Below are 144,179 nucleotides of genomic sequence, written 5' to 3'. Positions count from 1 at the left end.
TCAAGCTTTGGCATCTGACTCTGTCCCATCCTACTCTTACCTCCTTTCTCCTCCAAAAGGGGTTCCTTCTTGATTTGTTGCCTCACTGACCACATTTTAGAAAAATTTAAGAAAAATACTAAGTTTATTATTTTAAATGCGATTTGTTTCCAGGTTCTATTTGGTTTCATTAAATCTCTAGAGCACTGAACTCTGGCCACATCAATCGCTGGGAAAAGATGAAGTGGGCCGGGTGCAATGGCTCACACCTGTAATCCCAGCACTTCGGGAGGCCGAGGCAGGTAGATCACCTGAGGTCAAGAGTTTGAGACCAGCCTGGCCAACATGGTGAAACCCCCTTTCTACTAAAATTACAAAAATTAGCTGGACGTGGTGGTGGACACCTGTAATCTCAGCTACTCCAGAGGCTGAGGCTGGAGAATCACTTGAACCCGGGAGGTGGAGATTGCAGTGAGCTGAGATCGCACCACTTTATTCTAGCCTGGGTAAAGAAGCGAGATTCTGTCTCAAAAACAAACAAACACAAAAAGGATGAATTGTCTTGGAGGAAGAAGGAAAAGCCAGCCCTGAATTTCTGAATTAGATTAACAGGGTTGAGACTTTTTTTTTTTTTTAATTTTAACAAACAAGCTTGGGCCAGGTATGGTGGCCTGTAATCCCAGCACTTTGGGAGGCCAAGGCAGGAGATCGCTTAAGTCCAGGAGTTCAAGACCAGCCTAGGCAACATGGTGAAAGCCCATCTCTACAAAAAGTACAAAAATTAGCTGGGCCTGGTGGTGTGCACCTGTAGTCCCAGCTACTCGGAGGCTGAAGTGAGAGGATCACTTGAGCCCAGGAGGTCAAGGCTGCAGTGAGCCGAGATAATGCCACTGCATACCACTGTCTGGGTGACAGAGTGAGACTTTGTCTCAATTCAAAAAAAAATTTTTTTTTAATAAAATAAAGATAAGAAACAAGTTGGAAGCTGGGCATGGTGGTATGCACCTACAGTCCCAGCTACTTGGGAGGCTGAGCGGGGAGGATCGTTTAAGATTAGGGGTTCTTAGCCTGTCTGGGCAATCTGAGATCCCGTCTCTAAAAAACATAAAGATTTTTTCCTTTTCTTTAAATTTTTAAACAGAGTTTTGCTCTTGTTGCCCAGGCTGGAGTGCAATGGCATGATTTTGGCCTGCTGCAACCTCCACCTCCCGGGTTCAAGTTATTCTCCTGCCTCAGCCTCCCAAGTAGCCGGGATTACAGGTGTGTGCCACCATGCCCAGCTACTTTTTGTATTTTTAGTAGAGACGGGGTTTTGCCATGTTGGCCAGGCTGGACTTGAACTCCTGACCTCAGGTGAGATCCACCCACCTCAGTCTTCCAAAGTGCTGGGATTAGAGGCAGAAGCCACCACACCTGGCTGAATTTTTCCTTTTTTAAAAAAGGAAAGAAAAGAAACAAGCTGAGGGGAAAATGCGGTAAGTTGCAGACATCTTGCTACGGTTATTGTGTTTGCAATAAGAATGCCCACTATCAGCTGGGCACGGTGTCTCACACCTGTAATCTCAGCACTTTGGGAGGCCAAGGTGGGCAGATCACGAGGTCAAGAGATCGAGACCATCCTGGCCAACATGGTGAAACCCCGACTCTACTAAAAATAAAAAAATTAGCTGGGCATGGTGGCGCATGTCTGTAGTCCCAGCTACTAGGGAGGCTGAGGCAGGAGAATCATTTGAACCTGGGAGGCGGAGGTTGCAGTGAGCCGAGATCACGCCACTGCACTCCACACTCCAACCTGGCAACAGAGCAAGATTCCATCTCCGGAAAAAAAAAAAAAAAAAAGAGAAATGCCCACTATCTTTCAACATTTGTATGTACCTGAGTATTCTCATTACTACCCCTGCAGCACAAATGACTCCAAGCTTGATTGTATAAAACAGCAACCATTTTATCATGAGTATGTATCTTATGGGTCAGGTCAGGAATTCAGAAAGAGCAAAGCCAGGATAACTCGTCTTGACTCCACAATGATTGGGACCTCATTGGAAAGACTCAGTCAGCAGAGAGTGACTTTGCAGGTCCTGGTTAAAATCATCTGAAAGTTTGCTCACTCACATGTCTGGCAGGGCATGGCTGAGAACTCAGCTGAGCTGCTGGCTGGGACACCAACACATGGCCTCCATAGTGCTGTTTGGGCTTCCTCACAGCAAGGTGGCCATGTTCAAACAGTGAGTATCCCATGAGAACCTGGGGGAAACTGTACTCTTATCATCTAGCGATGGAAGTCACATGATATCATTTCTACCACAATCACCAACCCACACAGATTCAAGGGGAGGGAACATAAGTCACACCTCCGTGGGAGGAGTGTCAGTTGCATTGTAAGAAGAGGGAAAAGGCAGATATTATTGTGGCCATCTCTGGAAAACACAAGGTGCCACATTGGACATAAAATACTTTTTTTTTTTTTTTTTTGAGACAGAGTCTCCCTCTGTCACCCAGCCTGGAGTGCAGTGGCGCGATCTCGGCTCACTGCAAGCTCCACCTCCCGGCTTCACGCCATTCTCCTGCCTCAGCCTCCTGAGTAAGTGGAACTACAGGTGCCCGCCACCACGCCTGGCCTTTTTTTTTTTTTTTTTTTTTTTGTATTTTTAGTAGAGAAGGGGTTTCACTGTGTTAGGCAGGATGGTCTTGATCTCCTGACCTCGTGATCTGCCCACCTCAGCCTCCTAAAGTGCTGGGATTACAGGTGTGAGCCACCGCGCCCGGCCTAAAAGACTTTTCAATGTTTCTCAGGTAGTAGAGAGGATAAAAATGACCCTAGCCTTTGAATCTGTTTGCATAGTTTGAAGAAAAGTAATTACTATCGTTTTAGACAGGTAAAGGGGAAAGATAATCCTTTGTTTGTTAACATAGAGCCAAGATAGAGAAAGTGAGAAGTATTGGTAAACATACATACTTTGATAATAATGGATTCTCCTTGAAATTCAATAATATATTCAATCTAAGCAAAGCAGCTACGGTAGGTGGAAGAGGAAGCTCGATCATATAAAACCACAGCCTAGGGAAGAAGCTTAAGAAAAGCAAATTTGGCAAAGCCAAGTGTCAATGAAGCAGGAAATCTCTCTGCAGAATCAGCCCCAAACGAATAAGAGAATATTGGGTTTAATGTAGCACTAATGCCTAACATCCTTTTTTCTCTCCCAGAACCAAATTTTCTGTTTGGAAGTCTTAGTACAACCACGTTTTGTAACTAGCCCAAACAGGTATCTCTGCCCCAGTTTCTCTTCCTCCTCTCTCTTCCCCTGCTTTCTCCAGCACACAACTCTATCCAGACCCAAGTTCAGTCTCAACTCCAAAAGGGTAAGTACCCCTGATGAATGGCTAAAACAGAGTGCTCTTCCACTCCACTGCATTTCCTAGAAATTTCTGCTAGAAGAGGTTCCTACCATCACCTGAAAATGTGTAGTATGATACAGCTCTTCCTTCTCAATTAGTTTTGGGTGTTCATAAATTACGGTATCAAAGGAAGGCTCCTCATTACAATGTGATAGGTAGACTTATGGTCTTCCAAAGATATCCACATCCTAATCCCTGGGACCTGTGGATATGTTACTTTACATGGCAAGAGAGACTTTGCAGAGGTGTTAAGTTAGTGAGAGATGGCGAGATTCTCCTAGATTTGCTGAGTGGGATCAATGTAATCACAAAGGTCCTCATAAGAGGGAGACAGGAGGGTCAGGGTCTCAGAAGCAGATGTAACAAATAAAGCAGAAGTTGGGGGGTTGAGGTGCAGAGTGAGAGAGGGAGAGAGAAACAGAGACAGAGGGAAAGAAGAGAAAAGAGAGAGAGATTTGAAAACGCACTGCTGTCTTTGGTGCTAAAGGCAAGAGCACAAGAAAGGAGTGCAGGTAGCCTCCTTTTTAAAATTAATTAATTAGTTAATTATTTTTTTGAGAAGGAGTTTCGCTCTTGTTGCCCAGGTTGGAGTGCAATGGCGTGATCTCGGCTCACTGCAACCTCTGCCTCCCAGGTTCAAGTGATTCTCCTCCCAGCTTTTTTTTTTTTTTTTTTTTTTTTTTTTTAAGATAGGGTCTCGGCTGGGCACGGTGGCTCATGCCTGTAATCCCAGCTTTGGGTGGCCGAGGTGGGCGTATCACGGGGTCAGGAGATCGAGACCATCCTGGCTAACCCACTGAAACCCCTTCTTTACTAAAAAATACAAAAAAAAAATTAGCCGGGTGTGGTGGCGAACACCTGTAGTCCCAGCTACTTAGGAGGCTGAGGCAGGAGAACTGCGTGAACCCGGGAGGCAGAGCTTGCAGTGAGCCAAGATCACACCACTGCACTCCAGGCTGGGCAACAGAGCAAGACTCCGTCTCCAAAAAAAAAAAAAAAAAAAAAGGCAGAGTCTCACTCTGTCACCCATACTGAAGCTCAATGGTGCAATCTCAGTTCACTGCAGCCTCTACCTCCTGGACTTAAGGGATCCTCCTGCCCCAGCCTCTTGAGTATCTAGGACCTGGTGCACTCCACCACATTCAGCTAATTTTTTTTTTATTTGTAAGGATAAAGTCTCACTATGCTGCCCAGGCTGGGCTTGAACTCCTGGGCTTAAAAATTCCTCCCACCTCAGCCTCCCAAAGTGCTGGGATTACAGGAGTGAGCCACTGCACCCAGCTGCAGGCAGCCTCTTGAAGCTGGAATAGGCAAGGAAACATTCTTCTCTAGAGCCTCCAGAAGGAATTCAGCCCTGTGACGCTTCTAATCTCCAAACTGTGTTGTTTTAAGCCACTAAGTTTCTGGTAGTTTGTTACAGCAGTAAGAGGAAACTAATGCAAATAACTTGTTTTTGGTGGTTGTTTGTTTTAAATATTGCAAGAGGCTTATTGTGAAAGCTGGGAAGAATTAATTTCTACAAGTCTTTATGAACTGAGACTGTATCAATGTGATGGGGGTTTAAATGAAGTCCTGGGCAGTGCCTTCTGGAAGCAATACACGAAGAGATGAAGAACAAAATCCAAAATCACTGGTGTAAAATAAACTTTCCTTCTGCTTAGGGCATAATGACTCACATGGGGTATAACATAAACATCGCATCTGACACTGGAACTGCTTAAGTTTGTTATTGCAGGCCTGGAACGTATTTATATAAATCTGAATGTGCTTATAATTTGGCCAGGAATTTGTTAACCTTTTTTTTTTTTTTGAGATGAGGTCTTGCTCTGTTACCCAGGCTGGAGTGCAGTGGCACCATCTCAGTTTGCTGCAGGCTCCGCCTCCTGGGTTCAAGTGATCCCCTCACCACAGCCTCCCAAGTACCTGGAACTACAGGTATGCACCACCACACCTGGCTAATTTTTTTGTAATTTTTTGTAGAGACAGGTTTTCACCATGTTGCCCAGGCTGGTTTTGAACTCCTGAGCTCAAGCAGTCCTCCTGCTTCGGCCTCCCAAAGTTCTGGGATTACAGATGTCAGCCACCATGCCCAGCACCGCACCTCCTTTTTTGTTTTTTGAGACAGTGTTGCTCTGTTGTCCAGGCTGGAGTGCAGTGGTGCAATCTCAGCTCACTCACTTGAGGCAGCTCACTCGATCAGTCTCATCCTCGACCTTCCAGGCTCAAGTGATCCTTCCACCCCAGCCTCCTAAGTAGCTGAGACCGCAGATGTGCACCACCATTCCTAGCTAATTTTAAAATTTTTTTGTAGAGATACGTTTCACTGAGTTGCCCAGGCTGGCCTTGAATTTCTGGACTCAAGCAGTCCTCCCACCTCGGCCTCCCAAAGTGCTGGGATTACAGGCATGAACAGCCACGCCAGGCTTGTTGACACTTCTGACCCCAGGTTGTATGAAACAATGATACAAGCCATGCCGACAGACTATTCAAAACTCAAATATGGTAACTGTGAAATGGGAAGTTAGGCATGCCTAAATGCTACTGTTAGCTACAACTAGACAAATGGAATACTTTATTTTTTCACATCTTTGTTAGGGTATATAAAAATTAGGATTCTCTTGAGAAAGGCCCAACTCATGTTTTCCATGTGCCTGTTTAGACTCACTTGTGCCCTTCTCCATCCTGCTGTGTGCCTGGGCTTCACTGCCATCTAGCCTAAGAATTTGGCAAATGGAGAACCCTTGTAGGCAATCAAAGGGAATGAAGAGCGTGAGTTTCCTCACAAATAACCTGCTACTCAAATCCTGATTCAAGGTCTTCTTCTGGGAGAACCCAGTCTAAGACAGCATGTATCTAGGAGCTGCCCCCTCTTCAGGATGGGTCGTTGCAGCCTTGCTGGTACCACCTGTAGTTGGCTGGACCCAAGCTGGGCACCTGGCCCATGCTATACCCATCAGATTCTCTCTCTCTCTCTCTCTTTTTTTTTTTTCTTTTTGAGACAGTCTCATGCTGTCACCCAGGCTGGAGTGCAGTGGTGTGATCTTGGCTCACAGCAACCTCTGCCTCCCAGGTTCAACCTACTCTTGTGCCTCAGCCTCCCGAGTAGCTGAGATTACAAGGGCGCCACTATGCCTGGCTCATTTTTATATTTTTAGTAGAGACAGGGTTTCTACTAAAACAGTCCGCCATGTTGGCCAGGCTGGTCTCAAACTCCTGACCTCAAGTGATCCACCTGCCTTGGCCTCTCAAAGTGCTGGAATTACAGGCATGAGACACCGTGCCTGGCCCCATCAGATTCTCTTTCCCTGAGTTTTTGTATGGGAACAGAGAGCACATTGATTAGTGTCTGCAGAAGGCTGGAGCTTTCACATGTGAACTTGGAAACTTTGCAGGGACATAGTTTACCATGTGGGTAGGGAAAGCAAAGAAAGTCTTTCTGCAGAAAAGGAGAAAGAGAGAGAGAGAGAGAGAGAGAGAGAGACTAGGAGAGAGACAGGAGAACGGGCAAGAGAATAAGAGATGAGAGGCTGCTTTCTGTTCTAGGGTCCCTCCCTTTCTGAAACCCTCCTACATCCAACTCCTGGTGTGTGAACGCTGCCAACATACGTGTAATAAATTCCCTATTATCTCTCAAGCTAGCTCAAATAACTTCCATTACACATCACCAAAGAGTCCATTAGTCCAGAAAAGCATCATAAAATTACACTCAGATTCTCAGTGAGCCATAAAGTTCTGCCCTCACTATGCCCTTTGTGAGAATTTCCTTCTCACAGCCCTGAAATCAGGGCAATGATGGTTAATCTCCCCGCAGGTGAATGAACAAGTCTTCCACTATCCTCCGGCATCCATAAACCCTGACTTGAAGACCTGGCTGGCACATAGAGTAAGGCCTTTGTGGTTCAAGACAATCCAGGGTGGAACAATATATTTCCTAATTGCCTCAGCTAGAACTGCACAAGCTCATGAAGCGGCCCCAAATTTAGAGATATGTGGCAGTAGGAGGGAAGGCAGGATATGCACGGGCAGGAACAGACTGTGATGCCAATTCTGCAAGCTTCCTGACTCCTGCTTGTTGTCTACCAGGGTTGCCAGATCCTCAGCCTCTCTGTCTTTGCAATTGGGCTGCTCGAAGCTGTGGCTATAACAGGCAGCTCCCGATGTCATGCTGACATTGGGGAGCAGCAGTACCTTGACACAAAATCTCTTCTTTCTCCCAGCCTGCCACAGTTCATGAGATCCTCATGATTGCGTTGTTCTTTTGCTTAAAGTATGATTGACAGAATGTCACTTCCAGAAGCACAGTGTATTACAAAAGAACAGAAAGAAGACTGGAAGCATAGTCACTACCTATATGTTCTGCTGCTCTGGGAAATGGAGCCGCTCAATGACCCCAGGTTTGGTTGCCAGGACCCTCACCACTACTTTATCCTCCATAGACATCCATCCACATAGACCTCTCCCACTGAAGTCCTGCCACCTCCCAGGAGCTCTTGCGGAGGCAGGGGCTGGATCCATCTCTTCTTCTCCTAGTGGTTAGGGGTGAGTGTGTCCAGGGTGGGGAATCCATCATCGCACCCCTGATCTTATCCAGAAAAAGAAAACTGCTTTCTCTTCCCTCTCTGGGACAATTGATAAAATTCCTCTAGACAGACCAGCTCTCTTAAACAAAGGCCTGAGACTGGGGAATGTGTTCAGCCCCTATGTTCCTGGCCAAAGAAGCCCAGAAGTTTATCCTTTGGTTCCAGAATAGAGTGGCAGCAGGGAGATTTCTTTTCTTGCTTTTTGGTGATGAGAGAAAGGATAGAAGCAAGGGATTAGAGCAGAAACAGTCAAAGGGCCTTAAACTTTGCTGGACTTAGATTCATTCATTTGTTGAACAAATATCTGTTGAGTGCCTATAGCAAGTACTGGGAATATAAAAACAGGATCCTGCTCTTGTGAAACTTAGAGACTGAATAAGGAGACGGTTAGAAATCCGATAGTCACTCCAAGACAGCGGTTTTCAACCAGGGGGCAATTTTGCCCTCCAGGGGACATTTGGGAGTATCTGGAGGCATTTGTGTCACAACTGCAGGGGCTGCTACTGACATCTAATAGGTAGAGGCCAAGGATGCTGCTGAACAGCCTATAATGCACAGAACAACCCCTGTACAATAAAGAATGATCTGGCCCAAAATGTCAATAGTGCCAAGGCTGAGAAACCCTGCACTAAGGCAGTGGTTATCAAAGTGTGCTCCACAGAGAGGCAGCATCAGCATCGTCTGGGAACTTGTTGGAAATGCAGATTCTTCGGTCCTACTCTAAATCTACTGAATCAGAAATTCTGGAGGTGGAATTCAGTGATCTGTGTTTTAATGAGCCCTCCAGGGGATTCTGGTGCACACTAATGTTTGAGAACCACTCAATTAAGGAATGGAAGGGATCTATCATTACAAACAGAGACAAGTGTTCTGAAGGAAAACGACTGTACCGATGCTACACAAAGTGGATCGGCAGCATCAGCATTGTCAGAGAGCTCATTAGAAACACAAATTCTTGTGCCCCATCCTAGACCTACTCAATCAGGGAGAGGTGGGTAGGGACCAGATCAAGAAAATCACAGAAGGGGGGTGTCATTCTAAGGAATTAAGACTTCACAGGCTGAACGCAGTGGCTCACACCTGTAATCCCAGCACTTTGGGAGGCCGAGGTGGGAGGATCTTCTGAGGTCAGATGTTCGAGACCAACCTGGCCAGCATGGTGAAACCCCGTCTGTACTATAAATACAAAAATTAGTCAGGCATGGTGGTGGGCTCCTGCAATCCCAGCTACTCTGAAGGTTGAGGCACGAGAATTGCTTGAACCCAGGAGGCGGAGGTTGCAGTGGGCCGAGATTGCACCGCTGCACTCCAGTCTGGTCAACAGAGCAAGACTGTCTCAAAAAACAAAAAACAAAAACAAAACCCTAGAAGATAGGTGTTGTAGGGGAGAATGATAGCGATAAGGTTATAGATGGGAAGACGGGAAGCTGAGGTACCTCATGCCTGAAAGCATCCATTTCTTTGGGTTGGCAGAGGTCAGAGGAGGAGGAAGACAATAGCTTTAGAAGATGGTGAAGGTTTAAAGCAGCCTCCATGGGACTGGAAGAGGGAGCTGACCAGGTACCAGTGCACAATTAACCGAGGTGCCAGGGTCTGCTTGAGGGTTAGTGGTCATGTACTTGGCCACTAACCATGCAGCTGTGTAGTACTCAGCAGTCTGGACGTGGGGACTAGAAATATGAAGATTGGCTCAATCTACGAATTTTCTCCAAATTTCATTCCCTGCCACACAGCTCCTCTTTTAATTCTTCTGATTATATGCTGGGGAAAAGACTGTTACTTGAACCCTATTATTCATTCTAACTTATCTGGGCACATGACTTCCTTGAGTAAAGATTACATTTCCAAGCCTGTCTTCGAAGTTTGATGTGGTCACGTGACTAAGTTCTGACTAAGAGGATATAACTGGAAGTTCTGAAAATGATTTGATTGCTAGCCCTTAAAGGGGGCAGGCATGACCATCATTCTTTCTTCCTGTTTCCCCCTGGCTGGAATACAGACACAATGGCTTGAATTCAAGCAACTGCTTTGGGTCATGAAGGAGAAACCATGTGTTTAAATGGCAAAGCAACAAGATAGAAAAAGTCTTAGTCTGGTATAATCATGAAGCCTGTATCAGTACTGGACCAGCTGCCCCTGGTCCAGTGCTGATTTTTTTACATGAAGCAACAATCTTCTACATACATCAGTTTTCTGTTATATGTAACTGAAGCTAATCTGAAATTGTCCATTCTCCCTGCTCTCATGGACAGCCTCACCTGCATTTATCTTCTGTCAATTCCAGATGCCTATGTCTTCCTCAACTCTCTGTTTCAGCTTCCTCTGGGTTTTTTTGAATACCTACCTCACGGTTTGACCTGGCATCAGCTCTGCTTATTCAAATCTCTGACCAAAGGCATACCAAATTTGCCTCTGGGGCATCTCTGTTTATATTTTACTTCTGATTAAATTGCAGTGGAAATCCCACAAATTATTTCTCACTTATTTTTGGTACTGCATCATTTTCATAGTGCCATCAGTAACTATGCCATCATGTTTTATAGAAGACAACGTGTTAATTCCTTTATATCTTGTGGGTGGAAAAAGGTATTTCTAACTCAAAATTCAGATTTAATAAAAGATTAATAAATGTGATAATTTAAAAAGAAGAGGCCAGGCATGGTGGCTCACGCCTGTAATCCCAGCACTTTGGGAGGCCGAGGCAGGCAGATCACGAGGTCAGGAGATAGAGACCATCCTGGCTAACACGGTGAAACCCCGTCTCTACTAAAAATACAAAAAAATTAGCTGGACGTGGTGGCAGGCACTTGTAGTTCCAGCTACTCGGAAGGCTGAGGCAGGAGAATGGTGTGAACCTGGGAGGCAGAGCTTGCAGTGAGCCGAGATAGCACCACTGCACTCCAGCCTGGGCGACAGAGCGAGACTCTGTCTCAAAAAAAAAAAAAAAAAAAAAAAATTACAAAAGTTAGTTAGGCATGGTGGTGGGCACCTGTAATCCTAGCTACTCAGGAGGCTGAGGCAGGAGAATTGCTTCAACCTGGGAGGCCAAGGTTGTAGTCAGCTGAGATTGTGCTACTGCACTCCAGCCTGGGTGACAAAGCAAGACTTCATCTTTAAAAAAAATAAAAATCACACACACACACAAACAAAATAAAACACACACAAACTTTTTTGCATGACAAAAAGTACAATAAGAAGCAAACTGAAAAATAACCCCACCATAAACAAAGTCAAAAGACAGCTAAATGACTTGGAGGAAATACTTGCAACAAGTATTACATGTGTTATGGATAAAGGGATTAATCCTTTTATCTGTCTATTGAACAAATGGAGAGGGAGAAATTGGCTGGAGAACAGAAAGGAAGAGAAGGGACGGGAAGGGAAGAAAAGGGAAGAGAAGGAAGGGGAGAGGAGGGGAGGAGAGGAGAGGAGAGAAGGGAAGAAAATGAACAGCGTGAGTATCCTGTGAACATGCTGGGACAGAGGATAGGGCATAGGAAGACAAAAAGAGACTGTCATCAACTTCGGTGCTAAATGAAGGGAAGGAGGAGCAGGTGGCCCAGATCTGGATGGGTTTGGATGTTTAATTGCATGAGAAAGCAAGTCAGCAGCTGCGAAGGAGTAGAGGGAAATTTAAAATAATCCTGGTGGAGGGGAGGAGCCTGTATTTGGCTAAAAGACCAGATTCTGTTGAGTGAGTGCAGCTGGTGAGGATGAATTTACAAAGGAGTTGTTGTCCCCATGAATGACTTTTCCCTGGCAGTTCTTGAGAATCTAGTTGACTTTTTATTGTCTTCTCACGCAAAGGAGTCCCTTCTAATTTGACTTTGTCATTATGGAAACTTTTCCCTTACAGATCCATAAGGAGGAAAGAAATGAAGGGATGGTCAGCAAAAAGCAGTTTAATTACTATTAAAAATAGCATAGGCCGAGCGCAGTGGCTCATGACTGTAATCTTAGCACTTCGGGAGGCTGAGGTGGGCGGATCACTTGAGGTCAGGAGTTCGTGACCATCCTAGCCAACATGGCGAAACCCTCTCTCTACTAAAAATATAAAAGTTAGGTGGGCTCAGTGGTGTGCACCTGTAATCTCAGCTATTTGAGAGGCTGAGGCAGGAGAATAGCTTGAATCTGGGAGGCAGAGGTTGCAGTAAGCCGAGATCACGCCACTGCACTGCAGCCTGGGCAACAGAGTGAGACTCCATCTAAAAAAAAAAAAAAAACCATGGACAAGGCACGGTGGCTTACACCTGTAATCCCAGCACTTCGGGAGCCTGAGGTGGGAGGACTGCTTGAGCCCAGGCGTTCAAGACCAGTCTGGACAACACAGTGAAACACAACTAGCTCTAGCTAGGCATGCTGGTACATGCCTTGTAGTCCCAGCTACTTGGTGGGCAGTGGGGAGGAAGAGTAGGGTGGACTGCTAAGGCAGGAAGATCACTGGAGCCTGGGAGGTCAAGGCTGCAGTGAGCCATGATCATGCCACTGCACTCCAACCTCGGTCACAGAGTGAAATCCTGTTTCAAAATAAATAAATAAATAAAAATTGTAAAAGTATGTTCAATTCATTAAGTTTGCCAAGTAAAACAAGTAAGCAACATCAGACACAGAGACAGGCAGAAAAACTCAGAAGTTTCTGAAAGGGACATTAGGGACAAGTGTTAGGGGAAGGCTTAATTCACCTTAATTCACCTTAATTCAGAGGACACTCTCACTACTTTTTGTAACATGGCTGGGTGACTAAGCCCTTGCTCAGAGTTCAAAGTCCTAATGCTATTAATCTCTAAGATGATTCTCTGAAGAGGGTGGGACGCAGATTGTCTGCGTCTGAAGTGGCCGTGGGTGCAGAAGATATCTAAACATTTGCAATTTGTTTGTTCCATCTTTGCCACAACCCCACCCCCACTGCATGCAATCTGCAGATTAAATACACATGAATCGTTTCCTGTTATGAAAATCTCCTGGGCCGAGTGCAGTGGCTCACGCCTGTAATCCCAGTACTTTGGGAGGCTGAGGCAGGCGGATCACGAGGCTGAGGCAGGAGTTCGAGACCAGCCTGGCCAACATGGTGAAACCCCCGTCTCTACTAAAGATACAAAAAATTAGCCGGGCATGGTGGTGTGTGCTTGTAATCCCAGCTAATCAGCAGGTTGAGGCAGGAGAATCGCTTGAACCCAGGGGGCAAAGGTTGCAGTGACTGAGATCACGCCATTGCACTTCAGCCTGGGTGACAGGGCGAGACTCTATCTCAAAAAAAAAAAAAAAGAAAGAAAATCTCCTCGTGCTCAGGGCTCATGAGAATGGCCTGGGGCCTTAGGGGATGGTAGATTACATGCTAAGAGAATGTGAACATGGCTAAGTTATTTTGTAAAGGGGAGAAGGCATTAGGACCTTGGCATCCTTAATGAGAGCAGAATATTGACTCATGCTTCACGGAAAAGATTAGCAAATCTGTAATGACAATACTATTAAAAAGAAAAAACTTAGAAAAAAAAAAAAAAGCCAGTCCTCTGGGGTTCAGAGGAAGGAAAAGTCTCAGGTGTCCTGCCTGGAAAGCTATGTCTGCATCTAAGTATTGCCAGAGCCCCAGCTCTGTGGGTCTGCAGGATTGTGCACCAAAAGAGCAAACTGCTGCCATTGAGTCACTAGTCTCCTTTGATGAGTAGCTGCTCTCTGCTGGGAAACTGCTGTTTTCAGTGAGGGAAGGAGGTGATATCAGGGGGAACCCAGCCAGAGTTGAGATCTCCTTGCTGTTGGAAGGTAGATTGTCAGCCTGGGCTTGTTTCTGTGAGTTATGTTGACCCTTAGATCTGTAGGGCTAGTTCTAGGCAAGATGGTCTGTGTCTCCCTCCTAAGAAGCCCCCGATACCTCCTGACTCTGGGAGGGACTTCTAGGCATCATTCCAATAACCCAGCTTCAAATTTACTGCCCATGCAGACAGCTGATGTGAAAGTATTTGCATTTGAAAGGGGACTCCACAGGACTCAAAAAAATGCATTTTGTTTGTTTTGTTTTGAGATAGTCTTGCTCTGTTATCCAGGCTGGAGTGCAGTGGCACAACCTAGGCTCACTGCAACCTCCGCCTCCCATGTTGAAGCGATTCTCCTGCCTCAGCCTCCTGAGCAGCTGGGACTACAGGCATGTACCACCAAGCCTGGCTAATTGTATTTTTTGATAGAAACGGGATTTCACCATGTTGACCAGGCTGGTCTCCAAATCCTGGCCTCAAGTGATCCGCCTGCCTTGGCCTCCCAAAGTGCTGGGATTGCAGGCGTGAGCCAACGCACCTGGCCAGGAAGGCATTTCTAACGGTGGAACCTCAAGTACGTAGAGTGAAAAAGATGCTTTCGACAGGATGTTCTCCCTGCGCTGTTCAAATTACCGGTTAAATAGGAATCAGGTAATTTGTGGGTATTAGTGGGTAGCCACCCACTTCATCCTTTTGAGGGCTGGCTTTGCCCTTTGGAATTTTAGAAACATCTGGCTCACTGTTTTTCTGAAAAGTATGCTGACTTCAGTCAGTTGCAAGGATTTACTGATAATGAGCATTTACAACTAGACACTATTAGTGCGCAGCAGGTTAAGTGTTTTTCTCTTTCAGAGAAAAGGTCTTATTACCTCCTTTTTTTTTTCTTTTTTCTTTTTTTTTGGTTGAGACAGGGTCTCACTCTGTCACCCAGGCTGGAGTGTTGTGGTATGATCTCGGCTTACTGCAACCTCCACCTCTCAGGTTAAAGAGATTTTCCTGCCTCAGCCTCCTGAGTAGCTGGGATTATAGACACCACCATCACATCCAGCTGATTTTTATATTTTTAGTAGAGATGAGGTTTCACCATGCTGGCCAGGCTGGCCTGGAACTCCTGAACTCAGGTGATCTGCCTGTCTTGACCTCCCAAAGTGCTGGGATTACAGGCGTGAGTCACCATGCCCGGCTACCTCCTTTTTATAGAAAAGGAACAACAGGAGCGCCAGGAGCTGATGCTGCGGCCTGCAGGAGACATGGAGTTAGCACTTGGCCTCTCTCCTGAGTCTATGTGGCCATCCACAACAAAGAAGGAAGCCAATTAAAGATAATAAGCCTAAGGAAAGCGATGTCTTCACATTTTTATTTTCTACTTCAATTGAGTTGGGGCATCTGAGTTTCTTAATTACACATTTTTCTTTCATTTATGCTTTTATTAGTGATTTTCCATGCCTTGGCCTTTAAGCAAGCCACTTTAGCAACAAGGCACTCTGACACTGGGGTTGTTATAACACACATGAGGGATGTTTCTAAAACACACAGAGGATTTGGGTCACAGCTATCTAGTACAGGGTTGTCTGCTGCATCTATTTTAATGATTTAATACTTCATGAGTTCAACATGCTCTGGTTCAATTTTTTTCTTCAATTAATACTAACTTTTAAATTATTTTCTGAGGTTGGGAATAGTAATTGTTATTCCTTTTGAGATAATAGCCTTCTTTGCAGTTTTGTGTGTGTGTGTGTGTGTGTGTGTGGTTTTGTTTTTTGAGACAGAGTCTTGCTCTGTCACCCAGGCTGGAGTGCAGTGGCAGGATCTTGGCTCACTGCAACCTCCACCTCCCAGGTTCAAGCGATTCTCCTGCCTCAGCCTCCCGAGTAGCTGGGACTATAGGCACGTGCCACCACGCCAGGCTAATTTTTTGTATTTTTAGTAGAGATGGGGTTCCACTGTGTTAGCCAGGATGGTGTGGATCTCCTGACCTCGTGATCCACCCACCTCAGCCTCCCAAAGTGCTGGGAATACAGGTGTCAGTCACCGCTCCCGGCTCTTTGTAGTTTTAGTATTTTAATGTTTTTTAGCCAGCTCTGCCACATATGAGCTCTGTCACTGCTTATCTATTAATACATTCTGTGCCTTAGTTTCTTCATCTGTAAAAGGGACATAATAATAGTATCTTTTTTTTTTTTTTTAAGAGGTGCTAGGAATGAACCCAGGGAATAACAATATCTTAATCACAGCATTGTGTGAAGGGTAAATAAAGAAATTCATGTAAATCATTCTCTTATTATAGTTCTGGAACACTCTACCAAGTTTAGCTAAGCTATTATTAACATTATTATAATTGTTTTGAATTACAAAATTAGTATGTGCTTGTTATTAAAAAAAAAAAAAGAAAGTTCATGCTGAGTGTAGTGGCTCATGCCTATAATCCCAGCACTTTTGGATGCTCAGCTGGATCGCTGAGCTCAGGAGTTCGAGAACAGCCTGGATGATATGGTGAAACCCCATCTCAACAAAAAATACAAAACTTAGGCTGTGCATGGTGGTGTGTGCCTGTAGTCCCAGCTTCTCAGGAGGCTGAGGTGAGAGGATCACTTGAGCTTGGGAGGCGGAGGTTGCAGTGAGCCAAGATCGTGCCACTGCACTCCAACCTGGGTGACAGAGTAAGACTCTGTCCCCACCACCAAAAAAAAAAAAAAAAAAAAATGTGAGGCACTGTGGCTTATGCTTGTAATCCTAGCACTTTGGGAGACTGAGGCAGGAGGATCATTTGAGGTTAGGAGTTCGAGACCAGCCTGGCCGACATGGTGAAACCCTGTCTTTACTAAGAAATACCAAAAAATGAGCCAGGCGTGGTGGTATGCACCTGTAATCCCAGCTACTCAGAGGCTGAGGCATGAAAATAGGTTGAACCCAGGAGGCAGAGGTTGCAATGAGCCAAGATCGAGCCACAGCACTCCAGCCTGGGTGACAGAATGAGACCCTGTCTCAAAATAAAAAAAAAAAAAAAAAATCAAAACATAGAGGTTTATAAAGTAAGAACTAATAGCATCCTCTCTTGACCCAGCCCCACCCAATCCTGCTTTCTGGAGATAACTGCTGTATTTGGACCACAGTCTTTCCAGGCATATTCATGCAAATGTCTTGGAACTTTGCCTGTCCCATCTAACAAATTGACCATGACATCTCTTCACATCAGCTCTGCAGGAAGCACCTCTGTACATAATATGGGTATGACCTGACCTTGCCTGATTTGTATGTGGCTCCAGTACGTGTTTAGAGCATCTTTCACATTACTATGTAGTCAAACTCTCCTTCTTTTCCTTAGACCTACCGGGTTTTGTCTAATGCTTTTAAAGACCTTTGCCGTCAGGAGCATTGAGAAATACTCTTGCCAGGGTTGGAAAATGAAGAGGCCTGGTGTGGCCTGTAATCCCATCATTTTGGGAGGCAGAGGCAGGAGGATCGCTTGAGCCCAGGAATTTGAGACTAGCCTAGGCAACACAGTGAGACCTCGTGTCTACAAAAAATGAAAAACAAAAAAAAAATCAGCTGGGCATGGTGATGTGCTCCCGTAATCCTAGCTGCTCAGGAGTGTTAGGTGATAGATCACTTGAGCCCAGGAGGTTGAGGCCGCAGTGAGCTCTAATCATGTCACTGCATTCCAGCCTGGGCAACAGACTGAGACCCTATCTGGAAAAAAAAAAAAAAAATTCCACTCAAAGGTATTTGTCAAAAAAACACGTGGATATTCAAAAAGAGAGAAAAAAAAAACTGAGTGATTGGCATATCTTTGACAGTGAGATGTTTCTATTAACATGCTTTTTAAGTTGAAAGATAAAGTTATATGTATTTACCATGTATAACATGATGTTTTAAAATACACATACATTATAGAATGACTAAATCTAGCTCATTAACATAGGCATTGCCCCACAGTTTTCACTTTTGTGGTAAGAAGGCTTCACATCTGCCCTCTTAGCATTTTCCAAGAATACAATGTATTACTGACTATCGCCGCCACATTGTATAACAATCTCTTGAAGCTATTCCTCCTATTTAACTGGAATTTTGGCCATCATCTCTCCAGACTGTCCTCCTCACCACCACCTCATCTCCTGGTAACCACCGTTTTTCTCTCTCTCTCTCTCTTTTGTTTTTTTGTTTTTGTTTAAGATGGAGTGTAGCTTTGTCACTCAGGCTGGAGTGCAGTGGCACAATCTTGGCTTACTGCAGCCTCTGCCTCCCAGGTTCAAGTGATTCTCCTGTCTCAGCCTCCCGAGTAGCTGGGATTACACGTGTGTGCCACCATGGCCGCTAATTTTTGTATTTTTAGCAGAGGTAGGGTTTCCCCATGTTGGCCAGGCTGGTCTCCAACTCCAGACTTCAGGTGATCCATCTGTTTCAGCCTTCCAAAGTACTGGGATTACAGGCATGAGCCCCCATGTCCAGCCCACCATTTTACTCTCTACCTCTACAAGATCAACTTTTTTGGTTTCTACATTTGAGTGAGATCACACAGTATTTGTCTTTCTGTGACTAGCTTATTTCACTTAACATAATGTCCTCTAGGTTCACTGCATGTTGTTGCAAATGACAGGAGTTTTCTTTTATGGCTGAATAGGATTCCATTGTGTGTATCTACCACATTTTCTTTATCAGTTTATCCATTGATGGACACTTAGATTGATTTATTTCCCTTCCTTCTCCCTCCCTCCCTCCCTCCCTCCCTCCCTTCCTTCCTTCCTTCCTTCCTTCCTTCTTTCCTTGCTTCCTTGCTTTCTTGCTTTCTTGCTTTCCTTCTTTTTTTTTTTTTTTTGATGGAGTCTCACTCTGTTGCCCAGGCTGGAGTGCAGAGGTGTGATCTTGGCTCACTACAAACTCCATCTCCCGGGTTCAAGCGATTCTCACGCCTCAGCGTAATCACGCCCAAGTAATCAACCCCTTATTAGATGCAGAGTTTGCAAAGATTTTATCCCATTCTGTAGGCTGTCTCTTCACTTTGTGGTTTGCTGTGCAGAAGCTTTTAGGTTGATGTAATCTCATTTGTCTGTTTTTGCTTTTGTTGCCCACGCTTTTGGAGTCACTTCAAAGAGGCATTGCCTAGACCAGGCGTGGTGGCTCACGCCTGTAATCCCAGCACTTTGAGAGGCTGAGGCAGGTGGATCACTTGAGGTCAGGAGTTTGAGACCAGCCTGGCCAACATGGTGAAACAAACACCCTCTCTACAATCTACAAAAAATACCAGGGCATGGTGGCATGCGCCTGTAGTCCCAGCTATTAGGGAGGCTGAGACAGGAGAAATGCTTGAAGCTCATGAAAGGGAGGTTACAGTGAGCCAAGACTGTACCACTACACTTCAGCCTGGGTGACAGAATGAGACTCTAGCTAAAAAAAAAAAAAAAAAAAAAAAAAAAAAAAAAAAAAAATTCTTGAAGATAGGCAGCATTATAAGCTTATAAAAATCTTTATCACCAGCCAGGCACAGTGGCTCATGCCTGTAATCCCAGCACTTTGGGAGGCCAAGGTGGGTGGATCACAAGGTCAGGAGTTTGAGACTAGCCTGGCCAACATGGTGAAACACCGTCTCTACTAAAATTACAAAAATTAGCCGGGCATGGTGGCAGGCGCCTGTAATCCCAGCTACTTGGGAAGCTGAGGCAGGAGATTTGTTTGAACCTGGAAGGCAGAGGTGTAGTGAGCCGAGATTGCGCCATTGCATTCCAGTCTGGGCAAGCGAAACTTCATCTTAAAAAAAAAAAAGCTCCTTATCACCATATTGTACCCACTAATTTCTAAGCATGCAATGGTTCCTCTAAGATGAGATAGCATATTTCAATGAATACATAAGAATCAAAAAGAATCAAATTATTCTTTTGTTTTGTTTTGTTTCATTTGAGCAGAATCTTGCTGTCACCCAGGCTGGAGTGCAGTGGCACAATCTCAGCTCACTGCAACCTCTGCCTGCCAAGTTCAAGCGATTCTCCTGCCTCAGCCCCCTGAGTAGCTGGGATTACAGGTGCATGCCACCAAGCCCAGCTAATTTTTGTATTTTTAGTAGAGAGGGGAGTTCACCATATTGACCAGGCTGGTCTCTAACTCCTGACCTCATGATCCACCCACCTTGGCCTCCCAAAGTGCTGGGATTACAGGGGTGAGCCACAGCGGCTGGCCCAAATTATTCTTTAGTATTCAGAAGCACCATCAGTTTCTTTGACAAAAAAATTCTACTCAAATTATATCTGTTTTCTGCTAACATACAATACTTTTCATTATTTCTAGCATGCTTCAAATCATTAATTGGGAGGAAAATCAATTTAGAATTGCTGGCTAATAGTCTGTCACTTACTCCATCAAGCAATATTATTTTAATAGTCCTGAAAAGCATTTATTGTTCCCTTTTTACAGATGAGAAAATTAAGGCTCAGAGAGGTTAAATGGCTACGATCATAAATTGGTTAGTAAGAAAGCCAGGACTCAAGCTCGGCCTCCTAACTCCACATTCGGGGCATTTGCTGCTTCACTCTTGAATATCCATAGTTGAGGGTGGCTCTGGGCCATGAGTCAGTCATGTCTGTCCCTAGCGTGATGAAATCTCATGCTCTCTATTAAGCCCTCACATACTTGAGGTGCTAAGAAATGGATTCTTTTTCCTAGCATCATGGAATATCCACCAAGTAGTGTTTATACAGTCTTTACGACTTGCCTAGCATTGCGTTAATACTGATTTTAGTTCTTACAGTCCACACTTATGAAACTGTAATAGGTTCATTACACATGGCAAGTCAGCACATGCCAGGTCGTAGCAGAGAAAAAAGTTTATAGGGTGCTGAATGAGGAGATGGAAGGGGAACTTCAATTCTGTCCCCCTGAGGAGTTTGGGGATAAGACTATTAAGGATTTTGAAGTGGGCCAAAGTGTGGAAGTCATTGACTGGTAGAAGAGTGTAGGAAGAAGTCACAGACAGGGAGATAAAGAAACCGTATTCTCTGCCTGGCGTGAAGGCTCATGTCTGTGATGTCAGCACTTTGGGAGGCCAAGGTGGGCAGATCACCTGAGGTCAGGAGCTCCAGACCAGCCTGGCCAACATAGTGAAACCCCATCTCTACCAAAAATACAAAAATTAGTGGGGTGTAGTAGTGCTCGCCTGTAACCCCAGATACTCAGGAGACTGAGGCAGGAGAATCACCTGAACCCAGGAGGTGAAGGTTGCAGTGAGCCGAGATCGTGCCACTGCACCCCAGCCTGGGCGACAGAGTGAGACGCTGTCTCAAAAAAAGAAAAGAAAAGAAAAAGTAAAAGAAACTGTACTTTCATGCTTATTTGGTTCCTCTGTTGGGGGATCTTAAAATTAGTAGGCCTAAGTGGTTTCATTGGAATTTGGGATCTGAAAAACATCTTAAACAAAAGCCTTATGATTCTAATGTCAGAGATCCTATCCATCTTAAAGAAAAGTCTTATGCTTCTAACTTCAGAAATCCTACCTGTAGGATCAATGGGGGATGCAAATGGTCAGTATCTATGTTTCAGTATATATGATTAATGCATGATTATTGTAACTATACGTCTGCCCAGAATTTTTTTCTTTTCTTTTTTTTTTTTTTTTTTTTTTTTTTTGAGACAGGATCTTGCTCTGTCACCTAGGCTAGATGCAGTGGTGCACTCATAGCTCACTGTAGCCTTGACCTCCTGGGCTCAAGTGATCCTCCTGCCTCAGCCTCCCGAATAGCTGGGACTACAGGCACAAACCACTGTGCCTGGCTAATTTTTTTCAGTTTCTATAGAGACGATGTCTCTACAAAAATGCCCAGGCTGGTCTTGAACCCCTGGCTTCAAACACTTGGTCTTCCAAAGTGTTAGTGTTACAGGCATGAGCCACCATGAATTCTTAACCTTGTGAGGATGGCTTCATTTATGTTCATTTTAAGTGTACAAGAAGTTACTGAGTGAGACACTGTGCAAGTGCTGGACAGGGTGTGATGGCTCGCGCCTGTAATCCCAGCACCTTGGGAGGCCAAGACAGGCAAATCACTTGAAGTCAGGAGTTCGAGACTAGCCTGGCCAATGTGGTAAAACCCTGTCTCTACTAAAAATATAAAAATTAGTGGAGCATGGTGGCACACACCTGTAATCCCAGCTACTCAGGAGGCTGAGGTAGGAGAATAGGTTGAACCCAGGAGGCAGAGGTTGCAGTGAGCCAAGATTGCCCCACTGCATTCCAGCCTGGGTGACAGAGCATGGCTCCGTCTCAAAAAAAAAAAAAAGGGAGTTTACAGTCCATCTGATATTTTTTTCCCTTGGCTGTTAACTTACTGTTTAATTATGCCTTTAGACTATTGCCTGGTTGAAAAAGCACTAAGGTATCTTTTTTTATTTTTTGAGACGGAGTCTTGCTCTGTTGCCAGGCTAAAGTGCAGTGGCGCGATCTCAGCTCATTGCAACCTCCGCCTCCCGGGTTCATGTGATTCTCCTGCCCCAGCCTCTCGAGTAGCTGGGACTACAGGCGTGTGCCATGGCGCCTAGCTAATTTTTGTATTTTTAGTAGAGATAGGGTTTCACCATGTTGGCCAGGATGGTCTCGATCTCTTGACCTTGTGATCCGCCTGCCTTGGCCTCCCAAAGTGCTGGGATTACAGGCATGAGTCACTGTGCCCAGCCTTTTTTTTTTTTTTTTTTCCAGACAGAGTCTCGCTCTGCCACCCAGGCTGGAGTGCAATGGCGCAATCTCAGCTTACTGCAATCTCCACCTCCCAGGTTCAAGTGATCCTCCTGCCTCAGCCTCCCAAGTAGCTGGGATTACAGGCACCTGCCACCATGCCCAACTAAGCTTTTTATTTTTAGTAGAGATGGGGTTTCACCATGTTGGCCAGGCTGGTCTCGAACTCCTGACCTCAAGTGATCTACCTGCCTCAGCCTCTCAAAGTGCTGAGATAACAGGCATGAGCCACCGTGCCTGGTATAACCCCATCTCTACATAAATTACAAAAGTTAGCTGAATGTGGTGGCGTGTACCTGTACTCCTAGCTACTTGGAAGGCTGAAGTAGAAGGATGGCTTAAGCACAGGAGGTGGAGGTTGCAATGAGTCAAGATTGTGCCACTGCACTCCAACATCGGCAACAGAGCCAGACTCTGACTCAAAAAAAAAAAAAAAAAAGAAAAGAAAGAAAGCCTTGAGACTCATTAATTATTATACTTAACCCTTGAACTTTTGTGACGTTTCCTTACCAGTTTCTTAAAGCCAAGTCCCTAGATGAGAAAGTAATTAGATCAAGGTTCAGAATGGCAAAGAGAGATAAGATAATTGCAAATAACATCATCCTACTTTGAAAGAGCTATTTTGGTCTTTCAACTAAAATGACTTTTTTCTGTTGAAAGAAATTTGGCTGAAGTAGCTGGCTCAGCTGATGGCAGAAAATCAACAAAATATGAAGAGTTTCATAAAATTGTGGCATCACCCAATTTATGCAGTCATTACATAATCAATGGCAAAACAGAAGGGAATCTAAAACAATTTATAATTTACTTTGGGAATGCAATAAACTATTTTGTTGTCGCTGGCAAGATTTTGTTGTGATGCTTATTTCAAGTAGCTTTCATTTCTTATGCAGGGACTAACTAAAAGTGGCAAGACAGTATGGTCAGAGGCAAGCTTATGAAACTGCCTTTGTAAAAATTACAACTGAGAAAATTATGATGGTGAAAGAGATCTGACCTGACTCCATCTTGCTTCTAACCTCCAAGCTGTCCTTGTTCATTCCTGGGTGTAGGCTGAGCTAACTTTGGGAGTTTATGGCTTAACTTTGAAACAAAGAAGATAACAACCCTTCCCCAAAACAAATCCCTTTCCTGGGGACTAGACTGCCTTTGCAGGACTAGTAAATAAGCCTCAAGGTTAGAAATCATGGTTTAGGATTCATGCAGCTGGCTGGCAGGGGGTGCGGGGGGGAATCTGAGGTCAGGAGTTCAAGACCAGCCTAGCAAACTTGGTGAAACCCCATCTCTACTAAAAGTACAAAAATTAGCCAGATGTAGTGGCATGCACCTGTAGTCCCAGCTACTTGGGAGACTGAGGCAGGAGAATCGCTTGAACCCCTGAGACGGAGGTTGCAGTAAGCCAAGATAGCACCAGTACACTCCAGCCTGGGTGACAAAGCAAGACTCCATAACAACAACAGCAACAACAACAAACTAAGACCAGTGCTTGAGATATTTTCCAGACCTTGCACTTGATGGATTAGCTGGCATCACCCAGATCAATAAACAGGCTCATCTGGTCTTGTGGCCCCCACCCAGGAATTGACTGAGTGCAAGAGGACAGTTCTGACTCCCTATGATTTCATCTCTGACTTGATCAAACACACTCCCCACTTTCCGATCCCCTACCCACCAAATTATCCTTAAAACACTCAATACCTGAGTTTCAGGGTGACTGATGTCAGTAATAATAAACTCTGGTTTCCTATGCAGCTGGCTCTGCATTTATTAAACTCTTTATCTATTGCAATTCCCATGCCTTGATAAATCGGCTCTGTCTAGGCAGCGGGCAAGAAGAATCCGTCGGGTGGTTACACTTATATGGCAAAGAAAGTCACTATCGACTTCAGAAATTTGCAACAGAAGCCCATAGAAAGATAAGTCTCATCATGGAAAAGCCACAACAGAATAAATAAGAGTTAATTTATACCCAGACTTTTTTTTCAAGCAAAGGTTGACACTAGCAAAGCCTTTAAGGTTTGTTTCACTGATAACAAGCCATGAGGAAGTCATGTTTCTGAGATTTCTTGGAGGGTATAAGGTTGAGTGGGGTGTGAATGAGGAGTGGGGAACAGGGGAGACCTGGGAAGAGATTTATTTATTTGTGCATATAACAATGATTTCTGAGTACTTACATATGAGTCACTGAGCTGGGCTCTGAAATACAAGCAGAAAAAATGATAAACACCGTCTTTGCCTTTGAGATACTTAGAGTTTGGTGGGAAAAGTAGAAAGGACAAAGGAGTTTAGAGTAATCTGGGTAAACAAAGGAAAGTGAGCATCCTTGCAAGGGACAACTAACTCCTTTCAGATAAGTCAGAGAAGGTTCCTGGAGGAAAAATTGGCTAAAGCTGAAATTGTAAGGATGATATACATCAAAGAAGAGGGAAGAGTGTTCGTAAGGGTAGAAACTGCACGGGGGAAAAGCTCAGAATTGAGAGAGGGCAAGCACGGAGTATTTAAGGAAAAGAAAGTCCGGGCATGGTGGTTCACACCTATAACCCCAGCACTTTGGGAGGGCAAGGTGGGCAGATCACCTGAGGTCTGGAGTTCGAGACCAGCCTGGCCAACATGGTGAAAACCTGTCTCTACTAAAAATAAAAAAATTAGCTGGGCATGGTGGCGCATGTCTGTAATCCCAGCTGCTCAGGAGGCTGAGGCAGGAGAATTGTTTGAACCTGGGAGGCAGAGGGTGCAGTGAGCTGAGATCGCGCCACTGCACTCTAACCTGGGCGACAGAGTGAGACTCCATCTAAAAAATAAATAAATAAATAAATAAAAGAAAAGAAAACAGTGTATAGGTAAAATAATTATCTTAAGTCCAGGACTCCTAATTTATGGGTTATTATTCCAATGTAGGCATCGATACGAGGCTATGAGTATACACTACTCTTTCAAGAAAATGGTGAAAGGGGAAAATAGCCTTCAGTTTTGTTAAATTTTATAGGAGGCCATTGATTTGGTCTGACCTCCTGCTCTAGGCCCCAGCAGGCCAGGCCAAAACAGAACTGAGTTACTTGTGCTAAGTGCCACGTAATCAAACTGAACTTTGAAACAAGCCCATCTTCCAGAAAACGGGAGATTCCTGTCAATCTGAGTAAATATAATAAGGAAGTCTCCTCTGTTTTAACTCTACAAGGAAAGTAACTTTGAAATGATCAATTTGCAGGGCCAGGTGCGGTGGCTCACAGCTGTAATCACAGCACTTTGGGAGGCCCAGGTGGGAAAATCACTTGAGGTCAGGCGTTCAAGACTAGTCCGGCCAACATGGCAAAACCCTGTCTCTACTAGAAATACAAAAATTAGCTGGGTATGGTGGTGCACGCCTGTGATCCAGGTACTAGGGAGGCTGACACACAAGAATTGCTTTAACTTGGGAGGCGGAAGTTGAGATCACACCGGGGCACTCCAGCCTGGATGACAGAGTAAGACTGTCTCAAAAAAAAAAAAAAAAAGGAACCATCAATTTGCTTTTTATTTTCTCTTTCTGCATTGTTTAGCTCCTTTTCTGCCTACGAAGTCAACATTTTCTGTTCATCTCATTGGAACATTCAATTTTATAGAATGAGATGTTGCCCAATTCTAGAATTATAAACAAAAGCCAATTAGATCTTTAAGCTAAATCTTAATTTTGTAATTTTGTCTTTAGACAGTCTCTTTTTTGTGGTCCTGCAGTTGTGGCAGTTATGTAGTTATCTGCATGCATCAGAATATTAAAATATTTTCATCCTCATCTCTAATTTCTACTTTTTATATTTTTAAAATGTAGACATTTAAGTTTATTTATTTATTTATTAAAACTGTTTTGTAGAGACAAGGTCTCCACTGTGTTGCCTAGGTGGGTCTTGAACTCCTTGCCTCAAGTAATCCTCCCATCTTGGCCTCCCAAAGCAGTGGGATTACGAGGGCATGCAACCCCACCCTCTCCAATAATTTTTTTTTTTTTTTTTTGAGACGGAGTTTTGCTCTCGTTGCCCAGGCTGGAGTGCAATGGCACGATCTCAGCTCACCACAACCTCCGCCTTCTGGGTTCAAGTGATTCTCCTGCCTCAGTCTCCCGAGTAGCTGCAATTACAGGCCGCACCACCACGCTCAACCTCGGGTGATCCTCCTGCCTTGGCCTCCCAAAGTGCTGGGATTACAGGCGTGAGCCACGGAGCCCAGCCAAATTTTTTTTTTTTTTTTCAAAGACAGGGTCTAGCTCTGTTGCCCAGGTTGGAGTGCAGTGGCGAGAACATGGCTAACTGCAGCCTTGACCTCTCAGGCTCAAGCAATTCTCCCACCTCAGCCCCCCAACTACCTGGACCTACAGGCATGTGCCACCATGCCTGGCTAATTAAAAAATTTTTTTTTTTCTTGTCGAGACAGGGGCTCCCTACCTTGCCCAGGCTGGTCTCGAACTCCTGACCTCAAGTGATCAGTCTCAGCCTCCCAAAGTGCTGGAACTACAGGCATGAGCCACCGCGCCCGGCCAACATTTAAATTTTTGAATACTTTTTCTGTTCCCTTAGTGTTTACCAAGCACATTTATCGACAAGCCTCCTCAGGAAAACTGCCCAATATAACCACATGTGGCAAACCTCATTGACAGGACAAAAGCCTCAGTCAACATGGCCGCGACGGGCTTCCATTGCCCTTCGCTGCCCGCAGTAAGGATGGCTCCAGTGACTTCCTTCGAACCTCACATTTCCCATAACAAAGATGGCGTCATTGCTTCCGCGTTCCGATTGCGGATGGTGCGTGTATTGGGGGAGCTTGGCGGCTTTTCTCGTCAGTTTTCTGAAGTGCTTTGGAGAGAGGTAAGCGGGGGGTGGGGGTGAGGGGGTTATTTGGTGGGGTGGGGGTCACAGCAATGCCTCTGATCGTTATCTCTCAATTAGGAAGTTATGGAGGCTTTCCTTGGCGTGTCAGGATTTCCTGTTAGCTCTCCGCCCCTTCCGCCCCAACACACTGTCTCTGCAGCCTCTGCTTTGGGGAATCTTGGGAATTTGTGAGTAGTAAGTATGGATAAGCTTCTTTTTTAAAAAACAAAAATTTTTTTTCAGTGACTTGCCACTTCAGGAGGTTCTGCTAAAAAAACAAACAAACAAAAAAACCCCAGCTTTCTTGGGAAATTTGTATTCACATACCATGTAAAGTTTGCCCATTTAAAGCGTAAAAAAAAATCAAGCCGAGCATACTGGCATTCGCCTGTAGTCCCAACTGCTCAGGAGACTGAGGTGGGAGGATCGCTTGTGCCCCGGAGTTCCAGGCTGCAGTGAGCCGAGATCGCGCCACTGCACTCCAGCCTGGGAGACAGAGCAAGACAACGTACCTAAAAATAAATAATAAAGTGTAACATTAAGAGTTTTTTTGTTGTTGTTGAGAGAATTGTGCATCTATTACTATGATCTCATTTTACAATACTTTCATCACTCCAAAGAAAAATCCTGCCTCCAGTAGCAGTCATTCTACATTCACCATGTCCACTCCACCCCAAGTCCTAGACAATTGCTAGTATACTTTCTGTGTGTATGGCCTTGCCACTTTGCACGTTTGATATAAATGAAATCATACAGTGTGACTGGCTTCTTTCATTAAGTATAATGTCAACGTTTTTGTGACTAGCTTATTTCATGACTTTTTTTTTTTGAATCGGAGTCTCATGAGTCTCACTCAGGCTGGACTCGCTCCCAGGCTGGAGTGCAGTGTCACGATCTGGGCTCACTGCATCCTCTGCCGCCCGGGTTCAAGCTAGTCTCCTGCCTCAGTCTCCCGAGTAGCTGGAACTACAGGCGCCTGTGACCACGTTTGGCTAATTTTTGTATTTTTAGTAGACATGGGGTTTCACCATCTTGGCCAGGCTGGTCTTGAACTTCTCAGATCTTGATCAACCTGCCTCAGCCTCCCAAAGTGCTGAGATTACAGGTGAGAGCCACTATGCCCGGCCGACTATCTTCCCGGCCGACTATCTTCTTATACTATGTATAAGATTTTGAAAGCTTGTCTTTGTAGCGTGTGTCAGACTGTTAGCGGATAAATAAAACTCTGTAAACTATTTTAAAGCAGTTTATTCTGAGCCAGTATGAGTTACCTTGGCCCAGAGAGAAAACACAAACCCAAAAAGCCTTGAGTAAGTGATCCTGAGGCAGTTAGGTTATAGTTTGTTTTTTTTACATTTTAGGGAGACAGGCGTTACAGGCAAAGACATAAATCAATACATGGAAGGTATACATTGGTTAGACCCAAAAAGGTGGATATTTCAATGGGTGGTCTTAGAAGTCATAGGTGGATTTTAGGGATTCTTTAGCTGACATTTGCTCTGAGAGAGTTAAGCTTTGTCTAAAGACTTGAAGTCAGTAGAAAAGAATGCTTGAACTAAGATAAGGGAGTTGTGTTGTTCAAGGTCCTTGTTATGCAGTTGAAGCCTGAGTAGCAGCCTCAGAGAATAGATGGGCCAGGCGCGGTGAATAGATGGGCTGGGCTCCAAGGCTCACGCCTGTAATCTCAACACTTTGTCAGGCTGAGGCAGGCTGATCACTTGAGGTCAGGAGTTCAAGACCAGCCTGGCCAACATGGTGAAACACCATCTCTACTAAAAATACAAAAATTAGCCAGGCACGGTGGCATGCGCCTGTAATCCAGCTCCTTGAGAGGCTGAGGCACAAGAATTGCTTGGACAATTCTTGAGGAGACAAAGGTTGCAGTGAGCCAAGATCACGCTACTACACTCTAGCCTGGATGACAGAGTGAGACTCCATCTCAAAAAAAAAAAAAAAAGAATAGACAGTAAATGTCTCTTTTTGGTAATTTAAGTGTCAGAATTAATCTTTCCTGGATATGGGAAAGACCTAGAAAGGGAAATCCTGGCTGCATTAATGGAGAGTCTCTATAGATGCAAATTTCTGTTACAAAAGACAGCTTTGTAGCTTTGTAGGGCCATTTCAAAATATGTCAAAGAAATATATTTTGGGCTTTTTTTTGAGACAGAGTCTTGCTCTGTCACCCAAACTGGAGTTCAGCAGCATGATCTCAGCTCACTGCACCCTCTACTTCCTGGGTTCAAGCAGTTCTCCACCTCAGCCTCCAGAGCAGCTGGGATTACAGGTGCACACCACCATGCCTGACTAATTTTTGTATTTTGTTTGTTTGTTTGTTTTTGAGACAGAATCTTGCCCTGTCCCCTAGGCTGTAGTGCAGTGGCACAATCTCAGCTCACTACAACCTCCACCTCCTGAGTTTAAGCGATTCTTCTGCCTCAGCCTACCGAGTAGCTGGGATTACAGGCATGTATCGCCATGCCCAACTAATTTTTTGTATTTTCAATAGAGACGGGGTTTCACCATGTTGACCAGGCTGGTCTCAAACTCCTGACCTCAAGTGATCCACCCACCTCTGCCTCCCAAAGTGCTGGGATTACAGGCGTGAGCCACCACGCCCGGCCTACATAAAATATTTTTATTTCCTTCAGGGTTTGATATCTGTCATGTGATGCTATACCAGTGTCAGGTTGGAAGGTAAGCAACATTATACCAGTTTAATAAAAAAAAAAAAAAAAACACCCGTTTAACAAAATGTTATAGTCTGTAGGGTATATCCTAACCTATGTCTTGCATGCCCTAGGTCTTGTTTATAATTTGGTATCTTTTTTAGCAATATATAAATATAAAACATAGAGACAAGGTCTTGCCATGTGGCCCAGGCTGGTGTTGAACTCTTGGTCTCAAATGATCCTCTCACCTCGGCCTCCCAAAGTGATACAGAAGCTAAAAGAAACTAATTAGGCAGTTAGCGAGGGTTAGTGAATCCTTGGTAAAGTTTTCCTTTTAATAAAAAGCAGCCCCCAAATAATTTCTAAAAGAAAGCAGCCTGAAAAATCAACCTGCAAGCATAGATGAACAAGCTGGAAGCTTGCATGGGTAAATGCCAGCAGCTGTGCCAATAGAAAAGGGCTGGATGCCAGGTATATTCAACATGGAGGTTTCCTCTTCCTTTTTCTTTGTCGCCACGTGTACAAGCAACATGGCACTGGCCAGGTTAAAACTCTATTTGTATAATAAAAGATTAGGGTGGGATGTCCAGCCTCTTCGCATGCTTTGTAAAAGGCACACCTGGTCCAACCAACGCTCTGTGCCCCATGTAAATCAGATACTGGCTCCTCAAGCTCATCTCTAAAACCAACCTCATCTTGCCCCAAATGGGGGAGATCTGTTCGGAACCACCCTCCCTCTGCATGGGAGGGCTTTTCTCTTTTGCCTATTAAACTTTCCTCTCTTAAACACACTCCTTGTATGTTCACGTCTTTGGTTTCCTTGGCGTGAGACAGTGAACCTCGGGTATTACCACAGACAAGCAATGCCACTTCAGAAGTGCTGGGATTACAGGCGTAAGCCACCACACCTAGGCATAGTTTGGTATCTTATTGCCACAGAGAGTCCGTTTGGTCAGTCATATGATTTTTTTTTTTTTTTTTCTTGAGACAAGGTCTCGCTCTGTCACCCAGGCTGGAATGCAGTGGTGTGACCTCAGCTCACTGCAGCCCCAACCTCCTGGGCTCAAGCAATCCTCCCATCTCAGCCTTCTGAGTAGCTGGGACTACAGGCATGCACCACCATGCCTGGCTAGTTTTTGTATTTTTTGTAGAGTCAGGTTTTCACCATGTTGTGCAGGCTGGTCTTGAACTCCTGGGCTTAAGTGATCTTCCTGCCTCAGCCTCCCAGAGTGCTGGGACTATAGGTGTCAGCGCCTGCACCTGGCCATGATCTCTATTTTAACATTCATGTTGGTCAGCTGTTGTACCTAAACTCCAAAAAGAGGTGGGTATAACGAGGTATGTCTAACCTCCTTTCCCATTGTTGATGAAAGAAGCCAAACTCTGTAAAATATTTAAAGAGGTTTATTCTGAGCCAAATATGAATGACCATGGCCCATAACACAGCATCAGGAGGTCCTGAGAACTTGTGCCCAAGGTAGTTAGATTACAGCTTGGTTTTATACATTTTAGGCCTTAAAATGTATAAATGTTTGGGGAGAGGGTTTCAGGTCATAGGTGAATTCAAACTGATTGGCAATTGGTTGCTTTGCCTGAAGTGTTGAAATCAGCATAAAGAAATGCTTGAGTTGGGCCAGGCATGGTGGCTCATGCCTGTAATCCCAGCACTTTGGGAGGCCAAGGTGGGCGGATCACCTGAGGTCAGAAGTTGAAGACCAGCCTGGCCAACATGGTGAAACCCCATCTCTACTAAAAATACAAAAATTAGCCGGGTGTGGTGACGCATGCCTGTAATTACAGCTACTCGGGAGGCTGAGGCAGGAGAATCGGTTAAACCTGGAAGGCAGAGGTTGCAGTGAGCTGAGATCACGCCACTGCACTACAGCCTGGGTGACAGAGCGAGACCCTGTCTCAAAAAAAAAAAAAAAAAAAAAAGGAAAAGAGAAGAAATGCTTGAGTTAAGATAAGGGGGATTGTGGAAGCCAAGGTTCCTATTGTATAGATGAAGCCTCTAAGTAACAGGCTTTAGAGAGAATAGGTGCTAAATATGTCTTATGAGGCCTTAAAAGAGTCTTCTGGATGAGACCTACTAAGACAGGGGTCCTCAATCCCTGAGCCACAGACCGGCACCAGTCTGTGGCCTGTTAGGAACCAGACCATACATCAGGAGGTGAGTGGCAGGTGAGCACTCTCTGAGCTCTGCCTCCTGTTAGATCAGTGGTGCTATTAGATTCTCATAGGAGTGTGAACCCTATTGTGAACTGCACATGCGAGGGATCTAGGCTGTGCATTCCTTATGAGAATTTAACTAATACCTGATGATCGGGGGTAGAATAGTTTCATCCCAAAACCGTCCCCCCACCCCCAGTCCATGGAAAAATCGTCTCCCTTGAAACTGGTCCCTGGTGTCACAAAGGTTGGGGGCCGCTGTAGTAAGGGAAGAACATTTTCTTTTTCTTTTTTTTCTTTTTTTGTTTTTTGAGATGGAGTTTCGCTCTTGTTGCCCAGGTTGGGGTGCAATGGTGCGATCTTGGCTCACCACAACCTCCACCTCCTGGGTTCAAGCGATTCTCCTGCCTCAGCCTCCTGAGTAGCTGGGATTACAGGCATGTGCCACCATGCCTGGCTAATTTTGTATTTTTAGTAGAGACGGAGTTTCTCCATGTTGGTCAGAGTGGTCTCAAACTCTCAACTTCAAGTGATCCGCCTGCCTTGGCTTCCCGAAGTGCTGGGATTACAGGTGTGAGCCACCGCACCCGGTGGGAAAAACATTTTGATAGTATGTAAATGTCCCCTCAAAAGATGACTTTGCAGAGCCATTTCAAACTATGACAAAGAAAATATATTTTGGGGTAAAATACTTTGATTTCTTTCAGGGCCTGCTGTCATGTGATGCTATACCAGAGTCAGGTTGGAGATGCATATCTTATTGCTATGAAGAATCTGTTTTGTCAGTCTTATGATCTCTATTTTCATGTTAAGGCTGGTCAGTTGTGCCTACACTTCAAAGAGAGAAAAGTGTAAGGAGGCATCTCTGACCCCCCTTTCCATCATAGCTTGAACTAGTGTTTCAGATTTTCTTTGTGGCTCGTGTCTATAATCCCAGCACTTTGGTAGGCCACGGTGGGAGGATTGCTTGGGCCCAGGAGTTTGAGATCAGCCTGGGCAATATAGTGAGACCCCCATCGTTACAAAAAAAACTTAAAACAATTTAAAAAATTATATTGATCTTTAGGTCAATTTGGGGGATATTACCATCTTAAAATATTAAGTCTTCTGTCTTCTGATCCATGAACGTGGGATATCTTTTTTTTTTTTTTTTTGAGACGGACTCTCGCTCTGTCACCCAGGCTGGAGTGCAATGGCGCGATCTTGGCTCACTGCAAGCTCTGCCTCCCGGGTTCACACCATTCTCCTGCCTCAGCTTCCCGAGTAGCTGGACTACAGGCGCCCTCCAGCACGCCCGGCTCATTTTTTGTATTTTTAGTAGAGACGGGGTTTCACCATGTTAGCCAGGATGGTCTTGATCTCCTGACCTCGTGATCCACGCGCCTCGGCCTCCTAAAGTGCTGGGATTACAGGCGTGAGCCACTGTGCCTGGCCGAACATGGGATATCTTTCCGTTCCTTTAGATCTTTAATTTCTTCCAACATTTAAAAATATTTTTCAGTGTATATTTTCTTAATGTATTTCTAGGATTTTAATGTATTTCTAGGATTTTATTCTTTTCTATGCCATTGTAAATGGAATTGTGTTCTTAATTTTATGTTCAGACCATTTATTGCTAGCATACATAAATATGAATGATTTTTCTGTATTGATCTTGTATCATGTGACCTTGTTTATTCATTCTATGAGTTTTTTTTTTTTGCGGATTCCTTAGGATTTTCTTTGTTTTGCTTGTTTTGTTTTTTTGTTTTTTGAGATGGGGCCTCGCTCTGGTAGTCCAGGCTGGAGTACAAGGACAATCTCGGCTCACTGCAACCTCCATCTTCCATCGGCCTCCCAAAGTGTTGGAATTACAGGCATGAGCCACCACATCGGCCTAGGATTTTCTATATGTAGGATAATATCTACTAATAGAGATAGTTTTTTTTGTTAATTTTCCTGCCTAATTGCTGGGATTACAACAGTAGCTGAGATTACAGGTGCCCGCCACCATGCCTGGCTAATTTTTGTATTTTTAGTAGAGACGGGGTTTCACCCTCTTGGTCAGGCTAGTGTCGAACTGCTGACCTCGTGATCCACCAACCTCGGCTAAGGCTTCTAGTACAATGTTGAATAGAAGTGATGAGAGTAGACATCCTTGTTCCTAATCTTTGAGAGAAAAGCATTTGGTCTTTTACCATGAAGTATGGTATTAAAAATTATGGGTTTTTCTTTTTTTTTTCTTTCTTCTTTTTTTTTTTTTTTTTTTTTTTTTGAGACAGAGTCTTGCTCCGTCACCCAGGCTGGAGTGCAGTGGTGCAATCTTGGCTCACTGCCACCTCTGCCTCCCGGGTTCAAGTGATTCTCCTGCCTCAGCAGGAGAATTAGAGGGTAGCTGGGATTACAAAGTGCACCACCACACCCAGCTAATTTTTGTATTTTTAGTAGGGATGGGATTTCACCATGTTGGCCAGGCTGGTCTCGAATTCCTGGCCTCAAGCAGTCTATCCACCTTGGCCTCCTAAAGTACCAGGTATAAGCCACTATGCCCAGCCTTTTTCTCTCTTTATTTTTTATTTTTTTACTTAACTACCTACTCGATAAACTATGAGTTTTTCAAAAATGCCCTTTATCAGGTTGAGGAAGTTTATTTCTGTTCTAACTTTGTGGAGTATTTTGATCATGAAAGGGTGTTTGACTTTGTCAAAAACTTGTGTGTGTGTGTGTGTATGTATCTGTTTTGGGTTTTGTCCTTTATTCTACTAATATAGCATATTACAGCAATTATTTTCTCTTCTTTTTTTGAGATGGAGTTTCACTCTTGTTGCCCAGGCACCATCTCGGCTCACTGCAACCTCCACCTCCCACGTTCAAGCAATTCTCCTGCCTCAGCCTCCTGAGCAGCTGGGATTACAGGTGCCCACCACTACGCCTGGCTAATTTTTGTATTTTTAGTAGAGATGGGGTTTCACCATGTTGGCCAGACTGGTCTTGAACTCCTGACCTCAGATGATCCACCCACCTAAGCCTCCCAAAGGGCTGGAATTATAGGTGTGAGCCACCACGCCCAGCCCACATCAATTATTTTCAAATGTTAAAACAACTTTGAATTCCTGGGATTAGGTCCATGTAGTCATAGAATATGATCCTCTTATATGTTGCTAGATTTGATTTCTTGTGCTATCTTTTTCTGGTTTTGATGTCAGGGTAATACAGGATGCACAGAGTGAATTGAGACGCGTTCCCTCCTCTTCCATGTGTTAGAAGCATTATCCAGGAGAGGGAGATGCACTTCTGCTGGAAGAAAAGACAAATGCAGTGGGAGGAAGCAGGGTATATTGGAGAACCTGAAGGAAATCCATTATGTCAGATGCAGGGACAGTGAGGGGGTCCGAGGTACAAGCTAAGGCGGGGGGATTTGGGCTAGAGATGTTTCTTGGTGGTAATTAATGTCTCAGAGAAGGAAAGGAAAGGAAAGGAGTGAGCTTTGGGCCAAGTATTTTATTTTTATTTTTATTGTGAGACGGAGTCTCGCTCTGTTGCCCAGACTAGAGTGCAATGGCATGATCTCGGCTCACTGCAACCTCCACCTCCCGGCTTCAAGCGATTCTCCTGCCTCAGCCTCCCGAGCAGCTGGGATTACAGGTGCCTGCCACCACACCCAGCTAATTTTTGGTATTTTTAGTAGAGTCGGGGTTCCACTATGTTGGTCAGGCTGGTCTCAAACTCCTGACCTTGTGATCTACCCTCCTCGGCCTCCCAAAGTGCTGGGATTATAGGCATGAGCCACTGCACCTGGCTGATAACTTTTTTTAATTAATTTTTTTTTTTTGAAAGAGTCTTGCTCTATTGCCCAGGCTGGAATGCAGTGGTGCAATCTCAGCTCACTGCAACCTCTGCCTCCTGGCTTCAAGCGATTCTCGTGCCTCAGCCTTTCCAGTAGCTAGGATTATGGGCGTGCACCACCACGCCCAGATAATTTTTTGTATTTTTAGTAGAGATGGGATTTCGCCATGTTGGCAAGGCTGGTCTCGAACTTCTGGCCCCAAGTGATCCATCTACCTTGGCCTCCCAAAGTGCTGGGATTATGGTCTAAAAATTTTTTAGACAGGGTGTAGCTCTGCTGCTCAGGCTGGAGTGCAGTGGCATAATCACAGCTGACTGTAGCCTCGACTTCCTGAGCTCAAGTGATCCCCCCACCTCAGCCTCCTGAATCTGAGTAGCTGTGAGTCCAGGTGCATACCACCACACCTTGCTAATTTTTTTTTCTTTCTTTTTTTTTTTTTTTTTTTTTTTGTAGAGATGGAGTTTCACCACATTGCCCAGGCTGGTCTCAAATTCCTGGGCTCAAGCAATCTACTTGCCTTGGCTTCTCAAATTGCTAGGATTGAAGGCATGAGCCACTGTGCCCAGCCAACTTTTTATTTTAATATAATTTTATATTTTTTAAAAAATGCAAGACTAGTACAAAGAATTCCCAAATAATGTTTTCCAGATTCACCAGTTATCTACACTTGCACCATTTAACCATTTACTTTATCATTTTCTGTCTCTGTATTTTTATACACACACACACATACATGTACATCTATATTTGACAGTATATTGCAGACATCATGTCTCCTTATCTTTAAATAGTTCAGTGGCATTTCCAATGAATGTCCTCTTTTTTGTTGAAAATGGGGGAGATTTGGGTATGTAGAAGGGTTTAAGTGAAAGGTCTAGTCGAACAGAAAAGAGAGAAAGGATTGTTGTTGCTGAAGGCTTCTGGAAAGGTCCAGAGAGTGGGATGTAAAACCCAGGTGTGTGTGTGTGAGGGAGCCTTTGCTAGGGGAGGGTCAGCTCTGCAGTTGCAAGGAGAGGTGAAGTGGAGTGCAGGTGTGGGAGCCTTTGTTATGTTTGATAGGGGAGGTTAGGAGGTTCTTCTCTGCTGGCTTGTTTTTTTGTGTGTGAATTAAGAACCAAGATGAGGTCGGGCGTGGTGGCTCACACCTGTAATCCCAACACTTTGAGAGGCCGAGACAGGTGGATCACCTAAGATCAGGAGTTGAAGACCAGCCTGACCAACATGGCAAAACCCTGTCTCTACTAAAAATACAAAAATTAGCCGGGCATGGTGGCGTGCACCTGTAGTCCCAGCTACCTGGGAGGCTGAGGCAGGAGAATTGCTTGAGCCTGGGAGGAGGAGGTTGTAGTGAGCTGAGATCATGCCACTGCACTCCAGCCTGGGTGACAGAGCAAGACTCTGTCTCAAAAAACAAACAAACAAACAAACAAAAACAAAAACAACCACCAAGGTGATTATGAAAAAGAGGAGGAAGATGTGTGAGTGTTGGAGGAGGGTCTGCATTGAAGAAGAGTGGAGAAAACATGAAGTGGTCAAGGAGAAGAGAAGAGACAGTTATGAGATAAGGATTTTAGTATTCATTTAGTGAGGCAGCCTGTTTCAGGTTGACACTCATTCATCTAGAGCACAGCCAATCTGCCCTGTTTGGTGACTCACATGGAGAGTGGGGAGGTGGTTGAGTTCATCTAGGCTGGGGTTTTGCCAAAGGGGTGTGATGAAAAGACAAAATGGGGAAGGGGAGGGAAGTTTAGGACACTAACAAGATTTTGGATCATAGAACATACTAGATAAGGATGAAAGAAGCTGCAGCCATAAAAAAGAATGAGTTCGTGTCCTTTGCAGGGACATGGATGAAGCTGGAAGCCATCATTCTCAACAAACTAACACAGAACAGAAAACCAAACACCACATGTTCTCACTCATAAGTGGGAGTTGAACAATGAGAACACATGGACACAGGGAGGGAAACAACACACATGGGGGCCTGTTCGGGGTTGGGGTCAAGGGGAAAGAGAGCATTAAGACAAATATCTAATGCATGCAGGGCTTAAAACCTAGATGACGGGTTGATAGGTGTAGTAAACCACCATGGCACATGTATACCTATGTAACAAACCTGCACCTTCTGCACATGTATCCCAGGACTTAAATTAAAATTAAAAAAAAAAAAAATCAAAAAGGATGAAAGAAGCAAAGTAGCCACTGGATGGGAAACAGAAGAGCAAGTGAACTAGAGGCAGGCTGAGAAGATAGGAGCCTATAATTTGTTTCTTAATGATTACTATTTTACTTATCTGAGCTAGCCATTAGTGAGCCACAGATACTGTACGAAATATTTTTCATGTATTAATTTCTTTTTTTGTTTGTTTGTTTTGAGATGGAGTCTCGCTTTGTCACCTAGGCTGGAGTGCAGTGGTATGATATCGGCTCACTGCAACCTCCACTTCCCAGGTTCCAGTGATTCTCCTGCCTCAGCCACCCGAGTAGTTGGGATTACAGCTGCACGCCACCACTACCAGCTAATTTTTGTATTTTTAGTAGAGATGGGGTTTCACCATGTTGGCCAGGCTTGTCTTGAACTATGGACCTCAAGTGATCCGCCTGCCTCGGCCTACCAAAGTGTTGAAATTACAGGCATGAGCCACTGTGCCTGGCCTCATGTATTAATTTCATGTAATTTTTATGATAACTCTAGAAGGTAAGTATTTTTTTTTTCACTAAAAATTACGGTGGCTCACACCTGTAATCCTAGCACTTTGGGAGGCTGAGGTGGATCACCTGAGGTCAGGAGTTCAAGACCAGCCTGACCAACATGGTGAAACCTCATCTCTACTAAGAATACAAAATTCAGCTGGGTGTGGTGGTGGGCATCTGTAATCCCAGCTACTTGGGAGGCTGAGGCAAGAGAATTGCTTGAACCTGGGAGGCAGAGGTTGCAGTGAGCTGAGATCGCACCACAGCCTGAGTGACAGAGACTCTGTCTCAGAAAAAAAACAAAACAAAACTTTTATTTATTGACACCAGTTTTGGTTTAGAAATACCTTCTCTCTTTAGATTTTTCACAACATGCATTTAAGGGAAGGGAATTAGAAATAAATAAATAGCAAACTGATGCCTAAGTCACTTCTAAACTCACCCTAGCCCAAATTAACCCCACAGGCCCACTGGATCCAGGAGTCTAGCCGTACTGTCTGAGTGGGTAATGATGTAGAGGGGTGAGCATTTTGCCGATGGCAGAAATAAAAGTGAGCAAACCAGCAGGTGCATTTAATAACAAAAATGTTTGTCTTTCTCGCCTGCAGGGTTTGGGGACCAGTGCCTGCTCAACACTTTTTGGGTACTTGCTGAGTCCCTTGGCTATTGTGGGGGAGGCACTTGTCATTTCCTGCCATATGAAGGCAGCAGGCTGTGAAAGAGAAAGAAAAATAGCACCACAGGCCGGGTGCGGTGGTTCATGTCTGTAATCCCAGCACTTTAGGAGGCTGAGGCAGGTGGATCACGAGGTCAGGAGATCGAGACCATCCTGGCTAACATGGTGAAACCCTGTCTCTACTAAAACACAAAAAATTAGCTGGGTGTGGTGGTGCGCACCTGTAGTGCCAGCTACTCAGGAGGCTGAGGCAGGGAAATCACTTGAACCGGGAGGTTGCAGTGAGCCAAGATTGTGCCACTGTACTCAAGCCTGGAGACAGAGCGAGACCCCATCTCCAAATAAAAATAAAAATAAAAAAGAATAGCACCTCATGCCACGAAGAAGTGTATCTGTGGCTGGGCACAGTGGCTAACTCCTATAATCCCAGCACTTTGGGAGGCCGAGGTGGGTGGATCACCTGAGGTCAGGAGTTCGAGACCAGCCTGACCAATATGCAGAAACCCCATCTCTACTAAAAACACAAAATTAGCCAGGCGTGGTCGCGCGTGCCTCTAATTCCAGCTACTCGGGAGGTTGACGCAGGAGAATCGCTTGAACCCGGGAGGCGGAGGTTGCACCATTGCACACCAGCCTAGGCAACAAGAGCGACACTCCATCTCAAAAAAAAAAAAAAGAGAGAGAGAGAGAAAGAAGTGTGCCTGTAAGATAAGTATTATCATTGTAAAAGGAAAATAAAAACTCAGGACTCCAGTTCATTCTGCCAGAGGAAAAAATTAAGCTGAAAGCTGAGTCATACAAGAAGCTGTCTTTCCTTTTGTTCCTAAGCAGAATACTACAGTTAAAAGGTTAACTATCTCCACAGGTAGCTACTGTATGTTCATCTTATCTTCCATAAAGTGTCCATTTACTGAGCATGAGACCAATGTGTAATTGACGATTCTCCTGCCTGCTCCTTTTCTCTTGTGACACATGGATGACCATACCCTCCCTCTTTCCCCTTAGCCTACTTTTCCGCTTTAGATATTGAAGCCCTCAAATTCATATTTGGAGAAAGGGCACAGACCACAGACAGTTTCTGTGATTCTGTCTGTATTTCTTCTGGGCATGTCCTTAACTTCAGCAAAATAAACTTCTAAATTGATTGAGACTTGTCTCAGATACTTTTTGGTTTACATCATCAAGCCATTTTATAGACAAGGAAACTGGCTGGGTGCAATGGCTCACGCCGGTAATCCCAGCACTTTGAGAGGCCGAGGTGGGCGGATCACTTGAGGTCAGGAGTTCGAGACCAGCTTGGCCAACATGGTGAAACCCGTCTTTACTAAAAAAAAAAAATAGAAAAATTAGCTGGGCATGGTGGCATGCACCTATAATCCCAGCTACTCAGGAGGCTGAGGCAGGATAATTGCTTGAACCCAGGAGGCGAAGATTGCTGTGAGCCGAGATCGTGCCACTGCACTCCAGCCTGGGTGACAGAACAAGACTCTGTCTCAAAATATATATATGTGTATATATTTCCTTGTCTATTTATAGAACAGGTTAAGTGACTTGTCCAAGGTGACACAGCTAAAAAGTGACAGCAGGGGTTCAAACCCATTCTCTTTAACTCCACAAATGAGTATGATTCTCCAATTCATGCTTCCTTCAGCTAACAGAGTGAGTGTTCAAAAATGCAGATTGTAAAGGCCAGGCGAGGTGGCTCATGCCTGTATTTTCAGCACTTTGGGAAGCCAGAGTGGGAAGATGGCTGGCCTGAGTCCAGGAATTCAAGACCAGCCTGGGCAATATAGTGAGACCTTGTCTCAAAAAAAAAAAAAAAATAATAGCCAAGTGTGGTATCTCATGCCTGCAGTCCCAACTACTCAGGAAGCTGAGATGGGAGGATCACTTGAGCCCAGGAGTTTGAGGCTGTAGTCAGCTATGATCACACCACTGCACTCCAGCCTGGGCATCAGCGCTTTAATTAAGATGTAAATGGAAATATGTGTTTTAAAAATATGATGAATTGATGAGTAGATAGAAAGTTGGATAGATGGATAGTTGCTTGATGAAGCAAATCATAGTAAGAGTCTGGGGGTAGCTCTACGGATGTCTGAAACTTCATGTGAAATATTTGGAGGGAAGTGGCTGAATGGAAGATAAATAACTGAAGTTAAATCACTTCTTCTGTGTGCACCTTGATTGACTTGTATTTGTAGGTCTGTGAGAATCTGTAGAGTAATAGAAGAATGGCTGTTTCCTCCTGGTAAACAGGTTTTTATGCATTATACTTAAAGATTTCTTGTGCCTGCAACCCAGGGCATCCTAGACTCTCCAGTATTGAAAAAGAATGTTTATTTATTTATTTATTTATTATTTTAATTTTTTTTACAGACAAGGTCTTGCTATATTGCCCAGGCTGGTCTTGAACTCCTGGCTTCAAGTGATCCTCCCAACTTGGCCTCCCAAAGTGCTGGGACTACAGGTGTGAGCCACTGTGCCCAGAAAAAAAAAAAAGAATATTTAGATTGCGTAGTTCAATAACTTTTTTTCATATTTGTTTATTTATTTATTTTTTGAGACAGAGTCTCACTCTGTTACTCAAGCTGGAGTGCAGTGGCACGATCTTGGCTCACTGCAACCTCTGCCTCCCGGGTTCAAGTGATCTTTTCGCCTGAGCCTCCAGAGTAGCTGAGACTACAGATGCGCACCTCACCACGCCTGGCTAATTTTTTTTGTAATTTTAGTAGAGACGGGGTTTCACCGTGTTGGCCAGGGTGGTCTCAAACTCCTGACTTTGTGATCCCCCCACCTTGGCATCCCAAAGTGCTGGGATTACAGGTGTGAGCCACCGCGCCAGGCCATGTAATTAAATCACCCTTAAGAGACGAAAATAAGCACTTCTAGAGAAGGAAGTTGAACCACATTATCGAAAGGTTTGGGACAAAGGATAATCATTGCATTCTGCTTGCCGGCCCGAGGTTGTTCACACCACAAGAAGGGTTTAATCTGCCTCCACTGCTTGTTTTTCACTTCTGTGCAACTTCACTGGGTCCCAAATAATGTATTTTATATGCACAAATCCTTTTTTTTCCTTCTTTTTTTTTTTTTTTTTTTAAAGTAGAGACAGAGTTTCACCATGTTGGCCAGGCTGGTCTCAAACTTCTGACCTCAGGTGATTTGCTTGCCTCGGCCTCCCAAAGTGCTGGGATTACAGGTGTCAGCCACCGTGCCTGGTCATTTTTTTTTTTTTTTGAGATGGAGTCTTGCTCTGTCATGCAGGCTGGAGTGCAGTGGCGCAATCTTGGCTCAATGCAACTTCTGCCTCCCAGATTCAAGTAATTCTCCTGCCTCAGCCTCCCAAGTAGCTGGGACTACAGGCGTGCACCACCACACTCAGCTAATTTTTTATTTTTATTTTTATTTTTATTTTTAGTGGAGACAGGGTCTCAATATGTTGGCCAGGCTGGTCTCAAACTCCTGATCTCACATGATCCACCCATCTCGGGGTCCCAAAGTGCTGGGATTACAGACGTCAGCTACTGCACCCAGCCGACATGTCTTCTTTTTATGGTCCAATTCCCAGTTTGTGATGTATTTGGCATTTAAGTGATTCTGAAAACAAAGAAAATATAGGTATCACATCAATGTGCTATTTGTTTTCAAAAAGGATTCCATTCATTTCATATCACTGTTGCCACTCTCAGTTGATGGTTGATTTCAAGGCACCTTTGCAAGCAGGCAGGATATGCCAGCATCATTCACTGACCTGTTTGTTCCCCTTCCAGAAGCCTCCAGAGCAGAGTGTTAGGTAACATGAAGGGAGAAGGGGGAGACAAAGTTGCTTGGTGCGGAGGTGTTTGCTGAAGCTTCAGGCTTGGTTGGCTAATATAGAACCTGTGAAAAGACAGGATGTTCTTGCTTCTTTAGGAACCTTGATCACTCCATTCCTTTCAGGAGCAATCAGCTGATAGCTTGGCTCACTCTCTGCCTGAGTGAATGTGCACAACAGCATGTGACTGGGTGTCCTCAAACAAAAAGATCTTGCCAGGTCTCACTGTTGATTTGTTTTAATATACCTCCTATCTTTGCCTAATCACATGGTAGTTTAGGCTGCAGCACTGGGGCTGTGCAGACACAGGATGCTGGGAGGACTTTCGGCTGCATTCATCCTAGCTTGGCTGCTTTTGAGATGTGTTTCCCTGGGCAAGTGACTTGACTTCTCTCTGTGTCTGGGTCTGACTGTTAATGAGGGTACTGATAGGAGTACCTGCCTCATAGGGTTGTGACAGATGAAGCTCTTAGCACAATGCCTGGCCTCTAACAAGCATTCAGTAAGTGGAAACTACTCTTATGATTACGCTGCTCATGTTATTCTTAAATTACTTCTTTTTTAAATTATATTTTTTCTCTTCTTATAGAGTTGGGGTCTGGCTATGTTGGCCAGGTTGGTCTTGAACTCTTGACCTCAAGCAATCCTGCCACTTCTGCCTCCCAAAGTACTAGGATTATAGGCTTGAGCCACCACGCCCAGCCTGAAATTACTTCTTTCATTCACACATATGTTTTTGAGATCTTTGAAGTTCTGACTGTCATTTTAACAGCTGCATAGGATGCCATAATTTGGATATTGCCTCCTCTGAAAACTGTGTCTTTTCCTGTCACCTCTAATCCAGTTAATAAAAAAGCCGAATCACTGAAACTGTCACTCCTTGTTGACTCTCAGCTCCTCTTTAACACATTTCTCCATTCACTTTGTCTTTTCTTTTTTTTTTTTTTTTTGAGACAGGGTCTCACTCCATTGCCCAAGCTGGAGTACAGTGGCACAATCTCGCGTTACTGTATCCCCGATCGCCTGGCTCAAGCGATCTTCCCATCTCAGCCTCCTGAGTAGCTGGGACTACAGGCATGCACCACTCTGCCTGGCTACATACTTTTTAAAAATTTTTAGTAGATACAAGGTCTTGCTATGTTGCCCAGGCTGGTCTCAAACTCTTGAGCAGCAATCCTCCTACCTCCGCCTCCCAAAGTGGTAGCCACCGCACCCAGCCTCTTTATTCACTTATTAAGTTGTACTCTCATTTCAGTTTGTAAATCTGTTCTTAATCTCTCTTAATCTATTCTTGACCCATGGGGCCCTGACCTCATTCACGTGCTCTTCCTTTCCCACCTGGACCACTGCAGGTGAGTGAATTCTTGTTCATGAGATTGCCTGCCACCAGGCTTAAGTGTGACAAATTCACCTGCTACCCAGCTGCCAAATCTGCAAATCTGACCTGATAACTGCTCTGCATGTACACGGTGGCCCATGGCACTCATGACACCTGGTGCCAGCTATCATAAGAGTTATCGATGACAGCAGCTTCTGAGTCAGAGAGTAATGGAGGGGTAGGGAACACCTAGTGAAATGTCCAAATGCTGACTCCACTAAGCCACCTTGGAGGCTTCCAGAGCTCAGCTAAAGAGTCTTTGTATCCAAGTTGCTGAGAGCAGCCAGGCCTTCCCAGAGCTGGGTACGGGAGGAGAAGGGCTCTGTAGCCATCCAGCTGAGACCACAGAGTTTGTCCTTTCCCGTTTACTCACTGAGTGATCAATTCTTTTTTTTTTTTTTTTTTTTTTTTTTGAGACAGAGTCTCACTCTCACCCAGGCTAGAATGCAGTGGTGTGATCTCGGCTCACTGCAACCTCTGCCTCCTGGGTTCAAGCGATTCTCAGGCCTCCACCTCCCGAGTAGCTGGGATTACAGGTGCATGCCACCATGCCCAGCTAATTTTATATTTTTAGTAGAGACAGGATTTCAACATGTTGGCCAGACTGGTCTCGAACTCCTGACCTCAGGTGATCCGCCTGCCTTGGCCTCCCAAAGTGCTGGGATTACAGCATTTGAACCACAACCCCCAGCCAATTCTCGACACTCACTTTAAAGCCCCTGATACCCTGTGGCACTGTGCTTGTCCGAGCTGGTTCTTCCTGAGTTCACACTTTCCTCTGGCCATGGCTGGCCTGCCCCACGCTTGGGGAGAACCTCTTCCAGTAAACCTCCTGCCCTTTCTGGGCTCTTCTGTCTTGACTCACTGTGTTAACAAGATATGTGGCTGTGTTTGGATCACTCCAAACTAGGAGGGAAGGGTCTATGACATTCACCTTTGTGTTCCCAGTGCCTGACACCAGGCCCATCATATTAAATAATTGACTGACTGCATGTTTGAGTGACCCATAGAGGAAAATGCAAATCACCTGTAATCATATTACCCAGATAACTAGTGAAATTAATTCACTGGATATGCCCTTCTAGACATTTTTCCTCCTAGCTTTATCTAACAGTATTTCTCACACACACATCCTACACATGACATTTTATTTTATATAATCTGGATCAAACCCTCCTTAATGTTTTAGAACCTTTTTACATTTAATATATAGTGTGTGTGTGTGCATGTGGGCACATTGGCCGGGAATCAAACCCAGGTCAACTGCTTGGAAGGCAGCTATGCTCACCACGTTTAATGTATCATGGACAGTTCCCCTTCTCATCTAATCATCATCTTTTTTTTTTTTTTTTTTTTTTTTTTTAGTAAAACACGGGTCTCACTCTCACTCGGGCTAGAGTGCATTGGCACAATCACAGCTCTCTGCGGCCTTGACCTCCCAGGCTCAAGTGATCCTCCCAACTCTGCCTCCTGAGTAGCTGGGACTACAGGCACATGCCACCATAGTTGACTAATTTTTAAAATTTTTTGTAAAAATGGGGTCTTGCTGTGTTGCCCAGGCTGGTCTTCAACTCCTGGGCTCAAGCGATGCTTCTGCCTTGGCCTCCCAAAGTGCTGGAATTACAGGCGTGAGCCACTGCGCCCAGTCTTATCAAATATTCTTGTAGGCATTGAACTGTGGTGCTGTGTAGTGTTTCATTGAGAGAGTGCTCTCTGATTGAACCCTTCCCTTTTCAGACATGCAATTTATTTTCCAGCTGAAATTATTAATGTTTCTTTTCTGCTGAGAGCATTTCTTTCTCATCATGAAGAAAACAGGGTAAACAAATACTGAATTAAAGACCATCAATAGCAGGGAAAAGTACAGCAGTCCTGCCTTACCCTTGAGGTGGACTACGGACCCCCCAGGGGATGCCTGAAATGGCAGATGGTACTGAACCCAGTATGTACTATGTTTTTTCCTATGCATATATACATACCTATGATAAAGGTTAATTTATTAATTAGGCACAATAGGAGATGAACAGCAATACTAATAATAAAATAGAATAGCTATTAGAGTATACTGTAATATAAGTTATGTGAGTGTGGTCTCTCTCTCAAAATATCTTATTGTACTATATTCACCCTTCTTTCTGTGGTGATGTGAGATGATGAAATGCCTACGTGGCCGGGCACGGTGGCTCACACCTGTAATCTCAGCACTTTGGGAGGCTGAGACGGGTGGATCATCTGAGGTCAGGGGTTCGAAACCAGCCTGGCCAACATGGCAAAAGTCCATCTCTACTGAAAATACAAAAATTAGGCAGGCATGGTGGCGCATGCTTGTAATCCCAGCTACTTGGGAGGCTGAGGCAAGAGAATCGCTTGAACCTGGGAGGTGGAGGTTGTAAATGAGCCGAGATCGCGCCATTGCACTCCAGCCTGGGCAACAAGTGAAACTCCGTCTCAAAAAAAAAAAAAAAAAAAAAGAAAATACTTATGTGATGAGATGAAGGGAGGTGAATGGCGCAGGCACTGTGATGTAGTGTTCGGCTACTGAGGTTACATCAGAAGGAGGATCCTCTGCTTCGGGCAGTCCTGGATCATTGAGCCATGAAGATCTTGATGCTTGGGGATCCTTGATAGTGTTTTCTGCTGAAAACTTTGGGAAGAACATTGTAATCAGAGGTTGTTGCCTTTCTTTGTAACTCATAAAAGTGTTGCTGCGAAGTTGTAGACTATCTGTGACCATACGGGTGATTTTAATGCTGCGTTCCATCTGAGGATCGTATGCCATAATTTTATGTTTTCATGTCTGTGCAGTTTGAAACACTTCAGCAAATTTTAGTAACGTCCACATGGCTGGTTCTGCTTTAGTTTCTTCTTCTTCATCTTCCTCTATAGAGGACATGACAAGTTCTTCCAGTTCCTCATTTGTTAACACTTCTCAGTGGCCTTCAGTATGTCCTTCTACTTCATCAAGCATATCAGCAAATCCTTCTCCATCAACTTGTCTTGTTGCATGGATGATTTTCCCAACTTCTCTATCAATTTCAGGGAAGGCTTTAAAATCATTCACTTCTTCTCCATCAGTCCTTCCAGCAGGCATTTAGTTTGTGGTTTAATTCATCCATTGCAACTTTGATGAGTGCTATTGCATCAGCAATAGTGAATTATTTCCAGCACTACGTTATTTCCAGTTTACGATCTGCATCAATTGCTGATTGAATGTGATCAAATACCAGGCAGATGTATGTGGCCTTGGGAAAATGAATGATGTCCTAGTCAAGCGGCTGAAGAAAAAGGTTGTATTTGCAGATAAAAATACAACCTCAGCATTTTCATGTTCATGGCAAACAGATTCAGGATGGCTGGGTACATTATCTATTATTAATAGGTCCTTAAATTCCAACCCTTCCTCTTTCAAATATTTTTTTCACTTCTGGGAACCATTGATGCATTGGCGGAACCATTCTATAAACAAGACAGCTGTCACCCATACTTTCTGATTATATGGCCAGAACACAAGCATAAATAATTTTTGGTTTTGCTTTTGAGGGCACATGGGTTCTTTGCTCTGTACACCATGCTTGGCTTTATCCTATGCCCTGCAGCATTGCCACACAGTACTAGAGTTAATCTGTCTTTCCGTGCTTTATGCCCTGGTGCTTCCTTTGCACTTTTATGAATTTAGGTTCTGTTGATCATCTTCTTCCAGAAGAGGTCAGTCTTATTGCAATTGAAGACTTGCTGTGTATGGTATCTTTTCTCCTTAATCTACTTCTTCAAGTCTGCCGAAAATGTGGCAGCAGCTTCTTCACTGGCAAATGCAACCTCTTTGGTAGTTTTTATGTTTTTCAGTCCAAACCTATTCTTGAATCTGTATAACTGTCCCTTACGTGCGGTAAATGGCTTTTGGTATCACTTGTTTCAGGGGATCCTTGCTGATGTCTTTATGTAGGCTCCGTGCTTTCTGGTACAACACATTGCTGTCCGAACACCTTTCTGTTCATGTCTTCTACCCACAAATGTAATGCCTTTTCCATTGTAACTAAGCACTTATGTACTGTGGCCATAACTCCATAACCTTTTTTTTTTTTTTTTTTGAGACAGAGTCTTGCTCTGTAGCCCAGGCTGGTGTGCAGTGGTGCGATCTCGGCTCACTGCAACCTCCGTGTGGCTGTAACTTTTGCGGTTTGAGGTGTATCATCAAGACTGGCATGAATTTTTTTTTTCCTTCTTCACAATTTCATGGATAGAAGATTCCTTGTTACAGTAGATCTTAGTAACCTAGGCATATGATTTTTTTCTTTCCTTATTGAGTTGAGAACTTTTACCTTTTTTTTTTTTTTTGAGATGGAGTTTGCCCAGGCTGGAGTGCAATGGCAGTCTCGGCTCACTGCAACCTCCACTTCACGGGTTCAAGGAATTCTCTTGCCTCTGACTCCCAAGTAGCTGGGATTACAGGTGCCCACCACCACGCCTGGCTAATTTTTGTATTTTTAGTAGAGACGGGTTTCACCATGTTGGCTAGGCTAGTCTTGAACTCCTGACCTCAGGTGATCCACCCGCCTTAGCCTCCCAAAGTGCTGGGATTACAGGTGTGAGCCAGTGCACCCAGTCAACTTTTACCTTTTTACGTAAAGAAAGTACTTTGTGGCCTATCTTTGGCATATCTGACTTGCCGGAATCACTACTCTTGTGTTTTGGGGCCATTAATAAGTAAAATAAGAGTTACTTGAACACAAGCACTGTGATACCACAACCGTCAATCTCTTAACTGAGAAGGCTACTGAATGACTAAGGGGCAGGTAGCATGTATAGTTCAGATACGCTGGACAGAGGGGTAATTAATGTCCCAGGTGGTACGGAGTAGGACAGCACGCAATTTCATCACAATACTCAGAATGGTGCACAATTGGAAACTTATCAATTGTTTGTTTCTGGAGTTTTCCATGTAATATTTTTGAACCATGGTTGAGTGAGATTAACTGAAACTGCAGAGAGCAAAATCACACATGAGGGGGGACTACTGTAAATCATTCTGATTTCACTGTTGTTTGACCTTTAAAATTTTTTGGGTGGGTATGGTGGCTCACACCCATAATCCCATCACTTTGGGAGGTGAGGTGGGAGGATTGCTTAAGCCTAGGAGTTCAAGACCAGCCTGGGCAACTTAGTGAGACCTGATCTCTACAAAAATAAAAATAAAAATAAGAAAAACAAATAAAATTCTTCAAGCTCTGTCTCCAGTGAAGGATCCTGCTATGTGGTGCGTTTTTTATTGAATTGTTTTATTTTTTCCATGGCAGGACTATGGCAGCCAGGGACGCCACTTCAGGCAGCTTGTCAGAGGAGAGCAGTGCTTTGGACCTGCCATCAGTGTGTGACATAAGAGATTATGTCCTGCAGAGACCCAGCCAAGAAGCCAACAGCGAGGCTTTCAGTTCTTTGGAATTCCATTCTCTTCCTTGTTCTTCTGATGTGGATCCAGGTAATAAGCAGAGTTTAAAACAAACTAACTTAAAAACAACCAGCAGCTATACGAGTGTGTGATAGTTTGTTTCGCTCTCTTCCAATAGCAGTTCTCTGAGAAGGCTTCATTGTCTTAGGCAGAAAAACATCTTACCTAAATAAAGCTGTCAGGAGGAACTTCAAAGGACAGCTTCCCTGGCACAGTGATGACAAGGAGCTGTTTCCTGGAGTCTTTTTGTTATTGTTGCTGTTAATCTCAGGTCCCTTTCTAATCTCCCTCAAAATGAGTTCAGAAGCAGGGGAATATTTGGTTCAACAGAGAGTGGAATTGGTTTTTTTTGTTTTGTTCTTTTAAAACTCAGAAAATAAGGTGGTGGGCGCCTGTAGTCCCAGCTACACGGGAAGCTGAGGCAGGAGAATGGCGTGAACCTGGGAGGCGGAGCTTGCAGTGAGCTGAGATCTGGCCACTGCACTCCAGCACAGGCGACAGAGCAAGACTCCGTCCCAAAAAAAAAAACAAAAAACTCAGAAAATAGCAATGTGGGCCTGTTATATGTGATGAGTAGTAAAAATAGAGACTTTAGCATTCCTTGTATGAAGTATACTCTGGATTTAAGTAACAACCTTTCTACAAGGTTTCCTGACTAGATTGCCGAAACGCCTATTATTTAAGCTAATGCTAATTCCCTGACGTAGGTAGTGACTGTCTTTAGTAACTGTAAAGCCCTCACTTTCATATTAATTACCTGATCTGAGTCTGGAGGTCCACAGACCTGGATTTATTTATTTATTCATTTATTTCTTGTTAGTTTTGGTTAATCCCCTGGGTTTATCACACAGACCTGGATTTGAAGTTCAGCTCTGCCACTTACTGGCTGTGTGACTTGGGGCGTGCTCCTTAACCCCTCTGAGCTCCAGAGTCGGCTACAAAATGGCGATCAGAATGCTTGCTCCACCCAGTCAGGTTTAACTTAAGGTAAACCTGCAAGGTACTTAGCATGGTTTTTCTGCCATCGATGGGTGCTCAGTCGATGTTGTTGTTGTTAATATTAAGAAATCCATATGGCCAGGCATGGTGTCTCCTGCCTGTAATCCTAATACTTTGGAAGGCTAGACGGGTGGATCACCTAAGGTCAGGAGTTCAAGACCACCTTGGCCAACATGGCGAAACCCTGTCTCTACTGAAAACACAAAAATTAGCCAGGTGTGGTGTTGGGCGCCTGTAATCCCAGCTACTCAGGAGGCTGAAGCAGGAGAATCACTTGAACCTGGGAGGCGGAGGTTGTAGTGAGCCGAGATCATGCCACTTCACTCCAGTCTGGGCGAAAGAGCAAAACCCTGTCTCAAAACAAAAAACAAATAACAACAACAACAAAATCCAAATATATATTTTTAGAAAGAACTCATTGTGGGTACTAAGGAAATGTAGGCTTTAATGATGATGAGTTCAGTGATGACTATAGGTAGGATGTGTAACTGTCATTGCCTTCAAGAATTCTATGGAGAAATATGTTTAAACTCCTTTGGGATTCTCTTCTGATTTTCAGGACATAGAGTAATCAGGATCAGTAAGTCTCCTGTTTAATTTAGTACCTGACTGTGTTAGTTTGTTCTCACACTGCTATAAAGAAATGCCTGAGTCTGGGTAATTTATAGAGAAAAGAGGTTTAATTGACTCACAGTTCTGCAGGCTGTACAGGAAGCATAGCAGCACCTACTGGGCATCAATCGGGGTGGAAGGTGAAAGGGAAGCTGTCACTTCACATGGCTGGAGCGGGAGGAAGAAAGCGGGGGAAGGTGCTACACACTTTTAAACAACCAGATCTCATGAGACCCCAGCACCAAGGGGATGGTGCTATAAATCATTTAGGAGGAACTGCCCCATGAACCAGTCACCTCCCACCAGGCACCACCTCCAACACTGGGGATGACAATTCCACATGACATTTGGGCAGGGACACAAATCCAAACCATATCACTGACCAAGAATTAGATAATTCTTTATCCTTTTCCTTTCTAGACTTAACATCTTAGTTCCTTTGACCTTCCCTTTTTTCCCTGCCATCCTGCTGCCTCTACATGACTTTCTGTCCCTAAAATGGATTTTTTCATCATCCCTGGGTAGCAATAGCATTTCTTAGAATGAGTGAATGGAGGCAGTTGAACAGAACTTTGTTTGTGTATTTATTTATTTATTTATTTATTTATTTATTTTCTTAGAGATAGGATCTTGCTCTGTGCCTAGGCTGGAGTACCGTGGCACCATCACAGCTCACTGCAGCCTTGAACTCCTGAGCTGAAGCTATCCTCCTGCCTCAGCCTCTCAAGTAGTTGGGATTACAGGCTCACATCACCATACCTGGCTTTTTTTTTTTTTTTTTTTTTTAATTTAAAAAAATATTTTGTAGTGACAGGGTCTCGCTTTGTTGCCCACACAAGTCTCAAACTCTTGGCCTCAAGTGATCTTCCCACCATGGCCTCCCAAAGTGCTGGGATAATGGAGTGGGCCACCATACCCAGTTTGAACAGAACTTTAGAAGTATTAGCATGTTGAAATACTTCGAGGCAATGGCTCAATTCCCTTAGGGAATTCAGTGTGGACTCAGTTTTTATTTTTTATTCTCTGTTAGTTGACTAATCTGTAGAAAAGCAACTGTTATTAATTGGAATTGGTTGATAGCTCTGAAAATAAGGAGCATGTTGAAATATTTATGTAGGGGTGTTTGTTAAAAATATGGATATTCTATGCCAAAATAGTTGTTTGGGGAACCCATGTCTAAACATGAGAAGGGGTACTCAAATGCTAAGACAGCCATTTTACACAGTATTAGTGGCGGTCGTGCTGGGTTATACAGTCTGGTTGGAATTCTGGTTCTGCTTCTTCCCCTGGTTTGACTTCGGGCGAGCCATTTAGCCTCTCTGTACCTATCTCCTCATTTGTAAAATGGAGATAACAGCACCTCCTTGTTGGGGAGGCCATAAGGTCATAAAGTTGTACAATGCAGTGCACGAGGCATCGTGTGTGGCATGGAGTGGACTCTCAGGAGATCCAGTTCCTCATCAGCTGGGGTGCTCAGCACACTGCAGTACTGTCTGGTCAGCTCAGGCTTTTTTTTTTTTTTTTTTGAGATGGAGCCTCTCTGTGTCACCCAGGCTAGAGCACATTGGCGTGATCTCGGCTCACTGCAACCTCTGCCTCCCAGGTTCAGGCGATTCTCCTGCCTCAGCCTCCCAAGTAGCTGGAATTACAGGTGAGCACAACCACACCTGGCTAATTTTTGTGGTTTTAGTAGAGCTGAGGTTTCACCATGTTGGCCAGGCTGGTCTCGAACTCCTGACCTAAAGTGATCCACCTGCCGTGGCCTCCCAGAGTGCTGGGATTACAGGCATGAACCACTGCTCTGGGATTACAGGCATGAGCCACTGCGCCCAGCCAACTCAGGCTTTTATCACAAATACCATACACTGGGTGACTTCTCACAGCTCCAGAGGCTGGAAAGTCTAAGGTCAAGGTGCCAGCAGATTTGGTGTCCGGTGCTGTCCCCGTTCTTGATTTGCAGACAGCCACTGTCTTCCTGTGTTCCTCACATGGCCTAGAGAGAGATCCTGTTTCTCAGGTGTCTTATTAGGGCACTAATGCCATCATGAGGCTTCCACCCTCAAAACTTAATTACCTCTGGCCGGGCACAGTGGCTCACGCCTGTAATCCCAGCACTTTGGGAGGCCGAGGCGGGTGGATCACCTGAGGTCAGGAGTTCTAGACCAGCCTGGCCAACATGGTAAAACCACGTCTCTAACACAAATACAAAAATTAGCCGGGCATGGTAGCAGGTGCCTATAATCCCAGCTACTCAGGGGGCTGAGGCAGGAGAATTGCTTGAACCCGGGAGGCAGAGGTTGCAGTGAGCCAAGATCGCGCCATTGCACTCCAGCCTGGGGGACAAGAGTGAGACTTTTTCTCAATAAACAAACAAACAAACAAACCCCACAAAAATTAGCTGGGCATGGTGGCATGTGCCTGTAATCCCAGTTACTAGGGAGGCTGAGACATGAGAATTTCTTGAACCCAGGAAGCAGAGGTTACAGTGAGCTGAGATTACACCACTGCACTCAAGCCAGAGTGAGACTCTGTCTCAAAAAACAATAATAATTGGCTGGGTGAAGTGGCTCATGCCTGTAATCCCAGCACTTTGGGAGGCCAAGGCAGATGGATCACCTGAGGTCAGGAGTTCGAGACCAGCCTGGCCAACATGGTGAAACCCTGCCTCTAATAAAATTACAAAAATTAGCTGGGTGTGGTGGTGGGTACCTATAATCCCAGCTACTCGGAGGGCTGAGGCAGGAGAATCACTTGAACCCAGGAGGCAGAGGTTGTAGTGAGCCAAGATGGCGCCATTGCACTCCAGCCTGGGCAACAGAGCACGATGCCATCTCAAAAATAACAATAATAATAATAATAATAATAAATAAATAAACATAAAAAAACACATTGGTTTACTCATCCTACCCCATGAAAGGCTCTGGATGTGATTATTGTTCTCTGTATACTTGACACTGCAGTGTTTTAGGGCACATTAATAGTGATCACTCCCATTTATTGAGCACTTACTACTTGTCAGGTTTTATATTGTCAGGCTCCATGCTAAATATTTCACAAACATTATCACTTTTTTTTTTTTTTCATTTCGACACGGAGTCTCACTCTGTTGCCCAGGCTGGAGTGCAGTGGCATGATCTCGGCTCACCACAACCTCCACCTCCTGGTTCAAGCAATTCTCCTGCCTCAGCCTCCCGAGTAGCTGGGATTACAGGCGTGCACCACCATGCCCGGCTAATTTTTATATTTTTAGTAGAGACAGGGTTTCACCATGTTGGCCAGGCTGATCTTGAACTCCTGACCTCAAGTGATCCACCTGCCTCAGCCTCCCGAAGTGCTGGGATTACAGGCGTGAGCCACCACGCCTGGCCTAAACATCACCACTTTTAATTCTTATCACAAACCTGAGAAGTGGAAATCATTCCCATTTTATAAGTGAGGAAATAAACTTGGAAAAGTTAGGAAACTTTCCTAGTGTCACTTAGTAAATGACAGAGCTGGCTGAATCCAAAGGAAATGTTTCAACTCATTTTTGTTTTTTTTTCTTTTTCAAGGTATGATCTTGCTTTGTTGCCCAGGCTGAAGTGCAGTATTATGGTCCCCCTGGGCTCAAGCAATCTTGCTTTCTCAGCGTCTGAAGTAGTTAAGACTATAGGTGTGCATGATCTTGCCTAAGTCATTTAAAAACAATTTTTTTGTTTTTTTGTTTAGAGATGGGGTCTGACTATGTTGCCCAGGCTGGTCTTGAACTCCTGGGCCTCAAGTGATCCTCCCGCCCCAACCTCTCAGTGTTGGTATTACAGGCATGAGCCACCCTACCCAGCTAAAATCACATTTTATTGGAAAAAAAGAAAGCTTTTTCTAACCTGGGAAGTGACCAAGAGGATGATACCACTGAGAAAAGGAACTGCTGCAAATAAATTTAGGCTAGTTTTGTTAGCTTGCTAGAACAAACATTTTGGAGAGTTGGAGGGAGTTTTACAGAGAAATATTAACTTTTTGATACTATTTTATTGAAACTTAAACATTTTAAAACAATTTTTGTTTTGCTCTGTACTCTGTCATTCTATAGTACTTTTATATGTTATGTCACAATAACCACTGGGTTTGTTTTTAAAAAGGACCAGGGCTGTGAGCGGTGTGACTCACACCTGTTGTCTGGCATGTTATGAGGCTGAGGCAGGAGGATCCCCTTTTTTTTTCTTTTTGAGGCAGAGTCTTGCTCTGTCGCCCAGGCTGGAGTGCAGTGGTACAATCTCAGCTCACTGCAAGCTCCGCCTCCCGGGCTCATGCCATTCTCCTGCCTCAGCCTCCCGAGTAGCTGAGACTACAGGTGCCCGCCACCACGCCTGGCTAGTTTTTTGTATTTTTAGTAGAGATGGGGTTTCACCATGTTAGCCAGGATGGTCTCGATCTCCTGAGCTCGTGATCCGCCCACCTCGGCCTCCCAGCCATGCCTCTTGTTCATAGGTAGCTGTAGTTATGGGTTCTCTCCCCATGGCCCTTCAGCAGGCTCTTGCTGACATTTTAATCTAATTCTGATAACTCTGGATTTATTGCTTGCTCAGAGACATGCCCACCTTTACACTAATCTCTACTAGGGTACTGCTGGCCACCATTCTCACTCGGATTCTTAACACCTCCAGTTCCCAAGCCAGTGTGATGTTCTTGGTTTGCTTACTTGCTGTTATGTGTCGTAAGGAAGTTGATCTTCCACGGATTGGTAAATATAGCCAAGGTTTCCAGCTGGAGGGTCATTGAGGGTGACTCAGCATTGGTCTGTGCCCATCCTGGTATTTACTCAGTGAGACACACACTGTTGGCTACCTTCATGTAGCTTGTGCTCGGCTCAAAATAGAGTTGACTATCTCAAGAACTGGCAGAGTATGGCAGGTTGCTTACAGCTGAATAGGGGTCTAAGGGTGAACTTGGGACCTGGCTTCCCCAGCTACTGGGTGAAATAGAGCCAAGCTTTGATCATTAGGATTCATTAACTTGGTATAGTTTTTACAATTTCTGGGGTTTTTTTTTTTTTGTTTTGTTTTTGTTTTTGAGACAGAGTCTTGCTCTGTCACCCAGGCTGGAGTACAGTGGTGCAATCTCAGTTCACTGCAACCTCTGCTTCCCAGGCTCAAGCGATTCTCATGCCTCAGCCTCCCTAGTAGCTGGGATTACAGGTGTGCACCACCGTGCCCAGCTAATTTTTGTATTTTGAGTGGAGGCAAGATTTTGCCATGTTGGCCAGGCTGGTCTCAAACTCCTGGCCTCAAATGATCTGCCCACCTCAGCCTGCCAAAGTGCTGAATTACAGGTGCGAGCCACTGCACCTGGTTTGACCATAAGAGTTCAGTCATATCATCTGTTGTCAAACTCTTCAGTCAAAATCCAGACACACAGTTGGCAAGGCATTGGGGTTCACAATGGAGGAGTGGTGTAGTCTTCTGGTGGCACCGCACAGCCCAGCAACAGGCACGCTGGAGAGAATACCCAGAAATCCAGACAGGTGGCAGGCAGTGTGCAGGGGGCTTCTCAGTGGGTAGCAAGGTCCCAGCTTCCAAGCTGGAGTCAGTGTCACAGTTCTAACCCCTGGAAGAGTAGTAGGCCAAGGAAGGGTGACCTTAGATTTAGGATGCAACAAGGACCACTGCAAAACCCAGTTACAAGAACATGGGCCCAGCTTAAGCTTAACCTGGGTACAGGATTCCCCATTTCACCTTGCAGCTGCCTCTGACTCTGGGCCTATCCCTGCCCCGCTTTTCCCAGCCAGGCGTTTTGAAGGGGCTGCCTGCTTTCCTCCTTCTCACTTCATCTCAGGATTGTTCCTCATTCCCAGGCACATGGCCTCTACCTCCATTCCCCTCTGGTCTAAGCCTGCCCTTACTCAGATGCCAGTGATCATCCCTAGGAGCCAAACTGGATGGACGCTTCTCTGTCCTTATGCTATGTGCCCAACTGCTGCATCACTGTTCATGCCCTGGAGGAGCGAATTAGTAGCAAGGACATGAGACTTAAGAGCACTTTCCAGAAAACTGTTGGGTTGATAAGAATCTGAGAGTGTCATTCCAGTCTGAGTATGCAAAAACGGGTAAAACTAGGCTATATATATCTAATAAAGACAGAGTCCATCTGGCCTGAAGTTCCCACCCAGCCACTCCTCATGAAATGCCGGTAAAATAAACAACTTTTCACTTAAGGGAGGTGCGGGATTATGAAATCCTCCCTTCAGCCCTTCCTAGTGAGATATGGCAGAAGACCTCCTGCTGCCAAACGGGTCTTCCTGAGGGCAGGTGCAGAGGCTTATGCCTATAATCCCAGCACTTTGGGAGGTAAAGGTGGAAGGATTGCTTGAGCCCAGGAGTTCGAGGCTACAGTGAGCTATGATCGTACCACTGCGCTCTAGCCTGGGGGACAGAGTAAGACCCTCTTTCTAAAGAAAGAAAAATATAGAGTGTTCCTGGAACACCTTTTCCATAACCTTCTTCTGTTTAGGCCCCTTTGAGATGTCGTATTACACTATTTCTGTTTTTAGACTGAGTCTCGCTCTGTTGTCCGGGCTGGAGTACAGTGGCGCAGTCTTGGCTCACTGTAACCTCCGCCCCCCAGGTTCAAGCGATTCTCCTGCCTCAGCCTCCTGAGTAGCTGGGATTACAGGCACCCACCACCATGCCCAGCTATGTTTTGTATTTTTAGTAGAGACAGGGTTTCACCATGTTGGCCAGGCTGGTCTTGAACTCCTGACCTCAAGTCATCCATCCACCTTGGCCTCCCGAAGTGTTGGGACTACAGGCGTGAGCTACCACACCCGGCCAATCTTATACTACTTCTTTCCTGCCAGCTCCAATCAAAAAGCTCCTCTGCCTTGTTTTTGGGACTCTGTGTAATCTGCTGCCTGGGATATTTGTTCAAAATATTTAACAACCAATACAGCAGTATTGCAATATTTCAGCAACTGGCACGGCTGTACAGGTGCACACGAGCTGAACAGAGGCCCCTGCTGCTGTCCAACTGCACATTAACACAGGCCTGCCAGTCCTGTCGGGCTTGCTTTTAGGCTGAGCCAACTGTTAATGTCTTAGCTGCATTGTTCGCCTCTCTGGAATGTGCCCCCTCCTCCCTGGTCAACTCCAGTCCACTCCAGAGATGGCTGAATTGAATCCATTAATTAGTCCCAGGTACAGACTTGTTGCTGGACTTGAACACGCTTCCTGTTAGATACTTGTTTTCTTTCTCCTTTGCTAATTGGCTCAAGGGAAGCATAGGGTATGCAGAATGGAAGAGCTGAGTTAAGAAACATGATCTTGGTTAAACCTCTCAAAAGCAAGATCACAAAGGTCACCCGAAGGCTCAGTGTGTACTGCTGGAGCTTGATAAACTCTGGGTAGCTCATGTGGCATATCTCACCTGCGCCCTCTGGAACCTTTGTCCTGGAGAGCATCCAAGGTACTTTCTAAAATAGGACAAGGAGTTTCTCTGAAGTCGTTGTTAGACATTAACAATACAGATGTAGGAAATATCAGCCCTTTCTTCAAACTTGAACTTCTGCCTAAGAGCAGTGTCGGGGAAATTGGTTGCATGTATACAGCAAATTGAATGTTAAACACAATAAGTCTTTGATGATTAAAGGCCATAACTGGCAGGCAGCTATAAGTTTAAAGTAAATAGTGATTTAATGCACCTTTAGTCTTATTCTGGGAATCTGTCAACATCCCAGTCTTCAAAGCTCATTTTATAACTTATGTATTTAGGCATTTCATCCAAGGAATTTAATCTTTAAGAGTAAAAAAAAGTTTGTTGTCTTCCTCTATATAATTCATATTTCTTTGTAATTCTGTAAAATTTTATTTCCAAAAGGAATGAATTATAAGCTCTTAGATTAAAAAAACTCAAAATAAAATTTATATACTGGTTGTTTTTTTTTTTTTTTTTTTTGAGACGGAGTCTCGCTCTGTCGCCCAGGCTGGAGTGCAGTGGCCGGATCTCAGCTCACTGCAAGCTCCGCCTCCCGGGTTCACGCCATTCTCCTGCCTCAGCCTCCCGAGTAGCTGGGACTACAGGCGCCTGCCACCTCGCCCGGCTATTTTTTTTGTATTTTTTTAGTAGAGACAGGGTTTCACTGTGTTAGCCAGGATGGTCTCGATCTCCTGACCTTGTGATCCTCCCGTCTCGGCCTCCCAAAGTGCTGGGATTACAGGCTTGAGCCAGCGCGCCTGGCCTATATACTGGTTGTTGAATTCCTGATGTGTTGTGTATAGTTTTAAAATAGGAGTCAGGGTGTATTTTAGAGAGAGAGAGAGATATATAATGTGAAAGACATTTTATAGGTGCATTAAGTGATATCCAACCTAGTGGCTAATACCCAGTCACTAGACTGGACCTAACATTTGGAGAGGAAAGGAAAGAAGGGAACAATGGTTATTGAGCCAATTCCCTGAGAAATAACTGAGGACACACTGGGGTACATTTTATAAGATACTAACTGGATGGGCTTTATTTGGAAGGTTTCGGTGTTCTGTGTGGCAGTGCTTCTCTGCTTTTGTTGCCTCTTCCTAGATGTGGGGTTTTTTGTTGTTGTTGTTTTTGGGTTTTTTTGAGACAGAGTCTCTCTCCGTCACCCAGGCTGGAGTGCAGTGGTGAGATCTCGGCTCACCGCAACCTCCGCCTCTGAGTTTCAAGGGATTCTCCTGCCTCAGCCTCCCGAGTAGCCGGGACTATAGGAGCCCGCCACCACACCCGGCTAATTTTTGTATTTTTAATAGAGGCAAAGTTTTGCCATGTTGGCCAGGCTGGTCTGAAACCCCTGACCCCAGCTGATCCACCTGCCTTGGCCTCCCAAAGTGCTGGAATTATAGGCGAGAGCCACCAAGCCCAGCCTCCTAGATTGAGTTATGCAGATTCAGCTATCTAGACTGAATTTTCAGCTCCAAAAACGGATTTTGAGCTCTTTGCATGCTGCTGTTAGAAGGCAGCAGTGAATTTTAATTGTATGGCCTGGGGTGTGAAGGATAAACCATAAGCATATATGACGAAGGCTCATAGAGTTAGAGAAGGTTACAGTCTCTGAGCTGGTGGTTCCACACAGCTCTTTAGGAACTACAAGGTTGAGATTGAGTGGGGTCATGAGCTTGTGGGGCCCTGGATGCTCTACCTTATGCATCCAGGCAAGCATTCATCCAAAGAAAGGGTGCCAGGACCAGGAGGAGTTCGAAAACCACTGAGTGGCCGGGTGCGGTGGCTCACACCTGTAATCCCAGCACTTTGGGAGGCCGAGGCAGGTGGATCACTTGAGGCCAGGAGTTCGAGACCAGCCTGGTTAACATGGCAAAACCTCGTCTCTACTAAAAATACAAAAAAATGGCCAGATGTGGTGTTGTGAGCCTGTAATTCCAGCTACTCAGGAGGCTGAGGCAGGAGAATCGCTTGAACCCAGGAGGCGGAGGTTGCAGTGAGCCGAGATGGCACCAGGGGCACTCCAGCCCGGGCAACAAAGCGAGACTGTCCAAAAAAAAAAAAAAAAAAAAAGGTAGGAAAAAAAGAGAAAGAAAGAAAACCACTGAGCTCAGCTAATCCTCTCATTTTCCACATGGGGAAGTCGAATCCCAGGATAATGAAGAAAATCACCCAAGGTCGTGTAGTAACCCGGCAACTCCTATTTTCTGGGTGACCCTCTGTGCAGACTTTTCTAACTGTAACTTCTCTATCCCTTCTTTAAAAATAAAAAAGTATATTTCTCTATAACTTTCAATATATACTGCTAAATTATGTATCACATTAAATAGTCATTGGAGAGGATGATAATAGAATTCTTTTTAAAAGCTCAAGAATGTTATCTGCCACCTGTGACATCTCTCGTTGTTCCTCACTTTTAAGTTTCAAGGGCACGTGCTATGGGGGACAAGGCTTATTTACTTCTGTGTACTTCGCCTACAGTCACAGTTTTAAAAAGAAATCCCAACTGAGTTGAAAAACTGGCCATGTTACTGTCTCAAGCCACACCTCCAGGGCACTTATCTGCCAAGTCCGGGTGCATAGAGGTGTGACCTCATGTTCTGGACTGATAACTTCCCTCAAGGGCTTTTTCAAGTAAGTGTTCACCTGACTTTTTATTCAGCTGTGTCTTTTTAAAATACGAGGGAACAACTTGATTACAATAGTCAATCCCAAAGACTGTAGGTCATAAGACCCCCATTTCAAATAGACACCGTCTCTAGTTTCATTCACTCTTGTATATTTATAAGATAAAGACTATACACAAGGGAAGACCAAAAGATGGATGGTTTTTCCATTCGTTGTGCACTTACATTTCAGGCACTGTGCTGTGCATTTTACGTATGTTGTTCTTTTGATTCTCACAGCCACACCCAATAAGTAAATCCTATTATGATCTCCTTGTTACCCACGAGGAAACAGAGCTTCAGAGAGGCTTGTTTCATATTAATGTTACCCACAGATTGGTGGAAAGCTGAGACTCAAACCTGGGTCAGGTTGATTGCAAAGGCAGAACTTTAAAGAAATGCAAACATCTAGGTATGATTACATACTATGCATTAAGAATTAAGCTTTAGGCCGGGCGCAGTGTCTCACACCTGTAATCCCAGCACTTTGGGAGGCTGAAGTGGGCAGATCACCTGAGGTCAGGAGTTTGAGACCAGCCTGGCCAACTCTGTGAAACCCCATCTCTACTAAAAATACAAAAATTAGCCGGACGTGGTGGTGCATACCAATAGTCTCAGCTACTCGGGAGGCTAAGAGAGGAGAATTGCTTAGACCAATAGTCTCAGCTACTCGGGAGGCTAAGAGAGGAGAATTGCTTAGACCTGGGAGACAGAGGTTGCAGTGAGCCAAGATCGTGCCACTGCACTCCAGCCTGGGCAAAGAGCGAGACTCCATCTCAAAAAAAAAAGGAATTAAGCTTTAAATATTTGCGGTTACTTCTTTAAGTCTGCGCTAGCATCTTTCTACTAACTCAGTATCTTCAAGCCGGCCGATATCAGTACCCTGTCGGGATGACTGTGACTCCTTGTCCCCTGGACCACCGTTGTGTCCACTGTCCACTGAGCTCTCCCTTCCATTTTTCCCATCTTCCTGTTGTGGAAGAAGCTCGAACTACCTGTGCACTAATTGGAGAGAAGGTGTTGGGGCTCAGAAAGCAATATCCCAAAACGAAGGTCTCTGCAGCAGCCTCAGAAGCACAAGTTTTCCTTTGACCTTTATCTGTCCTCTTGTATCTCAGTCTCATTCTCCCCCCAAGGCCAGACATAGAATCTAGAATTCCTCTTCCCCAACGTGGGTCATGGAAACCAGAACCCCCTTTCTCCAAAGCTAGCCACAGAACCTAAAAATATTACTCTAATTTTTCCTCTGCCTTTCTGGGTAAAACTTGGCCATAAAGAAATTGTCTGGCTGGGTGCAGTGGCTCACCCTTGTGATCCCAGCACTTTGGGAAGCCGAGACAGGAGGTTTGCTTGAAGCCAGGAGTTCGAAACCAGCCTGGCCAACATAGCAAGACCCCATCTCTACAAATAAAATAAATTAACTGGGCATGGTAGTATGTACCTGCAATCCCAGGTACTTAGGAGGCTGAGGTGGGAGGATTGCTTGAGCCCAGGAGGTTGGGGCTACAGTAAGCTACAGTCGTGCCACTGCACTTTAACCTGGGTGACAGAATGAGACCTCATCTCTTTTAAATTAAAAAAAAAAATGAAAGAAAAATTATCCGACCTGCCTTGTTTGACTCTAGGCCATAAGACCCCCATTTCAGAGAAGGTCCTGACCCACACCCCGAAGGAAGGAGTGCTGCTCAGAGAGGCCAGGAAGATTCTGGACAGACAGGCCTTGCTGGGCTCCCCACTGAATCTAATAACATCAGATCTTTCCTTTTGTGTTCAATCATATGTCTACACTTTGATGTAGTGCGGTTGCCTTTGCCAGTGCCCCCCAGCTGCCCCAGTGAATGTGGGCAGGGGAGGGAAATCTCTGGCCCGGGAAGACAAAGAGGCTTCTTAGGCCAGATCATTTGTTGAATTGGCAGGATCCTCTCGTGTGTGCCTGCTGGCCACACTGCTATTTCTGCTGTTATAGAAATAGGAAAATCATATTTCTACAGCAAAGTCCATAGTTTATTGAACCTAAGCATAAAAATGGACAATTTCCCCTGTATCTTTGGGTTTTCATTCTGAAGCCTTCGGTGTATACACATTAAGTAAATTTGTATGCCTTTCTCCCATCAATCAATCTGCCTCATGTCAGTGATTTTCAACAAACCTTCAGGGGCCAAGGGCCTTGGTCCCCACAAAGGCATTGCCTTCTCAGTTAAATTTCTCACACCAGGTAGGATACAACTTCTTATGTGAAAATCCAAAGAAAACAAGTCAGGAATTTTAACTCTCTTTGCTGGAATAAATGAAGCCCTTGATCACCTTGTCTACCCAGAAGTTGTTTTCTCATCTGGTGCCAGAACTCTTCTTATTCTTGGCTCTTTGCCCTGAAGTTGCTGTTTGTCAGCGGAGTGGCTGCCCTTGGCCAACCTTTTAGCTCCCTGGAGTTTTTGATAGTTGGCTTTTGGTAACATGCTTGAAGTTACAAACACGCAGCTTATTAGAACATAACTTTTAAGGATAAAGGCTTTTATGTGAATTCCTGGGTCCCCCATGTTTGACTGGCCAGGTTCATGTTTTGCCCTCTGCCTGCAGCAGCTGCGTGCTACACCCAGACCCTGGTGTGAGTAGAGAATAAGGATCGGTCAGTGCCTAGCATATGGTAGGTGCTCAGTAAAGGCTGGTGAATGAATACATGAAAAACACATATAAGTGAAACTAGATATGGTTTAAAAATGGAGATCAAGTATTTATCACAGTGCCTTGTTCATCCATTTGTAACATTATCATAAAATTTAAAGCCGTGTGTGATCTGTGTAGGATAATATGATAACATTTCTAAGTTTAAAAGCATATATTATTATATAAGCGCTGCAGATTTGTTTAACTCTTGATTGGAAAGTCAACTAGTCTCTCTTAAAAGCCCCTGGCTTTTTTTCCTTGAAAAGAAAACAGTAGAGAAAAGAACAACTGTAAGGAGATATAATGGTACTGAGAATAGAATATTATTCCTGCGTTTCCCCATCATGAAGAAAGCATGTTCCTAGTGAAGTTGTTTCTTTTTCTAGCAAATATTTCTGTAATAACCATGCATGGAATTACAGCTTTAAGAATACCCCTAAATTGCTTTCAAAGCTATTTTCTTAAGAAAACTGTATTCTGTATTTTAAGCATGTGAGGTTTTTTCCTTCTTAAAAATAATACAATTGAGGGGCAAATTTAAATTAATAATAATAATTTACTTAATAAATTATTATTTATAATTATAAAATAATTCATTTAATAAATTAAAAATAATAATTATTTAATAAATTAAATAATTTAAATAAATAAATTATAAAAAACAAGCAAATGGATATACCCCTATTTCTTTGTAATATATTCAGTAGTTGTTTTGTCCAGAATTTTCTTTTACAAAGAACTCTTGGAAAATGCAGTATAAATAAGTTGAGGAAATGACCCACGGACCAACACCATTTTAGAAGTAGAGTTTGAGGAAAAATTGGTTAAAATAATATTGCATGTTTTTAGCCGATAATAAACAGAGAGCTGCTCTGAGCCTAGGCCTGGAGGTGGTGCCTGGCAATTTCTTGGATCAGGCAGTGTTTGAGTCTACTGCCCTCTGGTGGCTACCTTTTATACTTTCCTGCGCCTTACTGAGAAAAAGAATTTAAACGTACCAGATGTGTGTTAAACCTTTCTCATTTATTCTTTGCAGAGTTCTGTGCCTACTTGAGCTAGAATTAAAAGTTCTCAGAGATTATTTTACTCAACTGAAATCCAAGAAGGTAATTTCTCTTAAGGTCACCACTGTTAGGTGTATTCACTGCACATGCATTATATAATTTGAGATCTTTTTTCATTTATCCAGCAGGGTTGATTTCAGGCTAAAATACACACATGAATAGTGATGTCTAATTTTTTGGCTAGGCTCAGTGGCTCACGCCTGTAATCCCAGCACTTTGGGAGGCTGAGGCAGGTGGATCACTTGAGATCAGGAGTTTGAGACCAGATTGGCCAACATGGTAAAAACCCTGTCTCTACTAAAAATACAAAAAAAAAAAAAAAGAGCTGGGCATAGTGGCACCCACCTGTAATCCCAGCTACTTGGGAGGCTGAGGCATGAGATTCACTTGAACTCGGGAGGCGAATGTTGCAGTGAGCTGAGATTGAGGCACTGCCCTCCAGCCTGGGAGACAGAGTGAGACTGTTTCCAAAAAAAAGAAAAAGAAAAAAAAAGTGATGTCTGATTTTTCTTTATACATTTGCCAATAAACGCTGTGCTTTTTTTTTTTTTTTTTTTTGGCAAAGACCAAAGATTTAAATTTTACTTTTTTTGATGAAATTATAGTACCATTTAAGGATAATTGACCAGGTGCAGTGGCTCATACCTGTAATCTCAAGACTTTGGGAGGCCAAGCTGGGCAGATCACCGAAGGTCAAGAGTTCGAGACCAGCCTGTCCAACATGGTGAAACCCCATCTCTACTAAAAATACAAAAACTATCTGGGCGTGGTGGTGGGCACCTATAATCCCAGCTACTAGGGAGGCTGAGGCAGGAGAATCGCTTGAACCCAGGAGGTGGAGGTTGCAGTGAGCTGAGATTGTACCATTGCACTCCAGCCTGGGCAACAAGAGCAAAACTTGATCTCAAAAAAAAAAAAAAAAGAAAGAAAAAGGGTAATCACAAAATTGAAAAAAAACAAAACAAAACAAAACTTTTGGGACTTGTAATCTAATAAGATGGCATGGAACTATTTCTCCTTGTTCTTCCATGTCAAGCAACTATGAACCCTGGAAATGCAAGAGGCAGCCAAAGAAGAACTTGGAGATTTAGTAAGAAGGTGAATTGGTTTGGGGTCCCAGGACTGGAGGAACAATATGGTATCTGAGTGTCTTCTGTCCTCCTACACAACTGAAGAAGGTGACCCAGACCCAGTGCATCCTAACCTGCAACCTAGCAACAAGAAGGTGGCCCAGTACCTTCTCCCCAGGACTGACAGGTTATCTATCCAACATGACCAGGAAAGCCCAGCCCCCTGGAGGGGGAGATTAATAGGAGACCACTAAGTAGCCAGAGGAAGTGCTCACCTTCAGAGGGCCTGGGACTTCCTTCCCCTGCTGAGTGATAGCTCTGTGGCAAGCACGCACATGTGGGAGGATTCTGCCAGTTCAACAAATGATCTGGCCTGGGAAGCCTCTTTGTTCCCCTGGGCCAGAGCCTCCCTCGCCTGCCTTAATTCACTGGGGAGCTATGGGGGCACTGGCAGAGGGGATCCCACTACATCAGACAGCCCAACCCAGGGACCTTCCTCCTCCCAGGGAGCCTGAAACTTCCTTCTTCCTCAAGAGATTCCCATACCCTGAGGATGAGGCCTGGGGAAACATCTTCCATTCCTTCAGGCAGCATCAGCAGGGGCCTGTGGAAACCTCAGCAGTTCCAGATAAATCAAACAGACCAAAAAAAGCAGCAAAAACACTGAAAATTAAACTTTCATTGAAACCACAATCGCAAAAGTAGGCCAGGACCTGCATGCTAAAATAAATGATTTCTTTCTTTTTTTTTTTTTTTTTTTTTGAGATGGAATCTCGCTCTGTCGCCAAGGCTGGAGTGCAATGGCGCGATCTCAGCTCGCTGCAAACTCCGCCTCCTGGGTTCAAGCTCTTCTCCTGCCTCGGCCTCCCGAGAAGCTGGGATTACAGGTACTGCCACCATGCCTGGCTATTTTTTGTATTTTTAGTAGAGACGAGGTTTCACCCTGTTGGCCAGGCTGGTCTTGAACTCCTGACCTCAGGTGATTCACCCACCTCGGCCTCCCAAAGTGCTGTGATTACAGGCGTGAGCCACCAAACCTGGCCAAAATAAAGGATTTCAGTAGGACCAAAATTCTCTAAATGTAATAGACGAAATGTTTAGATACAACCAAAGATCACTTGTCATACTAAGAACCAAAATATTACAACTTGAATGAAAAAAAGACAGTCACAGCTGAGCACAGTGGCTCACGCCTGTACTCCTAGCACTTTGGGAGGCTGAGATGGGTGGATCACTTGAGGCCAGGAGTTTGAGACCATGTTAGAAGATATAGTAAGACCCTGTCTCTACAAAAAATAAAAAAAATTTGCCAGGCAGGGTGGCACGCACTTTTAGTCCTAGCTACTTGGGAGGCTGAGGCAAGAGGATCGCCTGAGCCCAGGAGTTCAAAGTTGCAGTGGGCTATGATTGTGCCACTATACTCCATCTTGGGCAACAGAGAAATACCTTATTTGACAAGGATTTTAAAGCAGCCATTATAAAGATGCCTTAACAATCAATTATAAGTTCTCTTGAAACAATGAAAACACAGAAAATCTTAGCAAATAAATAAAAGTTATAAAAAGAAGCAAGTTAGCTGGGCTCAGTGGCTCCCACCTGTAATCCTAGCAGTCTGGGAGGCTGAGGCAGGTAGATCACTTGAGCCCAGGAGTTCAAGACAAGCCTGGGTAACATGGCAAAACCTTGTCTCTACAAAAAATATAAAAATTAGCTGGATGTGGTGGTGCGCTCATGTAGTCCCAGCTACTTGGGGGACTGAGCTGGGGGAATCGCTATTGTCCTGGAGGTCGAGGCTGCAGTGAGCCGTAATTGCACCACTGCACTCCAGCCTGGATCACAGAGCAAGACCCTGTCTCAAAAAAAAAGAAAAGAAAAGAAAAGGAAATATAAATGATAGAATCGAAAAATAGCCAAACATTGACAAATTGGACCTCATAAAAATTAAAAACTTTTGCTTCGCAAAAGCCCATGTGAAGAGAATGAAAAGACAGGCCACAGACTGGGAGAAAATATTTGCAAATCCCATACCTGACAAAGAACTAGTTTCTACAATATGTAAAGAACTCTCAAAACTCGACTCTCAAAAAAAAAAATACAGTTTACTTTTACAAGTCAATACACAATTCAGTTTCTCCACGTCCTTGCCAACACTTGTTATTTTCTGCTTTTTTGATAGTGACCATCCTAATAGGTGTGAGGTGATATCTCACTGTGGTTTTGACTTGCATTTTTCTGATGGTTGGTAACATTGAACATATTTTCCACATGTTCATTGGCCATTTGCATACCATCTTTGAAGAAACGTCTATTGAAATCCTTTGCCTATTTTTAAAATTGGGTTGATTTTTTTTGTTACTGAGTTGTAGGAGTTCTTTATGTATTCTAGATATGAACTTCTTATCAGATAGGTGATTTGCAAATATTTTCTCCCTTTTTGTAGATTGCCTTTTCACTCTGTTGGTTGTGTCCTTTGATGCGCAAGTTTTTGAGTTTGATGTTGTACTATTTGCCCATTTTTGCTTTTGTTTCCTGTACTTTCGGTGTCATATCCAAGAAATCATTGCCAAGTCCAATGTCATGAAGCTTTTCCTCTGTGCTTTCTTCTAGGAGTTTTATAGTTTTAGGGCTTATGTTTAGGTCTGTAATCCGTGTTTGAATTAATTTTTGTATATTGTGTAAGATAAGGTTTTGAGTTTGTTCTTTTTATCTTTTTTTTTTTTTTTTTTTTAAATTAAAGAGTCTTGGTCTATTGCCCAGGCTAGAGTGCAGTGGCATGATCTGGGTTCACTGTAGCCTCTGGCTCCCGGTTTCAAGAGATTCGTGTGCCTCAGCCTCCCAGTAGCTGGGACTACTGGCATGCGCCAACATGCCTGGCTGATTTTTTGTATTTTTAGTAGAGATGGGGTTTCACCATGTTGGCCAGACTGATCTTGAACTCCCGATGTCAAGTGATCTGCCCGCCTCGGCCTCCCAAAGTGCTGAGATTACAGGCATGAGCCACCACGCCTGGCCTTGACTTTGTTCTTTTGCATATGGATATGCAGTTTTCCCCTCACCATTTGTTGGAGAGACCCTCTTTTCCCTACTGAGTAGTCTTGGCGTCCTTGTCAAAGATCATTTGAGCATATACATGAGGGTTTATTTCTGGGTCTTTGTCCTGTTCCACTGGTCCACACGTCTGTTTTTATGACAGTGCCACACTGTTTTGATTACTGTAGCTATGTTTTGAAATCAGGAAGTGTTAGTCCTCCAACTTTTTTTTCCTCGGAATTGTTTTTGCTGTTTGGAGGTCTATGTGTATTCTTTTTTGATGTACCCATAAATATATTTTAGTGTGAATAAATATGTGCATGTAAATTTATGTATTTTAGTACATTTGTTTATGCATAGATTTTAACAACAAAGAACCTGTAATAAAAACATGCTGCTCTGCAACTTGCCTTTTAAAATTCCACATTAGGCCAGGCACAGTGGCTCACATTGCAGGTTTTTTTGATGTATAGAGATTTTAGATTCCTATATAGTCAGATTTGTCCGTCAATGCTTCTGCTTTAGCATAATATTAGGAAAACCATTCTTGCTTTCCAAGATTATATAAATAGGCACCTCTACCTCTTAGTATTTTTAGAAGTTTAATTTTCAACTTTGAAGTCTTTATTTTATGGTAAAGTATGAAACAAGATGATCACTTCATTGTTTTCCAAATGGAAGCAAGTTGTCTCAGTGTTATTTATTTGATCATTGTGTTCCTTTCTCTCTGGTATTTTTTTTTTTTTTTTTTTTTTTTTTTTTTTTGCTCTTTTGCTCTTAGTGCCCAGGCTGGAGTGCAATGACACGATCTTGGCTCACTGCAACCTTCATCCCAGGTTCAAGTGATTCTCTGCCTCATCCTCCTGAGTAGATGGGATTATAAGTACATGCCACCATGCCTGGCTAATTTTTTTGTATTTTTAGTAGAGACAGGGTTTCACTATGTTGGCCAGGCTAGTCTTAAACTCCTGACTTCAGGTGATCTGCCCACACTGGCCTCCCAAAGTGCTGGAATTACAGGGGTGAGCCACCATGCCAGGCCCCTTTCTCTCTGGTTTTAGATGTTCCTTCACTTAAAAAAAAAAAAAAAAATTACATTCTGCATTTTCTGTTTGTTCATTTGTTTGTTTTGGAGCCTGGCTGATCTGAGTTTTGATGTTGATTCTATAGCTAGCTAAACCTGCTAGCTTTCTGACCTTGAGCAAGTGACTGCACTTCACTCTTACTTAGTTTCCTCATCTATAAGATGAGCACAATAACACTATCTGCTTCATAGGCTGTCATGAGGATTGAGTGAGACACCTGGAGCTGAGTATACTTAGCAAAGGCTAGCTGTCATTACAACCGCAGCTGTTATAACTAGTGCTGCTACTGGGGTTGGTTTCTGGATTCACTTTCTTGAGTTCTTTTCAGGAGTCTAAGACTTCCACTTCTTTGTGTTGCTCAGTACGAGGCAAAAAAGTGACCTTTCCTGGGACAGGCCCCTTACAGAGAAGTTATTCGTATTAACACTGACCAAAAGTATCTATAGAATTACTTCTTAGCATTTGCTATGAAAATATGTGTTTTCTGCTAACTTTGGATATAATTTTAGGCGAATTATCAAATCCTGTTCTTATATAATCTCTTCATTGTGAATGTCATGTATATTTGTCAACAGATGCCTTCTTATTTGCAAAGTGCTTTGATTTGTATTTGAAAGGTGTTCCTATGTTGTCTTTTACAATTAATGTTATGATGAAGGATCCCTGTTAATCTGGGGTGTCTTTAAGCAAAGCCATGTTTGTGAGACTGTATTAGATATCATGTTTATTAGACGTCTAATCAGTGAAATGAATGAGACTGTTTTTAAAATTATCTTCTCTGTCCCATGCTACAGATTGAGGGTGATATAAATCAGTGAGAACACAGGATTCCTGTGCTCATGGAGCTGATGGTCTAGTTGGGAAAATACAATATGTAAACTTAAAATACAAAGTGATGGCCGAGCTTGGTGTCTCACACCTGTAATCCCAGCACTTTGGGAAGCCAAAGCAGGCAGATCACCTGAGGTCAGGAGTTTGAGACCAGTCTGGCCAACATGGTGAAACCCTGTCTCTACTAAAAATACGAAATAATTAGTCAGGCATGGTGGCGGGCGCCTGTAGTCCCAGCTACTCAGGAGGCTGAGGCAGGAGAATGGCATGAGCCCAGGAGGCAGAGCTTGCAGTGAGCCGAGATTGCACCACTGTACTCCAGCCTGGGCGACAGAGCAAGATTCTGTAGCAAAAAAAAAAAGAAAGAAAATATCATCTATTCAGGGAAGAGCAGGTATCTACTTATTTCTCCATGTCAGAATTCTCTATGTAAAGATTAGCTGTTGAAGCTATTACATTCTGGGTGGTGCTAGAAATCATTACTTAAGGAAGAGAAATTAGAATGTTGTTATATATTTACCAAAGCAAAAGCAATAATCCAAATTTTAATCAGATCTTAGAGGAAACATTTTTATAGCTGTTTATTACAAGACCTCAGAGTTTTCTTACTGTGAGCACTCTCAAAATTAAAGTATTTTTAATTGAACTATTGGTCATAGTTATTAATATTATTAATATATTATTATAAAAAGGCAGAGAGAAATCATAATAAGAAACAGATAATTGCTAAAGTATGATTTGCGTTGCCCCTCTAGAGTTTTTTCTTTTGTGGTATATATGAAGGGCACCCTGTGAATTTCCATTGCCTTTTCTCTGCTTTAAAACCCATAGCTAATCCCCTAACTTTGAATTTGGAACATTTTCAGGGTGAGCTAGAAAGGGGGAGATGAGGCCGGGCACAGTGGCTCACACCTGTAATCCCAGCTCTTTGGGAGGCTAAGGCGGGTGGATCACTTGAGTCTGGGAGTTTGAGACCAGCCTGGGAAACATGGAGAAACCCCATCTCTACAAAAAAATACGAAAAATTAGGGAGGCAGAGTGGCGTGCGCATATAGTGCCAGCTACTCTGGAGGGAGGTAGAAGGATTGCTTGAGCCCAAGAGGCAGAGTTTGCAGTGAGCCATAATTGCGCCACTGCACTCCAGCCTCGACAACAGGACAAGACCCTGTCTCAAAAACACACACACACACACACACAAAGGTGGAGAGGGTGAGTTAAAGGATACTTGGCTGCAGTTTTACAGTCTACAGTTTTAGACTGTAAATCAGCATATCACTTTTCAAATATTAACTCAACCTTCAACAGGCATGCGAAGCTGAAGTTGTTGGTAACTACCCAGGAAAATGAGAAGTATTATTGAATATCTCTCAGCATATTAGGAAGAATTGGAAGAAAAACAGACACAGAGCTCTGGATTCTATTTTTTGCTCCAAAGTAATCATAGGAAGCTTTATTCATCTAACAATGTATGCTGTGATTTAAAAAATTTAAAACTACCCTTCTTGATAAAATAAAGAAAATCAAAAAGGAAAGAAGGGGGAAGGAAAGGAGCTAGGAAAGGAAAGAGGGAGAGGGGAACGAGGGAGTGATTAGTATGCTTACATTTTATACTCTTGTGAGGGTTAAGAATAATGTATGTGGGCCAGGCACAGTGGCTGATGCCTGTAATCCCAGCACTTTGGGAGGCTGAGGTAGGAGGATGGCTTGAGCTCTGGAGTTCAAGATCAGCCTGGGCAACATAGTGAGACCCCGCTTCTACAAAATATAAACAAAATTAGCTGGGCGTGGTGACATATGCCTGTGGTCCCAGCTACTCAGGAGGCTGAGGTGGGAGGATTGCTTGAGTCCTGGAGGTCAAGGCTGCAAGTAAGCTATAAACACACCACTGTACTCCAGTCTGAGTGACAGAGCTAGACTCCATCTCAAAAAAGGAGAAGAATACATGTGAAGTCCCCTGTAGTCCCAGTCCCAGCACACTGTCCCTTACCTACTAGACACAGTATTATAGTATCTGCCACAGTGATGGGCATGTAAAATTGTATGTTTTAGGGAATCATATGTGACTGGAGACATGTCTAACTTGTTTAACAAGTCACATTATACTGCCTTTGCTACTCATGAACATCCAGTCACTTGATTTCACTGATATCTGCAGTTCTAGGCTTGCCGGTGTCCCAGGCTTCTTTGTTCACTATTTCCTGGGCTACTGCTTAGGCTCTATGCCTATTACACGTGTAGATATGACCCTCTGTTCTCTGTCATCAACAGCGGTTGAATCAGAGGCCTTGTTTTGGTTATCTCTTGCTGCCTGACTACTCCAAAATTTAGTGGTGTGGAACAACAACCATTATGTTGTCTCTCACAATTTTGTGGGTTGATGTGCTTCAGCTGAATGGTTCTTATGGTCCATGTGATGTTGACGGGGGCTGCAGTCACTTGGGGGCTTGAATGGTCTGGAATGTTCAAGACTGCTCATTCACGTGACTGATAGTTGATGCTAGTCATCAGCTGGGAGCCCAGCTGGGCTGTCAGCTGAAGTGGCCACCTATGGTCTCTCCATGCCCATGTGGCTCAGGCTTCTGACAGCATGGTGGCTGAGTTCTGAGAGGGAAAGTCGCAAGGGTGAGCCTTCCAAGAGAAGAAAAGTAGAAACTCTCAGTTCTCTTAAAGGCTAGCCTCAGCCGGTTGTGGGGGCTCCTGCCTGTAATCCCCACACTTTGGAAGGCCAAGGTGGGTGGATCGCTTGAGCCCAGGAGTTTGAGACCAGCCTGGGCAACATGGCAAAACCCTGTCTCTACAAAAAAATAAAAGTACAAAAATTAGCCAGGCATGGTAGTATGCACCTGTAGTCCCAGCTACTCAGGAGGCTGAGGTGGGAGGATCACCTGAGCCTGGGAGGCGGAGGTTGCAGTGAGTTGTGATCGCGCCACTGCACTCCAGCCTGGATGACTGAGCGAGACTCTGTCTCAGAAAATAAATAAATTAATTAAATTAATAAATAAAAAATTAAAGGCTAGCCTCACGTCTGTTGTATTCTTTTTTTCTTTCTTTCTTTCTTTTTGAGCCAGGATCTCACTTTGTCCCTCAGGCTGTAGTGCATTGGCACCTCTTGGCTCACTGCAGCCTCAACCTCTCAGGTTCAGGCAATCCTATCTTGGCCCCCCAAGTAGCTGAGACTACAGACATGCACCACCACGCGTGGTTCTTTTTTTTTTTTGGAGAGACAAGGTTTTGCCCTGTTGCCCAGGCGGGTCTCAAAACTCCTGAGCTCAAGCAATCTGCTCACCTTGGCCTCCCAAAGTGCTGGGATTACAGGTGTGAGCCACCGTGCCCAGCCTTCTGTTATCATAGGCCAGCTTAAATTCAAAGAGTGAAGGAATTGACTCAGGTCTTGATGAGAGATTGACATGTGCATATAGAGAATGGCCTTCTTACTGTAGGGTCAGTACCATGTTCCTTTCAATTTGCCTTCACGAAGTGTAAGTCTTTTAAAAGGATACTTACAAACTCAAGATTCATGCCCTAGAAGTAATTCTGGAAAAGGTGGTAAGATATCATTGACCTAAACATTAGAACCTGGACTGATTTGTCTTGGACACAGTTGTATAGCATTGGAACAAAACTTGTGTCAGTACATAAACATGAAATAGCTAATCTCTCATGAATGAAAAATGTGACCCAATTCTGTAAGAGAGGGTTTAAGTCCATACGTGATTATTGCTAGAGCAGTGGTTCTCAAATGAAAGTGATTTTGTCCTTCAGGGGGTATTTGGCAATGTCTGGAGACATTTTTGGTTGTTGCAACTGGGTAGGGGGCAGTGTTACTGGCATGTAGTGCATAAAGGCCAGAGATGAAGCTAAGCATGATACAATGCACGGCACAGCCCTCTCCCACAACACAGAATTCCAGCCCAAACATGTCAATCGTTTCAAGGCTGAGAAACCCTGAGCTACCACAAAGATTCTTCCCATGCTGTCTTGGAAGTTCATACAAAGCACATTGCTTTTTATACTCCAATACATCATTTGTGCCTCTTTTTCTACAAAAACCTTTTCTCTCTGTATATTTCCAAATTCAAATTATGAGATTTCTCTAAAGGCTCTTTACAACTTCTATTTATTTTTTGTATTTAAATAATTTATAGGGCCGGGCACGGTGGCTCACGCCTGCAATCCCAGCACTTTGGGAGGCCGAGGTGGGTGGATCACTTGAGGTAAGGAGCTCCAGACCAGCCTGGCCAACATGGTGAAACCCACCCTCTACTAAAAATACAAAAATTAGCTAAGTATGGTGGCAGACACCTGTAATTCCAACTATTCGGGAGGCTGAGACAGGAGAATCGCTTGAACCTGGGGTGGAGGTTGCAGTGAGCCGAGACTGCACCACTGCACTCCAGCCTGGGCAACAGACTGAGACTCCATCTTTAAAAAAAAAAAAAAAAAAAAAAAGAATTTATATACAGAGATTGGATCAAGGTGACTTGTAGGGCACACCAGTTCCATCCTTTTTCTCCTACCTCAAACTCTAAGAAATGACAAGAAAAAAATTACATCTGTGTATAAATCCATCTTTATCTGTATCTATACCTGTGTGTGTGTGTGTGTGTGTGTGTCTATATCTCCTGAAAAAGAAGAAGAGGTGATCACTATGGATCAGAAATTTTGAGCATCGCTGAAAGACTGTGTGTCAGAGAAGGCTGAATTATGCTATGGTAACAAACAACTCCCAAATTGAAGTTATTTAAAAAAACTATAGTCTATTTCTCATTCATTATTTGGGCTGTCAGAGGGCTAGTTGTTTAGGGACCTAACAGCCACTGTCTTTTTTTTTCTTTTTGAGACAGAGTTTCACTCTTATCGCCCAGGCTGGAGTGCAGTGGTGCGATCTTGGCTCACTGCAACCTCCACCTCCCAGGTTCAAGCGATTCTCCTGCCTCAGCCTCCCAAATAGCTGGGATTACAGGTGTGTGTCACCAGGCCAGCTAATTTTGTATTTTTAGTAGAGATGGAGTTTCACCATGTTAGTCAGACTGGTCTCAAACCCCTTACCTCAAGTGCTCCACCCACCTCGGCCTCCCAAAGTGCTGGGATTATAGGCATGAGCCACCGTGCCTGGCCCAGCCACCAATCTTGAATGTTGCTACTGCCTTATAGAGGCAAAAAGATAACTTAAGGTTCTTAAGGTTTTCTTTTCTTTTTTCTTTCCTTCTTTCTTTTCTTCTTTCCTTCCTCTCTTCCTTTCTTCCTTTCTATTTTTCTTTTTCTTTTCCTTTTTTTTTTTGACAGGGTCTCTGTTGCCCAGGCTGGAGTGCAGTGGCGTGATCATGGCTCACTGCAGCCTAGACCTCTGGGCTCAGGTGATCCTCCCATCTCAGCCTCCTGGGTAGCTGGGACTACAGGCATGCACCATCCTGCCTGGCTAATTTTTGTATTTTTTGTAGAGACGGGGTTTTGCCACATTGCCCAGTGTCTCAAGCAATTTGTCCACCTTGGTCTCCTAAAGTGCTGAGATTACTGGCATGAGCTACTGTGCCCGGCCTCTTGAGCTTTCTTTTAATGATTATACCAAGAATTCTCTGTCACTCACTGCAGGGCCAGGACCAAGACAAAGTGTTAAATGGGTTCCATCTTGCTCTGGCTTCCATCTGGATTGATCACCAGTCCCGGCCTTACCTTCTCGCTGTTCTGGGCTTATTCTTGCCTTTAATATACAGTCAATAAGCAACTCAAGAGGGGCCGTATTTCAATCCAGCATTCCTGAAGACCAGGGGCCTTGTGAACACATTTGTTCTTCACCTTATTTGATTGCAGATCTTTTTTTTTTTTTTCTTTTTCTTTTTTTGAGACAAAGTTTTGCTCTGTTACCCAGGTTAGAGTGTAGTGGCGTGATAACTCACTGCAGCTTTGAACTCCTGGGCTCTATCTGACCTACCTTAGCATCCCAAGTAGTCGGGACTTCAGATGGATACCACCATGCCTGGCTAATTTTTTAGAAAATTTCTTTTGTAGTGACAAGGTCTCACTATGTTGCACAGGCTGGTCTTGAACTTCTGGCCTCAAGTGATCCTTCCGTCTCAGCCTCCTGAAGCATTGGGATTATAGGCATGAGCCACCAAGCCAAGTCTGTAGATCCTTTTGAAAATCTGATAGAAAGAATGAAAGCTTTCCCAAATGTGGGAGCCTGTGGCTTCAGGGGAGTCTCCAGAATTCTAGGCATTAGATTTAACATTTAAAAAAAACAAGGGCCAGTTGCGGTGGCTCACACCTGTAATCCCAGCACTTCGGGAGGCCGAAGTGGGCGGATCACAAGGTCAAGAGATCGAGACCATCCTGGCCAACATGGTGAAAACCCGTCTCTAATAAAATTTAAAAAAAAAATTAGCTGGGCGTGGTGGCACACACCTGTAGTCCCAGCTACTCAGGAGGCTGAGGCAGGAGAATTGCTTGAACCTGGGAGGTGGAGGTTGTAGTGAGCTGAGATCGTGCTACTGCACTTCAGCCTGGCGACAGAGCGAGACTCTGCCTCAAAAAAATAGAAAAGATTTAAAAAAAAAAAAAAAAAAAACCAAGAATGAGGAAAGAGCAGGTGGTGTGGGCTTGCTATTTGGAGGTTGAGGGCCTGTCTTCTGCCCCTTTGATCATTAAGGAAGTTATTCAGTCTTATGGCTAGATCAGTATCATTACTATATGGCCGGACACAGTGGCTCACACCTGTAATCCTAGCACTTTGAGATGCCGAGGCGTGCAGATCACTTGAGGCCAGGAGTTTGAGACCAGCCTGGCCAACACAACAAAACCTCGTCTCTACTAAAAATACAAAAAAAAATTAGCTGGGCATGGTGGCATATGCCTGTAATCCTAGCTACTTGGGAGACTGAGGTTTGAGAATCATTTGAACTCAGGAGGCAGAGGTTGTAATGAGCTGGACTTTCTCTCTCTCTCTCTCTATATATATATAGTAACTTACTATATATACACTATATATATACACTATATATACTATGTATACACTATAGTATATATACTATATATACTACATATAGTAACTTACTATATATACACTATATGTATACATTATATATACTATAGTGTATATGCCATATACAGTATATATACTATATAGTATATATACTATAGTGTATATATGGTATATATAGTATATATAGTATAGTGTATAGTATACATAGTATATATAGTATATATAGTGTATATATAGTAAGTTACTATATATAAGTTACTATATATAGTATATACTATATATACTATATATAACTATGCACTATATATACTATATATAACTTACTATATATAGTAAGTTACTCTGTATAGAGTGATTTATGATATATACAGTAACTTACTATATATAGTAACTTACTATAGATCTATATATGTATATCTAGTTACTGTAAGACATTTATATATTGCAAAATAACTATATATATACAGTTACTGTAAGACATTAATATAGTGTAAAAAAAATCTAGAAAAAAAAACCACAAAAAAGAAAATCTAGCTCCCATGTGTTTTTTACATGAACTTGTGGCACCTGAAGGCTAATTTTGTTTGTTCAGGGTTTCCCACATCCTGTGATCTTTCATTATCTTTGACTGGATATGTGACCGTACAAGAACATTTCAGTTACGGCCTAACATAATATGTACATAATATGTACTCCAGAAATTCCACTGCAGAAATCATACTTGATAAAGGTCGCCATCATTCATTTTTGTCACCTAATCATGAATGCCAGTGCCACTTTCCATTTCAGGACTGGCATGGGAAGTTATGCCTGTGCATCAAACAGAAGTTTACACGAAGAAGGAGCCTCTTGTTCAATTTTGCATGAGATGTTTCCTATTGACTTCAAAAACTTGAAGTGTTTGAAGGCAAGGGAGAAAGCAAATCAACCCAAGAGATTCTACATATTCAAAGACTCCAGCAGTTTGTTTACCGAACACAGAACTGTGTGCTGGTGGCAAAATAAAGCCTTTGCCCTGAACAGGAAATCTTGGAGTCCAGGCAACAGGAGGCCTGGCAGCATTCCACGGTGACCAGCTGAACGAAAAACAAGAATTTACAATACTAACCCCAAATGCCCTGCTTGTCTCCCAGAAGAATAATACTATCTTGGCCTAGGAGGGTTGTACCTTCGTGCTCAACTCTTGGTCTAACAGTCATGAAGCTGCAGTAACATGCTGTGTTCCTCTCCTTAATCTGCTTTCTCAATCAATGCCTTAATCCTTTGGGTGTTGTTGTTGTTTGTTCGTTTGTTTTGTTTTGTTTTTTTTGAGATGGAGTTTTGCTCTTGTTGCCCAGGCTGGAGCGCAATGGTGTAATCTCGGCTCACCGCAACCTCCACCTTCTGGGTTCAAGCGATTATCCTGCCTCAGCCTCCTGAGTAGCTGGGATTACAGGTATGCACCACCATGCCTGGCTGATTTTGTATTTTTAGTAGAGATGGGGTTTCTCCATGTCGGTCAGGCTGCTCTCGAACTCCCAATCTCAGGTGATCCGCCCACCTTGGCCTCCCAAAGTGCTGGGATTACAGGTGTGAGCCACTGTGCTCCTAAAAAGGTCCCTAACCCTTTTCGTTTGTTTGTTTAAATTATGAAATTAGGCCATTCTATAAGTGGTACATTTTTCAATTTCTTAAAAAAGAGAAAGGTAAATTATTTGGGGCAGACAACAAAATAGGAATGTAAATGCTTCAACTGTTGACTACATTTGTGTGTTGTTTTGTTTTGTTTTGCTTTGCTTTGCTTTGCTTTTTGAGCCAGAGTCTCACCCTGTCTCCCAGGCTGGAGTGCAGTGACGCGATCTCGGCTCACTGCAACCTCTGCCTCCTGGGTTCAAATGATTCTCATGCCTCAGCCTCCCAAGTAGCTGGGATTATAGGCATGTGCCACCACACCCAGCTAATTTTTGTATTTTTGGTAGAGACAGAGTTTCACCATTTTGGCCAGGCTAGTCTCAAACGCCCAGCCTCAGGTGGTCTGCCCTCCTTGGCCTCCCAAAGTGCTGGAATCATAGGTATGAGCCACTGTGCCCAGCCTAAATTTGTGTTTAATATGGCAGGAGTGATGGCTGGATCTGGTGACCTCCATTTCTCTATTGAATGGGGAGAAAGCACAGCCTTTGGGGTTTGAAGGGCATTATCACTTTAAAAATTTTGTTTAATTTAAATTTTAAAATATTTTTTAGAGATGGGGCCTTGCTGTGTTACTCAGACTAGTTTTGAACTCCTGGGTTCAAGTGATTCTCCTGTGTCAGCCTCCCAAAATGTTGGGATAATAGGTGTGAGCCACCACACCTGCCTGGTTTATAATTTTTTACTTGGTGTTTCTTTATCTGTTTTATGGGGACAATAATATCTACCTGATGAGTGGACACATAGTTGGTGACATGAGAGTCTCCACCCCCAAACTTTAAAACTGTTGCTTAAGCATCATGCTAATGGTCCACAGTATATGGATTTGTGAATTATGTCTTCTTCCTTCCATTTGAAAACTAGAACATTTGCTTGTCTCCTTTCCTTGTATCACTTACCCCATCCTTTGTGACAGTTTGAAGCACTGATCATTTTCCTATATTACTGTGGGGAAGTGGATTATCTGCAATCAATGCCTTGTGTTCATTTCCTCTCCTACCAGTCAGGCATGCCTTTTTGATAAACTACCTCCCAAGTTCTGAAGAAATTCGCATAACCTAAAATAAACCAAACAATAGAATTTTGATAGAAGTGGAGCAGAGGCCTGCAGTGTTGTCCCAGGAGCTGTTGAGGGCAGTGGAGCCTGCTTCTGGCCATGGACACAGAGATTCAGCATCACCATGTCATTGCAGAACAAAGGGAGAGTTGGCTTTGTTAACCACCTTGGCTGCCCGTGATGTGCTGATCAGTTAAGATACCAACATTTCTTATTTACATCCTGTGTTGTTGTTTCTGTGCACCCAAGGGATGTGAACAGAGTAATCTGGGGTGGGGGATGGTGCAGAGTGGTGGCAGTGATGGTTGCCAGCCCTCTGTCACCACCCTCTCCACTAGAATGCCATGTATTATGTATTTCCACTGAAGGACTTGATTTTAGCACCGAAGACTGAGTGAGTGGTCTTGTAACCTGTACCTGCAATCTTGGCCTTGAATTCTCATTTTATGCCTCAATGCAATGGCTTAGAAATCAGCTGCCTGGTAGCTGTGAGCCAAGCCCTTGCCCGCTGCTTTCAGCTGGAGCCTTGCAGGGCTGTGCCCTCCTGGGTGACCTTTGCCTGGTACGCCTCTCTTGTGCTGGGCTGAGGGCAGCTCTTGGCCATGTATGATTATGCTCGAATTGTGATTCAAAATTGGCACAATTATATCCTAATTTTTTAAAAACCTGAAAATGTAGTATAAATTCCTGACTTCTGAAAATTTCTCATAGTACCCATCCCAGTTTTCAAAGCTGTTTCGTAAGTTACCAATCATATTTATTTTTCCCTTCTTTTCTTCTCATTCCTTCCTTCTTCCTTCCTTTCCTTCCTTCTTCTTTTCTTTCTCTCTCTTTCTTCCTCTTTCTCTTTTTTTCTTTTTTTTTTTTTTGAATTGGGTATGTTGCTCTTTTGGTAATAGGATCATAGCTCACTGCAGCCTTGAACTCCTGGGCTCAGGTCATCCTCCTGCCTCAGCCTCCTGCGTAGCTGGGACTGTAGGTGTGTTCCACCATGCTTGGCTAAGTTTTTAAATGTTTTTGTAGAGATGAGGTCTTGCCATGTTTCCCAGGCTGGTTGCAAACTTCCAGGCTAAAGTGATCTCCCACCTCAGCCTCCTGAGTCACTGGGACATATTTCTGTGGAATCTCCCAATTTGGCAAGACATTAACGCTAGAATGCCTTTAACACTGTTGGAAAAGTGGTACCCTTCTTCCTTTTGGAGAATATAGCCTCAGAATGTATGCTCTCTAGAAACAAGAAGTGATTTCAAGCAATGAGCTAGAAAGAGAAAATCTCTCTTCTTTTTGTAGACTTACTACCACTAGTCTTTGGATGAAGGTCCCCAGTTGGGTATATGTATCATAGTTGTGACACTTGTGATAAGGTTAGCCTATTTTTAATGATAAAGCACTAGTCATCCTTTTCTTTTAAAATTATAAAAGAAATAGTACAAATGAGTATAAAATGAAATGTAAGGCCAGGCTCGATGGCTCATACCTGTAATCCCAGAACTTTGGAGGCCAGGGTGGGTGGATCGCGAGGCTAGGAGTTAGAGACCAGCCTGGCCAACATGGTGAAACCCTGTCTCTACTAAAAATACTGTTGGGGTGATCAGACCTAACACCAGGTCGTGGGGGTGACAAAGTCCGATGGAGTCAAAGGATTGAGAAAAAGACAGTTTGAGAGAGAAAAGCTGGGACCAGGAGGCCATCGCTAGTGTATGGAGGCTGTGAAGGCCCTGAGCGCTGGAAGCCCACGCTATTTATTGGTAATCCAACAAAGAAACAGGTGGTGAGAATGTGGAGGTCGAAAGGGCAGGCGCATGGTCTACAGCTGTGATGGTTTAGCATTTGTAAGGAACATATTCTACTACTTGAGATAATGCAGAGCAGGTTCTTCTAACTCAAGATACAGTCGATCCTGGGAGAGCAAGGAGCAAGGAGCCAGCAAGTCTAGACACATCCCAGAGCCACGAGCCCTGAATTCTATCCAAGCCACGAGGGATTTTATGCCCTGAGCTTAGATCATGGTGCATCAGGGTAGCCTTCCACCTCTTAGCACCGTGTTCCAGAGGCCACAAGGGGTTTTTAGACCCTGGACCCCGGGCATGTTCCAAGACTTACATTATATCAGACATGCAAGCCGTGCCTCAGCTTCTCCCAGTGCTCAGGTTTTCCCAACAAATACAAAAATTAGATGGATGTGGTGATGCACACCTGTAATCCCAGCTACTCGGGAGGCTGAGGTAGGAGAATCCTTTGAACCTGGGACGCGGAGGTTGCAGTGAATCAACACGCCACTGCACTCCAGCCTGGGTCACAGAACAAGACTCTGTCTCAAAAAGAAAAAAGTAAAAGTCCTAGGTCTTCAGGCTTCTCCCCAGAGGTAATTATTGTAGATAAGTTTTGCATATCCTTCCATATACATACCTACAGATCTATATACATAAATATACATAGACACACATATGCACATACATGTGTGTATTGTAAACACACAAACAGCACATATATCTTTTTTTCTAAATACCAATGGAATTTTACCATAATATCATCTTGTATCTTGCCCTTTTTTCACTCATTGCTATAATAAGGCAGTTTGCCGTGTTGGTACATGTAGCTCTCTCATATTTTTAATGTCTGCATAATATCCCATTGTACGGTTGGATCATAATTTATTTAATGAGATGTCTGTTGATGGATGTTTAGATTGACCCATGTTTTTACTGATAAACAATCTTACGGGGAATCTTCTCTTACATAGCTTACCTAATGCCTTTGGTGAATGAATATTCTCATTCATGGAGTCAAACTTGGTAACTATATAGTATTTTGAATATTAGTGATTTAGTAGATTTTAGCAGAAAATATTTTTAATGAAATTGAATGGCTAAGTAACAAAAGATCACCTTTATTTGTACAAAAGATATATTTATGGATGGTGAAAGTGTTAAGCCAGTTTAGTTGGATTAATATTATCAGTTAGGAGTTAATTCACAGTAAAATGTTTGTTTTAGAACATCAAATTAATATGCCATGAAGGAATTTAAGGGGGTGGCATTTTTTATGAGTTGCCATAGTGGCAGATACAGAGTTGTGGCATATACATCATGAGAATGTACTTCCAGAGGTAGAACTAAAAAAGAATAATTTCTCATAAGAGGAGGTGAGAAATGTTGGGGGTGGATTTTCTTTCTAAAACCATGCTCATTAAGTGATGAAAAGGACAGCTTTTAAAAATCACCAGAGAACTAAATGTATGACTAAATAGTGGAAAGGATCTTAACGTACATGTTTGCACAAAAATAAGAAACTCATTTTAATTCCATGAAACAAATACTAACTGTGGTTTAGAGTGAATCTTGATAGCATTCATAGATATGGCTCTCCCTAAATAGACTCTTAGAATTAGATGTATTTGCTCTGAGCTCACAGTTAAATCCTCATTTCCCCTTGTGTCACACCTCTACTGCCAAGTGTCTGATTAGCAGCATCCTGAAAGGAAACGCCGGCTGTCTCCCATGAAGTGTGTCCCCAGTTCTGCAGTCCAGCTTGCTCTGGAGGTTACTGTCACTCTGCCACCAAAAACAACCCAATACAGTCAAAGCTCAGCAGCTCCAGCTCCAGCTGGATGAATTTTCTTCTAACCACTGTTACCCCACGTTGTACAACTGCATCCATCCTTCCTCGGTTGTACAGACAACTTAAATATATTTCCTCTACACCATTGGTTCTCAACCAGCGGCAACTGCCCCGTGCCGCCACCACCAGGGGACATTTGGCGGAGTTTGGAGACATTTTTGGTTGTTGCAGCCATAGGATGCTACTGGCATCTAGTTGGGAGAGGCCAGGGATGCTTCTGAATATCCTGCAATGCACAGAATAGTTCCCCCACCCAACAAAGAATTACCTAGTGCTGAGGGTATGAAACCCTAATGTACACAGTGATGTCACATACTGAGATCTCATTGTTATTTCAGTTTTCTGGCATATCTAGTTTATCACATACTGCACCTTTGTCAAAAATTGGATTGTTCGGCCAGGAGCGGTGGCTCACGCCTGTAATCCCAGCACTTTGGGAGGCCAAGGTGGGCAGATCATGAATTCAGGAGTTCGAGACCAGCCTGGCCAACATGGTGAGACCCCATCTTTACTAAAAATACAAAAATTAGCCAGGCATGGTGGTGCGCGCCTGTAATCCCAGCTACTCAGGGGGCTGAGGGAGGAGAATTGCTTGAACCCGGGTGGTGGAGGTTGCAGTGAGCCAAGATTGTGCCACTGCACTTCAGCCTGGGTGACAAAGCAAGACTCTGTCTCGGGAAAAAAAAAAAAAAAATTATATTGTTCAAGAATAGACCACCTTAGACATCGAGTAACTAAGGGGACTGATACTGTGGTAGAGTGATGTTAGCATTAGGCTAGGTGGCAATTAGGAGATAGGTGTTCTAATCTCATTATTGCCTCTAATCAGCTATGGGGCCTTCTGAGCCATTTCATTATCTTTTGGTGAAATGAGAGCATTTGCCTAAGTTATCGAGAGTCTCTCTAAGTCTTAAGATATCCCATAAAATACTCTGCCATTGCACATATATTTTTTAAGTGGGATAAGGATGAACAGCAGGTACATACAGGTGTTCCATTGATTCTTTCTGTTTCCCCTACCAATAGATGTATTTCTGCAGGCCAGGCACGGTGGCTCACACCTACAATCCCAGCACTTTGGGAAGCTGAGGTCGGCAGATCACTTGAGATTAAGAGTTTGAGACCAGACTGGCCAACGTGGTGAAACCATGTCTCCATAAAAAATGCAAAGATTAGCCAGGCATGGTGGTGCATGCCTGTAATCCCACCTACTTGGGCAGCTGAGGCAGGAGAATGGCTTGAACCCAGGAGGTGGAGGTTGCAATGAGCAGATATCATGCCACTGCACTCCAAAGCGAGACTCTCAAAAAAGACATAATTCTATTATATAATCCTTTGTTAACTCTGCAGATGTCCTGGCTTTAAGATCATCCTGTGTGATCATCCAATGCTGAGAAGTGCTGATGACCTAATAATAATATGTCACATGTGACACTTCCTTTTCCAGCAGCAGTAATATACCACATTAGTTCATTCATACATCTACTTTTGATCAGACATTTACTGAGGGCTGATCGCTGCCAAGTATTTGATCCATATAGTAATCCTGAAGCCAGGCAGGAAAAGGCTTCTTCTCTCCAAATTACATACCAGAGACCACAGCTCAGAGAGGTGTCCCAGGTTATGTGACTCCATAAGTGACAGTTCCAGGACAGATGTTTCCAGGACTCCCTTAATTCTTGGAGAGAGCACCTTCCTTCTGTGATCTTGCCAAGTCATAGATAGGGGAGCCACGCAGCCAGCAACTGAGAGCGGAAACTTTATTTATCAGATTAGAAAACACATGCCCCCAGAAAGGTGAAATCTCACAAAATAGACACAAACCTCAGGAGTTTTAACTAAAAAGGACAGCTTTTTAATTCCCTTCTCTTCCAGTTCTCTACATAATGTATCGCCGGCATTAAGTGTATTAGGACCAGACTGGTCTCTTCTGGCAATAGAATGGTAGACAAAAGAACATGCGTTTTGAAGCTGGAGACCTGAGGCTGGGCGTGGTGGCTAACGCTGTAAAACCCACACTTTGGGAGACTGAGGAGGGAGGATGGCTCGAGCCCAGGAGTTCAAGACCAGCCTGGGGAACATAGTGAGACTGTGTCTCTACAAAAAAATTTTAAAAATTAGCCAAGTGCGATGGTGCACACCTTTGGTCCTAGCTATTCGGGAGACTAAGGTGGGAGGAGCATTTGAGCCCAGGAGGTCAAGGCTGCAGTGAGCCATGATTGCGCCACCGTGTGGCAACAAGGTGAAACCGTGTCTCAAAAAAAAAAAAAAAAAAAAGTGAAGTTGAAGACCTGCACTAAATTCCATCTCCACTACTGCCTGCTGTATGACCTAAGGCGAGCTACTTTCTCTTAAGCCTTAATTTTCTCATCCGTAAAATGGGGATTACTAATACTTAGTTCGTGGGATTGCTATGAAGGGTAAGTGGGATAATATGTATCTGTGAGTCCTAGTCCAGGAACTTCTTTTTCTTCTTCTTCTTCTTTTTTTCTTTTTGAGGACCCAATCTTTTATTTTGCCAAGCAAAAATCTTAAAAACAACCTCTACCACTATCTCCACAAATCTATTATCATTTCATAAACGAAAGGATATTTTAACATCCAAAATGAAAGAAGAACCTAATCCCAAAATAAAGATCAGTTGTCTGTAGTCGCTAGTGTTTTTTTCTCACATATCCACGGACTAGTAAGAGTTTCATCACGGCCTAGCATGAATCCATAGGCCACTGCTTGGAAAACTTTTATGTGTCTAGTATACAATGCACTGATTACTGTGCTCAGTGCTTAACAGGCAACCGGAAGATGGTAAGAACTATTATTAATAACAGACACTTAGAGGTTTTGATATATGAAACTTTAGAGTCCTCCTTTCCATTTCTAAAAATTCCAACAATTTTTGAACAAGTGAATGAGTGGCCTCTTGTAAGACGACAGAGCCACAAGTCCTCAGGACCCCAGTAGAACTGTGTCTTTGCTTTATAAAATAAATCATCATGAATGAGAAGTAGCTTTGCCATGTGCATTACTTTCACCGGGTATTATGCCTCACCAAATGCAGAGTTCTTTTCTGTTTCCTCCGGATTATGTTAGATTGTTTACCTGAACCCCTGATGACTAGCTTCTTTGCAAGGTTGTGAATGTTGTCCATTCAGTCATTAGCAAAATGCTTATCGTGTGTGTACTATGCTGCAGGCCCTGTTCCTAGGGTTGGGGATACATAGTGAACAAAATAGACACAGGCTCTGCCTTTCTTTAAGGGGTTTTTTGTTTTTATTTTTTTGTTGAGACAGGGTCTCACTCTGTCACCCAGGCTGGAGTGCAGTGATACAATCATGGCTTACCGCAGCCTCAACCTCCCAGGCTCAGGTGACACTCCTACCTCAACCTCCTGAGTAGCTGGGACCACAGATGTGTGCCACCATGCCTGGCTATTTTTTTTCTATTTTTAGTAGAGATGGGGTTTCACCATGTTGCCCCGGCTGGCCTCGAACTTCTGGGCTCAAGTAATCCACTCGCCTCGGCCTCCCAAAGTGCTGGGATTACAGGCGTGAGTCACCATGCCTAGTCTTTAAAGAGCTCTTTAAATTCTAGTTCTTCGGCTGGGTGCTGTGGCTCACTTCTATAATCTCAGCATTTTGGGAGGCCGAGGCAGGTGAATCACCTGAGCTAAGGAGTTCAAAACCAGCCTGACCAACATGGTGAAACCCTGTCTCTACTAAAAATACAAAATAATTAGCCAGGCATGGTGGCAGGTGCCCGTAGTCCCAGCTACTCAGGAGGCTGAGGCAGGAGAATTGTTTGAACCTGGGAGGTGGAGGTTGCGGTGAGCCGAGACTGTGCCACTGCACTCCAGCTTGGGTGACAGAGCGAGACTATGTCTCTAAATAAATAAATAATTCTAGTTCTTAGGATCATGGTTGGAAGGGGCAGAAGGGATAGATAGGCACTAAAAGAAATCTGTATCAGCTGGTGCTGTGAAGAAAGGAAAGCAGTGTTAGAGATGAAGGCTGTAATTAAAATATGGTGGCCTGAATAGGTCTCTCTGATAAGGCGATGTGCGTGTAGAGTCTGGAAGAATTTTGGTATTAAAGGAGTAAATTAATACATTTTTCTTTTGCGTGTAAAGTTAATTATCTGATGAAGTGCCTCTTCTATTACCTTTCTGTGGAAGAGGAGAAAATGCAAATATTGGAAAAGAGCAAGACAAATAGTAGCATACTTATGGCACTATTTCCTCCATTTATAGAGCAAAAATGAAACAAACAAAAAACTGAATTAAGTGCTTGTTTGGGCTTTTAAACCAAGACATGAGCCTGCTTTTCTCAAACACCTTTTTCTTTTTCTTTCTTTTCCTTTTTTTTTTTTTTTTTTTTTTTGAGACGGAGTCTGGCTCTGTCACCCAGGCTGGAGTGCAGTGGCACAATCTCAGCTCACTGCAACCTCCGCCTCCCTGATTCAAGCGATTCTCCTACCTCAGCCTCTAGAGTAGCTGGGACTACTGGTGTGTGCCACCATGCCCGGCTAATTTTGTACTGTTTTGTAGAGACGGGTTTCTCCATGTTGCCAGGGCTAGTCTTGAACTCCTGAGCTCAAGCGATCCACCCACCTTGGCCTCCCAAAGTGCTGGGATTACAGGCATGAGCCACCATGCCCAGCCCCTCAAACACCTATTATTACTGCTTTTCCTCTTTGGCTGCCTAGGTATCAATCCAGGAAGCATCTTTGAAAGTGTTAAATATTTACTCACACTGGCAAAAGTAAGCTTCATCTGTGAAATTGTCTTACAGGACCCAAGAATCTTAAAGAAAAATATTGACCACTCAGTGGTGGCTTATTTAGGAATATCTGTATATTTTTTGTTAAATGTTCTAGAATTTAAAATTCTTCTGAGCACAGTCCCTATAGAATTGAATTAATTCTTTAACATCATTCCAAAGTTGATAAAGATGAATGACTTGTCTACTTTCAGCTAGATTTTAACTTTTGAGGTAAAATTGCTAACATCCTTTCAAATAAGTTCTTTATTTCCAAAATTACTTTTTCTTTTTCTTCTTTTTTTTTTTTTTTTTTTTTTTTTTTTTTTTTTTTTTTTTGAGATAGGGTCTCACTCTGTCACCCAGGCTGCAGTGCAGTGGTGCAATTTCCTTGGCTCACTGCAACCTCTGCCTCCCAGGCTCAAGTGATCCTCTCATCTCAGCCTCCTGAGTAGCTGGGACCAGAGGCGCATGCCACCACACCCACTAATTTTTTGTATTTTTTGTAGAGACGGGTTTCATCATGTTGCCCAGGCTGGTCTCGAACTCCTGGGCTCAAGAGATCTGCCCACCTTGGCCTCCCAAATTGCTGGGATTACAGTCATGAACCACTGCGCCCGGCCCCAGAATTACTTTTTCTAATGACACACACCACCAGAGGATTGGAAGGAAACATCCAGAATTTGGTCCAGTGTTCTTTTTCACCACTTATGTTCCTTGGGGGTTTCTGTGGTTCCAGGAGCCATTCATGCCTGAGAGAGAGCGGCCCTGGTGGAGAATTGGGCTGCTTTCTCTCCTTAGCAGATGAGCTTGTTGGACTGCATTAAATGAGCCCCGTGAACCACTGTGCTCAACCTTGGCTGCACATCGGCATCACCTGCGAGCTTTAATGATCTGGATGCCCAGGACTCATCTTCAGAAGCTCTGATTTAATTGGTATAGAGGGCAGCCTGGGAATCAGGATTTTGTAAAAGCTCAAGTGCTTCTAATACGCAGCCATGCTGAAAAACCACTGCCTTAGAGCAGTGCTTCTCAAAATGTAATGTGACTATTAACCACCCAGGGATCCTGTGCAAATACAGATTCTAATTCAGTGAAGTGTGAGGTGGAGGCCAATGATGTGTAAATAAGACCATAGAGCAGGAGTCAGCAGCCTCTGGCTTGTGGACCAATTCTGACCCTATGCCGGTTTTTGTACAGCCTGCAAGTTAATAATGGCTTTCACATTTTAAAATGATTATTTTTAAAAAGAAGAAGATGTAACTGGGCATTGAAGGTCCACAAAGTCTAAAATATTTACTGTCTGGCCGTGTACAGAAAAAGTTTGCTAACCCATGATCTATCTTCATAAAGTACCCCACAACCACTGAAAGTCTCTTCTCGGTATTATCCTACTTTATTGGATCCTGTAGCCCCTTGTCTTAGGAATTCTCGTACTTAGGAATTTGTTTTTATATAAAAGAAATGAGGTTTGGGTGTAGTGGCTCATGCCTGTAATCCCAGCACTTTGGGAAGCCATGATGGGCCGATGACTTGAGGCCAGGAGTTTGAGAGCAGCCTGGGCAATGTCGCAAAATCCTGTCTCTACAGAAAATACGAACATTTTCCGGGTGTGGTGGTGTGTGCCTGTAATTCCAGCTACTCTGGAGGCTGAGGCATGAGAATCACTTGAACCTGGGAGGCTGAGGTTGCAGTGAGCTGAGATCGTACCACTGCACTCCAGTCTGGGTGACAGAATGAGACTCTGCCTCAAAAAATGAAAAAAAAAAAAAAAAAGAAAAAGAAATGGCATAAACTGGTAGAATACACAGCCCATGAGTTATTGGTCGTAAAATTAACTGCAAATATAAATATTTTAGAATTTCAACTCTATATTTTTTAAAAATTATTTTGTGATTTTATTGAAAATGTAGTTCCAAAAAGACACATTTTCCTTGAATGACAGTTTTGGTTTTTTTTTTATTTTAAGTAAAGATTGCCAGGACAGAGAGAATCAAGAGTCACTGAAGACTGCCCTTCAGAAATAGTAAAGTTCTACTGTGTATATTCAGGGTTTGCCAACAATAATTTGAAAAATAAAAGGTTGCTTTCTACTGAAAGGCTGAATGAATAAATTCTAGTGCATGAGAGATTCACTGTCTGTGGGTAAACAAGGGGCAGTGTGAGTCTTAAAAGAGGAAAATTGTTGAGGTCAATATCTACATTTCACAGATGAGGAAACTGAACTTTGGAAAATGCAAGTGAAAATCTGAGGACCATAGCAAAATAGTGGCAGAACGAGAACTGGAAGTTGTTCTCCTGATTTGGTTCCGGTTCATATTTTTTCTGTGATACTGCATTTTACTCAAGAACTAATATTATGATTAAAATGCCTGACAGTATAAAAGGACCAGTTTAAAAACTATCACAGATATTCCTATTTGTCATACATTATATCTATGTTTTCCTTTAAAACCCTGAGGATAGACTGGGCACAGTGGCTCACACCTGTAATCTCAGCACTTTCAGAGGCCAAGGTAGGTGGTTCACTTGAGCTCAGGAGTTCGAGACCAGCCTGGGCAACATGGCAACCCTGTCTCTACAAAAAATACCAATAAATAGCTGGGTGTGGTGGTGCGTGCCTATAGCCCCAGCTATTTTGGGGGCTGAGGCAGGAGGATCACTGGAGCCCAGGTGATCAAGGCTACAGTGAGCCAAGATTGTGCCACTGCACTCCAGCCTGGGTGACAAAGTGAGACCCTATGTCAAAAAATAAATAAATAAAATAAAAATAAAACCTTGAGGATATTTATAACATTAGCTGCTTTCATGTCCTTGTTCGTTAATTCCATCATCTTTATCATTTCAAGATCTGTTTCTGTTGACTATTTTTCTCCTGATTATAGGCAACATTTTCCTGCTTCTTCCCATGTCTACTAATTATGAGATGCTGGACTTAGGGATATTACATTGTAGAGTGTCTGTATTTTGCTGCCTTTTTATAAAAAGCATCAAAGTTTGTTGTGGCAGGCAGTTAAATTACTTGCTGATCAACTTGATCCTTTCAAGACTTGTTTTAAGCTCACTGGGGATATTTTCCTCTCTCTCTCTCTCTCTATATATATATATAGAGAGAGAGATACATACATATGTGTATGTGTGTATATATATGTGTGTGTGTGTGTGTGTGTATATATATATATATTTTTTTTTTTTAATGTTAGAGACGAGGTCTCACTATGTTGCCCAGGCTGGTCTCAAACTTCTGGGCTCAAGTGATCCTCCCACCTTGGCCTCCCAAAGTGTTGGGATTACAGGCATGAGCCACTGCATCCAGCCTAAACTCACTAGGGAGATTTTTTGAATAGCCTGTACTCTATAGCTAGTTTAGCTTGCTACCAAGGTTTAACCTTTCTGGGTCTGTACTGAATATTCCAGGTATTCAACAGTCATCTCACTCTGGCTGTCAGAACATGCATGTCTCCCAGCCCTGTGTGAGTTCTGGAAGTTGTTCAGCTCACAGCTCCCCTGGCTGTGCCTGGCATTATGACTTAGTGTTCACTGTGAAAGACTCAAAAGAATTCCTATGCTGATTTCTGGAGCTCTTTCTCTGTTTAGCTCCGTCATCTCCAGGACCCTGCTTCACAAATTCCAGGCACTTGAAACTCTGATCTCTGTCTCTTTGCTGAGGAAACTGCTGTGAGGCAGTGAGATTGCTGTGCTCTGTTTGGATTCCCCTTCCCTGCACTGTAGTCTAGAAAGTGCCTCCAGCAGAACACTGGGGGCAATTGTAGGCACATCTTGAGTCCCTTCTCTCAGTGATCAAAGTCCTATACTAACTGTGACCAGGATCTGAAAGCAGTTGTTTTTGGTCAGTTTTCTTTCCTTTTCTTTTTTTTGAGACACAACCTTGCTCTGTTGGAGTGATCTGAAAGCAGTTGTTTTTGGTCAGTTTTCTTTCCTTTTCTTTTTTTTGAGACACAACCTTGCTCTGTTGGAGTGCAGTAGAGCCATCTCAGTTCACTGCAACCTCCGCCTCCCAGGTTCAAGTGATTTTCCTGCCTCAGCCTCCCAAGTAGCTGGGATTACAGGCACCCGCCACCATGCCTGGCTCATTTTTGCATTTTTAGTAGAGATGGGATTTCACCATGTTGGCCAGGCTGCTCTAGAACACCTGACCTCAAGTGATCCGCCCATCACAGCCTCCCAAAGTGCTGGGATTACAGGCATGAGCCACTGCACCTGGCCATTTTGTCCAGTTTTCTAGCCATTTATAGCAGAAGGGCAAATTTGGTATAGTTAACTTTGCCATTGCCAGAGGCTGTTTACTTAGATTTGTCTTCTAACGTTTTTCTGTAGTAAGTAAAGGCAGGGATCCTGTCCCCATTTTACAGGTTAGATAATGCAGAGTTGCCAAGAAATAAAAGGCTTGGAATCACATGCTGGGTTGGTTGGTAGGTAGGTCGTATGATCCGGGAACTCTTGGTCCTTGCAAGGAGATAGGAGGAAATGCTCAAATTTGTCTCCCCAAATGGGGGCCTGAGTTGAGGTTTGTAAGCATAGGGTAATGAGGTGTGAATGAGGTGACTGGATTGATCTTGGAATGAGGTGATTGATTGGATCTTGTAATAAGGTGATGATGTTGGGGGTCGTGATCTGACTGGATTCCGCCATGGGGTGACTCCAGGGCTCAATCTGACTGGATCCTGGATCTTGCCATGCAGTGTCCACTTCTGTTTTGTTTTGTTTTGTTTTTTTGAGATGGAGTCTTGCTCCATCGTCCAGGCTGGAGTGCAGTGTTGTGATCTCAGCTCACTGCAACGTCTGCCTCCTGGGTTCAAGGGATTCTCAGGTCTCAGCCTCCCAAGTAGCTGGGACTACAGGTGTGTGCCATTACACCCAGCTAACTTTTGTGTTTTTAGTAGAAACAGGTTTCTCCATGTTGGCCAGGCTGATCTTGAACCCCTGACCTCAAGTAATCTGCCTGCCTCGGCCTCCCAAAGTGCTAGGATTGCAGGTGTGAGCCACCACAGCTGGCCAATATCCACTTCTTAATTCAGTCCCACTCCTCGGTCTGAGCACTTAGGTTCCCCCTAGTGGAACTAAGCATGGTTGCACGCTTGGTTCTTCTGAGCTTGCTCAGGTTATGAGACCTGTGAGTCTGTGGCAACTGAAAAACAACTCACAACTTTGTGACATAAAAGTTGAACCAGATTGATCTGCTGTGGCCACACTCTTACCCTTATCTGTTATTTCTGATTCCAAACTTTGCTTATTAACTGTAATGTTTGCCTTTGTAATTGCTTCACTTTCATCACATATAGGAAGTACTCAATGAATGCTTACTGGTTTCATACACTGTAGGAACAACATCGACTATTGTCATGTTGGCTGTTGTCATATTAAAACATCAAGTAGGCCAGTCACGGTGGTTCACATCTGTAATCCCAACACTTTGGGAGGCTGAGGCAGGAGGATCCTTTGAGGCCAGGAGTTCAAGACCAGCCTGGGCAACACAGCAAGACCCTGTTTCTACAAAAAATAAAAAAAAAATTAGCCAGGCATGGTGGAGTACACCTTTAGTCCTAGCTACTCGGGCAGTTGAGGCAGGAGGATCGCTCGAGCCCAGGAAGCCAGGGCTGCAGTGGGTCATGATGGTGGAACTGCACTCTAGCCTGAGTGACAGAGTGAGACCCCGTCTCTTAAAAACAACAACAATAAAATCATCATATAACTTGCTAAGACAGCCACACCTTTGTGTTTATGCCTAAAAAGTTACTGAGTTCTGGTGGATACATAATGAGGACTTGACAGTCTTTTTTCTTTTCTTTTCTTTTCTTTCTTTCTTTCTTTTTTTTTTTTTTTTTTTTTTTTGAGAAGGAGTATTGCTCTGTCGCCCAGGAAGGCTGGCGTGCAGTGGTGCGATCTCAGCTCACTGCAACCTCCACCTCCCGGGTTCAAGCGATTCTCCCACCTCAGCCTCTCCAGGAGCTGGGATTACAGGCGTGCGCCACCATGCCTGGCTGATTTTTCTGTTTTTAGTAGAGACAAGGTTTCACCATGTTGGTTGTCCAGGCTTGTCTCCTGACCTCAGGTGATCCGCCCACCTCGGCCTCCCAAAGTGCTGGGATTACAGGCGTGAGCCACCACGCCCAGCCAGTCTTTTTAAGTGCTTCAAATATATGTCACATTCAGCTTCATGTTCCTGATGGCTCCTAGCACCATGCTACACTAATCAACACTCAACAGATACTCTTTGATTGACTGGTAGACCTTCAGTGACGGAAAGCAAATGCAATGCATTTATTCAGCAAAAATTCAATGAGCAGCTGCTATGTGCTAGGCACTGTGCTAGCCCCTGGGGATGAAGTATGAATTAAAGGCAGTGTCTGCCCTCTTGAAGTTCACCACCCAGTGATAGAACACCCAAGAAACCAGCCTCCAAGAGGTTCAGATTAAAAGAAATTCTTCCACAGTGACATTTTCACCAGGCAAACTCAGAGTTATTTGACATGAGAAGGTTTAAAAAAGGATAGTGTGAAAGACCAGGCAAAGTTCACAAAGTAAAGAAGGGAAAATGTTATTTCAGACTGATATTAAATGATGGCTTAGCCCGCTGCCATACTGTCTCACAGGGAAAAGTTTTATTTATGTCTCCTTTGATCTTTTCTCCTTTTCATCTCTAGGTTTGATGTACAAGCTTCAGCTTGGGCCTTTGATTTACAGTGTTCTGGAGAAAGAGACCAGGAATGACAAAGCCAACCAGGCTGTTACCTAAAAACCTGACATATTGTCCTAGATCTGGACTGTCTTAGAGCTACACAAAGAATTTCCAGCAGACTGCTCAGGAAGAGCCTGCTGGGAAGGCAGTTCCCCTAAAGTCCCATAAAATAAAGAGCTTCCCCGTCCTTCTTTGATATCCACGGTTTGCTTAAGTATTGCATGTTAGGGCGGCACCTTCTAGTCCCATGGAAAATCTTTTAATATCTGCACTTAATCAACTGAGAAAATAAAACTTTACAGATCCATCAGTGATAAATATATTAAACACAGGCTTTAAAAATTGCATGGAAGTCTGTGACCAACATTTTTTTAGCCTGTAAAATACAGTTTGTTAAAACTTATTAAGGCTGGGTGTGGTGGCTCATACCTATAATCCTAGCATTTTGGGAGGCTGAGGTGGGCGGATCATCTGAGGTCAGGAGTTCGAGACCAGCCTGGCCAACGTGGTGAAACTCCGTTTCTACTAAAAATACAAAATTCAGCCAGATGGGGTGGTGTGCACCTATAATCCCAACTACTCGTGAGGTTGAGGCAGGAGAATTGCTTGAACCAGGAGGCGGAGGTTGCAGTGAGCCGAGATCGTACCACTGTACTCCAGCCTGGGTGACAGAGCATGACTCTGTCTCAAAACAAAACAAAAAACTTCATTATAGTATACTGAATATTGAGGGATAGGGAGTTTAGTTATCAGCTGGGAGTAATAACAAATTTCTGGAAAACTCAATGACTTGAAACAACAAACATCGATCGTCTCAGAGTTTCTGAGGGTCAGAAATCCAGGAGGAGCTTAATAGGGTAGTTCTGGCTCAGGGTCTGTTATAAGGTGGCCACCAAGTGAAACCTCCCCTGGACCTGGAAGAGCTGCTTCGGAGAAGACTGCCGCCGGACGTTTGGCTGGAGTCTTCAGTTTTTTTCCACATGGGCCTCTCCCAGGGCTGCTGAGTGTCCTTGAACTGTGGCAGTCAGCTTCCCCACAGTGAGTCGTGGGAGAGGGAGACAGCCAAACAGAAGCCCTGGGGTGTTTCATGATCTGATCTGAGACATGATGGGCCATCATCTCTGCTGCGCTCGACAGTCACACAGACCATCCCTGGGACCACATGCAAGGGGCCACCCAAGGGTGTGAGTGCCAGGAGGTGGGGAGCCATCCTGGATGCTGGCTACCTCATGGGCAATTGGCCAGGCAAAGTTCGTTAACTAAAAGTTCTTTGTGTTGGCTCAGGTGAACTAACATTTACTGGTTCAGTTGTCATTTTCTTGAGAGATTTAAAGTAAGTGCTTAGGGTCAGGCACGGTGGCTCATGCCTGTAATCTCAGCACTTTGGGAGCCCAAGGCTGGCAGATCACCTGAGGTCAGGAGTTTGACACCAGCCCGGCCAACATGGTGAAACCCCATCTCTACTAAAAATACAAAAAATTAGCTGGGCGCGGTGGCGGGTGCCTGTAGTGCCAGCTACTCGGGAGGCTGAGGCAGGAGAATCACTTGAACCTGGGAGGCAAGGTTGCAGTGAACCAAGATCGCACCATTACACTCCAGCCTGGGTGACAGACTGAGACTCCATCTCAAAAGAAAAAAAATAATAATTAAAAATAAACGAATAAAGTGAGTGCTCAGAGCTGTCTTGCTTTGTGTGTGCATGTGTGTGAGTGTGTGTGTGTGTCCCTAAGTCCCAGCAGTGAGACAAATTGTGTGGTTCCTTATCGTACCTGAGAAGCAGGGAGCAGCCACCAAGAGGACTGTTAGAGTGGGTGAATTGTTTATGCCCTGCCTAAGGCCAGCCCCTCCACTTAATCTTCATCTCCTCTCTCCTAGTTATGGACATCACACCCACCGTTAACCCCTCACTCCTGCATTATTGATCTTTCTCTCTTGACTGGCTCATTTTGGCCACATACAAAGATGATGTAATATTTCCCATCTTAAAAAAAAATCCATGACCCCAGATTCCTCTTTAGATCCTGCCCTGTTTCTCTGTTCCTTTTTATAGCAGAAGGCGGTGAAAGATGTGTCTTATTTGTCTATACTCACTCTCTCCACCTCTTCCTTTCCCGATTTATCTCCAACCCACTCCAGTCACGCTTTTGCTTTCCCTCCCCCACCCCACCCCCACCCCCATATATACTCCACCACTGCTATTGTTATGGAACTGTGGTGTCTTTTGTCTTTCCAAATCCAGTGGTCACTTCCCAGTTCTTTGTATTTGACCAAGCAGCAGTGTTTTATACCCTTGATCCCTCCCTTCCCAGACACCTGTTCTTCCCTTGGCTCCTGGGACCCCTCCCTCAGCTTCTCCTCCTGCCCTCACTGGCTGCTCTTTCTCATCCCCCTCTGCTGGCTCTTCAACGCACTTCTTACTGACCTCAGGCCTCGGGCCTCTTCCCTCTACCCCTCTGCCTTCAGTCCCTTTTGTATTTTTTGTAGAGACAGGATTTTGGTGTATTGCCATGGTAGTCTCAAACTCCTGACCTCAAGTAATCCACCTGACTTGCTTCCCAAAGTCATGAGTCATAGTGCCTGGTCTGTGCACAGACTTTTTTTTTTTTTTTTGAGATGGAGTTTTGCTGTCGTCACCCAGGCTGGAATGCAATGGCGCGACCTTGGCTCACTATAACCTCTGCCTCCCAGGTTCAAGCGATTCTCCTGCCTCAGCCTTCCTAGTAGCTGGGATTACAGGCACCCGCCACCACACCTGGCTAATTTTTGTATTTTTAGTAGAGACAGGGTTTCACCATTTTGGCCAGGCTGGTCTCAAACTCCTGACCTTGTGATCCACCCACCTCAGCCTCCCAAAGTGCTGGGATTACAGGAATGAGCCACCGTACCCAGCCTAACATAGACTCTTGACAGATAAATTGTAGAGTCAAAGTATTTGAGTCTTATGGTTCTGGGAAGATGACACCAGCTTAGCCTTCACTCAGCAGGCTGGGCGGGGGCTCATCTCCCCACACCCTGAGTAACATGCACTCATTCCACAGATATGGATGTCCACTGTGTGCCCTCATTGAGGATACAGTATGAATAAAGTGTCATCTCATTTTATTTTTTTATTTTTAAAATTTTCTTTTATCCTTTTTTTAGACTAATCAAGTGCAGTAGTGAGAAAGGAGGAAAGCGTCGAACAAGGAGTTCGATCTGTAGCTATGAACAATCAGTTGAGATAAGTCATTATCTTTGAACCAGCCTCATTGTTTTAATTTGCATTTCTTTGCCAATGAGATGCAATATTTAAAAAGTTTGTGGTAAAATATACATTGCATAAAATTGACTATATTAACCATTTTACCTATACAGTTCAGTGGTGTTAAGTACGTTCATGTTGTTGTGTAGCCATCACCATAATCCATCTACAGAACTTTTGCACCTTCTCAGATTAAAACTCTGTTCGTACCCATTAAATGCTAATTCTCCATTCCCCATCCCCCAGCCCCTGGCAACCGCCATTCTACCTTGTGTCTCTCTGGATGAAATGCTGCACTTTTTTTTTTTTTTTTTTTGAGACAGAGTCTCACTGTGTTGCCCAGGCTGGAGTGCAGTGGCATGATCTTGGCTCACTGCAACCTCTGTCTCTCAGGCTCAAGTGATTCTCAGCCATCCAAGTAGCTGGGACTACAGGCACGCACAACCACATCTGGCTAGTTTTTGTATTTTTTGTAGAGATGAGTCCTCACTATGTTGCCCGGGCTGGGCTCAAACTTCTAGGCTCAAGTGATCCTCCCACCTCAACCTCCCAAAGTGCTGGGATTACACGTATGAGCCACCATGCCCAGCTGCAGTACTTTTTTTTTAATATGTATTGGCTATTCACATTTCTTTACCTGTGAGTTCTCTGTAAATATGCTTAGCCTATTTTTCCTTTTGGGACATTAGTATTTTTTTCATTGAGTAGGAAGCGTTTAGTCAGTAAATTGAGAGCAAAGGGATAAAGGATTTTTAGTTTTTTAAGTGTTGTGAAAAGTAAGTAGATTTTTCTGCCTGGTCCTGATTCTTGGGAGATTTGCCTTGTTTTGCGTCCTTCTGGTGCTAGGTTTCTCCCAACTAGAGTTTCTCCCAACTCTCTGTAAAAACGGGCGTAGCAGGCCTCACGCTGGGAGCTGGGCTGCTGGTGGACTCCAGTGCCCCCACTCGTCCAGTCTGGGTTCATTGTTGTCTGGGTCTAGAAGGAGCCAGTTGTTTCTGTCTTTTCTAAACTCATAGAGCCTGAGCCTATGAACTCATCACCCGGCTTCCTGCTTCTTATTTTACTGTGGAAATCGAAACAACTTTCTCATCGCTCTACCACAGAGGTGGCCAGTCCTTTTGGCTTCCATGGGCCACATTGGAAGAAGAATTGTGTTGGGCCACACATAGAATACACTAACACTGATGACAGCTGGTAAGCTAAAAAAAAAAAAAAAAAAAAAAAAATCATAAAAAAATCTCAATGATTATTATTATTATTTTTTTTTTTTTTTTTTTTTTTTTTTGAGATAGAGTCTCACTCTGCCACTCAGGCTGGAGTGCAGTGGCCAGATCTTGACTCAATGCAACCTCTGCTTCCCGGGTTCAAGCAATTCTCCTGCCTCATCCTCCCTAGTAGCTGGGATTACAGGCGCCCACCACCACACCCAGTTAATTTTTGTATTTTTAGTAGAGACAGGGTTTCACCATGTTGGCCAGGCTGGTCTCGAACTCCTGTCCTCAAGTGATCTGCCCAACTCAGCCTCCCAAACTGTTGGGATTACGGGCAAGAGCCACCGCGCCCAGCCAAAAATCTCATAATGTTCTAAGAAAGTTTACACATTTGTGTTGGGCTGCATTCAAAGCCATCCTGGGCTGCATGGACAAGCTTGCTCCACCGCCTGCATCTGTCCCCATAGGCCACCTCCAGAATGTGTTCCAAATAGAGTAATGTCTCACCACCTCCTCCACTCCACCCAAACCCCAGCCACCATCTTCCACAACTCCTGCAGTAGCCTTGTACCTGGGCTCCAGTCCCATGTTTGCCCTCCTTGGTCTCCTTTCCAGCAGCAGCACTAGAATGTCACTTCCACCTGCTTAAAATCTTTCAGTGCACTTAGGACATAATCAAAGCTGCTCCATCAGCTCTCTGGGTCCCATGGGATCTGGCTCCTCTCTGCCTAGCTATGACCGCTCCTCCCACCTCTTCCCAGCCACACTGGCCTTCCTTCTGGCCCTCACATACAAGCTTACTCCCACCTCCGGGATTCTGCACTTGCTGATCCCTTAGTCTGGAATGTTCTTCCACTACAGCATGACCTGTTCCCTCACTTCTTTCAGATCTCTGCTCAGATGTGACTTCCAAGAAGGCTTCTTGCCCTCCCCATCCAACCTGGGTCTCCATTCATCTCGCTCTCTATCCCCTTCCTCTATTTTATCTTTCATTGTGGCATTTATCACTGCCTGTGGTTAAATTCCTTATTTATTTGTTTATTGTCTGTTTCACCACTGGAATATAAGCTCCACAGAGCAAGTAGCTTGTCTCTCTTGTTCACTCCTGTATCTCCAGCATGTAGAATAAACCTGGCACACAGTAGCTGCTCAGGAAATTTGTGCAAAATGATGAATAATTAACTATTATTTCTCTTCTATGATCATTGAAGAGCTATGTTTTTTGTTGTTGTTTGTTTGTTTGTTTGTTTGTTTTTTGAGACAAAGCTGGTCCCCAACCTCAACTTTAGGAGATGAAGGTTGCATTTTTAAGGAAAAAAAATGTACCCAAGGAACAATTTTATGACAAAATATCCAATTTTCTACAACGTGGATTGAAGTTTGTGTCTTCCCAGTTTTATTCAAAGATCCTAAAATTCATACTGCTTTTTCCAAATCCTAACATTTAGATTGTTTTTCAGATCTAAAGTTGTGGATGAATTCTTGTGACTTCTGTACATACTTTGACTGCTATGGTCACTAGAAGCTTCCTTTTCAAAACCACAGGATAGCTTAGCTAAACCATGTCCTTTCCAAACTACTTTACTGAATCCCTCCTGTTATACCCCAAAGAGAAGGTGTACTCCTTTATTAGCAGTTGGAACCTGAAAGAATCAATAATTCAAAATAGGGTCAGCCTTTGTTGGCTCCTATGACTGTGAAGGTATGGAACATCATTGATTAACAAGTGTTGTCGGCCGACTGCCTCTTGCACGTAAAAAAATGAGCATACGTATAATCGGCGGCAACGTGCCTTTGCCGTGGAGTGAACAGCTGCAGAAATGGACCATTCTGTCTCATCCTGTCTTTACATATGTGGGACCCAGCATGAGGTTATTTAGATACAGCAGAATCAGGTCGAGGCCAGTCAATACAGTAGGTAGCTGTTATTGAACGCCCACTGGGTAGCTGCAGGCTCCTAGATGACTACGTTTCTAAGAGCTGGTTAATGGAGTCCCCATTACAGTCTTGGTTAAGCTAGCACATTTAACAGCCTGCAGTGCAAATGAAAAATACGTAGGTCTGACTAGGGAGCATTTTCCCTTCCTGTCTTTTTCCATAAAGAGAGGAAAGTGATTGCTGTGGAAGTTTCTGACATTAATAGGTATGTGGGCATGTAGCTGTAAGACAACCTGAGTTAAGATGGTGATATCCTACTTAAAATAACAAGGCCGGCACGGTGGCTCATGCCTGTAAACCCAATGCTTTGGGAGGCCAAGGCGGGAGGCTGGGCTTAAGCCCAGGAGATCAAGGCTGTAGTGAGCTATGACTGTGCCATTGCGCTCCTGCCTGGGTGACAGAACAGGACCCTGTCTCTAAAAGAAAAGAGTAACAGGGTGTGCTGTGCTGTGGTTACATGTATAAACCACTCCTTATTTTCTAGAGCATGGTTGTTTTTATGATCTTATCTGCTGCAAGAGACCTTAAACGATATTGATCAATATTTTCCTGGCAGTGTAAGTTTTCATTCTCAGAACTGAGTATTATGCAACTGACTACATGACGAGTGGGCCTTGGATTTTCTGGACCACTCAGGGTGGGGATGTGAGTGCCATCAGAGAGTCCCTGGGCCCACAGGAAGGAAGGGCTGTGCATGGGTGCAGGGCCACACTGAGGTACTGTATGAGTGGTGGGAGGCCAGCTGGCATCAAGCACTGTTCTCTACCATCAGTGGGTGTGAATGTGACTGCAGGTTGTTTTTCTGTGCTGTTCAGGTTTTGCTTTTAGTTCTCTTTTGTTGGTCTGATCAAGCCGTTTATTATTTGCAGATGGTAACAAATATAATTAAGTTGTTTGTTGTTGAAGCTCCTGTAGGAAAAAATTATCTAGTTTTATCAACTCTGTAACCACAGCCCTCCTTTTCCCATATTGAAATAGCTATTTATATGATTTTTTTTATAATGTGAGGTTCTTAGGAACATAGTTATTATAGCAGAGCTAATTGTAATGTGTTTGAATACAAGGATCCAAATTGTTGAGGATTACTGCCATTCTGATACCTGTACAAAATTATGCACTGTCAAAAAAAAGAAAAAGATTATGCATTGTCACTGAGGCAGTTTGAATAGGATAGCAAGATCTTCTCCAGGTGACTTTCTATTGACGGTCCACATAGATGGCTTTCCTGGGAGTTGCCATCACAGTCCCTTGCCTCCCCCAACATCCCCAGCTCTGAAGTCCTCCTCCTGCTTGACCTCAGTTGAGAGTAGTCAGTTCAGTGCAGTAGTTGAGAATATGACTGTGGTACTGGACTCGCCTGGGTTTCAATCTGAGCTTCATCACTTACTAGTTTGGGATGTTGACCAAGTCACTTGGCCTCTCTGTGCCTCAGTTTTCTCATCTGTTAAATAGGATGTCTCATACAGAATCTGTATGGGTTAAATGAGTTCTGTGAAAGCCTGGGGAAGAGTGCCTGACACACATAGGTTTCACGTAAGTGCTGTGGTCTGTGGCTAGGCCATCATCGCCCCTCCCTCATATCCCCTGCTTCACCACATCACTACCTACCATCCCCCAGTCCCCTCCTTCTCCCACACCCTCCCTCTCTGCATTTACCCCTAATGCCTTCAGTAGTCCCCACTCCCACCCCATTTCCTTGCTGCCTGACTGTATCAGCTCAAGTCCTGGTAGAGAAGAGATAAAACAGTCCAACCAGGTAAAGCGAAGAGAGCTTAATGAAGAGCTTCTGTACGAAGGCGTGAGTGGGTGTGGGCACCCACAGGGAAAGCACAGAGCCTGGAGCCCGCCACCATGAGAGTGTGTGCCGGCAGCAGCTGTGTGGAGGGGCTGCCTGACGGGAACTGTGGGCCTGCTGGAGGGATGCCGCCAGCCCAGGAAGGGAGCCAGGGACATAAATAGTCCAACCTTGCCTTCCTCCCTCCTTCCACCTCCTGCCAGGCGTCCTGTTGGCTCCCAACCCGAAGCCAGAGGGAAAGGGCAGCCATCAGTGTAGTCCACGTAGTCCGCCTCCCAAGGGCAGAGCAGGGTGGAGACCGGGAGAGCAGACGTAGACCGGAGGTCAAGTGGAAGCGCGCTGCACAGTTCCCTATGGCACCCCTGGTCTGCAGCCGCCACTCAGCCTGGAGTCATGGCCACCTGCAGTCTGGCCCACCTGCCTTCACCCGCAGGCCCCCCATCTCTGTCCCCATACCCTCCACCCCTGCCATTCTGCCAGTCTGCAGCCTGCTCACCAAATACACAATGACCTTTGCACTTCTTTTCGACTTTTCACGCCTCTTCCCTTTCTCAGGAGTGCCCTTCCCTCCTAGGCCTGGAGAAATGCTACAGAGTCCTAGGATCCAGCCCGAATCCCCTTGCTCTCTGCAGATTTTCCTTGCCTCCAGTTAGCTTCCCTTACGGCTGACTCAACGCGTACTTCATTACAGTGCATACAACACTAGGGCGCACTTCATGCCGTGGTTATTTGTGGACTGCTTCCTCTATACACCAGAGCATTCACTCTTTGTGGGCAGAAACTACACCATGGTCATCTCTGCATTCCTTTGTGGTACCTCCAAGTAGCTGAAATAAAAGCAAGTGCTGAAAAAATTAGTTGCATTGAAATGACTGATGCAAGGATACGATGAATATCATTTACTTGGTTAAAGGTGGTGTAACCAAGTCACTCCCTGACATGCCTCCCCCCAACATACATCTAGATTTAGTCACTGTTGTCTCCTCTGGGGACACCCTTTGTGTCACTTACTAGAATTTCTCTCTATAATTATTTATCCTGGGTTCTACCTCCTCTTCTAGATCTTTAACTCCATAAGGGCAGGGGCCATATCTGTGTTAGTCATCACAGAGTCTCCAGAACTTAGAACAGTGTATAGTACATAATAGGTCTTTCATAGCTGTTTGTTGAATGAATAAATATGTTGGTCGTAATATGTTATAACATATCGTAACCTTAGAGGCCTGTAGAGTGGGGACTCTAGGTGCCATGGAAGGGCCTATGACATTCCTTTCCATGCCTCTCAAACCATTTCCTACTGCTGGGAGGAGTCATTTCTTGAGGACCCCATTCCCCCATCATTAAAGCAGCCAGCCTTTCCACTTGTGTGGAAGTAGGTCTTGCACCAAGAAGAACAAATTTCCTTTTCCTTCTGTCACCATAGGGAATATAGTAATATTGGAGGAATTATTGTTTTTCTGCAATTATTTTGCCTCTCATTTCACTGTCCTTGTTGTGCTGATCTGCAGTTTATAAATTGATGGTGCCAAGTAAAATATATTTGATTGTAGTTTGTACCATTTCAAATCGATTTAGTAATTTTGAAAATGTGTAATAGGCATTATCAGGTCTTAAAATTGAAAATTGGCATGATTTTATGTCATTTTATATCATTTCACTAATGTGATAGTCTAGCCAGATTCTATTATTATTATTATTATTATTATTATTATTTTGAGACAGGGTCTCGCTTTGTTACCCTGACTGGAGTGCAGCGGTGCAATGTTGGCTCACTGCAGCCTCAACATCCCCAGGCTCAGGTGATTCTCCCACCTCAGCCTCCTGAGTTGCCAGGACTACAGGTATGCACCACCATGCCTGGCTCATTTTTTGAATTATTTTTGTAGAGACAGGGACTCACTATGTTGCCCAGGCTGGTCTCAACTCCTGGGCTCAATCTGTCTGCCCGCCTTGGCCTCCCAAAGTGCTGGGATTACAGGTGTGAGCCATCATGCCCGGCCAGATTTTATTATTAATTAATGAGTTCAGGGAGTTATTTTTAAAGGTCACAAATGATGTTTAATAGCATGAAAAAGATTATCTTTTGGAAACAGAAAGTAGCAACATAGCCTACAAGCCTTAATTTATTTAAGCCCTACTTCTGCTCACTAATCTTTTTATTTGAGGTTTAATATTCTGACAAATATGTTCTGGAAAGGAAATTAAACTCAGAATTTGAGATAACAGAGCTCTTATGAAGCTTATATACTGGAGATATTGGAAAAAGATACTAATCTCCCTCTCCCCTCAAAAAGCAAAAAAGCAATTAGTTTGGAGGGACTGTCTAAATAGGATTATCTAAAGGAAAACCTGCAAAAAATTGGGCAGATGGTCTTTATAGACTTGGAGAAGATATACTCTGTAGCCATGTCATAACAGGTTTTTACAGATGCATTTGTTGCAAATTAATTGCCTCTTTTCGGCCTTAATAACCTAAATTTAAGTTTGGGGGTTTGTATAGAAGCAATTAAAAGCTCAATACTGTCATGTTTTTCATTAATTTACCAGTGAGTGCTTGGGTTTGTATGAATAATTTGATTTATTTTGAAGTTAAATGTAATTATAAGTTGTGTTTTGCTAGGCAGTTTGTCCTTTATAATAGAATTTGCCTTGAACTACAGTATAATTTATTCTACCCTTCCTGGTTAACAGCTTCTTCTTTAGGGAAAAAAAAAAATTGACAATATCTGTGAAGATAATATTTTTAAGGTAGATGCAATAGAATGGTTTGGGGGTCTTTCCGTCTGGGTGATAGAAGATCAGATTTGGTGCAGATATGGTATAGAACCCCATCATTAGGACAAAAAGCAGGCAAAAGCAGAACTGGGCCCTCAGTTCTCAGATAAGCTGTTATACCTATTTGCAGTATCTTCAAAGGTGAACATATATATACCCTGCAACCCAGCAGTTCTACTCCCAGGTGAGTACCTCAGATGCATCCGTATGTTCAAGGAGAGACAGGCACTGAAATAGTCACAGCAACACTCATTATAACGGCCCTAACTAGAAACTATATACATGCCCAACATCAGATAAATAAATGGTGGTATGTTCATATCATGGAATATTATTCATCACTGAAAATGTACAGACTGCCACTGTATGCATATAAGGTTGAGTGAAAGAAACCAGATAGCAAAGAGTACATACTGCATGATTCCATTTATATAAAATATAGAAGACAAAACAATGTGGCCAGGCGTGGTGGCTCACGCCTGTAATCGCAGCACTTTGGGAGGCCAAGGCGGGCAGATCACCTAAGGTTGGGAGTTCCAGACCAGCCTGACCAACATGGACCAATAGGACCAACCCTGTCTCTACTAAAAATATAAAATTAGCCGGGCATGGTGGCGCATGCCTGTAATCCCAGCTACTTGGGAGGCTGAGGCAGGAGAATTGCTTGAACCCGGGAGGTGGAGGTTGCAGTGAGCCGAGATCGTGTCTCTGCACTCCAGCCTGGGCAACAAGAGCAAAACTCCATCTCAAAAAAAAATAAAATAAAAAAGGCAAAGCAATGTAGGTGTTAGAATGGTGGTAACTCTTAGAAGGTAATAGTTGAAAGGTGGCACAAGGAGGTCTTCTGGGGTTCTGTGCTATTCTGTTTCTTGATCTCAGTGTTGATTATACTGGGTATACTCAGTTTGTGAAAATTGATACAGTTTATGATTTAGTATACCATGAATAGTATATACTGTGATTTGTAACTCAGCTCCTCTTATTACCACTTAAATTTTATTTATTGAATTTTTTAGGGACTACATTATATATTAGGCACTTTGATGTATGCATGTTATAATTTAATAAAAAGTAAAAAAAAAATCAGTTTGAAAATAAAGCATTGCAATAATTTAAGGAAGAGTTGGTTACCATCCTTCTGTGCTTCACCCCTAGGTGGGTGTTTTGTGCTGACTTATGAGAAAAAGAACACCATAGCAGTGCACACCATTTAAAATGACAGTGATCCAAGGTTAAAGGTCACACAGTATTTAATTGTCTTTAAGCAGAACTTTACTACCTACCAAAAGAAACTATTGAGATACTTCAGCCTAGCCATGGTCTTTTTGTGAAGAACCGTAAGCATTTATCCAACTCCCCACCTCCTTTGGGGGTCACCGGGTTTCCTGGCTCAGTGACGTCTTCATAGCACCTCTAGCTTCTGTTCTCTGTAAGCTCTGATTTACAGCCATCATCAAAAGTACCTAGTTTAGCAGTTAATAGTGCTCTAGGTATTGTATTTCTTTTGAATATTCCTTGACCGCAAGTTTGTTGAAGCCAACAGCCCACCTTTCACATCTCCATTCAGGGTCCAGCATTTGGCAAACATTTAATAAATACTGGACAAGGGATGGACTGTGGCCTTGAAGAAATAGGAAAATGAACAGAGGCCCTACCTGAGGCAGCAGCAAAGATTTGCTTTTAAGTGACAGTAGTTGTGTTGCTTCCCTGGAGTTGTCTCCATTTGACTTTTTAAATCCCTTTGATCTCTCTCTCTCAATTTTCTTGTTTACATGTTCATTGTAGAAGATTAGGAAATGTGAAAAAAGCACAAAGAAGAAAAAGATAAACACTCATAATCTTTCTACAGAGGGAAAGTCTTACTATTTTGTTGTATTATTTTTTTTTCTTCTTCTTTGGCTTTTCCTATAATACATGTGCTTTCATGCTCTCTGCCCCCTGTTCCCCACCCTTTCTTTTCATTTCTTTCTTGGAGACGGAGCCTTGCTCTTTTGCCCAGGCTGGAATGCAGTGGAGCTATCTTGGCAACCTCCGCCTACCTGGTTCAAGTGATCCTCCCACCTCAGCCTCCCAAGTAGTTGGGATTACAAGCGTGCACCACCACGCCCGGCAAATTTTTGTATTTTCAATAGAGACAGGGTTTCACCATATTGGCCAGGCTGGTCTCAAACTCCTGGCCTCAAGTGATCTGCCCGCCTTGGCTTCCCAAAGTGCTGGGATTACAGGCACAAGCCTCCGTGCCAGGCTTCTCTTCATTTCTTGAGAACAATGGAAGGGAATCCAGGAGACAAACTTCTCCACATTGTTAAAAGCTCTTCGGGCAGAGTGGAACTGCTCGTGTTACCACCTTGGTTTTCTTTACTCCAGATACAAAGGTGTAACTTGGATTAAGATCGGGGCTTTCATGTCTTGCTGAAAAATAGTATGCCATAATTTGTAACTCAGCTCCTCTTATTCACCACTTAAATTTTATTTATTTAATTTTCTTTTTTAGAGACAGGATCTTGCTCTGTCACCCAGGTTGGTCTCAAACTCCTGGGCTCAAGTGATCCACCTGCCTCAGTCTCCTGAATAGCTGGGACTGTAGACGTGTGTCATCACACCCAGCTACTGCTTAAATTTTTAAGATTAGTTTGGCTGGTATATACATTATGCTCCAAATCACGAAAAGTAGTATTCTTCTGGGGTAAAACCATGCAGTTTACTCACATAATCATCCTCAGTCTCATCATGAAAGTAGGGATCGTACAAACCTGCTCACCCTGCATGCGTACCCCTGAACTTAGAAGTTGGAAATCAAAATAATAAATAAATAAATAAATAAATAAAGGGGAAAAAGCTGGTATCCAACATATTTTAGACCTAAAAATCCCATTAATCCTAGTCCTCTCCTGAGATTATAACAGATTTGCTTTTCCAGGTAGAGGGTATCTGAGCAGTTGTGCAAGGCTGTGCTGTTGCTTACGTTTCTGGAAGCATGCGGTGACTGGCCAGTGTTGCATGGCTGACGTGTCCTCTGCTCCTGGTGCAGACACCATACAGTGCTAGTACTCTTGTTCTTTCCTCCTAAAAATAGACTCCTGAAACAGTCCTAAAATAGACTCCTCGGCTTCTCTCCTTTTTGACTTTTTTTTCCTCTAGACTCCTCTGAGCTTGTCCCCAGTTTTGCTTTAGACTCCTGAAATATGTATTTGTTTTTTAATATCTTAACTTGTATTTTAGGTTGAGGGGTACACGTGCAGGTTTGTTACATAGGTAAACTCATGACTCAGGGGTTTGGTGTACAGATTATTTCGGACTTCCGAGATATTGAAGTAATACTCATTTAGATGAGGTTGTTCATTGGTAAGAAGAAAAATCACTCCTGCAACCCCGACAGACTGTTTCTCCTGACCTTTAAAAGACCTTAATGGGTACATTGTTTTGTTTGTTCTGCTCTGCTCTGGTTGAGGGCAATGTGACATTTGCATTATCTCTCTAGGCCTCTGCTTAATTATGTTGCTATAAATTACTGTCTGTCCTGAACAGAGTCCATCTAACTTAGTGTCCTGCTGCCTGTAGGAAGAGGGAGACAGAGAGAGGCAGAGACAGGGAGAAACAGAGAGAGAGAGAGGCAGAGACAGGGAGAAACAGAGGGAGAGACAGAGAGACAGAGACAGGAAGAAACAGAGAGAGACAGAGAGAATAGTTGTCTAGAAAAGAGAAAAGAAACATAATTGGGATTCACGTCTAGACAGAGATAGGGAGAAAAAGAGAGAGAAAGAGAGAGGGGGCAGGTGAGGGGTGAAATAGTTGTCCAGAAAAGAGAAAAGAAACATAATTTACATTCACATCTTTGTCATTTCCGTTTGGTCTAACACTTGGCCTACATTCAGTTACCTAAAGTGGTCCTATAACCCTCTCTCCTGGAACCCCATTCATCTCAGATAATACTTCTGTCATTAGCACCGAGGAGACGAAACTTCAAGTGGTATTTACATTTAATTCCCTTCAGCTTTGTGACCCTTAGGATCCAGATATCTGCCTAGTTTGTAAATGTGATATTTATGTTCTGCTGATTGTCAGTGAACAGTGCTCAATTTTGGGGAAAGCAGACTGGGAGCTACCATTCCTGTCTGAGCCTTCTCCTGGAGGCCCGGAGGGTGTCAGAACGCAGCAGGCAACAGAGCTCCCTGCCTCCAGGAGAAAGGTTTGCGGAAGAGGCTTCCTGCCTCCGGGAGTGGGTTCTCCTATCCTGTGAGTCCTTCTCTTCCTGTATAACTTTTCCAAGTTAATTTTTCAGTAGGGAAATTAGCATGTGTGACTTCTATGCTGAGGAACTTAGGAAAGAGATTATTTGTATAATAATATAGGCAAAAAATGTTACAAACTCATCCAGCTGGGTTGCATTCTAATTTGACGAATGAGCTGAGTCAAGTAGCATTCTTTTTTTGTTTTTTTAATTAAAAGTACTCTGTCCTCAATGTGAAAAAACAATCTTCAGAAGTATAGATGTTGGAGAAGAGTAATGGTAATGAAAACAGTAGTTAGTATTACTCAAGCTTAGTAGCACTTTTCCTGCATTGCTTCATCCCATCCTCTTACAGTTCTGTGGGCTAGATACTGTTGTGCAAAGGTCTTTGATAAAGATTTGTTCAATGTTTTTCACCCTGTGTCTTAGTCTGTTTGGGCTTCTATAACAAAATACTGTAGACGATGTGGCTTATAAGCAATAGAATATTATTTCTTACAGTTCTAGAGGCTGGAAAATCCAAGATCAAGGTGCTAACAGATTCAGCATCTGGTGAAGACCACTTCCTGGTTCACAGAGGGCACCTTCTAGTTGTGCCTTTACATGGTGGAAGGGGCAGGGTGGCTTTTTGGGGTCTCCTTTATGAGTTCCATTCATGAGGGCTCCTCCTTCGTGACCTAATCATCTCCCAATGGCCCTACCTCTTAATACCATCACCTTGGTGGTTAGGATTTCAACATATGAATGGGGGGAACACATTCAGATGATAGCAGGCCACCCTTCTCAAACTTATTAGAAAATGGAATCCCTTTTTTTCATGGAACCCCCACAACCGTCTCTGAGGACATAGGTGGTATTCTGCAGTCACAGTTTGGGAAATAAGAGAAGTCTAGCTTTACACTGCTGGCTAGGGGTTGAGGTGGGAACAGACACATTTGCCTCCCCTTTGTACTCTCTAGCTTTCCAGATTCTTCCCACTAGTTGTGTTGATGGTGATTTGGGATTGTTCTTTCACATTCAAAGCTAGGGCTATACACTAATTCATTCATTCTTTTTTTTTTTTTTTTTTTTTTGAGACGGAGTCTGGCTCTGTCGCCCAGGCTGGAGTGCAGTGGCCGGATCTCAGCTCACTGCAAGCTCCGCCTCCCGGGTTTACGCCATTCTCCTGCCTCAGCCTCCCGAGTAGCTGGGACTACAGGCGCCGCCACCACGCCCGGCTAGTTTTTTGTATTTTTTAGTAGAGACGGGGTTTCACCGTGTTAGCCAGGATGGTCTCGATCTCCTGACCTCGTGATCCGCCCGCCTCGGCCTCCCAAAGTGCTGGGATTACAGGCTTGAGCCACCGCGCCCGGCCAATTCATTCATTCTCAATCACTAAAAAATACCTACCATCACACTGTGCCAGGAGACCATAGCTAGAACAGGGTCCCTGCCTCTGGGAAGTCCCAGTGCCATAGGAAACCAGACACACACAGATATTCAATGGGAGGTAAGACCTGCCAAGTACCATCTACTGAGCACTGCAGGAGCTGGGGTGGGGGCTGGCCAGCTCTACCTGGGGAACTGGGGAAAGCTTCCTAGGGGAGGGGATGGGCACAGCGTCCCCAGGGAGCAGTGGAGTCCTCCAGGTGAAGAAAACAGGGAAACAGAGAGTTGAGAATGTGTTTGGCAGCATGTGAGTGCCAGAGCTTTCAGCAGGGGGGCTGGTGGAGGAGCACAGATGGCCTTTAAAGTCAACTCTGAGTCACTCTCTGAAATTACAGAAATTCAAAGAGAAGGATCTGGAAATCCTCCAACAAGTTATTTGACCTTCTGGTCTCTCAATAACCGTTTGGTATCTAGCTGATAAATGGAAATTCTCTGCAAAATTGTGTCATACAGGAAAAGTTGCAGAAAAATTGTTAGAGAAAGAAAATCATTCTCCTGTCTTCACCTGTAAACCATAGAGCTCACATTTTCCTAAGTGGCTTCACGCTACCAAGTTGCCCCTGGATTCTCCATTCATGCCTCATCTACTAAAATGATCAGAGGTTAAATAAAACTTCCAAAGCAGAGCCAGGAGTTATTCAGCTTCTCTATGTTACAGTAGTTGAGATAGAAACTATTTTCTGTCTTTTTTTTTTCTCGTTGCCTTGACAACTTTTTTTTTTTTTAAGCTTTTGATTTTTCTCAACAACATGAGCTGCTTCCTTTGGTTGAACCGAAACATGTGTATGGATTTATGTCTTATTCAGAGAGTCTCTAGTGTAAATGTTTATGAGATACCGATTTTTTATTTTTCAGCATCTTCAGTGTTGAGCAGAGTAGATAATTGCACAAAACTGTTAGCCTGCCTAATTAACCAAACCAAGGCAAATCAGCAGTGATTTTCCATGTCTGATGTCAAATACTGTAAAAAATGATTCCAATTCATTTTTACAAAATATCATGGAATATTTTAATATTTGGCTTTTTAATATCCCTGACAAGGTCTGTGTGAAAGTTGTTTCCATATACCAGAAGTGCACGTCCTCCCTCCTGCACTTCCCCTTGCTCCCATGGCTCTAGCCACAGTGGTCTCTCATCCTTGCAAAGCTGTTCCCATCTCATGGCCTTTGCCATTTCCTCTGCCTGGAACCTGCCTGCCCCAGATATTTGCATTGCCTGCTCCCTCCTTGCATTTATGTCTCTGATTCAATGTTACCTTCTCCTCCTGGACCTTCCTGTCTAAAACACCATCCTTACTTGTCACTGGCCAGTCAGGATGTGAGAGGATCCCTCTCTGGAAAAACAGTTCAGTTATCCTATATGAAACTCCCCAGACCATAAGCCCTACCCATAGCAAGAGCTTCCAATGAGCATTTTAATGCCTCACCCTTAGATCTGAACTCACAGGCAAAAATCACCAGCTATTTGAGGAAATCCTCTATTAAAAAATATAAAGACCAAGACTAATAAATAAAGAACTTGAAAGAAACAGAGACAAGGATGGAGCAGGAAAAATCTGCAAAAAAAATAATAAAAAAAAAAAAAGGCCGGGCGCGGTGGCTCAAGCCTGTAATCCCAGCACTTTGGGAGGCCGAGACGGGCGAATCACGAGGTCAGGAGATCGAGACCAACCTGGCTAACACGGTGAAACCCTGTCTCTACTAAAAAATACAAAAAATTAGCCGGGCGTGGTGGCGGGCGCCTATAGTCCCAGTCACTTAGGAGGCTGAGGCAGGAGAATGGCGTAAACCCGGGAGGCAGAGGTTGCAGTGAGCTGAGATCCGGCCACTGCACTCCAGCCCGGGCAACAGAGCAAGACTCCGTCTCAAAAAAAAAAAATAATAATAATAATAATAATAATAATAATAAAACAAAAAAATGGAAAATGGGGCAATGGGGCAGAGGAAAGCATCCTAGAAATCATACAAGAAATGTAGGAGTGGAACCGAGTGGGGCCCAAGTCAGCGGCTATGGAGCAGGCCTGGAGGGCAGCCAGGCCAACTGGAGCAATAGGACAAGATTCTCAGAGGGACATTACCGGGAGGGCTGGGGTCCTGAGGAACTATTCCAACAGGCTGACATGCAGAAATTTGTATTGAGAGGCTGTTGGAGGATATGGGTAAAATTAGGATACAGTTGACTCTTGAACAACACAGGAGTTAGGAGTATTGGCCTCCCCTCCACCCACCACCTGCAATAATTTTTGACTCCTCAAAACCTCTTTTTGTCTTTAACTTTTATTGTAAGCTCAGGGTTACATGTGCAGGATGTACAAGTTTGTTACATAGGTAAACGTGTGTCATGGTGGTTTGCTGCACAGGTCATCCCATCACCCAGGTATTAAGCCCAGCCTCCATTAGCTATTCTTCCTGATGTTCTCCCTCCCCCAACCTACCCGCTACCTCCAACAGGCCCCGCTGTGTGTTGCTCCCCTCCATGTGCCCATGTGTTCTCATCATTCAGCTCCCACTTGTAAGTGAGAACATGCGGTGTTTGGTTTTCTGTTCCTGCGTTAGTTCGCTGAGGATAATGGCTTCCAGTTCTATCCATGTCCCTGCAAAGGACATGATCTCATCCCTTTTTATGACTGTATAGACTTCCTAAAACCTTAACTACTAATAGCCTACTGTTTACCAGAAGCCTTACAGCTAATATGACAGTGGATTAACAATATAAATAGATTAGTATCTACATATATATATATTTTTTTGTTTTGTTTTTTGTTTTTTTTTTTGAGGTGGAGTTTCGCTCTGTCACCCAGGCTGGAGTGCAGTGGCCGGATCTCAGCTCACTGCAAGCTCCGCCTCCCAGGTTTACGCCATTCTCCTGCCTCAGCCTCCCGAGTAGCTGGGACTACAGGCGCCCGCCACCTCGCCCGGCTAGTTTTTTGTAGTTTTTAGTAGAGACGGGGTTTCACCGGGTTAGCCAGGATGGTCTCGATCTCCTGACCTCATGATCCGCCCGTCTCGGCCTCCCAAAGTGCTGGGATTACAGGCTTGAGCCACCGCGCCCGGCTAGTATCTACATATATTTTACACATTCATGACATACCTAATTTTTCTTAATTTTTTCGATATTTTTAGGCTACGCAGTTTGTCTGCAAGTTTTTTCAAATTGTTGCAAATCTCCAAAACACTTTTCAATATATTTATTGAAAAGAATTCTCATATAAGTGGAACTGCACAGTTCAAACTCATGTTGTTCAAGGATCAGCTGTAGTTACAAAACAAAGCAGGCAAAGGCTGAAAAGAAATACCTATTTACCACAGAAACAATAACGTCGTACAATAAATGAAACATAGTACATTTAGTAGTGATCAATCTTTGTATCGTTATAATAGTATAAACACTGAATATTGCTCTAATGAAAATTGGATATGAGCATATTTAGAGAATGGGACAAGGGAAGCACCTGTGTGTATCTGTGTGTATATGAGTTTGTGTGCATGTGTGTGCCTGAGACTTAAATTCTTACCTGTTGTAATAGGATGTCAACACATAATGTCTAAAGCTGATACATTATCATATATGAGCATATTAACTAGACATATAAAGATTTTAAAAGCCAAAAGGAAGAGTAAGTTGGAGTGGTAGATTCTGGGGAATGGAAAGGAGAATGGGAGGAATAGAAAACTATTCTTTTTTCACTGTAAGACTTTTAGTCTCATCTGACTTTTAAAAGCTATGAGTATATATTATGTAGATAAAAATAAAAATTAGTTACGAATTAAAAGATACATTTTGGCAGGGTGCAGTGGCTCCTGCCTATAATCCCAACACTTTGGGAGGCCGAGGCAGGCGGATCACCTGAGGTCAGGAGATCAAGACCAGCCTGGCCAACATGGCAAAACCCTGTCTCTACTAAAAATACAAAAATTAGCTGGGTGTGGTGGCGGGGGCCTATAATCCCAGCTACTTGGGAGGCTGAGGCAGGAGAATTGCTGGAACCTGTGAGTTGGAAGTTGCAGTGAGACAGAGCTTGCAGTGAGCCGAGATGGTGCCACCGCACTCCAGCCTGGGCAACAGAGTGAGACTCTGTCTAAATAAATAAATAAATAAATAAATAAGATAAATTTTAAGCGGCCCTTCTTCTGTGTACATGTCACTGATAGTTTGATGTACATTTGATTAATATTAAATTTTGTCCAGCATGTGGCCGACGTCCTTGTCAGGCTCATTTGTTTAACTAAATCCATTTTAACTTGCTCCTGGAGTAATTAACTCAGACTCACCTTGTTGGAAGTCATGCTGAAGATATTTATCATTTCCTCCTACACCATGGAGATAGATTGGACTGTGGCTCATGCTTGCTGAGGTTGTATGCTTATTAAAAATGGAGTAGATGCATGTGATATTAAATTGAGCTTTTTAATTTCTTTAGATTTAATGACATACCTTTGTCATGTACTTAATCTTCAGCAAATATTTACCCTTCCGAAACTGGCAGATTTGCATTTTATAACTTGTCATGTCAGATGAAACATCTTCTCTTTTCTTTGCCCCTAGAAGGATCTCTGCTGAAAATTATAATCTTTTAAAAAATAGCTGTCACATTCTCCTTTGTGGGGAACATTCAACATTTCTGTCCTGTGATTGCAACTGACGCTTCTCACTCCTCTCCAGCTTTAGCCTATACATATTGATATATTTATTTTGGATACAGTTTAGTGTTTTTATTCTGATATCTGGGTCATAGAGAGATGAATGGGTAAATGGGGAAATGGATGAATGGATAAATTAGATAGATGAGAGAGAGAGAGAGAGAGAGAGAGAAAAGCAGACCAAAGTATACTACAGATGTGTGGAAGTACAGGTTCAGATAACACAGAATACACTACAAGCTTTAGTCTCAAGCTCCCTAGACTATAAAAGCTTATAGAATGGTCAGCTTTCCAAAGCAGAGGCTAAATAACTGTCATTCTATTGCATCCAACATAGCTTCCCAAACTTTGTTGATGTAGGATTAGTAAGATGTTCCAGTAAGATGTCCTAAAATAACTTCAGGATACTTTTAAGTATTCTTTTCATTTGTGCCATGGAACTAATGTGAGGAGCTGGGATTTGGAGGTGGTTGTCGAAGCCTGGGAATGGATGTCTCCAGTCACTGTTTGGTGGAAGAACCTTTTTCAGGTTGCCCCTGTACCCCCACAATACTTGAGAACACTTTCTAGACCAGAATACAATGCTCAAGTACATTAATGACATCTGTTTGCATTTTGAAATGAGAAACTGTGAGACTTTTAATTCCTAGAGGTGATAGCAGGATCATTGAGTACAGTACATTAGAAGTTGCTATTTATGAGCAAAAGTATGCATGACTAGAGACTTCACCCCATGAGCTTGCCTGTTCACCATATTGTTATTTTCTTACTTTATTAGCCTTTGGAGCCACACTTCTTGAGTTTGAATCCTGGTTCTGCCACTTAACTACCTAGCTGCATGCCTTTGAACAAGTTTCTTAATCTGTGTGCCTCAGTTTCATAATTTGTGAATCTATCAATTAGTCCACTCAATACCTATTCCAATCACCTTTTAGCTTGACTTTTTTTTTTTTTTTTTTTTTTTTTAATCTTACAGAGAGTAGAAATTTTCCATTTCCAGAATCCGTTGAAGCTAGTGTTCAGGGTTTGTTAACCAGATGCATTTCCATAAACCTTTGAATTCAGACCTAGATTGTGTGGAATGAGAGATGGGACGTAGGACCTTCATTTTTTGCTGGTATGGATAGTGGCAGAGGCAGCATGGTTCTGGAACTAGTCACTGTAGTGATAGTGTCCTGATTTAACAGTCAGCTTTTTTATTGGGAAGCTTCCAGATTGTTAGTTTGGAGCAACATCTGAACCAGCAGCTTCCTAATTCTTTAGGTTTTTAATAGTGATCAAGGCAACAGTGCCTTTGGCCATTCAGTTCTGCTGAGTGGTTTGAGGAGTAATTCCTCTTTTTTTTTTTTTTTTCTGAGTCGGAGTGTCACTCTGTTGCCCAGGCTACGATCTCAGCTCACTGCAACCTCCGCCTCCCAGGTTCAAGTAATTCTTCTGCCTCAGCCTCTTGAGCAGCTGGGACTATAGATGCACGCCACCATGCCTGGCTAATTTTTGTATTTTTAGTAGAGATGGCAGTTTCACCATATTGGTCAGGGTGGTCTGAAACTCCTAACCTCAGGCAAGCCGCCCACCTAGGCCTCCCAAAGTGCTGAGATTACAGATGTGAGCCACTGCGTCCAGCCTGAGGAGTAATTCCTAAAAGCTAGGCTTAAAGTCCGCTTCTTAGCCTCCTAACAATGATGTCAACTATATGTTTCCTACTATGTCTTTTTGCTTGAAGCAGCCAAAGTGATTTATGTTGTTTGTAACTAAAAACCCAGAAGAATCAACTTACTTAATAGGGTTTTTGTGAGCTGTAATAAGGTAAGGCATTTAAAGCGCTAAGAACATTATCGGGATTGCTATTCTTTTTTTTTTTTTCTTAATAGTCTTAGGGATTGTTCTGGCTTTAGTCAATGGAACACCTACAACCAAAAATAAAAAATATTTATTAGTTTGTTCATTCATTCATTTATCTATTAACTAAAACAAATATTTACTGAATGTCTATTCAAGGCATGTTTCAGTGGCCTTAGGATAGTGGTTACCAACCTAGCTGGACTTGAGAACCATCTAGAAATCTTTTTGAAAAAACTTAATTTCTATGCCACATCCATAACTTATTGAAAACAGGGAATGTGTGTGTGTGTGTGTGTGCACGTGCATGTGCATACATAAATATATTTTTTATTGGAATACAATTTACTTATAGTAAAGTACATAAATCTTATGTGTTACAGTTTGGTGAATTTTCATATATATGAGTGTATACCCACATAACCGCTACCTAGATCAAGATATAGAAAAACAGAAATTTGCATGAAAGATTTATTGTGTGCATGGGTGTTTTAGGGGCCCCGTTAGGAGCTAAAGTTTCAAATGCATTTGAGGTTTTGCCACTTAGACGTCAAAAAAATTTAGTCATCCAGAAAGACCAGTGTAATTAGGTTATTTTTCTGTTTCTTTTTCTTCTTCATAGCATCCTTCAAATTTGTATTCCTTTTTAGGTTTATGCATTTATATGTGAAATGAAATTTAAGGAGAACCTTAGATAACAGAAAATTCTAAAATGTTAATAAGGCAGTAAATGTTATCAGTAATAACTCCATGACTCATTATTTCTGCCTCTGTTTATCTTATGATTGGCATAATTTATTGACTAAAAGAACATTTAACTGCTTTAAGCTTAAACAGCTTCTTCCTCATGATCTCTTCAAAGAGTGAATATCATGAAAGAGTAGAAATAATTATTTTCCCTTTTTTCCAAAAGAGATAGATATCTTCGTTTGTGGGCCAATGGCTGCACACTCAGTATTGCAGTGCAGAGGCTATTAGAGCAGCACGCATGAACTGAGTTAGGAAGATAAAGTTACTTAAAAAGCAAATGGAAATAGTTGACTGGAGAAAGAGAACATTGTCTACAAAACATTAATAGCCTTTACAATTTTTATAAAACCAACCTAGAACAACTTTGAAGTTGAATGACTTTGCATAATTAGCTTATTATGGAATGAAACTTTCAGAAACAAAATGTAGAATGGAAATGAACTGTACTTTTTTTGTTTTTTGAGATGGAGTCTCGCTCTGTAGCCCAGGCTGGAGTGCAGTGGCACCATCTCGGCTCACTGCAAGCTCCACCTCCCGGGTTCACGCCATTCTCCTCCCTCAGCCTCCCAAGTAGCTGGGACCACAGGCGCCAGCCACCATGCCCGGCTTATTTTTTGTATTTTTAGTAGAGACGGGGTTTCACCGTGTTAGCCAGGATGGTCTCGATTTCCTGACCTCGTGATCCGCCCGCCTCGGCCTCCCAAAGTTCTGGGATTACAGGCGTGAGCCACCACGCCTGACCGAGGTGAACTGTACTTTTAAGATGATCACATGTGATTTGAGATCAAAGTCTAGCATTGGAATACTGTTTCAAGGACAGCTGGACTACCTTGGTGAATTAAACAGATGTGTCACCAAAGGAATAGAAAACCTTGAAATTTTATGTAGCTCCTTCCTCTACCTTCAGATAAAATTACTGTACATCAGCCTAAGTGCTATGAATATTGTCTATTTCAAGCACTTTTAGAAAATGAGCTTTGGATATAAGGGCAATCTGGCTATGACATTTATTATTTTTGTTGATCTGGCCAGACTGATGTCTTAACTCCCTCACCATTGCCTGCACTGCATGTCCCCAAGTTGGTAATTATTTTCTTGGAAAATTGAAGGTCTTGTTTCATTGCCTTCTTGCTTACAGAACATTGTGATTAATAAATTTGAGGGTTTGTGCTTTATCAGTTTGGAGAAATTCCCACCCATTAACTCATTGTCTCATTGTGCATTGCCTTTCCTTCGTTCTCTCTGTTAGCTCTTTCTGAAATTCCAATTGCGTGCATGTTGGACCATCTCACTTTGACTTCCATATCTCTTATTTTTTTTCTCCATCTCTCTCTCTATGCTAAATTATAAGTAATATCTTCAACTCTGATTTCATTTTCTAATTATCTTTCCACTGGACTCTAGTCTTGTTTTACCTGTTTGCTGAAGTATAAATGCCTATTACTGTAATTTTTCTTTTCCTGTAATTTAACATTTTTCCATTGTGCTTTTTGTTTGTTTTTCTCATTTACCTGTTCATTTCTTGTAGTCTCTTGTTAGTTACTCAAACTTTCAACTTCCTATTTTATTTCTTTAACATATTAAGCATATTTGCCTTATACCCTGATTGTGTTAACGCTGATATCTGAAGCCTCTGTGGGTCTTGTTTGCTTACTCCCACTCAGTAACGGTAGATTTCTTTTTTCTCCTATGCATTTTGAGCTCATGTTCAATGGAACCCTGTGTGGAGGGTTTCTTTTGTTGTTTGGTTGAAAGTACATCCCTCTAAGGTTTACACTTGCTTTCACTAGACATATGAGGGCGTGTCAGTCTGGAACCATATTAAAATAAATAACCTGGCTTGGAGGTTTTTAGACCACAAAAATAGTTCCAATTTGAGCACAAACACATGTGAGTTCTGGCTCATGATAAATTGTCTTTTTCTTTTTTTCCTTTTATTTTCTTTTATCAGGTTAAATCTTGGGGCAGATATTTCTTTTTTTCTCTCTCTTTCTACCCAGAGCCAAGGCCAAGACAAGTTTTTGTTTTGTTTTACATAACCTTTTACAAAGTAGTTTTTTTTGTTTGTTTGTTTGTTTTTTCTAGTTCACTTTTTCTCTGGGGGTGTAACTTCAGGGCTCTCAGCTTTATGCGGTGTTTTCTTGTTAAGCACCCCCACCATGCCATGGCCCTAGGCTTTGTGTCCTGAGCCCTGTGTGGACATTGAAGCTGACGTGCTGGGTCTAGACACCAGCTCAGGGTTTGCTGACCTCTTAGAACTTCTATTCTCATTTTGCTTTTGGTCTCTATGGGCTTTCCTTGCTTTGTTACCAGCTCAGTCATTCATTTTAAAAGATTTTTCAAAAATATTTTATCCAGCATTTTTACATGTTTGGTAACAGGAAGGATTTTCAGAATATCTTGTCCACCATATTATTTTGTCAAAAATAAGTAACTATTTCCGTGACCACACTAGAGGTATCCTCGCGAAGGTGGAAATTCAATTCCTGTGTGCCTCACTTCTAGCCCTTAATAACTCATGTTAGAAAATCTCCCAACACAAATGCATCCCAAACCCGCCTTTCTCTGTCACTTAGCCTCAGTTTTCACTCTCTTCTGTCTATATTCCTTTTCTGCATAAGTTGTATTATGCAAATTTTAAACTTTGTGGCTTTTTTCCAGTTTCTGTGAGTTTTCTGTGTTCTCCGATGCTATGTGCTTCAGGAGAGAAGGCTCAAAGCTTTGCTCTCCTTAAACTCAAGTGTAAATGGGAGGTATGGGTGTTGAGAATGATCTCCTATAACTGATTTCATTGTGTTTCCTTCTCGTCTTGCCTGTTTGATTCAGCACTGCAATTCTGACTCAACCAGCAGTCATTCTGTGAACCCTAGATCTTCTCCGCCTATTTTCACAGTCTTTTGTTTTATATTTAATGCTGCTTGTTTCTCCTTCTTCAGTGTATTTACTAACTCAAACTTTTCCTGAAGCTCTTTGCTTGATTTATAGCTGTCATCAACTTACAAAAACCACTACCACCATCAGGCTCTCTGGAGGTTGAGTCATTTCAGTCCCACCCACATCCTGGTGCTGGTCCCCCTTGGAGGGATGTGTTTGGGGATGGCTGGAGGGCTCCACCAGCCTGGGCTTCTGTGTGTGACACTCCCACACACTGAGGCACCTGCTGTTTCTGCCCACACTAGGATCATGTTTACTTTGCAGAGGGTGCACCAGGGACCTCTGTATAGTCATAGTCCTCCTGCTTTGAGATGGGTAATGTTCACTATGATTCATCCCTTCAGCTCTAATGCCAGGATGGGGCAGTAGCTATTGGTAAGGCTGATGTTCCTTCCAGTTACAAATAAATGCTTGTTTGTCTGGAGTTTCCTTTTAATACAATGTCTATCACTGTGTAGTAGACATATATATATATATATATATTTGAGATGGAGTCTTACTCTGTCACCTAAGCTGAAGTGTAGTGGTGCGATCTCAGCTCACTGCAACCTCCGCCTCCTGGGTTCAAACCTCATGAACTGAGGCTCATGCCTCAGCCTCCCAAGTAGCTGGGACTACAGGTGCACGCCACCATGCCTGGCTAATTTTTTTTTGTATTTTTAGTAGAGATGGGGTTTCACCATGTTGGCCAGGCTGATCTCGAACTCCTGACCTCAGGAGATCCGCCTGCCTCGGCCTCCCAAAGTGGTGAGCTTCAGGCGTGAGCTGCCGCGCCCGGCCAGACATATATTAATAGAAGCATTCACTATTCACTTTGAAAAATCCCAGATGTTAAAGAACAAGTACTTGAATACTGTAACAACTCTGCTGTGGGTACTATTCTTGTTACTAAGGTAATAATTATAAAGTATCTTTTATTTATGGAGCACTTACTATGTGCTGGGCTTTATGCTAATAAATCATTTAATCCTTACAAGAGTCCTATGAGGTAGGAGCTGTTATTATCCCCATCTTATAGATGAGGACATGGAGATTCAGAGATGTAAAGTAACTTGCCCAGGATCACATAGCTAGTAAAAGGCTTGCTAGGACTGAAACTCAAGGCTTCTTCCCAAGTCCATGCTCACAGACATCTCTTAGGACAAAACCAGATTTCTGATCTATGGCAATGAACTTTTGCAAAGGCCAGAACTTAAATCTACCTTACAAGGTAACATATTTGAAAGTAAAACTGTGTTGCCTGCATTGCACAGAACTGATGTTAGAATACCTTTGCCAGAACTGCTTTGAGAACCAGCATGTGTAATATAAGGAAATCAATTTTATTTTGTAGACAAACCTTGCTTTTCACCCTAGGCTATGTTATCCTGCTTGATCATCTATCTTATTTACAGATTTCACTCCTCATGCCTCTTGACAGTTTCCAAAAAGAAAATTCTGTCCCCTGAGGATGGAGATTTGTCACCAATGAGGACATTCAGAAGGAGCTTCCAGAGGAAGTGAAGATGATTCCTAAGCGGCTCCAACAGGTTCTGAGCGAAGTCATTTTACAAATAAGAGCTCAGCCCTTGGGGTGATCACTTTAAAGGGGAAGCGCTCGGCTGTATCAGTACATTCTAGTGTATTTGTTTACACTCCATTCTCTGACTTCATAGATATACTTAACGTCGACTTGAAACGTCGACTTGATATGGAGTGAAATCTGTTTACAAAAATCCACATCTAACAAAAATTCTATGGCACATAGAAAAGCGCCAGACTTTCCTCATCTGTTACAGATGTTGCCTTCTCTGGGAAAGGCTTATTGCAAATGTCAACACTAAAACTGGCTCTGTTTTGATAGGAATCTTGTTCTGTTTCTCTTTAAATCTTAAAAATACCAAATACTGACTTGTTGATTTGGACAGATTGTGGGAGGCCCCACAGCCTCCTCTTGAAGGAAAAAGGATCAGGTTTCTGCTTCCCCAGGAAACGGGGAATTATCTCTCTGCTGAATATGCATCAAGCAACACTCTGGTGTCATTTTTAAAGTGCTTATATTTTTCTTACAGGTAAGGTTGACGTTTGAAGCATCATCTTAATTAGCTGCTCACATTTAATGTAACTGGGCCGCAGTAAACAGTCATAATCAAAATAGCGATGTTGCCGTAGCAACCAAGATCCAACTCAATTTCTTTTCCTCTCTGCTCACAAGTGCTGCTTACCATCTAGGCAAGGATATGAAACAAATCTGCTGAAACCTCCTGTGTGAAATGAAAGTTAAAAACAGCTGGGGAAAAACATTCTTGAATGATTGTTTTAAGTGTTTCAGTGACGCTCCTGGCTCCAAATGACTCCTGAAGGAAATTGTCTCTCCGGTTCTCTTGTCTGACAGCTTTGCCTCCTAAGAGCTGTTCCCCACCCGTGGACGGGATCAGGGGAATCATAGCTTTATTCCAGATCAAGCTGCAAGGTCCAGGAAGTGGGAGAGTTGACCCAGATAATCCCCCATGGCTTTTCTAGCTATAAAGTGATCCTTTAACTTGGTTTTTCCTAAGCAAAATACAAAACCACGCTGTTTTAAAACAAGCCTCAGGGCAAGCCTCAATTTCATGGAAAAGAAGACAGAGGATTATTAATCATTTTCATGCTGTAAGCCAGTAGTTCCTAAATTTTTACTATCTGAATCCTTTAGGGAAGCCCTCGAGCTCCCCTGCTTGGCCCATCATCACTAGCACTGGTTCTAGTGATGTCAAATGATAGCCATATGAAGATCATATTAGAGGTTTTTTTTCTTTTTTGTTAATTATTGCATATTTTGGTATGAAGATCATATTAATGAAGAAAATTAATGAGCAGATAAACCTTTTCTGTGTTCTAATTGCCAACCCCTTCACCCAGTGATTCTGGAGACTTAGTCTTGGTCTCAATTTTCTTATCTGGAAGATAAGACACAGTAGAGCCGGATATTTTCCGTGCTCTTGGATCCAGCTTGGTACATGACTTCTTTATTAAATAGAATAGAAAAACAGTATCACCTTTTGGTAATGATAAGCCAACGCTGTGAGGGTTGTTTTGCTTGAGAAAACAAAACAAACCATGTGGCTTCTCAGGACGTCCTTGTTCCACCCTCACCTTCTTTTTATCGCTTTCCATGTAAGAGATGGGAATAATCCAATTGTGACATTAATCAAAGAGAAATCAGACAAAAATGTTTTCTTTGTAATTCATTTTGTATGTCATTAAAAAGACGGGAATAATCTCATTGTGAGATTAATCAAAGAGAAATCAGACAAAAATGTTTTCTTTGTAATTCGTTTTGTATGCCATTAAAAAAGAAATAAGATAAAAAGAGATAGTGAAAAAACAAAGTAGAAAAATGGTGAAGAATATGAATAAGCAGTTCACAGAAAAGGAAATGCAAGTGGCCCGTAACTGTATGAAAAGCATCCCCACCATACGAGTTGCCAGGGAAATGCAAACCCAAATTGGAGATACAACTTTAATGTCTGACAATATCAGAATTTGACAAAGATGTGGAGAAACAGGAAAACCCGAACACTGCTGGTGGGGGTGTAATTGTTATTGTACAATCACTTTGGAGAGCAATTTGGCAGGATCTAGTCATGTTGAAAATGCCCATTCCCTTCGATTCCATTAATTCTACTTTTGGATGTATTTCCGGAGAAAGTCTCCTCCTGGTACATATGCACAAGGCGGTATGTATCAGGAGGCTCACTGAGGCCTTATTTGTGATAGTGAAAAATTACATACAGCCTACCTATCTATCAGGAAGAGGATGGATGAAAACTAATGTAGCATGTTCCTATATTAGGATATTATAAAGCAGTTTTACATAATCAACAATGGCTAAAGGTAAAAAATCATAAAGTAGCACGCAAAACTTTGTATTTTGAAAACAAAATGCAAAACTTTGCATATTGAAAGTTAAAATGACTACCACACAAAAAGCAACACTCTTGCATATGGATACGTATATATGTGTGTGTATGTGTGTATATATTTATATGATGAAAAATGGGCTGGGGGCTGGGCACGGTGGCTCAAGCCTATAACTCCAGCACTTTGGGAGGCTGAGGCAGGCAGATCACTTGAGGCCAGGAGCTTGAGAACAGCCTGGCCAACATGGCAAAACCCCCTCTCTACTAAGAATACAAAAATTAGCTGGGTGCCAGCTACTCGGGTGGCTGAAGCACAAGAATCACTTGAACTCGGGAGGCGGAGATTGCAATGAGCTGAGATTAATTTTTTAAAAGTGGGGGAGGGGCTAGAAGCAATCAAATTATTAGGTTGGTGCAAAAGTAATTGTAGTTTTGGTCCATGTCAAAACCACAATTACTTTTGCACTAATCTATAATATCTGTGAAAAAACAGTCAACTTTAATTTAAATGTTCAATAAGAAGAAAATTTTGAAGCAAATAGGACAATGTGTTAGTTGCCAATTTGAGGTGGTGTGAGCTTGGATGTTATAGTTCTCTGTATTTAGAACATTTGAATTTTTCAAGAAAAATTTGAAATGCCAAAGTAGAAGATTGCTTACAAATCAGAACATTGGTCTTATTAAATTGCCCTGGCACCTACTTTTAGAACTATTTACTAATCATATCTGTCTTTGTTTTTTTTTTCCGGCATTCATTTTATTCCTCCGTGGTGGCCTCTTAGAGGACCCCGTCCACTGCTCATGGCATCTGTTTGTCATTAGGATGAAGGGTGATAGCATATGCCACTTGCCCTCTGGGTGATTCATCCAGTTTGAACTTTCAGATATAAACAAGCACAGAAACTGTGGTTTCAAAAGCACCTGACCAAACCATCCATCCCTTTGAAATGTTAATTTGGATTAAATATCGTGATATCCACACACTCTCACTTTGTGAGGATGTGGTTTTCTCCTTTAGAGGAACAGTTACAAAAACTAAAATATATGAACCGTGGATGGCAGGATTGCTATCAGGAAAAAGGAAGCTTAAGCTTATTGTTTTTCTGTCACTGATTTTATGGGATTAATAAGATAGGATGTAAGGTGCCCTAGAACTCCAACCCTGGTGTTATTACGCAGTAGGGAAAAGCCAGACTAAACCAGAAAGAGAACTCAAGCGAGGTGCCGATGGGTCGGAGTGAATCAGGGCCAGCTCACTTGCTGGACAGTAACCAAAAGGTTTGTACAGCTAGGAAGTGGGAGAAATGCCAGTAGTGAAAACAGGGAAAAGGAAAGGAGGATTGGCTTGGAGCGTCATAGGACAAATCCATGGAAGTTGAGCCAAACACAAAAGTCTGTAGACACCTTATTGTTTATAACATGGACTGGGATGATTTCCAGCATCAAATCTCAGCCCTCTGGGACATAACTGTGTGGTAGGAACTTTCCACTGTTAATCCAGGTGTATCAGCCCCACTCCTTCAGCTCCAGTTTGCGTAATGTGTCATCATGCATGTATACATATAATGAATTGTGTGATCAAGGGCCCTCTAGAAAGTGAAAAGTGGTGCTATTAATAATTCATTGAGGCTGGGGTGATGGCTCATGCCTGTAATCCCAGCACTTTAGGAGGCCGGAGCAGAAGGATCACTTGAACCCAGGAATTCAAGACCCACCTGGGCAACGTAGTGAGACCCCGCCTCTATAATCATAGTAATAATAATAATAATAATTAACTGAGACAACAGGCCTAAACCAAGACTGTCCTGGGCAAACTTTCCAGTCACTCTAGTGAGTACCAGTCCCTCTAGTAAGAGCACAGTCTTATAGAAAGGAATGCCTGAAGTTAAAAGGTTAGCAGAAGTGTTTACCTGGCCTCTTAGCCTAGCCCCCAAGCCCTCCAGAGCCCACCCCATTTCTTCCTCTCTTGTAAGGATTCTCTGCACCTTCCAGACCATCTCTCACTAGGCTCTTGGGCATTCTCATGTCTGTAGCTAGCACTGGGCTTCCCCTCCCTGAAGTAGCTTTCTTCCTCGGCCTGGTCTGTCTGAGGATGACTTGCCTTCCCACTCCCAGCTTTTTTAAATTTTATTTATTTATTTTTTTTTTGAGTTGGAGTCTTGCTCTGTTGCCCAAGTTGGAATGCAGTGGCGAGATCTCGGCTCACTGCAACCTCCACCTCCTGGGTTCAAGCAATTCTCCTGCCTCAGCCTCCCAAGTAGCTGGGATTACAGGCGCGTACCACCACACCCAGCTAATTTTTGTATTTTTAGTAGAGACAGGGGTTTCACCATGTTGGTCAGACTGGTCTCAAACTGCTGACCTCATGATCTGCTTGCCTGGGCCTCCCAAAGTGCTGGGATTACAGGCATGAGCCACTGCGCCCGGAGCCCAGTCCCAGCTTTACCTCTCATTCGGCTTTACTCTACATTGCCTTCCGGAACTTGGCCATCCTTCACTGAGCTGAACCTATGCCTTGGCTGGTGGATGCTCCATAGTTATTGAGTATGAAAGGGAGGGACAACTGGGCCACTTTGGAAGACTGGTCCTTGCTTCTTCGCAGGCGTGGTCTCCAGGGGCAGCTGGCCAAGGAGGACAATACAGCACACAGACCAACCAGTATGGGCATCTCGTGTTTCTCTAACAGTGAGGGACATCGTAGCACAGCATAAATCAACATGGCTGCCATCCGAATGCCACCTGATTTCTGAGAGCTTCAACATAAACCTTCAGGAAAGATTACTGAAACCAAAGCTTTCTTAAACCACAACTATAAAGAATGTCTAGCCAGGCATGGTGGCTCACACTTGTAATCTCAGCTACTTGGGAGCCTGAGGCCAGAGGATCACTAAAGCCCAGGAATTTGAGGCCAGCCTGACCAACACAGTGAGACCCCGTCTCTACACAAAAAATTTAAATATTAGCCGGGCACCATGGTGGTGCATGCCTATAGTTCTAGCTACTCAGGAGGCTCAGGTGGGAGGATCCCCTTGAACCTAGGACTTCGAGGCTACAGTGAGCTATGATTATGCCACTGCACTCTAGCTTAGGTAATAGAGTGAGACCCCTGTCTCCTTTAAAAAAAAAAAAAAAAAAGAAAAGAAAGAAAAGAGAAGTCTACACCAGCCATTGTCCAATAAAAATATTATGTGAGTTACACAGGTCATTTTAAATGTTCTAGAAGCTACAGTTTAAAACATAAAACAAAGAAGAAAAAATAAAAACCTAAACTATTAATTTTAATAATATGTTTTATCTAACTCAATATATCCAACATATTTTCATTTTAACATGTAATTGATATTTTTAAATTATTGAGATAAATATTTGATATCATTTGGATGTCTGTCCCCCCTAAATCTCATGTTGAAATGTAATCCCCAGTGTTGGAAGGTGGGGCCTGGTGGGGGGGAGCGTTTTTAATTTAATTAAAATTAAATTAATTAATTTGGGACCATATCCAGCCTCAAATCACTTTCATTTGACTGTGTAGACTTCGCTACTTTTATTGCTATTGTAAAGTTTTTTAAAAAATCCTTAAACTATGTCAGTCTTTAGGAAATATCCCTGAGTAGTATTGTGTTTGGGCCATGAGGGTGGATCCCTCATGACTTGGTGCTGTCCTCGAAATAGGGAGTGAGTTCTCACGAGATCTGGCTGTTTAAGTGTGTAGAACTCTCTCTCTTGCTCCTACTTTGGCTGTGTGACATGCCTGCTCCAGCTTCACCTTCCACCATTCATAAAAGCTCCCTGAGGCCTCCTTAGAAGCCTAGCAGATGCCGGCACCATACTTGTACAGCCTGCAGAACTATGAGCCAATTAAACCTCTTTTCTGTATAAATTACTCAATCTCGGGTATTTATTTATAGCAACACAAGAACGGACTAATACAATATTATTTTTTCATCCTAAGTTTTTGAAATCTGGTGTGATTTTCTGCTTATGGATCCATTCAGACTGGCTACATTCCAAGTGCCCAATGCTACACATGGCTAGTGGCTGACTGCTGTATTGGAGAGTACAGATCTAGATGCATTAGATGCATTATGTTGCTCAAATCACCTTTTCTTTTTCTTTCTTTCTTTCTTCTTTCTTCTTTTTCTTTCTTTCTTTTTTCTTTCTTTTCTCTCTCTCTCTCCTTCCTTCCTTCCTTCTTTCCTTCTTTCTTTCTTTTTTTTTTTTGAGACAGAGTATTGCCCTGTCACCCAGGCTGGAGTGCAGTGGTGTGATCTGCAAGCTCCACCTCCTGGGTTCAAGACAGTCTCCTGCCTTAGCCTCCTGAGTAGCTGGGATTACAGGTATATGCCACCACGCCCAGCTAACTTTTGTATTTTTAGTAGAGATGGGGTTTTTCCATGTTGGCCAGGCTAGTCTCTAACTCCTAATCTCAAGTGATCTGCGTGCCTCAGCCTCCCAAAGTGCTGGGATTATAGGTGTGAACCACTGCATCTGGCCTCAAATCACTTTCATTAGACTGTGTAGATTTCCTTACTTTTATTGCTATTATAAAGTTCTTTTTTTAATCCTTGAACTATGTCAGTCTTTAGGAAATATCCCCGAGTAGTATGTGTGTTGGGACTAGAGAGGAGTTTGGCTACTCATACTTTTAACTTTTGTTGCTTATGTTTCTCATTCGGAAGTGGTTAACCTTTGTTTCATTCATTCATTTGTTTATTCATTCCACAAATGTACCAAGTTCCTGGGCTCTGGAATTATTAAACATACAGGAAAGAGGTCTATTGTGTATTAAAGGTTTATTATGCCTATGAAAATAAAACTCATCAAATAAAAACATCCAAATTTTTAAATATGCTGGGTATCTGTGTTAGGCCCTGGGGAAACAGCAGGTAACAAGAGAGACAAAAATCCTTGAGTAGGAGAAGTTAGAAAATAAACAAATTGGCCGGGCGCAGTGGCTCTTGCCTGTAATCCCAGCACTTTGGGAGGCCGAGGCAGGTGGATCACTTGAGGTCAGGAGTTCGAGACCAGCCTGGCCAACATGGCGAAACCCCGTCTTTACTAAAAATACAAAAAATTAGCCGGGCGTAGTGCTGGGCACCTGTAATCCCAGCTACTCAGGAGGCTGAGGCAGGAGAATGGTGTGAACCTGGGAGGCGGAGCTTGCAACAAGCCGAGATCGAGCTACTACACTCCAGCCTAAGCAACAGAGCGAGACTCCATCTCAAAACTAAATAAATAATAAACAAATCGTGTGTGTGTGTGTATTTAGGTGGTATTAGGTTTGTTGTTTTTCATTCAAGACCTTTTATTAGAATAGTCACAAGGCCACGGTTATCTGTTTTTTCCTTAATCTAAAGCTTTGACTGATTGGGTTGTTTAGGTGGCAGAGTGATCCAAACTTTTATTACTCATGTAAAGTATACCCTCAGTAGTGTGGCCAGGGTTGGGCTGCTGTCATCTACTAACCTGCCCCTTAGTGTCAGAAAGTTTGCCTGGGGATTCCCTGGACTATGTCCCCTGCCTCTGTTGCTCAGGGTGATCTGTGATAAACACCCTAGCGGGCACGGCACTGCAACCACCTTTTATTTCCTTTTATTTGCCTGTTCATAGTAGCAAAGTCTTCACTTCTACTTCCTTTTTTTTTTTTTCTTTTTTTTTTTTTTTGGAGATAGGGTCTGGCTCTGTCGCCCAGTCTGTATTGCAATGGCGTGATCTCAGCTCACTGCAACCTCTGCCTCCCGGGTTCAAGCAATTCTCCTGCCTCAGCCTCCCAAGAAGCTGAGATTACAGGCATATTCCAACACGTCCGGCTAATTTTTGTATTTTTAGTAGAGACGGGTTTCATCATGTTGGTCAGGCTTGTGTCAAACTCCTGACTTCCAATGATCTGCCCACCTCGGCCTCCCAAAGTATGGGGATTACAGGCACAAGTCACCGTGCCCGGCCTTATATTTTTTGGTATTTTTTTATAGAGACAGGGTTTCACCGTGTTGCCCAAGCTGGTCTCAAACTCCTGAGCTCAAGTGATTGTCCACCTTGGTCTCCCAAAGTTCTGGGATTACGGGTGTGAGCCACAGTGCCCAGCCTCCACTTCTGCTATGATAAAATTGCGTTCCTTGGTAGAAGCATTCCCTCTTAAGTTACTAAGGCTTCTAAACTAGCATAATACAGAAACCCAAGAAAGGCAATCAAGCTATGAGTGGGACTCTAGATATTAGCTTTGTGAGAAATGTAAGGCAGGGAAGGGAGATAGCAATAACTAAGACTCAGGGGAGTGGGAGAAAGGTAATTTTTTTTTTTTTTTTTTTTTTTTTGAGACGGAGTCTCGCTCTGTCGCCCAGGCTGGAGTGCAGTGGCCGGATCTCAGCTCACTGCAAGCTCCACCTCCCAGGTTTACGCCATTCTCCTGCCTCAGCCTCCCAAGTAGCTGGGACTATAGGCGCCTGCCACCTCGCCCGGCTAGTTTTTTGTATTTTTTAGTAGAGACGGGGTTTCATCGTGTTAGCCAGGATGATCTCGATCTCCTGACCTTGTGATCCGCCCGTCTCAGCCTCCCAAAGTGCTGGGATTACAGGCTTGAGCCACCGCGCCCGGCCAGAGAAAGGTAATTTTTAAAAATTGTGATAAATTGCACGTAACATGAAGTCTTAATCATTTTGAAGCATATAGTTCTGTAGTACTAAGTTCATTTGTATTGTTGTCAGCCAGTCTCCAGAACTCATCATGTAAAACTGAAACTCTATACCCATTAAACACCAAATCTGCATTTTCACCTTTTCCCCTCTCCCCAGCTTCTGGTAACCACCATTTTGCTTTCTGTCTCTATGACTTTTTTTTTTTTTTTTTTTTTTTTGAGACGGAGTCTCGCTGTGTCACCCAGGCTGGAGTGCCGTGGCCCGCTCTCTGCTCACTGCAAGCTCCGCCTCCCGGGTTTACGCCATTCTCCTGCCTCAGCCTCCCGAGCAGCTGGGACTACAGGCGCCCGCCACCTCGCCCGGCTTATTTTTTTGTATTTTTAGTAGAGACGGGGTTTCACCATGTTAGCCAGGATGGTCTCAATCTCCTGACCTCGTGATCCGCCCGTCTCGGCCTCCCAAAGTGCTGGGATTACAGGCTTGAGCCACCGCGCCCAGCCCAAAGACTTTTTTTTTAAGAGACAGGTCTTGTGCAGCCACCCAGGCTGGAGTCCAGTGGCAGTGGCGTGATCACAGTCCATTGCTGCCTTGATTTCCTGGACTCAAGTGATCCTCCCAGCTCAGCCTCCCAAGTAGCTGGGACTACAGGCATTCACCATCATGGCGGCTAAATTTTTTATTTTTTTTGTAGAGGCAGGATCTTACTATGTTGCCCAGATTGGTCTCAAACTCCTGGCTTCAAGTGATCCTCCTGCCTTGGCCTCCTAAAGTGCTGGGATTACAGGTGTGAGCCACGGCACCCAACCCTGTCTCTATGAATCTGACCACTTTAGGTATCTCATCTAAGTGGAATCATACAGTATTTTCCTATTGTGACTGGCTTATTTCACTTAGCGTAATGTCCTCAGGGTTCATTCATGTTGTAGCATGTGTCAGAGTATCCTTTCTTTTTAAGGCTGAATAATATTTCATTGTGTGCACATACCTACACATTTTATTTTATTTTTGAGACAGAGTCTCGCTCTGCCACCTAGGCTGGAGTACAGGGGGATGATCTTGGCTCACAGCAACCTCCACCTCCCACATTCAAGAGATTCTTGTGCCTCAGTCACCTGAGTAACTGGGACTACAGGTACATGTCACCACACCTGGCTAATTTTTATATTTTTAGTAGATACAGGGTTTCACCATGTTGCCCAGGCTGGTCTTGAACTCCTGGGCTCAAGAGATCCACTTTCCTTGGCCCCTCAAAGTGCTGAGATTATAGACATGAGCCACCGCACCTGGCCTGCCAACCGCATTTTATTTATCCATTTATGTGTTGATAGCTGGGTTGCTTCTAACTCTTGGCTAGTGTGAATATGAGAAATGCAATTTGAAACAGTGTGCCCAGGAAAGGTGTGGTAGACTGAATTATTGTTCGCCAATATTCTCTGCCTCTCCCTACAGGATAATTGTTCATCCTCATCCTTTTGAAATCAGGCTTGGCCATATGACTTCACGTTAGCCAGTGAAATATGAACAGAAGTAATAGAGCTTTCCCAGTCACTGCTGGCTTCCCCATACTCTTTCCTCTGCTACAGTCACTAGGCAATGTTGAGATAGTAGCTGCTCTGTTGGTCTGGGTTCTGGAGTGAGGGTGAGGATGAACAGATCTACTTACATATGTGTATACTTGTAGTATGACATAGATCTCTGGGTATTGAGAAGTAACCCTTTGCTGTTTAATGCCCTTGAGATTTGGGGCTTACTTGTTAGGCAGCATAACCTGGCCCATTCTGACTGAGAAGCCCTCACTGAGAAAGTAACATCTGAGCAGAGACCTAGAGGAGGTGATATGTGGAGCAAGCATGTTCGATGGCAGAGCAACAGCAAGTGCAAAGATTCTAAAGAGAAGTTTGTTTCAAGGCTCAGGAAAGAAGCCAGATTTATGAAGGAGGCAGTGAAACAGACAGAGTGGTAGGTGCTAGTCAGACTTTCATGCAGCCCTTAGGGCTGGGCTGGAGGTGGGACTGAATTTTGTTCACCTAATGATTCTGTTCCCTCCTCCTCTCCTCCATGGAGAGTGAAATGGGTGGCTGTAGTGAGGGGGTAGAAGAAGGAATGAAGGAGAAAAAAGTGAGGTGTGGAGCAGGAAGATGCAGCCTAGCCCAGATCCATGGCCCGTGGCCCCTCGTATACTTAAAATGGTAGTGTCACCCATGAAGCCACCTTATCCAGGGCATGGTGAGGCTTCTGAAGTCTGACTTCTGTCATAAGATGAATAGTACATCAAGAGTTGCTGATAAGTGATCATTGATGACCAGGACATCCCCCGCTACTTCCTGTTCACCTTGTTCTTTTCAAATGCCTGGGACTTTAAAGAAAATTTTTCTTTTAATTTTATTTTTTAATTGGAAAAAGCATTTTATATTTACAGTTCAACTGATAATGCCAGTAGAGTGTATTACAGGATTTGTGGTTGCAAAAAGTTACGTAATTTAAGTTTACTGGTATTGCTACTCACCTAAGTGTAAACCAAATCTTATGTTCCCATTTGCAATTTAATTTGTAAATTAAAGTTTTGTTTGTTTTTGTTTTTGTTTTTGTTTGTTTTGTTTTGTTTTTTTGTTTTTGTTTTGTTTCTTTTGAGACATCTGTCACCCAGGCTGGAGTACAGTGGTGCAATCTTGGCTCACTGCAACCTCTGCCTCCTGGGTTCAAGTGATTCTCCTGCCTCCCAAGTAGCTGGGACTACAGGCGCCCACCACCACACCCAGCTGATTTTTGTTTTTTTTTTTTTTTTGAGACGGAGTCTCGCTCTGTCGCCCAGGCTGGAGTGCAGTGGCCGGATCTCAGCTCACTGCAAGCTCCGCCTCCTGGGTTTACGCCATTCTCCTGCCTCAGCCTCCCGAGTAGCTGGGACTACAGGCGCCCGCCACCTCGCCCAGCTAGTTTTTTGTATTTTTTAGTAGAGACCGGGTTTCACCATGTTAGCCAGGATGGTCTCGATCTCCTGACCTCGTGATCCACCCGTCTCGGCCTCCCAAAGTGCTGGGATTACAGGCTTGAGCCACCGTGCCCGGCCGATTTTTGTATTTTTAGTAGAGACAGGGTTTCGCCATGTTGGCCAGGCTGGTCTCTTAACTCCTGACCTCAGGTGATCCACCCGCTTTGGCGTCCCAAAGTGCTGAGCCACCACACCCGGCCAAATTAAAATGTTTTAAACATATAAGTCAATTATGAACATTAGTTTAAAGGGGACTCATGACTATTTTTAGAGCCACACAAGCCCAGGGAGCCTCCAACAGACCCACCAAGGAAGTGGGGCCTGGGAATTTAGGATTGTGTCATGCAGGGCCCTGAAAAAGGGACAGCTTCCCATCCAAGCAGCATAGAAGGAAACCGAATAAGCCACATACTCCTTCTTTCCTTAAATCCTGATACTTTTTCATTTTTAAAAACTTAAGTCTTGGCCAGGTGCTGTGTCTCACACCTATAATCCCAGCACTTCAGGAGGCTGAGGCGGGCAGATTACTTGAGCTAAGGAGTTTGAGACCAGACCAGCCTGGGCAATGTGGTGAAACCCTCTCCACAAAAAATACAAAAAAGTTAGCCGGATGTGGTGGCGTGCTCCTGTAGACCCAGCTACTCTAGACTGAGGTGGGAGGACCGCCTGAGCCCAGGAGGCGGGCTCAGGCGGTGAGTTCTGGTTGCGCCATGGCACTCCAACCTGGGGGCAACGAGCAAAACCCTATCTAAAAAAAAAATAAAAAATAAAAAAAAAAATCCGGGTGCCCTGGCTCACGCCTGTAATTCTAACACTTTGGGAGGCCAAGGCAGGTGGATCACAAGGTCATGAGATTGAGACCATCCTGGCTAACACAGTGAAACCCCGTCTCTACTGAAAATACAAAAAATTAGCCAGACTTGGTGGCAGGCGCCTGTAGTCCCAGCTAGCCAGGAAGCTGAGGCAGGAGAATCGCTTGAACCCCGGAGGCAGAAGTTGCGGTGAGCCAAGATCGCACCACTGCACTCCAGCCTAGGCGACAGAGTGAGATTCCATCTCAAAACAAAACAAAACAAAACAAAGTCTTGGATTTCTTTCAGCTCTGTAATATCCTTAAAACCATACATAGGGCCTCTTAATCGCAGTTGCTAGTAAAAGAAACTCTGGACAAATCAAGCAGCGTGGGTGGGTGGCTATTGATTCAGATGCATGCAGAAGGCAGAATTCTAAGTATCAAATCTATTTAGTAGAAACCTGTTACAGTTGAAAGCAAAAATGTTTCACAGAGATGAAACCCTGCTGTGCATTTATGAACCACAGAAATAGCCATGGAAAGTTCTCTGGAAGAATCCCTCATTAGATATCTGGGTTTCCGAAAGCTAATGGCATCTCTCGCAGAACACAACCATTAATCTCAAGTGCTCCATGTCAGTTAACTGTCTTCTGAATTCAAATAAGCACCTACAACTCCTAAAGATGTAAAACTATTTTTAGGTGTATAACAATCTCAAGTATCAGGCTGAGCGTGGTGGCTCATGCCTATAATCCTAGCACTTTGGGAGGCCAAGGTGGGCAAATCACTGGAGGCCAGGAGTTCGAGACCAGCCTGACCAACATGGCAAAACCCCATCTCTACCAAAAATACAACAAATTAGCCAGGCATAGTGGCATGTACCTGTGGTCCCAGCTACTCAGGAGGCTGAGGTGACAGGATCGTTTGAGCCCAGGAGGCGGAGGCTGCAGTGAGTTGAGATCATGCCACTGCACTCCATCTTGGGTAACAGAGTAAGGACTTCACCTCAAAAGGAATCTGAAGTGTGTATATGTTATCTATTTTCTTGTTGGCAAAGAGAAAATTTAACAATTGGATGCATGCAAAAACATTGTGATATCAAGCTCTGCCCTCCTCTTTTTCTTCTTCTAGTTTCTAAAGAAATCCTACTCATGATGGAAAATATATTGAAATAAAAAGGGAAGTTCCATTCAATTTAAATAATACCGGAATCATTAGGACCAGGGCCAGTGGTTTTTCCCCTCAACCATTGTGGGGTAAAAAAGCCATCTCAAGGTTTGAGAAGGGTAAATGCGTAACTCGAATAGGTACCAGCAAGAAGGGTGCTGTGCAGGGAATGGGGACCAACAGCAAAATCTCTTAGGGAGCTCAAGGCAAATCAAATATTATAGTGCAGCAGGATTCAACATTGAGTTCCCACTCCTTTCAAGATCCATCCTTTGAGCCAGGGGAGGGATGAGGGGGCGGGGGGACATTATTGGTATTTGGGAGAAGGACCATTCTTTGTCCTGTGCACTGTGGAATGTTTACATCCTTGACCCCACTCACTAAATGCAAGTAGCACTTTGCAATCCCTGACACAAAAGCATCCCTAGACTCTCCCTGAAGACATTGCTATCCTCCTTTGACAGCTCTGCAAGGTTGGAATGCACCAACAGAGAGAAGAAGGTGGGGTTTGAATGTAGCTGTGAGGATGCATCACTGAGCAGGAACTGACTAGTACCCATCTTTCTTTCCACACATGGGCACATCGGGAAAGGAAGAGCAATTAGCTCTATTTGCTGGCAAAGAAAAGGTGACATCCAAAAAGCTACAACAGCCTCATGATTAGAGAGGAGGCTTTAGAGTTGGTAGTAAAGCAAATTTTAAAAGGAAATCAAAGACTGAAATGGACTTCAGGCAGTGTTCAAAAGAGCTGACATAGTAAATGACTCAACCTGTATGTCGTTGGTCTTCTGAAGGGGAAGGGTTGTTTCTCTGGCAGACTGCCTGACATGTGCATGAAAAATATAGGAGACAGGTAGCTTTTAGGCTCTTTTGTGGCCACTGGATTTCAAAATTTTAAAATTAAATGAAACACAGATGAAAATTTAAAATCCTGCATATCAAAGCACACGGACCATTTACTTAATGGTCACTTACTTAGTAAGTCATTAAGTAAGTAATGGAGTTACTTAAGACCATTTACTTAACAAGTACGTGCCATGTTGCTTGGCGTTTTCTGTATAAGTGGACAGTTTCGGGGGTTCAACTTTCCCAGTGTTGCTGCTGGGGATCCCCTGCTCTCTCCCACCCACCCCATTGGCCCTTCCCAGTTTCTGTCTTCCAGCCACTACCCCCCAACCCCTACCCAGGGCAAGGTCATCTGCGGGGAAGAAGGGAGGAAGGGAGGAAGGGACCCATCATCCTGCCATCACGGGACCCCATTACCTCTCCTTCTCCCTTCAGCTTTCTAATAGCAACATGATTTGTTAGGCAACTACCCGAGCTAAGGCTTCTTATTTGGCGGCTTGATATTAAAGTAGGCCACCAAAGGAAGTTTTAACATCTGTCCCCGCAGAGGTTTGTTTTAATTTTTTTACAACAATTTTTTAAAACAAAGAGCCCTTTTTCATGAATTATTTGAGATTTGCTCACCTGAAGGCCACCACTCCTGATTTTTCTGCAAACAAGGACATTCTCTTCTAAAACACAATAAAATCATCAAAACCAAGAAATTAACAGTGATGCGTGACTACCGTCTAATCCTTAGACCCCATTTACAGCTCTCCAGTTGCCCCAGTAATGTGCTTTACAATGAAAAGATGCAGTTTAAAAAATTTTTTTTGCGTTTGGCTGTCATGGCTGTTTTTAGCCTACTTCAGTCTGGGACAGTAGCTCAGTCCTTCCTTGGTTTTCACAAACTTGGAGTTCTGAACAGGCCAAGAACTCCTCTCCTGCTGCTTCTATGCCATCAGGACCAGAAAGAGACTAGCATCTGCCTCCCTCCCCTTCCACCCATCCTGGAGGCTTCAGTCCAGTGATAGGGTTGTTGGGAAGAACTTGGGCAGAAGCTCTGGGCATAGCAAGGTCAAGGAAAGTTTCTTTACTATTCCTTAAAAAAAAAAAAAAAAAAAAAAAAAAAAAAAAAAAAGAGGGGCCTGGGACATAGCTTTAAGCTTTCTGGAAACTAGTGTAGTGGAAATACTGCCCCTGCTATCAAATTCTTTACAAAGTGTGGTCTCTGTTTTGGGTCCCCCCTGGCCACTCTGAGTTCTCTCTCTCCTTGAGCCTCTAGGCTGGGTCTCAGGCTACTGAAGAAAGGCCAGCTGGCAGAGGAGGAGAACTGGAACTAGCAATGGAGACATTTAGTTTCTGTTTCTTCTTGCCACTTGGCCTTTGTTCATCAACCCTGCTTCTCTATTGCCATGGTCCTTTCAGAATAAGATTGCAGGACACCTCCTCTGAAGAGGGAGCATGCACTCATTCTGGTACCCTTGCACAGCATGTCTCCACTGAGTCCACAGTGTCCCAGTTAACATCACTACATCATTTCATATCTATGTACATGCTGTGACTATATTTCAGTTGTGTAATGTCTGTAACAATGTCTCTTCTTCCTACTTAGGTTCCAGGTACCTTAGATGAGGGACGTAGTCTTCGGCATTCATCTGTATATCTTCAACAATTTGTAATGAGTTGCGTTAATATCGGCTTTCTGTAAATATGTGTTGAATGGCTGAATGCTTGTCCATGTGTAGGCCTGCATGTGACTCAAAGAATACATGTCCTTATTCTTTTAGAATGTGCTGATACTTTCGGATAATCTATTTCTCTGATCTTTATATTACCATGGACATTCTAGAAGAAAGATTGTTTAGTAAAATCCTCATTTTGAAGTTCAGAAAGTTGGAGCCCAGAAAGGTTGTATGACTTGTCCAAGGTGTCATTTCCAGCTAGTAGCAAAATTAGCACCCAAACCAAAATCCTACCTACTTTCCTAAAGCTCCACCCACTGCACCATGCACCTTCCTTCAGCATTGGCAAGTATAGATATGTGTATTATAGCTACTGATTGAGTTCGTAGGGGCATGGAAATGTCAAAGCTAGTGATGCATAAAAGCTTATGTCAGGGTCTGTCATGGAGGTCCAAGAGCAGGAGGTCCAAAAGCTTATATCAGGGTCTGTCATGGTCAGCTTCTGGTGAGGGCTCCTTTCCTGGCTTGCAGACAGCTACCTTCTCACTGTGTGCTCACATGGCTTTTCCTTAGTGCTTGCAAATAGAAATAAAAAAGAGATCTCCTTGTCTCTTCCTCCTTTTATAAGGTTACCAATCCTGTCAGATTAGGATCCTACCTATAGACCTCATTTAACTTTAATTACCTCCTAAAAAGCCGTCTCTCCAAATATAGTCATGGTAGGGGTTACAGCTTCAACACGTGAATTTTGTGGGGACACAATTCAGTCCATAGCATAGTGATAGTGTAAATATTTTTAAACACCTTTGACATACTATATAATATGAAAATAGTTTTTGTAGTGTGACGGGTCCCCCACCAGGTTACTTAAGAGTCTATGTCTGCTGCTTGAACCCTGAAGACTGGGCAGTGAGCCAAGGCCATGGTGCCCAGCTGAGGAGTAGGTGTCCTTGAAAACTCATATCCCGGAGAGAATCTGAGAACCTGCCAAGGAAAACAGTCCCATTGTGCACACGCACGGATCTCTGGAGCTATCCTGCTGCCATCCAGGAGTGTCCTGTTTGTAAGTCCTAATAAACTCATCTACTCATCAAGCTGGACTTGTCCATGTTATTCTTTGGTCTTTCAGCACCTTCCCAGTTTGGGGGTGGGCACTACAGTCCCAAGTTTTTCCTGTAACAGCTGAGATCTATTGGTGACAAAGTTACAGGTACTACTATTAATACTGTGATTTGCTGCCTACATTCATCATGGGAGGAAATGCTTCATTTCAGGTTGTGGTTAGTGAAAGTACATACATATGTATGTTTTTTTTTCCATCCAAGTTCACAGGCACCCTGAATTTCTATACAGGGACTTCAGGCTAAGAATCCTTGGTCCACACAAGTAATATGTTCTTGTTGCGAACAAGCAAGTGGCATAACCTCCGGATGGTGAGAACAGGTTTTGAAATCAGCTGATTCTTCCCATTGCCAGTTACTCAGGAGCAGTAAGCATGTGGAACTGAAAATAGACATCATCTGCTCCTGGCTTGCTTTCTGATATTTTTGATTGTGTGTTTGAGTATTGGAATATGTTTTGTCTTGCAGATACCAGTAACCTAAATATAGAACAAAATAACTCCTGGACCTCCGAGAACTTCTGGCTTGACCCTGCTGTGAAAGGCCAATCAGAGAAGGAAGAGGATGATGAGCTTCGGAAATCCCTGGATAGATTCTATGAAATGTTTGGCCATCCACAGCCAGGCTCTGCGAACCCACTCTCTGCATCTGTCTGCAAGTGCCTGTCTCAGAAAATCACTCAACTAAGAGGCCAGGAGAGCCAAAAGTATGCTCTCCGCAGTTTTCAAATGGCCCGGGTCATCTTCAACCGGGACGGCTGCTCAATCTTACAGAGGCATTCCCGGGACACCCACTTCTACCCACTGGAGGAAGGAAGTACATCTTTGAATGATGAAAAGCCAAACCCAGGACTGTCAAAAGATATTATTCATTTCCTCTTGCAGCAGAATGTAATGAAAGACCTGTAACTGGTGCCGGGCGGTGTGCAGGCTAGTAATGGAGGTGCTGCGCCATGGCCAGCACTGTTGGTGGCCACCCAGATCCCCTAGGGTCTCTGGCCAGCTCTGTGTGCCCAATCCCAATTAAGTGCTTTGTGGTTAAAGGCTGGCACCTGTGACCTGGTATTGGAGCCAGTCAGCCCATATGGAGAGCCAGCAGGGTCTGGGAGTTCTCTGTCCCCATGGTCACCCCACCCACCACTCCCCTTGGCCAAGGCCACTGACTGACTGGGCTATGAGTCAAAAGCCCAGCTCCCTTGCCTCAAGGAAGGACATTCTCTGAGGCATAATTTATGCTCTAGAGCTCCCTATCCTTGAGATCAGCCTGAGGCTGGGACGTTACATGAAATCACACCCTTGCTGGGCTTAATCCCTTTCCGTGTCCTCCTCCCATTTATTTACTGGTGTCTCTGGGAGCCTTTCCCGAATAAACCTCTTATATCTAAATCCTTGACTCAGAGTCTACTTCTGGGAGAATTGAACCTGAGAGAACATGCTTCTGAGAGATGAGGTTTTAGAAGGATACAAAGCTCTACTGAATCAGGTATAAGGAATTATATCAAGTTGTAAAACTGAGACCATGTAAGTGAGAATACATGTCCTAAAATAATATAAAGATTGAAATACAGTTTAGAAAAGCATATCACATCTTGATCACACCCTTGCCTCCTCTCCAAAGCTAGAAATCCGTGTTTTATCATACTAACTGGGTGTGGAGGGAACACTTGGACAATCTAAAATAACAGCTAAAATTCACAATTTAAAAAAAAACTCATTGTCTTTAGATTGCAAATGTGAAAGGTGAGAAGATAACAAACGTGCACCACCCACCACAGTATATGTAAGCACTATTATCATACGCTAGGCTGATGCCATGTGGCCTTGTCAAGTTGTAGTTGAAGAGAATAAATAATCCTTTGCCCAGGTGGGGCCCTACTTCCTCTTGTATTCTGCCTGCCTGCACCCTCTGTCACCTTGTGAATGGTTGGCCCCTCACCCTTGCCCTGTCCTTGCCTCCAGTACCCTGAGCTCCATTTGCAAAGGCTTGTCCAGAGCAGGACTTCTTGGCCACCTTGTCGCTCTCCTCCAGGCCTGAGCCCTTCCTCACCAGGGAGCTCTTTAAATAGCCAGTGCAGGTTTGCACTGGCAGATGCTCCACTCTGCGGGTCATGTCCTGAACCCCCATTTG

General features: G+C 43.6%; 1 protein-coding gene and 1 long non-coding RNA gene across 12 annotated transcripts; one reads left to right on the top strand and one right to left on the bottom strand.

Annotated features, from left to right (window-relative positions):
• Nucleotides 1–27,159: 27,159 nt before the first annotated feature.
• On the top strand, nt 27,160–143,437 carry SHLD1 (shieldin complex subunit 1). 11 transcript variants are annotated; one of them, XR_012089540.1, is made up of 6 exons: nt 27,164–27,256; nt 27,338–27,454; nt 29,908–29,953; nt 49,780–49,961; nt 79,712–79,809; nt 142,521–142,604. XR_012089540.1 is itself a non-coding variant. In XM_073007001.1 (5 exons), coding segments are annotated over exons 3-5 (624 nt in total). In that variant the 5' UTR covers nt 27,164–27,256; nt 27,338–27,454; nt 33,854–33,987; the 3' UTR covers nt 142,961–143,437. The 11 variants fall into 11 exon arrangements, 9 of the variants coding, with proteins under 9 accessions (XP_008016987.2, XP_072863102.1, XP_008016997.1 ...); XR_012089541.1 differs by lacking the exon at nt 142,521–142,604 and adding an exon at nt 96,140–96,218; XM_073007001.1 differs by lacking the exons at nt 29,908–29,953; nt 79,712–79,809 and adding an exon at nt 33,854–33,989 and having other exon boundaries at nt 142,521–143,437.
• Nucleotides 42,679–43,905, bottom strand: LOC140710282 (uncharacterized). Its single transcript, XR_012091261.1, has 2 exons — nt 43,045–43,905; nt 42,679–42,890 (listed from the first exon to the last, which is right to left on the bottom strand). It is a non-coding gene; the product is annotated as an uncharacterized lncRNA (long non-coding RNA).
• Nucleotides 143,438–144,179: the final 742 nt, after the last annotated feature.

Source organism: Chlorocebus sabaeus, chromosome 2 (genome assembly GCF_047675955.1).
Source record: "Chlorocebus sabaeus isolate Y175 chromosome 2, mChlSab1.0.hap1, whole genome shotgun sequence".
In the NCBI taxonomy this organism is placed as follows: Eukaryota; Metazoa; Chordata; class Mammalia; order Primates; family Cercopithecidae; genus Chlorocebus; species Chlorocebus sabaeus.
This window is presented reverse-complemented; position numbering and strand designations above follow the sequence as displayed.

What these genes read in the sequence shown, in the direction of transcription:
- SHLD1 (XM_008018806.3), top strand. Translation starts at nt 29,928, where the DNA reads ATGCTATACCAGTGTCAGGTTGGAAG. An exon ending in TACCAGTGTCAGGTTGGAAG is followed by an intron (nt 29,954 to 49,779) that starts GTAAGCAACATT and finishes TTTCCATGGCAG; the next exon opens with GACTATGGCAGCCAGGGACG. An exon ending in TTCTTCTGATGTGGATCCAG is followed by an intron (nt 49,962 to 142,520) that starts GTAATAAGCAGA and finishes TTTGTCTTGCAG; the next exon opens with ATACCAGTAACCTAAATATA.